Source organism: Callithrix jacchus, chromosome 2 (assembly GCF_049354715.1).
Source record: "Callithrix jacchus isolate 240 chromosome 2, calJac240_pri, whole genome shotgun sequence".
NCBI classification, from domain to species: domain Eukaryota; kingdom Metazoa; phylum Chordata; class Mammalia; order Primates; family Cebidae; genus Callithrix; species Callithrix jacchus.
Window position 1 is genome coordinate 73,592,317 of NC_133503.1, and position 141,108 is coordinate 73,733,424.

General features: G+C 46.3%; 3 protein-coding genes, 3 long non-coding RNA genes, 7 other non-coding genes and 1 pseudogene across 22 annotated transcripts; 8 read left to right on the plus strand and 6 right to left on the minus strand.

The window, feature by feature from the left end:
- The first annotated feature begins 17,236 nt into the window (after positions 1–17,236).
- Positions 17,237–23,230, plus strand: RACK1 (receptor for activated C kinase 1). Its single transcript, XM_002806602.5, has 8 exons — positions 17,237–17,448; positions 18,966–19,137; positions 19,655–19,802; positions 20,449–20,544; positions 20,866–20,976; positions 21,630–21,770; positions 22,137–22,247; positions 23,109–23,230. The coding sequence occupies exons 1-8, from the start codon at positions 17,340–17,342 to the stop codon at positions 23,172–23,174; spliced, it is 954 nt and encodes a 317-aa protein (XP_002806648.2). The 5' UTR covers positions 17,237–17,339; the 3' UTR covers positions 23,175–23,230.
- LOC118151932 (small nucleolar RNA SNORD95) lies at positions 17,726–17,793 on the plus strand. The gene has a single exon (XR_004740324.1). It is a non-coding gene; the product is annotated as a small nucleolar RNA SNORD95 (small nucleolar RNA).
- Positions 19,414–19,492, plus strand: LOC118151909 (small nucleolar RNA SNORD96 family). The gene has a single exon (XR_004740302.1). It is a non-coding gene; the product is annotated as a small nucleolar RNA SNORD96 family (small nucleolar RNA).
- On the minus strand, positions 21,075–36,969 carry TRIM41 (tripartite motif containing 41). Of its 4 annotated transcripts, none has more exons than XM_008989721.5 (7): positions 35,443–36,969; positions 29,916–30,011; positions 27,494–27,724; positions 26,956–26,978; positions 26,628–26,755; positions 25,687–26,223; positions 21,075–21,327 (listed from the first exon to the last, which is right to left on the minus strand). In XM_008989721.5, the coding sequence occupies exons 1-7, from the start codon at positions 36,250–36,252 to the stop codon at positions 21,305–21,307; spliced, it is 1,848 nt and encodes a 615-aa protein (XP_008987969.1). In that variant the 5' UTR covers positions 36,253–36,969; the 3' UTR covers positions 21,075–21,304. The 4 variants fall into 4 exon arrangements, 3 of the variants coding, with proteins under 3 accessions (XP_008987969.1, XP_008987977.1, XP_035146718.1); XM_008989729.5 differs by lacking the exon at positions 21,075–21,327 and adding an exon at positions 24,671–25,466; XR_013532070.1 differs by lacking the exons at positions 21,075–21,327; positions 26,956–26,978 and adding an exon at positions 25,008–25,466.
- Positions 36,970–38,410: 1,441 nt separating this feature from the next.
- On the plus strand, positions 38,411–38,483 carry TRNAV-CAC (transfer RNA valine (anticodon CAC)). The gene has a single exon. It is a non-coding gene; the product is annotated as a tRNA-Val (tRNA).
- Positions 38,484–42,164: 3,681 nt separating this feature from the next.
- On the minus strand, positions 42,165–55,659 carry LOC103790310 (uncharacterized). Of its 2 annotated transcripts, none has more exons than XR_008479525.2 (6): positions 55,504–55,659; positions 53,046–53,125; positions 52,682–52,808; positions 51,601–51,705; positions 49,877–50,070; positions 42,165–44,653 (listed from the first exon to the last, which is right to left on the minus strand). It is a non-coding gene; the product is annotated as an uncharacterized LOC103790310 (long non-coding RNA). The 2 variants fall into 2 exon arrangements; XR_008479524.2 differs by having other exon boundaries at positions 52,996–53,125.
- Positions 52,326–52,398, minus strand: TRNAK-CUU (transfer RNA lysine (anticodon CUU)). Its single transcript has one exon. It is a non-coding gene; the product is annotated as a tRNA-Lys (tRNA).
- On the minus strand, positions 52,868–52,939 carry TRNAA-UGC (transfer RNA alanine (anticodon UGC)). The gene has a single exon. It is a non-coding gene; the product is annotated as a tRNA-Ala (tRNA).
- On the plus strand, positions 53,590–66,888 carry TRIM7 (tripartite motif containing 7). 6 transcript variants are annotated; one of them, XM_078364827.1, is made up of 9 exons: positions 53,590–53,794; positions 54,413–55,117; positions 55,745–55,929; positions 56,033–56,128; positions 59,320–59,550; positions 60,865–60,887; positions 61,173–61,288; positions 61,744–61,779; positions 64,849–66,888. In XM_078364827.1, the coding sequence occupies exons 3-9, from the start codon at positions 55,756–55,758 to the stop codon at positions 65,358–65,360; spliced, it is 1,188 nt and encodes a 395-aa protein (XP_078220953.1). In that variant the 5' UTR covers positions 53,590–53,794; positions 54,413–55,117; positions 55,745–55,755; the 3' UTR covers positions 65,361–66,888. The 6 variants fall into 6 exon arrangements, with proteins under 6 accessions (XP_078220953.1, XP_078220952.1, XP_035146720.1 ...); XM_078364826.1 differs by having other exon boundaries at positions 55,818–55,929; XM_035290829.3 differs by lacking the exon at positions 55,745–55,929.
- LOC144581392 (uncharacterized) lies at positions 58,622–65,509 on the minus strand. Its single transcript, XR_013532071.1, has 3 exons — positions 64,556–65,509; positions 59,294–59,707; positions 58,622–59,102 (listed from the first exon to the last, which is right to left on the minus strand). It is a non-coding gene; the product is annotated as an uncharacterized LOC144581392 (long non-coding RNA).
- Positions 66,476–68,890, minus strand: LOC128931321 (uncharacterized). The gene is made up of 2 exons (XR_008479522.2): positions 68,794–68,890; positions 66,476–66,576 (listed from the first exon to the last, which is right to left on the minus strand). It is a non-coding gene; the product is annotated as an uncharacterized LOC128931321 (long non-coding RNA).
- Positions 68,891–69,008: 118 nt separating this feature from the next.
- TRNAT-UGU (transfer RNA threonine (anticodon UGU)) lies at positions 69,009–69,081 on the plus strand. Its single transcript has one exon. It is a non-coding gene; the product is annotated as a tRNA-Thr (tRNA).
- Positions 69,082–72,080: 2,999 nt separating this feature from the next.
- On the plus strand, positions 72,081–72,152 carry TRNAP-UGG (transfer RNA proline (anticodon UGG)). Its single transcript has one exon. It is a non-coding gene; the product is annotated as a tRNA-Pro (tRNA).
- A 59,977-nt stretch (positions 72,153–132,129) lies between these two features.
- Positions 132,130–133,184, plus strand: LOC118151624 (disheveled-associated activator of morphogenesis 1 pseudogene; annotated as a pseudogene).
- Positions 133,185–141,108: the final 7,924 nt, after the last annotated feature.

A 141,108-nucleotide genomic window follows, 5' to 3' on the forward strand; every position in this document is an offset into this window, starting at 1 on the left:
CATATATATGTATAAGCAAACTAATGCTAAAAATGTCTAATTTTCTTGACTAGTCTTTCAAGGACCAGATTCATGAATGTTATTTCAAGGAAAAAAATACTCAGAATTATTTTGAGTGATGTGCTCCCGACCTTGTTCTTAAAATCTACCTGTGATAGCTTTTGGAAAGAATGTGTTTCATACTGATGTGCAGGCCTCACTGGAAGAACTTCACGAGGAGTTTGTGAAACTCAAAGTCTAATTGTTTTGACTAGAAACTTCCAGATAAATACTCTAGAGAAACTTGGGTGTAAAATAACTAAACAGATGGGAAGCCTTTATTCATTATTCCATTTTCTCCTTACACTTTAAAACACTTTTTAATTTTTTGATATATCCAGCTTTTGGGAGAAAACGGTGCAAGTGGTATTAAAAGCAGCTTGTGTTTTCTCGCATCTTCTACACCACCCAGGAAAGAAAAGTTCAGGCTTAACAGTGACATGGCCACCACATCATCTGAATAAATTTTTTCCTTCTAAAATTACTATTGCTTTCATTAATTTGAATCATGATACTTAGGGCTGAAATCTTAAATAACACGGAAGGCGGGGGCAAATGTGAGTTCTCAGGTATATGAAACACAGAGGTGTGGGTTACAAAAACACTGAGGAAAAACTGGTATAGTTCATGTTTATTGAATATCTTCCCTCTTAGGTTTGGCTGTGTCACAAGTCAGACTGTTGAAACTTGTTCCTCTACACTTCTGTGGCTATACTCTGGATCTCATCTTCACACAGATTGGCTACACATCTGAAATCAACTCCCATAGTACTATGACCTTAGCTCTTAGCCTTCTAATACACTCCAATTATACGTGCCCTTCAGGTTTAGGGAGCCCACTGTTTCACTGACTCCATATTTTTTCCTTCCCAATTTATCAGACATTTGATAGCCTTACTATCCGACTGGGCCTAGATTGCAGAATTCATTTTGGCATAAATACTTGATCCATGTTGTCATCTAAACCAAGATTTCTTTTTCTTTCTTTCAATGTGTTTGTTTTATTTGAGCCAGAGTCTCACTGTTGCCCAGACTGGAGTGCAGTAGTGTGATCACAGCTCAGTCACTTCCCAGGCTCAAGCTATCCTCCTGCCTCAGCCGCCTATGTAACTAGGACTATAGTCTATAGTGCAGCTAATTTATTTTTATTTTTTGTAGAGACAGGGTCTCCCTATGTTGCCCAGGCTGGTCTTGAACTCCTGATGGGCTCAAGTGATCCTCCTGCCTTGGCCTCCCAAAGTGCTGGAATTACAGGTATGAGCCACCATACCCAGCACAGACCAGGATTTATCAACCTTGGCACTATTGCTATTTCGAGTGAAATAATTCTATGTTGTGAGCAGCTGTCCTATGAATTGTAGAATGCTAACTAGCACCTCTGGACCCTACCTACTACATGCAGGTAGTTACTCCTCTACTAGTTGTGACAACCACAAATGTCTCTAGACATTACCAAAGGTCCCATGAAGGGACATTGCAAAATCATCCCCTATTGAGAACCACTAGTGTAGACTCAGGGAAAGTGGTCATATCCACATATCAGTCTCTCTTAGGCCCTATAGCCAATGCCTGCCATAGGTGTTCAAAAGTGGAACACCTACTCTGGAATGGAAGAATAGGCTTGCCTAGCTAGAACCTTATTAAAAGTATCCTGAGCATCAGTGGAATAATGGATATGACACCCACTTCTCCCAACTCTTAGAGTGGGATGGGAAGGTCAACAAACCTAAACATTAGTGCTGCCGATGTCACTTAGATTTGGGAAAACAAAAACCGTGACAGATAAAGCAATTTACAAAATCAAGCTCTAGAGATTGTGAGTAATAACAATCATTTCAGCTACTCATCAGTTCCAGTGTGGAAATTGATAATATAACATCAGCCCCTGCCAGGTGTGCTGGCTCACACCTGTAATCCCAGCACTTTGGGAGGCTTAGGCGGGTAGATTACGAGGTCAAGAGATCAAGACCATCCTGGCCAACATGGTGAAACCTGTCTCTACTAAAAATACAAAAAAAAATAGCTGGGCATGGTGGCATGCACCTGTAGTCCCATCTCCTTGGGAGGCTGAGGCAGGAGAATCGCTTGAACCAGGGAGGCAGAGGTTGCAGTGAGCCGAGAACATACCACTGCATTCCAGCCTGGCAACAGAGTGAGACTCCACCTCAAAAAAAAAAAAGCACGTCAGCCCCTAAAGTACTTCTTAAAACCTAAGACATGTAGAGTCTAGGCTGCTTCCTACCCCCAATTCCTGACCCCTCTGAAAGTAATCCTATAACAGTGAAGTTATTGCAAATATTTGCTGGCTGCTAAAATGGGGTTATAAGAAAGGGAGCTAAGGATGCTAGTCCTCCACATTCAAGCTAATAGAACTTCATGTAACAATGGAAGTATTCCATATCTGCTGTCTAATACAGTAGATACCACTAGCTACATATGACATGAGCTCTGGAAATGTGGCAAATGCAACTTAGGAACTCAATTTTTAAGATAGTATTTAGTTTAATTTTAATTAGCCCACATGTAGCTAGTGGCTATCAAATCCTATTTGACCATACAGTTCTGTACAAAAAAGTCTAGTTCTTCCTAGGGCCCTGGGGAGTAGCAAATCCAAGAGGGAGGATAAAACCAGAAATGAAACAACTTTTATTTTTCAGCTGAGAGAGTAGGCTTTAAGGTAATATTTTTAGACATAAAAGGATAAAATACTGTATTTTAAAAATCTGACCAAAATGATCTTGAGCCACCTATCACTTCTGATACACATGGATCACATGGGCAATGAGACAGGAGAAAACTAAGGGAAACTAATTAGAAAATAAACTGTATTACCTCCTATCACAAAAGGGCTGGGGCTGCAGCTGGAACCCCAAAATAGGAGGGATATATAAGGTTTTACTTTGTGCCTGACTTTTTGAAAATGGGATGGGGGGCAAAATCTAGTATTAAAGCAGGTAAGTGGGTTCTTTCTTTCTTTTTTCTTTTTTTGAGACAGAGTTTCGCTCTTGTTACCCAGGCTGGAGTGCAATGGCGCGATCTCGGCTCACCACAACTTCCGCCTCCTTGGTTCAGGCAATTCTCCTGCCTCAGCCTCCTGAATAGCTGGGATTATGGGCACGCGCCACCGTGCCCAGCTAATTTTTTGTATTTTTAGTAGAGACGGGGTTTCACCTTGTTGACCAGGATGGTCTCGAACTCTAGATTTTGTGATCCACCCGCCTCAGCATCCCAAAGTACTGGGATTACAGGCATGAGCCACCGCACCCGGCCCGTGGGTTCTTTCTTTTTTACAACAGATGAAGGTGATGAGACCTTGGAGTCCTGGAAGGGAGAGCAGTCTGTGCTGACAGAGTTAATGAGAGGAGAGGATCTAGGAGTAACAGGGTCAGAGGAGAGGAGATGGCCTCCCAGGCCATGAGAACTAAAGGTTGTGATAAATTTAATTGTAGTCTGTCCAAACCAGAAAGTCCTCAGAAGTATGGTATGAGAATCCTGGGTGTGGGGGCAGTGAGCTCATCTCTGCTTATGAGGTGTGTAGGAGATGCAGCACAAGTTTCTTGTTATCAAGAGACCTGCAAAGATGGAAGGAAATGGCCAAAGGGCTCTAAAATGGCTGGTCTCAATTCCTGACCTCAGGTGATCCGCCCACCTCAGCCTCCCAAAGTGCTAGGATTCCAGACATGAGCCACCACACACAGCCATCTTCCCTCATTTTAAGGGACTGAGATCCCAACTTAGAGCCCTTTGGTTGACAATTCTAGCTGGCACTAAGCAGAGTCCTACAAAGATAAAGGTTCCAGGTGGCCTGGAGAGGAACCTTTATCTTTGTAGGACTCTGCTTAGTGCCAGCTGGAATTGTCACATGCAGCTCACATCCCCTTTTTCTCTGACATTTCCTAGGCACAGAGAATTCCTTCTACCCCTACAGCAAAGGATGTGATGTCTCAGCAGGTGCTGGACATTTAGCCTAAGTGTGAGCAGAGAGGACTGACCTTTATCCCTCACAGGGTTGTGAGGTACCCAGCCCCAGTGTTCCATTCTGGCATTCTTTCCCACCCTAGTTCATATGAAGTTCTCTCTCCAGTAGAAAGCTGAGAAAGGGAAACTTGAGTCATCTTTTGTTTCTCTCTACCATCTAATGCTATTAAATCCTTTCACAAGGAGGCCAAAGGCCGGGCACGGTGGCTCATGCCTATAATCTGAGCACTTTGGGAGGCCAAGGTGGGCGGATCATGAGGTCAAGAAATCGAGACTATCTTGACCAACATGGTGACATCAGTCTCTACTAAAAATACAAAAATTAGCTGGGCGTGGTGGTGCACCCCTGTAGTCCCAGCTACTCAGGAGGCTGAGGCAGAAGAATCCCTTGAACCCTGCAGGCAGAGATTGCAGTGAGCTGAGATTACACTGCACTTCAGCCTGGTGATAAAGTGATACAATGTCTGGAAAAAGGCCAGAAGCTTGCCTTCTCCCTGCATTTCTTTTTCTTTTTTGAGATGGAGTCTCCCTCTGTTGCCCAGGCTGTGGATTGTGCAGTGGCACAATCTCAGCTCACTGCAACCTCTGCCTCCTGGGTTCAAGTGATTCTCTTGCCTGAGCCTCCCAAGTAGCTGGGATTATAAGTATGCACCACTACGTCCGGCTAATTTTTGTATTTTTAGTAAAGATGGGGTTTCACCATGCTGGTCAGGCTGTTCTTGAACTCCAGACAAGTGCCTGCCTTGGCCTCCCAAAATGCTGGGATTACAGGCATGAGCCACCATGCCAGGCCGTCCCTGCATTTATTATACTCCTACCTAGACCATCCCCTTTCCACAGCCTCTGACACTGCCAAAGCACCGAGCCCTATCCCATAGTCCATCTCCCAAGGAAGCCCTAACAGACAACAGAATGCTTTCTAGGGGACTGCTAGACCACAGACTTCTGCCTAAAATATATGGTGAATCTTTATGAGGAAATAAACATTTTTTAAATTGCATTTTAGGTTTTGGGGTACATGTGAAGAACATGCAAGATTGTTGCATAGGTACACACATGGCAGTGTGATGTGCTGCCTTCCTCCCCATCACCTATATCTGGCATTTCTCCCCATGCTCTCTCTCCCCAACTCACCACCCCATGCTGTCCCTCCTCTATTCCCCCCACAGTGTGTGATGCTCCCCTCCCTGTGTCCATGTGTTCTGATTGTTTAACATCCACCTATGAGTGTGAACATGCAGTGTTTGGTTTTCTGCTCTTGTGTCAGTTTACTGAGAATTATGCTTTCCAGATTCATCCATGTCCCTACAAAGGACATGAACTTGTTTTTCATGGCTGCATAGTATTCCATGGTGTATATGTGCCACATTTTCCCTGTCCAGTCTATCATCGATGGGCATTTGGGTTGGTTCCAGGTCTTTGCTATTGTAAACAGTGCTGCAATGAACATTCGTGTGCATGTGTCCTTATAGTAGAACGATTTACAATCCTTTGGATATATACCTAGTAATGGGATTGCTGGGTCAAATGGAATTTCAATTTCTAGGTCCTTGAGGAATTGCCACACTGTCTTCCACAATGGTTGAACTAATTTACACTCCCATGAACAGTGTAAAAGTGTTCCTATTTCTCCACATCCTCTCCAGCATCTGTTGTATCCACAGTTTTTAATGGTTGCCATTCTAACTGGCGTGAGATGGTATCTCAATGTAGTTTTGATTTGCATCTCTCTAATGACCAGTGATGATGAGCATTTTTTCACGTTTGTTGGCCTCATGTATGTCTTCTTTTGTAAAGAGTCTGTTCATGTCCTTTGCCCACATTTGAATGGGCTCGTTTGTTTATTTCTTGTAAATCTGTTTTAGTTCTTTGTAAATTCTGGATATCAGCCCTTTGTCAGATAGGTAGATTGTAAAAATTTTTTCCCATTCTATTGGTTGCCAGTTCACTCTAATGACTGTTTCTTTTGCCGTGCAGAAGCTGTGGAGTTTGATTAGGTTCCATTTGTCTATTTTGGCTTTTGTTGCCAATGTTTTTGGTGGTTTGGTCATGAAGCCCTTGTCCTGAATGGTTTTGCCTAGGTTTTCTTCTAGGGTTTTTATGGTGTTAGGTCTTATGTTTAAGTCTTTAATCCATCTGGAGTTAATTTTAGTGTAAGGTGTCAGGAAGGGGTCCAGTTTCTGCTTCTTGCACATGGCTAGCCAGTTTTCCCAACACCATTTATTAAACAGGGACCCCTTTCCCCATTGCTTGTTTTTGTCAGGTTTGTCAAAGAATGGATGGTTGTAGATCTGTGGTGTTCCCTCCAAGGCCTCTGTTCTGTTCCATTGGTCTATATCTCTGTTTTGGTACCAGTACCATGCTGTTTTGATTATTATGGCCTTGTAGTATAGTCTGAAGTCCGGTAATGTGATGCCTCCCACTTTGTTCTTTTTGCTTGGAGTTGACTTGGCTATGCGGGCTCTCTTTTGGTTCCATATGAAGTTCATGGTGGTTTTTTCCAGTTCTCTGAAGAAGGTCATTGTAGCTTGATGGGGACAGTGTTGATCCTGTAAATTACTTTGGGCAGTATGGCCATTTTCACGATACTGATTCTTCCTAACCATGAACATGGAATGTTTCTCCATCTGTTTGTTTCCTCTCTTATTTTGTTGAGCAATCGTTTGTAGTTCTCCTTGAAGAGGTCCTTTACATCCTTTGTTAGTTGTATTCCCAGGTATTTTATTCTCTTTGTAGCGATTGTGAATGGCAGTTCGTTCTTGATGTGGCTCTCTTTAAGTCTGTTATTGGTGTATAGGAATGCTTGTGATTTTTGCACATTGATTTTGTATCCTGAGACTTTGCTGAAGTTGCTTAACAGTTTCAGGAGATTTTGGGCTGAGACGATGGGGTCTTCTAGATATACAATCATGTTGTCTGCAAATAGAGACAATTTGACTTCCTTATTTTCTAACTGAATACCCTTTATTTCTTTTTCTTGCCTGATTGCTCTGGCTAGAACTTCCAATACTATATTGAATAGGAGTAGGGAGAGAGGGCATCCTTGTCCAGTGCCAGATTTCAAAAGGGAATGCTTCCAGTTTTTACCCATTCAGTATGATATTGGCTGTTGGTTTGTCGTAAATAGCTTTTATTATTTTGAGATATGTTCCATCAATACCAAGTTTATTGAGGGTTTTTAGCATAAAAGGCTGTTGAGTTTTGTCAAAGGCCTTCTCTGCATCAATTGAGATAATCATGTGGTTTTGGTCTTTGGTTCTGTTTATGTGGTGAATTACATTTGTAGACTGGCGTATGTTGAACCAGCCTTGCATTCCCGGGATGAAGCCTACTTGATCATGGTGCATAAGCTTTTTGATGTGATGTTGCAATTGGCTTGTCAGTATTTTATTGAAGATTTTTGCATCTATGTTCATCATGGATATTGGCCTGAAGTTTTCTTTTCTTGTTGAGTCTCTGACGGGTTTTGGTATCAGAATGATGCTGGTCTCATAAAATAATTTGGGAAGGATTCCCTCTTTTTGGTTTGTTTGGAATAGTTTCAGAAGGAATGGTACCAGCTCCTCTTTGTATGTCTGGTAGAATTCGGCTGTGAATCCATCTGGACCTGGGCTTTTTTTTGTGTGGTAGGCTCTTTATTGCTGCCTCAACTTCAGAACTTGTTATTGGTCTATTCAGGGTTTCAACTTCTTCCTGGTTTAGGCTTGGGAGAAGGCAAGTATCCAGGAATTTATCCATTTCTTCCACGTTTACTAGTTTATGTGCATAGAGAAGTTTCTAAGAATCTGTGATGATGGTTTGTATTTCTGTGGAATCTGTGGTGATATCCCCTTTATCGTTTTTTATTACATCTATTTGGTTATTCTCTCTTTTCTTTTTTATTAATCTGGTCTATTCTGTTGATCTTTTTGAAAAACCAGCTCCTGGATTTATTGATTTTTTTGAAGGGTATTTTGTGTCTCTGTCTCCTTCAGTTCTGCTCTGACCTTAGTTATTTCTTGTCTTCTGCTAAGTTTTGAGTTTTTTTGATCTTGCTCCTCTAGCTCTTTCAATTTTGATGATAGGGTGTCGATTTTAGATCTTTCCTTGCTTCTCTGTGGGCATTTATTGCTATGTATTTTCCTCTAGACACTGCTTTAAATGTGTCCCAGGGATTCTGGTATGTTGTGTTGTCATTCTTGTTGGTTTCAAAGAACATCTTTATTTCTGCCTTCATTTCATTGTTTATCCAGTCAACATTCAAGAGCCAGTTGTTCAGTTTCCATGAAGCTGTGCAGTTCTGAGTTAGTTTCTGAATCCTGAATTCTAACTTGATTGCACTGTGGTCTGAGAGACGGTTTTTTATGATTTCCATTCTTTTGCTTTTGCTGAGGAGTGATTTACTTCCAATTATGTGGTCAATTTTAGATGTGGTGCTGAGAAGAATGTATATTCTGTGGATTTGGGGTGGAGAGTTCTGTTAATGACTATTAGGTTTGCTTGGACCAGGTCTGAGTTCAAGTCCTGGATATCCTTGTTAATTTTCTGTCTGGTTGATCTGTCTAATATTGACAATGGAGTGTTAAAGTCTCCCACTATTATTGTGTGAGAGTCTAAGTCTCTTTGTAAGTCATTAAGAATTTGCATTATGTATCTTGCTGCTCCTATTTTGGGTGCATATATATTTAGGATCGTTAGCTCTTCTTGTTGCATTAATCCTTTTATCATTATGTAATGTCCTTCTTTGTCTCTTTTGATCTTTGTTGGTTTAAACTCTATTTTAAAGTCTGTTGGTTTAAAGTCTGAGATGAGAATTGCAACTCCTGCTTTTATTTATTTATTTATTTTTTTGCTCTCCATTTGCTTGGTAAATCTTCCTCCATCCCTTTATTTTGAGTCTTTGTGTATCCTTGCATGTGAGATGAGTTTCCTGGATACAGCACACCAATGGGTTTTGGCTTTTTATCCAATTTGCCAGTCTGTGTCTTTTGATTGGTGCATTTAGCCCATTTACATTTAGGGTTAATGTTGTTATGTGTGAATTTGATACTGCCATTTTGATGTTAGCTGGCAGTTTTGCCCATTAGTTGATGCAGTTTCTTCATTGTGTTGATGCTCTTTACCATTTGGTATATTTTTGGAGTGGCTGGTACTGGTTGTTCCTTTCTATGTGTAGTGCCTATTTCAGGAGCTCTTGTAAAGCAGGCCTGGTGGTGATGAAATCTCTGAGTACTTGCTTGTTTGTAAAGGATTTTATTTTTCCTTTACTTACAAAGCTTAGTTTAGCTGCATATGAAATTCTGGGTTGAAAGTTCTTCTCTTTAAGGATGTTGAATATTGGCCCCCACTCTCTTCTGTCTTGCAGGGTTTCTGCTGAGAGATCTGGTGTGAGTCTGATGGGCTTCTCTTTCTGGGTTACCCAACCTTTCTCTCTTTCTGCCCTTAGCATTTTCTCCTTCATTTCAACCCTGGTGAGTCTGAGGATTATGTGCCTTGGGGTTGCTCTTCTTGAGGAATATGTTTGTGGTGTTCTCTGTATTTCCTGGACTTGAATATTGGCCTGCCTTGCTAGTTTGGGAAATTTTCCTGGATAATATCCTGAATAGTGTTTTCCAGCTTGGATTCATTCTCTCCATCACATTCAGTGACACCTATTAAAGTAGATTAGGTCTTTTCACATAATCTCATATTTCTTGGAGACTTTGTTCATTCCTTTTTACCTTTTTTTCTCTAATCTTGCCTTCTTGTTTTATTTCATTGAGTTGATCTTCAACCTCTGATATCCTTTCTTCTGCTTGGTCAGTTCAGCTGTTGAAACTTGTGCATGTTTCGTGAAGTTCTCGTGCTATGTTTTTCAGCTCCATCAATTCACTTATATTCCTCTCTAAGTTGTTTATTCTCATTAGCATTTTGTCAAATCTTTTTTCAAGGTTCTTAGTTTCTTTGCATAGGGTTAGAACATGTTCTTTTAGCTCACAGAAGTTTCTTATTACCCACCTTCTGAAGCCTGATTCTGTCAATTCATCACACTCATTCTCCATCCAGCCTTGTTCCCTTGCTGGTGAGGAGTTGTGATCCCTTGTAGGAGGAGAGGTGTCCTGGTTTCAGGATTTTTCGTTCTTTTTGCACTGGTTTCTTCCCATCTTTGTTTATTTATCCACCTGTCATTTTTGTAGTTGTTGATTTTCAGACTGGGTCTCTGAGTGGACGTCCAGTTTGCTGATGATGAAGTTATTTCTTTCTGTTTCTTAGTTTTCCTTCTACCAGTCAGGCCCCTCTGCTATAGGACTGCTGAGGTCCACTCCAGGCCCTGCTTGCCTGGGGATCACCTGCAGTGGCTGCAGAACAGTAAGGTTTGCTGCCAGTTTCTTCTTCTGCTATCTTTGTCCCTGAAGGATACCTGCCTGATGTCAGTCTTAGCTCTTCCTTTATGAGGTGACTCTTTGGATATATGGGGGTCAGGGAGCTGCTTGAGGGGACAGTCTGTCCTTTATAGGAGCTCAAATGCTGAGCTGTGAGCTCCGTTTTTCATTCAGAGCTGCTGGGCAGGTACATTTAAGTCTGCTGCTGCAGCAGAACTCATAAACCTCCCCCTTTTTTTTTCCCCAGGTGCTCTGTCCCAGGGAGCTAGGGCTTTATGTATGATTTTCTGTTGTGCTGCTGCTTTTTTTAGGGCTGCCCTGCCCAGTGAGGTGGCAGCCTAGTCACTGTCTGCCTGCAGAGGTTTTCTGAGCTGCTGTGGGCTCCACCTGGCTGCCATGTGAATGTCCTTGCAGTCCTGTTTATACAGGTATATATAGAACTGCCTCAGCAATGGTGGCCCACCTTTATAATGGCAGACTCTCTCTGTAATGGCGGGCTGCCTCAACAATGGCAAACTACACCCACAGTGGTGGAGTGCCTCAGTAATGGCGTATGCCCCTCCCCCACAATACTGGACCATCCTGGGTTCAGCTGTGCTTGTTGTGCAACTCTCAATCCAGAGCATTTCAGATTCCTGTTTTTTTGTGGGAGTGGGACCAGCTGAGCCTGATCACCTGGCTCCCTGCCTCAGAGCCTTTTTCTTTTTTTTTTTTTTTTAGTTGAATGGTCAAATGTCTACTGGGTGTTCAGTTGTCTGTTGAAAAGGCGCTGGGATCTGTGTGATTTCCCGTGTGGTGACCCACTGCACCAGCTAAACAGCTGCACTGAGAGTCGTGCTTTTTTGCCCGGGAATCTCCTGGCCTGGCTCCCTGTTTCAGTCCCCTTTTTATTCAGATGAATGGGCAACTCTGTCTGCCAGGAGCTCCAATCACCAGCTAAAATGGCACCCGGACCTGTGTATTTTGTATGGAGAACTGCCACACCAGGGCGCCAGCCAAAACAGCCATGCCAGACAAAACAGCTGCGCCAGCCAAAACAGCCACGCTGGTGACTCCTCCACTTGGGAATCTCCTGGTCTGTGGGCAATAAAAATCCATCTGGAAATCCAGCGTCCACTCACCCTCTGTGCTTTCACTGGGAGCAGCAATCCTGAGCTGCTCCTAATTGGCCTTCTTGGATCCGTCCAAATCACATTTTTTTTTTCAAAGCTAACGACCAGGCTGGCCAACATGGTGAAACCCTATCTCTACCAAAAAAGACAAAAATTAGCTAGGCATGGTGGCACATGCCTGTAGTCTCAGCTACACAGGAGACAGTTGGGAGAATTGCCTGAACCCAGGAGGCAGAGGTTGCTGTGAGCCAAGATAGCACCACTACCCTCCAGCCTGGGTGAGAGAGTGAGATCCTGTCTCAAAAACAAAAACAAAATGAAGATATCTTTTAATCTCTTTATAAGATTTGTTCCAGGAACTTATTTAATTTCACAGCCCACCTCACTAGGAATAGAACAGCACCTATGCTTGTACTCCTGTTTCCTGGTCTCCAAATTTTTTGTGCATAATTTTTTTTCTTTTTTTGACACAGGATCTTGCCCTGTCACCCAGGCTGGAGTTTAGTGATGTGATCATGGTTCACTGCAGCCTCCAACTTCAGGGCTCAAGCAATCCTCCTGGCTCAGCCTCCTAAGTAGCTGGGACTACAAGTGTGCACCACCATGCCTGGCTAATTTTTTTTTTTAATTTAGAGATGCAGTCTCTCTGTGTTAGTTAGTCTTGGAACACTTGGGCTCAAGTGATCCTCCCATCTCAGCCTCCGAAAGTGCTGGGATTACAGATGTGAGCTGTGCTCAACGAAATAGCTCCTATATACAGAGCCCAATTCTAGACACTGGAGTGAAGGAAGTACGGTAGGGATGAGAGAGGACTGGAAGAGGTTCCACCCCTTAATCATAAGGTCTCTAGTAAGTATTCAGTCCCTTTTTTAGTGCCACTTCATAGGAGTCTTGCACCAATACCCCTAGCTAATTTTAGGGTCCCTCCTAGAGACCCTCTTGTACAGCACCTCAGCCTTTGGCTTGACTCATCTGTTTTGATTACTGCAGTAGCTTCTTAACTCTTGTTTCTAGTTTTACTTCTCCAACCTAGCCTCCACCCTGACAATAAATGCTTTTAGCAGGTAGCAATAAAAATTTGTTCTAAAAAAAGTAGCCTAGGCAGGACAGTCCTGAGATCAGACTCTTACAGAGACTACTCTAGGCTTCAGGACAAAATCCAGATCCCTTAGCACCAAGTCCCATCCTGACTAGGGCTCCTTGCCCCTCAGGGGTTTCACTCCCTCCTAAGGGTACCACTCAAAGCTATCCTTCCCTAACCTCTGCACCTATACTGCCTGGAACACCCTTGCTTTAACTGCTTGACATTACTCTTCAACACATTTTGGCCACCAAAATCAGAATCTTTCACAGGCCAAACCCTTTACTGGGTGATGAGAATGCAACACTGAGCAGAAACAGAGCTGTCCTTGTCCTCAGGGCACTGAGAGACCTGAGGGATGAGAAGGACCAGTATACAGTACACCACTATGAAAGCATGAATCAAACCTGACCTAGACCTGGGGGTCCCAGAGGCTTCCCTGAGCAGGCAACCTAAGCTGAGACCCCCAAGGAAGCTTAGATTCAACCAAGAGGGTTGGGGAGGGATGTGATGGGCCTTCCAGGCAGAACAATGTGTGTTTGGCGTGGGAAAGAATGAGTTTGGAGGGCCTGTATGACCACAAACACAGAGTATGGGACATGCCAGAGGCAGCCACACTGATTCTGCAAGGAGACAGTAAAGATTTTGGCCATCAACTTAAAGTACGTGGGAAAGCCTCCTGCCGGGAGTTTTAGCTGGCAGTCAGCAGGCCCCCTGGTCCTGGCCGCTCACCTTTGCTTCAGCCTCACCTCAGCATTCAAGGGAAAACCTGCCACCCCACAAGCTCTCCAGGGTCTGGAATGCTGGCAGGAGGGGATGGATGCCACTGCTCTTGGGAGAAAAAGGCCTCTGGCAGGGAAGCCTGAAGGGCCCATTCCAAGTGTACAGGTCCCGTGGACTCCTCCCAGAAAAAGAATGGTGAGATTGACTTTCATAGAAGAGTCTCTCCAATTTCTCCTTGGGACTCTTACCTTGTGTAGAATGGAAGTGCTGCCCCTGGGGTCCCAGGCACGGTAGAGAGGAGGCAGCCTAGGGACTTGGAGAAGTGGTGAGACCCAGAGGAACGGTGGACTCAGGAAGGGTCCTGCCAACAGGGCGTGGGCCGGCCTCAGGGTCTTCCCCAAAAGGCAGATGAGAGCCTCCACCAGGCTTCCCACCTCCTTACGGCTGGAGGAGAGGCCTCCTGAATGAGAAGGAAGAGGCCGGGTAGACTTCCGGTGGGAAGAGCGTGGCTGACTCAGCCTCCTACAGCGGCTGCAGGCCGTCCCCCTCGGTGGAACGGGCTGGCTCCCTTTGCTGACCCAGAGTCAACCCAGCAATTCTTCCTGGAGAAGCAGGAGCCCCTGGCCCTAGCCCACAACCCGTGCCTATGCCAAGAAGACTGGGCGAAGACAGGGCACAGCTGCAGCTGGGTGCCCAATGGGAAAGGTGGCTGCTCCACCTCAAGCCCCAGGGTCGAGGCCACTTCTCCTTCCGCTTCAGTGACCCCTGTAGCCTGCGGGTATCCCCCAGGGGGGCAGTAGGGGGAAAACTCCGAAGGGAAAAGCCGAATCTTGCAGGGTCTGGTCGTCGGAAAGTCCACCACACAGTCCGCCCTCCCTCTCCTCAGGCTACCATCGCCATCAGGGTCCGCGCGGCTCCAAGACAAAATCCCAGTTGCCCCCAAGGCCTTATAGGAGGGGCGCTGACAGAATCGCCTGTTTTCAGGGCAAGGGAAGGGGGCCAGTAGAGGCCGGAGCATTCCCAAGGACTCAGTCTCTCGAGGCGGGGAAAGAAAGAGGGAGGCCCCAGGACGGAGAGGGAAAGAGAACAGGGCGGGGCCGAGTGGGCAGGCTATGGCGACCTCCTGCTTTTGGAACCCGTGGCATGGGAAAGTCCTCTCTTTGGGCCTTGGTGGGGGACCTGGAGGGAGGTTCGTGTTAAACCTGGACTTCTGAGGAATCTTTAAGAAAAAGGAAATCAGGCCGGGCGCCATGGCTCACACCTGTGGTCCCGGCACTTTGTGAGGCCGAGGTGGGTGGATCTCGAGGTCAGGAGATAAAAACCATTCTGGCCAACACCGTGAAACCCCGTTTCTACTAAAAATACAAAAAAATTAGTTGGGCGTGGTGGCGCACACCTGTAGTCCCAGCTGCTTGAGAGGCTGAGGCTGAGACTGGAGAATTGCTTGAATCTGGGAGGGGGAGGTTGCAGTGAGCCGAGATCGTGCCACTGCACTACAGCCTGGGGGACAGTGCAAGACTTCGTCTCCAAAAAAAAAAAAAAAAAAATGACGTTTGTTGAAAAGGAAAAAAATGTAACAGTGTGATATAGTGCTGATGGCAGCCGGGAATGGAGGAACTGCGTGTTCTTGAGGGCAAATTGGAACTCCTCAGCATTTTAGGTCCCCAACCCGGGAACCCCTCGCACCACAAATCTCAGTCCACAGCGGAAGGCGGGTGAGGTAGTTCATCTATTTGTGCCTGAGAGCTCAGGGAGGCGCTGACGTGACCCAAGTCGGGGACAGCAGGCTGTTTAGCGGGTGGGTGAAGGTAGGGGTCTTCCATGACCACCACAGAAACAAAACACCTAGGTCGGGAGTTAGCCCAGTATTGGAAAAGCAAAAGAACAGTCAGCTGGGGGTGCCAAGGAGGCAGGTGGTGTACAAACCTGGAACCCTTAGAGTGGTCCACAGAATGCGGAGGAGCACAGCCAGGACAGCCTCCCGCGAAGTCCAAGGAAGACTGGGCAGAAGGCAGGGGAATCTGCCAGGGACCAGGCGAGCAAGCTGTTTCAGGGAGGGATCTTGGCCTTCTCTGCACACCTGGATGGCTATAGCCTACATCGGCTCTGCCACCGTCCCTCCCTTGTCTTCTGCCTTTCCGCAGGCTTGTTAGCCGACATTGCCAAGGTTCTTCTCCAGGCCTTCAAGGCCCTAGATTAACTGCGCCCTCCATTTCACTGCTGTGTCCTTGGCTCCTCCACATTGCAGCTCAGTATGTTGGCACTAACTCTTCCCTCTGATTGAAACATTTTTGCCCCATATGACTTTCCTCCCACAGGAACGTTATTTTCCCATATACCCACAGGGCTGTCCCCGCGTGTCTGCTGTTGTCATCTCTTCGCATACCATAGGAAGTAAACTGCAAACAAAACCAGGGATCCTCCTCTGTCTTGTTCACAGCTGTGTCCCCAAGACCTAAAACAAAGCCTGGTACCCAAGAGGTGCTCATTCAGTTTCACAGGATTTACTCTGCCAGACGTTGTTCAGGGCATTTTACATTTGCTTCTTTATTTTCCACGCAACCATGTAATGTAGATACTAATATTATTTCCAATCTCATTTCACAGATAAATGGAAGTCGATAGATATTTCAAAAGGTATATACTTACGTATAATGCCCCCTTTATTTTGCATAGGTGTTGGTGGCTGCTATCATCCCGATCGGTGCCCCTGTTTGAAACTACTTGAATAGACACGCTGCCAATACTGTCTCTTATAGTCAGAGATGTGTGAGAATGGAAGGTATTACTTATTTACATTCCTGCAGTTGAGCGGAAAGCAGAAGAACAGCTAGGTACCCATGTCCCACCACTTCCCTGTCTGGGGCAGCACATCTTTCAGGGCTCACCTGAACCCCCAGACCCCTGGGCTTTTGGGTGTGGTGGCTGGGCTCAGAAAGAGCTTTCCACTAGGCATCCCCAGAAGTCAGAAATTTAAGGTCCTCCTTTGGGCATTTCCATTTCTGTGAGAGGTTCCCGCGTTTTGGCCTAGGCAGGAACAGATTGGCACTCTAGCAACACACAGGCCAACTTTTACTTTATTGTTTTAATATGTATGTATTTATTTGAGATGAAATGCCTAGGCTGGAGTACAGTGGCACGATCGCGGCTGATCGTAACCTCTGCCTCCCAGGTTCAAGGGATTTTCCTGCCTCAGCCTCCCAAATAGCTGGGATTACAGGCGCATGCCACCCCGCCTGGCTAATTTATTTATTTATTTGTTTGGTAAAGAGGTTGCATCATGTTAGCAGGCTAGTCTCGAACTTCTGACCTCAAGTGATCCACCCTCCTCGTCCTCCCAAAGTGGCTATGATTACCGGCATGAGCCACCATGCCTGCCCCAAACAGACCAATTTTTACTTCATCCAGAGTAATCCTCTCCTGCCTTAGTCCAGCGTGGACTAGGACTTACTGTGCATCAGAACAAAAACTTCTTGGGAGAACAGCCCTTGCGGGAGCACAGTTTTAAAGTTTATTTAGTTAATTTTTAAAACTTTAATACTATACTTTTAAAATTGCCTATCGCTACCCAAGAGAGTGAACTCAAAATTAAGCTCACCCGTGGTGAGTTCGCCCCTTCCGCGCACCAAGTGGAACAGGCGGAGCTCGGGCATGCCACACAGGGGCGGGGAAGCCGCTAGGCGGTCCTCATGGGAATGTGCCGTACATATAACCTCTTTCCCTTCACTTTCTACAGCACCCTTGAGAAGCCGATTTAAACACTTAAGTGTGCTTGTTTCAGAATGTATTTGTACAGCGCTTCCAGATTATGTTGTACGGAAGAGGGGACTGTGATGCGGTGCAATTTCCCTTCGCCTTTTGCAATACAGGGCGCCGCCATCTTGAACAGAGGCGTAGGAAAGGGCTCGCCATTTTGTTTGGTCGTGCGGGTATTTCCGGTTCCGGAGGGGGGTCGGCTCGCTCTCTTCCACGCAAGGCGGCGGCGGGAGAAGCTGTGGTGCTGTTTTCTCTGAACCATCCAGTGCCATCCTCGTCGGTGCAGTGGTACACGCGCTCTCCGCCGCCATGACTGAGCAGATGACTCTTCGTGGCACCCTCAAGGGCCACAACGGCTGGGTAACACAGATTGCTACTACTCCTCAGTTCCCGGACATGATCCTATCCGCCTCTCGAGGTACGGAGTAAGGTAGCTTGCAGGGCTAGGGGATTCGGCGTGTCGCGTGACAGCCCAGTGCCGCGCGACTTGGCGGGGACTGGCAGACTTTTCTACCCCACTGTGAGTTGGGGGTTGCAGACCCGAGCCTTGGCCTCAGCCCGGGCGAATCACTTCGCAGATGAGGACCTAGAGGTAGATCAGCTCGTAGCTGCTAGGAGGGCTGGAGAGTTGGGAACTTTTAAAATATTTTTTGCCTTCCCTTTCCTAATGTGGCCAGGGGGCCTACGGGCTGGACGGGGCGGTGATGATTCCAACATGCCATCTGAGTATCGGTGCTGAAATCCAGAGGCTGTTTCTGAGCTACCGCCCGGCCCAAGGCTCTTGGAGAGACGGGTGGACTCCAGAAGACTTCGTGGCTCAAGTCTCGGCCTACCCTTTTTCCCGTGGTTCTCCCCGTCCCCATCCCTATGTGCCTGACTGCATTTAGATGCTTCTTAAGCATTCCGTTCGCTCCTACACTATTAAGAATTGTCTGACTCTTGAATCATGCTTGTCTGTTAATAGTAAAATTTGTTGAGTGGAACCGGTTTCAGTAAAAGCATCCAATCCTGTAGTGCTTAAAGAGACTTTTCCAGCATTCGTTACTACGTTTCTGTCGGCCCTCAGAGGTAGGCATAGGAGGCCCCCAGCTACTCAGCAGCCACAGACTGCTGTGCGTTCGGTTGCAGAGAAGACCCGTCTCAGGAAAGGGGTGTCTATAATTTCTGGCACCTGGATTAAGTTTTCAGGATACAGGCTGAGGCGGGTGGATCACTTGAGGTCAGGAGTTCAAGACCAGCCTGGCCAACCTTGTCTATAGTTTAAAAATAAAAAAAAAAATAGTGGGACATGCTGGCGGGCACCTGTGATCCCAGCTACGGAGGCTGAGGCAGGAGAATCGCTTGAACCCAGGAGGTGGAGGTTGTGGTGAGCCGAGATCACTGGACTCCGACCTGGGCACAGGAAAAAAAAAAAAAAAAAGCCGGGTGAGGTGGCTCACACCTGTAATCCCAGCACTTTGGGAGGCTGAGGTGAGTGGATTGCCTGAGGTCAGGAGTTTGAGACCAACCTGGCCAACGTAGTGAAACCCTGTCTCTACTAAAAATACAAAAAGTTAGCGGGATGTGGTGGGTGCCTGTAATCCCAGCTACTAGGGAAGCTGAGGCAGGAGAATTGCTTCAACCCAGGAGGTGGAGGTTGCAGTAAGCTGGGATCCTGAGATCATGCCATTGCACTCCAGCCTGGGCAACAACAGTGAAACTTCATCCAAAAAAAAACGTTATCGGGGTACAGTTTAGCTCTACCTGCGTTTTTATTCTGGAATAGAGCCACTCAATCCTGGCCTAGTAACTGGTCTTGTAGCCTGCTGTTCTCATCCCTCCTTAAGTGTCCTTAGTTGTTAACCCACTGATGACCTTGACACTTAGTGAAATATCCAGTGTGTTAAGAAACGGGCTGCGGGTTCCTCACTGATTTCTCTGTTTTACCTCCTTTAGACAAGACCATCATCATGTGGAAACTGACCAGGGATGAGACCAACTATGGAATTCCACAGCGTGCTCTGCGAGGTCACTCCCACTTTGTTAGTGATGTGGTTATCTCCTCAGATGGCCAGTTTGCCCTCTCAGGCTCCTGGGATGGAACCCTGCGCCTCTGGGATCTCACAACGCAAGTAGCTGCTCACTTAGCTCTGGGGCATTGGGAAAAATCTGGGCAGAAATGAGGTGGATGCAATTGTCTGGTTTCCCAGGGGAGATACAGTCCATTTGGGAACTGGAAAGCAGAGCACACCTACAAAAGATGTTTGGTGGCCTCGCTCACTCAGTACTCAGCATTCTGAGGAGTTTGGTTGAACGTTTTTGCCAGGTGCAACAGTTTTGAGTAGACAACAGTTTGAACATGTTTTGCCTTGAAAGCTCAGCTAATTGGCAGAGGGAATTAGAGGGTCCTGGTGATGACAGACGACATTGTCAGCCAATCCCTATGGGGGAGTGAGGACATGTCCTGCAATTCTGACGGGATTCTCTGTCATATACTCAGTCAAGGGCTTGCTGTGATCAGAGCCATGTCCAGGGTTGTGTGAATGATGCAATGAGATAGAGACAAGACCTAGTATAGGAAATAAGTCTGACTGTTGAATGAGAATGTTTGCTAAGTCTGAGAATGACAAAGCCCTCCTTCTCAGGGGCACCACCACGAGGCGATTTGTGGGCCATACCAAGGATGTGCTGAGTGTGGCGTTCTCCTCTGACAACCGGCAGATTGTCTCTGGATCTCGAGATAAAACCATCAAGCTATGGAATACCCTGGGTGTGTGCAAATACACTGTCCAGGTAAAGTGAGGGCACGGTCAGAGCATGTGTCTACGGTTCTCTCCCACCCTTGTCTGGGCTCGGCTCATGCTTGTAATCCTGACCCTTTGGTAGTCCAAGGTGGGAGGTTTGCTTGAGGACAGGAGAGCAGCCTGGCCAACATACTGAGACCCCCATCTCTGAATTTTGTGTCTACTTTTTGTTGTTGTTGTTGTTCTGAGGCGAAGTTTCACTTGTTGCCCAGGCTGGGGCGCAGTGGCAATCTTGGCTTGCTGCAGCCTCCACCTCCTGGGTTCAAACAGTCCCCTGCCTCAGCCTCCCAAGTAGCCGGGATTATAGGTGCCTGCCACCACACCCAGCTAATTCTTGTATTTTTGGTAGAAAGGGTTTCACCATGTTGGCCAGGTGGGTTTGGAACTCCTGACCTCAGGTCATCCACCCGCCTCAGTTTCTCCAAGTACTGGGATTACAGGCGTTGAGCCACTGCACCCAGCCCCCATCTCTAAATTTAAAAAAAAAATGTCTTGTCTAGAATCTAAAGGGATTCTGTTGAGCTTAAAGGTTTTCCTGGGTTTTTGAGAGGTGCTGTTAGTCATCATCCTACTGGAGGGACTAGCATTTCAGAGGATCAGACTGTTTCCCCTTATTTCCTTTTCATCCACTGTAGGATGAGAGCCACTCAGAGTGGGTGTCTTGTGTCCGCTTCTCACCCAACAGCAGCAACCCTATCATTGTCTCCTGCGGCTGGGACAAGCTGGTCAAGGTGAGCTTCGAGCCAAAGCAGGGGCTTTACCAGTCAGGTTGTGCTCCCAGGTGGTTATAGGCTCCAACTCCCGTGTAAGGCTTTACAGATTCCCTCAGTTGACTCTTTCTCTTGTTACATGATCTGAAGAAGCTAATTGATATCCCTTATAAGTCCAGACATAGCACTGGGTATGTGTCATAATGTAACTTTAAGTGGCCAGGATGTGTTACTGAATGATAAATGCCTATTTTATCCAGCAATGCCAAGCCCTTTTTTGTTGGGTCTGACCCTAGTTGATCAGAGCTAGGTTGTTCACCTGTCAATGTCATATTTATGCAGGTATGGAACCTGGCTAACTGCAAGCTGAAGACCAACCACATTGGCCACACAGGCTATCTGAACACAGTGACTGTCTCTCCAGATGGATCCCTCTGTGCTTCTGGAGGCAAGGTATTTGGGGGCTAGGAGTTTCCTATTCAGTGAAAGACAGTGTCATGGAAGGAGCACTTAACCAGCATCTCTACCATAAAATGACAAACATTAGCCAAGATGGTTTTAGGATAATGAGATGACAGTCTGAGAATATGTTTCCAAAGATTACTATTCAGCAAATGACAGTTAAGGCATACTGTCTAGAAGAAAAAGTTGGGTTGTTTTTTAGAGATGGAATTTTGCTTTTTGCCCATTCTAGAGTGCAATGGTGCGATCTTGGCTCACCGCAACCTCCACCTCCTGGGTTCAAGCAGTTCTCCTGCCTCAGCCTCCCAAAGTGCTGGGATTACAGGCGTGAGCCACCGTGCCCTGAAAAAAGATTATTTTCTATGAAGTTGGTTTCTTGAAGCAATTGATGAGATTGAGATCCTAGTTTTCAGAAATGATAACAGTGTTTATATAAATTGGGAGGATTTTTATTGATAATGTTGGTAAGGTCTTGCGTTAAAGGAAGGGCTTATAGAAATAAATTGGTACTCAAGTCATTAGCTTTCAAGAAACCTGGGGTAATGGAAGACAGGTAAGAACTGATTCTGATGGAATCTTGAGATGGGCAGGATTAACATCTGGAACAGGTCATAGTGTCCTGATTAACCTACCTGTTTGCCCAGGATGGCCAGGCCATGTTATGGGATCTCAACGAAGGCAAGCACCTTTACACCCTAGATGGTGGGGACATCATCAACGCCCTATGCTTCAGCCCTAACCGCTATTGGCTCTGTGCTGCTACAGGCCCCAGCATCAAGATTTGGGTGAGTGTGGATTACAGTTGAGTGAGTACCTGGCTACACTCTCTAAGCCCTGACAATGTTTTGGTTACTATATATGCCATCTGACTCCCATGTGGCAGCTAAGCTTACTCAATATCCACAATTGACATCTGGATAACTCTTTGTTGTGGAGTGCTGTCTTGTACATTTTAGGATGTTTAACAGCATTTCCAGCATCTACTAGATGCCAGTAGCAAACCACCCTTCCACTATGGCAACTAAAAATGCATCTAGGCATTGATAACAAAATCATCCCTTTGTAACTTGAAAATCTTGAGTTATAAAGGGGCTTTTAATAGGGGAGTCCGTCATTGGTAAACATTTTAAGGGTGCTTTTGCTCTCCCCAGGATTTAGAGGGGAAGATCATTGTAGACGAACTGAAGCAGGAAGTTATCAGCACCAGCAGCAAGGCAGAACCACCCCAGTGCACCTCCCTGGCCTGGTCTGCTGATGGCCAGGTAAGTGGGTCTGTCCTCTTAGGTAACTTGGCCAATGACTTTTCTCCCTCATTCTGTTAGTGTATCTAGTCTGTCAGACACAAGAGCAGCGTCTTTGGCATTAAGTGAAATGACAGCATAAGCATAATGCCCTAATTTGCCATGCCAGTGAGTACGTTTCTGCATCAGAGGGGAGATTGATCTGGAGGGCAGTGGCTATCAGCTTTCAGTTAATACCTTGATTAATCTGATCAGTTTTCAAATGTCTAGATCCTTATCACCAGCGGTTTCTTCCTCAAGGAATACATAACCACCACTTACATAATGTGACTGTTGAAGAGAGAGGGTTTTGTCTCATTTTTCTTGCTGAGACAGTCTCACTTAATCTTGCCAAGCTGGAGTGCAGTAGCATGATCCCAGCACATTGCAACCTCCATCTCCCTGGTTCAAGCGGTTCTCCTGCCTCAGCTTCCTGAGTAGTTGGGACTACAGGCGTGCACCACCACGCCCAGCTGATTTTTTTATTTTTTAGTAGAGGTGGGGCTTCACCATGTTGGCCAGGATGGTCTTCATCTCTTGACCTTGTGATCTGCCCACCTTGGCCTCTCAACGAGCTGAGATTACAGGCATGAGCCACTGTGCCCGGCCAAGAGAGAGGTTTCTTACAGACACCCCAGCATGGTGGCACATGCCTATGCGAGGCTGGGGTGGGAGTATCACTTGAACTGCAGGGGCTCAAGGCTTCAATGAGCCAGGATTTCACCACTGCACTGAAGCCTGGATAACAGAGCAAGACTCAAAAAAGCCACTTTTGCTTAATGTAGTGAGACTGTAGAGTTTATGATGCCAACCTGACCTGTCATTGTCATTTCTCCCCTGCAGACTCTGTTTGCTGGCTACACAGACAACCTGGTGCGAGTGTGGCAGGTGACCATTGGCACCCGCTAGAAGTTTGTGGCACAGCTTTACAAATTAAAGGAAAAAACTGGGTTTTTTGACTTTTAGAAGGTGTTATTTTTTTCTGATAAGCAAAAGGGTTTACCCTATCTATATTGCTTATGCATGAAATTTGCACTAGCAAGTTGGACATAAGGTATGTACTAAGTAAACAAGGCTTTGAGCGGGGAAGGGGAGTTAAGTTCTCAGGATTGGGGTAGCATAAAGTGGGATGTTAATGAGAAATCATAGCATTTTCCCTGAACCTAAACCCCATCAGTGTACCACCTATCAGGTGCAGATCATCAGGACCTACCTTCCACCTGGGGAACCTTGAGGGAAAGGACTGATTATTTCAAGGTGGTTGCAGTCAATTTTCAGGAAAAGCAGACTCCTCACGTCTAACCCCTGACACATAAGAATGGAACAAAGATGAATCCTCATTCCTCTTAAGACTTGAATATAGTTCAGAAGACTTCTTTAAGCTTGGCCTGGCAGTCTCTATCAACTTGGGTCTTTGAGGAAAATCAAGAGGTTTTTTGTTGTTTTTTGTGTGTGTGTGTGTGTGTTTTTGAGATGAGTTTTGCTCTGTTGCCCAGGCTGGAGTGCAGTGGCATGATCTCAGCTCAGTACAACCTCCTGAGTAGCTGGGATTACAGCCTCCTGTAACCACACCAGCTAACTTTTGTATTTTTCAATAGAGACGGGGTTTTGCCATGTTGGCCAGGCTGGGCCAGAACTTCCAGCATCAAGAGATCTTGCCATCTCAGCCTCCCAAAGGGCTGGGATTATAGGTGTGAGCCACCAGACCCATCTGAGTTTTTAATTCAACTCTCACTAGAGTTTACAACTTATTTATTCCTCATAATTACAGGTTAAAAGTTTTGGGGTGGTCAGAAAGTATTCATAAACATAACCATAAAGTTGGCCCTACTAAACATTTCCACTGCTGCTAACCTGGCCCTCAACCACTCAGGTTACTCAAGAGGATAGATGCCTTGTGAAAGGCCAGAAGTCAGCTGTTAAACTACAATTAATTAGCTTCAGATAGAAAACTTAGGGATGAACCATTCAAAATATGGCTGAGACCCCACTGTCCTTGAAGTTTCTCTGCAGTTGTGTGATGGCTAATCAACTGAAGGCCCACTTAAGCCTTCACTCCCTACTGCCCTCAATCTGTAATGGTGGTGAGGCATTTCTGGCTTCAGTTTTCATGTATGTGTGTGCATGTATGTGTGTACTGTTCCTAGGACCTGGGCTTGTTAACTATGGGTGTAGAGATTCTTGAGAACCTCACTCCTACAGCTTCAAAGTAATGGAAGGAAGTGGCAAACATCTCTAAATGTTAGTAAATTAGGTAGGATATTAAAATGGGGAGCAGGGTCTATATCCCTGTTGATAGGTGGTAAAAGATGCAAAACATGCCTTAGTTCTGTGGCTTCTCGTTGAAGGGGAAGGGAAGGAAAAAACCCTTAGCCATATCCTTATCTAATGGAATGGACCTCACAAGAGAAGCAAATATTTTATTTCCATAGCACCCCTTCCCTTTTCCCAAAGAACATGAGTTCACCTCAGCCATCAAAGCAGAGGGCAAAAGCTGATAAGTGACAAGGCAAGGCGTTACTAGAAAAATAGATTATACCCAAGACTCTCCTCTTGGGGACCCAGACCCCTGTCTTCAGGCTTCTCCTCAGGGCTTGCCAAATGGAGGGAATTAAAGATATGGAAAGGAATTGGAAGCCAGGTCTGTTGAACAAAGGGGAAAGGAGCCTGGCACTGAATAGACCTGGATGGGGGGTGAGGTGGCATAAGCTTTGTTTCTCAATTGAGTGCTGGAGAAGGGAAACGGGAAGAAATAATTTATTGGGCGATGTAATGGTACGTGTTTGAATCATGGCGACCATTCCAGATCTCTCAAGTGAAGCTAAATTCTGGCTGGTCTATGGAGGTAGAAATTGAGGACGGAAGGAAAGTTTGCCTCCCTCCCCAAATGGCTTCCAAATCCCTCAGCTAAAATTTGCATCAGAAAATGGAACTGGAATGGGGACGCTGTCTCACCCAAATCCTCCAGCCTCAGAACTGATGTAAAGGTTGAAGGGCATGGATGAGGAAAAGGAAGTTAAGGAATGAAATTGCAATTTCCCCTCAACCCCTACTCAAATTCAGGTCCCAGGGCTGGGCTAGGCAGACAGGGAGAGAAGACCAGGCAGCTGTTCTCATTACCAGGGACCCATGCAGACCTGGTGGACAGACATAGTAGGTGAGAGAAGGCTTAGCTGGAGGCCAGGAGGGTTCTTTAGGCTCCTAGAGGTAGAAGCAGGGGCCTGGGGTCAAGGGGGAGTGGGAAGCAACACTAAACAGTGGGAAGAGCCTTTGAGCCCTCCAACTTATGGGCCACCCTCCTCCACCACCCGCCCCCCAAGTGCTGACCAGAGGGGCCCCTGCGGGTGGCAGGATGATCAAGGGCAGAGCTTGATGCGGGTGCCCTTGGAGAGCACCCGGAAGAAAGGAAAGACACGCTCACCCAGGAATGCAGCCGAAAAGGTGTGCACGTGGGCTAGAGTCTCTGCGTTGTAGAAGCCCAGGCGCCCAGCTTCATAGTCCAAGTACACACCAAAGCGCCGTGGTTTCTCACTCGGGCTCAGCAGTGTCTGTTCTGTTGAGCTCTGGGCCTGGTAGCGTTTGCCATTGGTGCCCACACACCACACTTCCCGCTGGAGCAGGGGCTGCTGGGGTAGGTGGAGCCGGCGACGGCGATGGTGATGGCGCGAGGAACTGGCATCCCCGCTGCCCATGGAGGACCCCCCAGGGCCAACCTTTTCCTTATGATGGGTTGATTCACGGGCAGCACCCACCGCCCAGCCCCGCCGCCCGCCCACCTCTACCTCCCAGTAGTGCCGGCCAGAGCGGAAACCCTGAGCCCCTAGTACACAGCAGTCGGCCGAGAAGCGCTTGGGATGGTCAGCAACCTCCTGCCGCCGCTCTGCCAGGCGGACCCCCCGGCGATCAGGGGACAGCATCAGGGCCGGGTGAGCCGTGTCAGGGTCCAGCGTCAGGTCCACTTGGGGGGGGGGGAGGACAAATATGCCAGAGCTAGAACAACTGTTCCCCTTTCAGCAGCCAACTCCACAGATTTGGCCTTTCCTGCCTCCTTCCTGAATCTAGCTCCCCACACCATCCTAGAGGCCAGCCTCAGATTCCACCAGGTTCCATCTTGCTCCTCTTCCCAGGATACCTACAGGTCTTCCCCTAGCCCCAGCTCTTCTTGCCACTCCACCCCACCCCCACCCACCAGGCCTGCCTGGACTAGGACTACCTGCTCATGGTTTGAAACCTCAACCTCTGAGGTTATATCCTGCTCCGTCTCAACCCCCACAATTTCCCTGGGGCTCAACTTCCCTCAGGACCCAATCTAGGGTCTATGAAGGGAAAGGCAAAGGAAGGTCGTGGAGGTGACCTCCCTACCTCTCGCAGCCTGACAGAACATCCGGCTCATTTTCCTCACGATGGCGTCTGTCAAGAAGTCATGGCTATGGGGTTGGCACGGGTCAGGGGACCAGACCTCTGGGGGCTGCAGCTGTACCTCTTCACACCTGGAGGAAGGGGACCGGGCAGGGGGTGGGACTATGATATTCCCAGAGGGAAGAACAAAAGCTGAGGGGAAGGAGAGGAGGGTCCAGGAGGTAGAAACTCAGGTCCTAGGGAAGGAAGGAGAGGAAAGGGATACCCAAGAGAGGCAGGGACAGGGAACCAGATTCCACTGGGTCACAAAGGGTAAAGAGTGGGAACACACCTATTGAAAGTCTCCTTGATGTCCTGGGAATAAGAGAAACAAAAAGAGGGAGAGGGAGAAAGAAAGAGAGTGTCAGCTGCATAGGGACAGCTTTCCCCAATCTCTAGCCAGAGACTGAACCTGAGCAGGAAGGGAGAAGCAGCACCTTCACGGCCTCAATAGACACACATCATTTCAACCACCCCATGCCTCACCATACCTAACTCGTCTCTTCCTGCTGTAAGCCCAGGAATACTGTCCTTTCCATAATATGACTTGCTCTCCTTTTTTGGGAAGTCACTGTCAAAAATCCTTTCCTCAACTGTCATTTAAACCTCTCCTACAACCGAATCTTTCTGTTTTTCACTGGGTATAATCATCACACATACCACATTCGACATTAACTCTATCTCGAGCTTTAAAAAATGTTTTTGGTCTTCAGGTTAAATCATTGTGGGTTCCTCCCAGTGAGAAGCAGCAGCTCTGGACAGGTGTTTGGTAAGCACTGCCTGACAGCCAACAAAGAATGCTAGGGGAACAAGGAGTGGACAGTGCTTACCTGGAGCAGCCGGAGACCCCCCTGCTGGCTCCGCTCCTGGGCCTCGGCCAGCAGGCGGCTGAGCTGGGCGGCCTGCTCTGCAAGGCGACTGGCTGCGGCTCCCGCACGTCCCAGCTGGGCTTCATGCATCTCTCGGAGACGCCGTTCCAGCCCTGCCTGCTCTTCAGCCAGAAACCGTGTCAGCCGCCCAAACTCTGAGGCCACTGCTGCTAGCTCTGACTTCATCTGGCTCTGGAATGGTGCAAAGGGGATGGTAGATGCCACCTCAACACATAAGAAGATAACCTCCAGTTTTACAACTACCACTTCACAAGGCAAGGCAAAGAGCCCTATACTCCCCAGGTCGAAGAAAGTCCTAAAAAGAGGTTTATTTCCTACCAGACTTACTTCTCAGCCTTACCAGATGCCACCCCCTTGCTTCCAGCACACTGGTCCCAAACTCACCAACCTCTGCCTGGAACACTCCTCTCCACATGGTCTAACTTGACTCATCCTTCAGGTCCAACCTTAAATATTCCAAGAGAAGCCTTTCCTCTTCTCTAGATCTAAATCGGGACCATCCCCACAAATATCTTCTCTAGATCTAAATCAGGACCATCCCCACAAATATCACTGTTTTCTCTTTGTGGCACACATAATATTGAAACGTTGGGCCAGGCGCAGTGGCTCATGCCTGTAATCCCAGCACTCTGGAAGACTAAGGTGGGCAGATCATGAGGTCAGGAGATTGAGACCATCCTGGCTAACACAGGGAAACCCTGTCTCTACCAAAAATACAAAAAATTAGCTGGGTATGGTGGCATGCGCCTGTAGTGCTGGCTACTCAGGAGGCCGAGGCAGGAGAGTTGCTTGAGCTTGGGAGGAGGAGGTTGCAGTGAGCTGAGATCATGCTGCCACTGCACTCTAGCCTGGGCGACAGAGCAAAACTGTCACACACACCACACCACACACACACACACACACAAACACACACACACAAATATTGTGTTTACAATGACATATCCTTTAACATCCTTTGCCCCACTGTACCATAAGCTCTCACTGGCAGGGACTAAGAATGTCTTTAGTTTGCCACAGTGCCCTCAGACCCTGACATGGCACCAACCGGAGTAGGCACTTGGTAAAAATTTTTTTAAATGAATAAAAGAATTCAGGAATCAAGACATGAAGTTAGGGTCCTGACTCTACCATTAAACACAGTGACTTTAAGAAAGTCACCCAAAAGCCCTAGACAGGACTCTGAAAAACTTTTTCTGTAAAGGTCCAGATAGTAAATATTTTTATGCTTTGTGGGCTAAGAGGCAAAAATCAAGGATATAATGTAGATACCTAATATCCTGTAAAAGAAAAATCTCCTGCCCAGTTCCACCCCATTTGCCAAGAATGGGCCATCCTGGGTGGTGGACATACTTTTCACCCAGTTACCATCAGCTGGAGACACTGTGAGTAACAGGCCAGAGTAGGGTCCTAACTGACTAGATGCGTGAGGGGAATAGCCGCCACAGTCAGTTTCACTCTACCCCAGGGGCACACAAATCCTGTTACCTCTATACCCAGTAAAGCCCAAAAGTATCAACTTGGGCAGCTGGCCAGAAGCAAGATGATGTCCTACTCCCAGACGGATTCTAACATTCACTGCCTAGCAGCTGCCAGCAGCAGTCCCTAATGTTTAGGTGGCAGTGAGCATGGGCCCCGGGCAGTGGCAAGGCTCAGGCACTGGCTGGGAAGGGAAAGGAAGAGGGACAGAAGGGGAGGTCTTGGCTTGGTCTATGAAGCTCATAGTTCCAGCCCACTCCAGCAGGGCCCGCTGGGTTTATGAAAACAGGCCGGGGGTGGGGAATGGAGAAATATCTTAAGACTCCTTGGAGAAGGGTGAGCAATAATTTTAAAAAAAAAAAAAAAAGGGTGGGGGGGTTCTGAGAAAACACTGGACTAGGAAATATTCGGTCTCTGCAATGCTAACATACACTAATTCCTGCCCCAGCTTAAACACACTGGTCCCTTCCCGGGACACAGCAAGTGTCCCAAGACCGTGTCAGGCTCATCTCAGGGCTTCTCTGCCCACTGACTGCATTGATCCTGGGGCCAGCAGCTTCTCTGTTGGCTGCTGTGTGGGTTTTGCTTTGCCCACTTCAAGCTCTGGTGTCTGGGTAGAAAGCCTGTTCTGCAGCCTTAGGCCAGAGACCCAGCCCCTTCAATCCAGGCCTCAGTTTCCACTCCATTTTGGAACTCAAGAATGGACATGCCTACGGATTCTCTAAGCCACCTCTCCTCAGTACCTAGGAAAAGAATCTACCCCTCTCCCAGGCATTGGCTGTCCCCTCCTCAGGGGACCAAGTCACCACTTGTGAGATGGGCAGCACCACCTTCCTTGCCTTGACCACAGACAGTACCCATCAGCCCGTCAAGGGCATTCACTCACTTTCAGCTCTGTCACTCGCCTCTCCTCCCTGGCCTTCATCTTCTGCACAGCCTCCAGGTGCTTCCTCAGTGGTTCCAGGTGCCCCTGCAGTTTGGCCTGAGGAAATAGAAAAGTGGGGGCTGGGAGAGGCACCTGCCCCTTTAGAGCTGACCTCTGCAATCCTCCCTACAGCAAGTTGGGCCCCAAAGCCTGATCCCTACCCACTCAATGGGTGTCAAGTATCATATTCCTTCCTCCACTTTCTTCTTTCAGGTGACAAAAGCCTCCAATCCCCTCTGTGCAAGTTTGTAGAGGCCCTGTGTATTCTCTAAAGCTAGGAGCCTCAAAACTAGAGAGCCCCCAGACTCACAGCTGAGGGGGAAGTAGCTTGAGCCCTACATCAGTCTCTCCATGAGTACTCTTACCTTTGGTCCCTGCCCCCTTCACAGGCAATCCTCCCCAGACCTTTTCTCTTAAATACTTTTCTAATGATTTTCTGCCTATGCTAAAAACCCTTCCACGGTTCTCTACCAACTTCCAAAACATCGATCCCAAACTTCTAGCCTCACCTCTACACTCAACGCCTTCCACACAGACTCTTAAGAGGTTTGGCTATATAAAATTACTTGTCATTTCCTGATTATCTTTCCATGCTATTTCCTCTGTCTGAGACTGCCTTTCTCTACTTGGCCCAAGGTATTCTTCCTTTGAAACACAACTCCCTGAAAATGGCCCTGATCCTCCCCATACCCAACTTCCCTGTGATCCCAAGAAACATCTAATACATTACTTCACAGGGCACCAATAATTGACAGGTGTGCCTCCTCCAGGACACTATGGAGTCCCTCCCCACACTTTACTTATTTCAATTTCTGTGCTTCTGCTCATCTGTTTTCTCTCCTGCTCACTTACTTGCTTGCTAAATGGGACACAAAAACAAAACCCCTCTTCCAAAGGCTGTAACTGTCACAGCCAATTGGCACATGAGCTCTGTGTTTCCACAATTTGTAGTCAAATCTTTTTCTTTAAGGGGCTTTTAGCTGGGCTGGGTGCGGTGGCTCACACCTGTAATCCCAGCACTTTGGGAGGCTAAGGCAGGTGGATCACAAAGTCAGGAGATCAGGACCATCCTGGCCAACACAGTGAAACCCCATCTCTACTAAAAATATTTAAAAAATTAGCCAGGCATGGTGGCTTATGCCTGTAGTCCCAGCTACTCAGGAGGCTGAGGCAGGAGAAATCCCTTGAACCCGGGAGGCAGAGGTTGCAGTGAGCTGAGATCTCGCCATTGCACTCCAGCCTAGGCGACAGAGCAAGACTCTATCTCAAAAAATTTTAAAACAAAATAAATTAATTAATAAAAATAAAGAGCTGTTAGCCCAGAAAGAGTGGAATAAGCCCTACCTATTTGTTCTTTCCTTTTTTATGTTTTCTACTAGCCTTTCTCTCTCATTTTCTTTGAGAGATAATATAGGGTAGGAGAGTCCAAGCCTACACTCCCATGACCAGAGTGAAATGAAGTGACCTCAGGCAAGCCATACTTTCAGTTTCCTCAGCTTCAAATAAGAAGAGAACATACCTCAAGGATAGTACACTTAGTGCAGTGCCTGGCATGTAGCAAAAGACCAGTAAATGTTACCTATCTAATATTTGCTACTTATAGCTTAAGCTGCCAGTGACATCCTGATAATGACCCCTGAACTAAAGAGGTTACCAAGCCAGAGGACAAACGGCAGTTGTTGCACAGAATAAGTGGTTAGAGACAAAATTACAGCAATAATGGAATTAGTCAACTCATAACATGAAAACAGCATAAACTATACAAAATTTGGCCTTCTAACTTCCTACTTTTCTACAGTAGTCAATAATTTCTCCATTCGTTCAGAATTTATAATGCTTAAATTTACCACTTAGTGTTTCTTTATTTTGAGACAGAGTCTTGCTCTATCGCCAAGACTGGAGTGCAGCAGTGCCATCTTGGCTCACTGTGACTTCATCTCCACGCACTGTGACTTCCATCTACTGGGTTCAAGAGATTCTCCTGCCTCAGCCTCCCAAGTAGCTTGGATTAAAGGTGCCTGCAACTACATCCGGCTAATTTTTGTATTTTTAGTAGAGATGGGGTTTCACCATGTTGGCCAGGCTGGTCTTGAACTGCCTACCTCTGTCTCCCAAAGTACCGGGTAACAGGCATGAACCATCGTGCCTGGCCCCTAAATTGTTGCCAAAACCAAAATTCATAAGCACAAATTCAAATAGTTTTTTTTTTTTTTTTTTTTTTTGAGACAGAATCTTGCTGTGTTGCCCAGGCTGGAGTACAGTGGCATGCTCCTGGCTTACTGCAATCTCCGCCTCCCGGGTTCAAGGGATTCTCTTGCCTCAGCCTCCCAAACAGCTGGGATGACAGTGGCATACCACCACGTCTGGCTAATTTTGTATTTTTAGTAGAGACAGGATTTCACCATGTTGGCCACGCTGGTCTCAAACCCCTGACTTCACGTTATCCACCCTCTTCAACATCCCAAAGTGCTGGGATTACAGGTGTGAGCCACTGTGCCCAGCGAGGTTAAGAGAAATGTTTTCCTTTTTCTTTTGAGATGAAGTTTCACTCTTGCCCAGGCTGGAGTATAATGGCATGATCTCTGCTCACCACAACCTCAGGCTCCCAGGTTAAGGCAATTCTCCAGCCTCAGCCTCTCAAGTAGCTGGGATTACAGGCATGCACCACCATGCCTGGCTAATTTTTTATTTTTAGTAGAGATGGGGTTTTTCCACATTGGTCAGGCTGGTCTCAAACTCCTGACCTCAGTCTGTCTTCCCGCCTTGGCCTCCCAAAGTGCTGGGATTACAGGTGTGAGCTACCGGACTCAGCGTTTCGAGACAAATTTTCAAAATCATTTAACTGTCAGCCAGACACAGTGGTACACACCTGTAATGCCAGCACTTTGGGGGGCCAAAATGGGAAGACTGCTTGAGGCCAATAGTTCAAGACCAGCCTGAGCAACACAGACAGACCCTGTCTCTACAAAAATAAAAATAAAAAAAATTAGCTGGGCATGATGGCACATACCTGCAGTCCCAGCTACTACGCTACTAATCAGGATCACCTGAGCCCAGAAGGTCAAGGCTGCAGTGAGCTATGATCATGCCACTGCACTCCAGCCTGGCCACAGAGCAAGACCCCGTCTCAAAAAAAAAAAAAAAAGGTAACTGTTCAGGAATTATGTTTACATATTATTTGTGTATTATTACCTATTTAAAAAAAAAAATATTTCTACAAAACAACACGGTGCCAAATTAATGTTGGTTACTGCATGTACATATCTGAAAATAAATGACCTTGTCACTTGTAAAACAGCCTATTAAGTCAGAAAGGGAATCACTCAAATTAGTTCTATACAATAAAACTATGTATTTACATGTACTCATCATTTAATGTCAGATTAAATATGTGTATATGGCCTCCCAAATTGCAGAGCCCAGTAAACAGATCAAGAAAAGAGATTATGACTTTTTCAATTCCTCACCTACTTCAGGACCTAATACGGGATTTTCAGGCAGCTGGCATTCAACAGATTTGGCTAATACAAATTAAAATCCAGTTTCAGAAGCTCTTTGGAGGAGTCCTATAGGGGGAGGTGAAAGAGAAAGGGTGGAATGCCCATGGATAGTTTGGCCTGGGGTTCCTGTACACACAATGACCACACATGATATGGTGGGTATGGTTAATTAGGAACTGAGGAGATATAAAGGAGGACAAAAGGAGCTCACAATCTGCTAAAATTGTAGGGCCTAACAGGAAAGCGATGTTACCAATGCAGTGATTCCCATGCTAGACTGGGCTTTTTAAAGATATTCTCCTACTCACTGATTCAGAAACTCTAGTGGTAGGACCCACTGTATTTCTGAAAACTTCCCCTAGTAATTCCAACCATCAGGCAGGTTTAACAACGATCATTGTGTGGCCAGGAGCAGTGGCTCATGCCTGTAATCCCAGCACTTTGGGAGGCTGAGGCGGGCAGATCACCTGATGTCAGGAGTTCAAGACCAGCCTGGCCAACATGGTGAAACCTAATCTCTACTGAAAAATACAAAAATCAGCCAGGTGTAGTGGCGGGCACCTGTAATCCCAGATACTCAGGAGGCTGAGGCAGGAGAATCAATTAAACTCAGGAGGTGGAAGTTGCAGTGAGCCGAGATTATGCCACTGCACTTCAGCCTGGGCAACAGAGACTCGTTTTGAAAAATTAAAAACAATCACTGTGTGGAAGGAATTATTACTTTTGATGAGTTGATGTAGGTTTGTCTAATTGTACCACTCAGAGCTGAGAAGCCCCAGACACATTACTCTAAATTTGGGGTAACAAAAATAATACCTAAATGAACTTATAGTAGGAATCAGGAGAAGGTGTAAAAACGTGAGTCATAAAACAAAAAAGCTCTGTGCACACCACACAGAGGCTACCCTCTCCTCCTCCTGGTCCCACTGATTCAAACCCATCCAGGCCTTCACTAAGTAGTGCTACTTGTGCTGGCTGCCTTGCAGACAAATCTCCTTTACCTATGTCCAAAGAAGAGTCAGAATGAGAAGTAGGGGACAAGATATTAGCCAAACTAGAATCAAACTCCAAGAAAGTCCCACATCAGAAAAGATAAACAACAGACATCCAAATGGTGGTGGCATTTTTAATATACACCAGGAGAAGGGATGGTAAATAACCAAGTCAATCATTACTAAAGCTCTGTGGCTTTCTGTATAGTACTTAAAACCTCTCACTTTGTTTCCCAATCTATAAAATGGGAATGGAAAACCTATCAAACTTACAGTGTTGTTTGGGTTTTAATGAGTCAGTCCATGACAAGTGCCTAGTACAGTGCCAGGTATACATACAAACGTCCAGTGAAAAGTAACTATCAATCCTGGAGAAATTAAAGTTCAAAGACACTCAGATCAGACACTTAACCAAGATTTGACAGTGCAACTTGCAGAGCTAGGTCTTCTGACTGAAAAGCTCCTCTTTTCTAGTCAGTACATAAGACTGACACAGAAGAATCAACCAAAGTCCTTGAAGGCAGAACCAAGCCATATTGTGGTGGGAGGGGAAACCATTGGGAGTTAAGTACAGGGCATTTGGGTTTGACGCTGAATACTAGCAGTCATCTCTGTATTCTGCTTTTGAGCCTTTCCTTGTTCTTTGAAGCCCCCAGTTCTTTCCATCTCTAAGTGTTTCCGTCAAGGATAGACTTAAGACTCACCCGAAAGAAAAGGAGACTGCTGATAACGCCCTAGGGACCTGATCTGGCATCACCTGCTTTGCTCTATTTGAAAAAGCCACCATTCCCTGGTGGTCTTCACTGCATCTGCTCGGTATACAGGATCCTTCTCATTCTAACCCACCCCGGTGGCAGTAAGTGCTTAGATAAGCAAACACAGTTCACCAGTGCTATCAGGGTCTTTGGTGGATGAAGAGATTTTCCTTTTCCCAGCTCCCCTTACTTCCTTTCCGCCCCCCACTAAACTCCCATCTTCTCTCTGTACTTCTCTCACCTTATACTCCTGCACCACCTCCTCCAATGGCACCACGCTGTGTTGTTTGTGGCTCCTGGATTCTCGGCACACCACACAGATGGCCTCTTCGTCTACCTCGCAGAAGAGCTTCAGAGCTTCTTGGTGTTTGGGACAGATGCCTTGATCGGTTACACGACTCCCTCGACCAGGGTTTGGGTGCATCTGCCGAATCACCTGGACCATATTGGCCAGTTGCAGGTTGGGGCGGAAGCTCCGCCGAGGAAAGCTCTTTCGGCATTGGGGGCATGTGAAGCACCTCCGAGGGGCGGGAGGTGGGGGTAGTGGGGTGACGGGGTCTAGCTCCTCTTCTTCATCCTCCTCCAGCACTTCCTCCTCGTCCTCCTCATCCTCCCCCCTCAGGTCTTCCTCCATGTCCCCCAAGTAGTAGTCCAGGTCTTCCTCCTCATCCTCCTCCTCCCACACGTAGTCCATATTGTCCCAGCTGGACCTGCCCATGCCACTGGTCCAAAACACACCCTCTTCTTCCTCCTCGACCTCCTCCTCCATGTCACCCTCGTAGTCTTCATCCCGCATGGGGGTATCCCACCCTGCACCAGCCCCCACAGCCTCCACTTCCTCTTCCTCTCCGTCTTCCTCCTCCTCCTCCCGATCTAACTCATCCCTGTCCTCCTCATCCTCCCCACCCCACAACTGGGTTACACACACTCGGCAGAAGTTGTGCCCGCAGCCGATGGACACGGGGTCCGTGAAGTAATCGAGGCAGATGGCGCACACCGCCTCCTCCTGAAGGGTCTGCACAGGGTTGGGTGTCATGGCAACGGCAGCCATCTTAGTGTCCAGCCAGCCAGTGTAGAGGTGCGGTGGGGGGCAGGGGGCGGGGGTCTTCCTCCACCGACGCCAGGGCGACCCGGCCCCACCCCCAGCCCTGCCCCTCCACACCTTGCTCCAAGAGCAGCCAGAGAGATGTCCTCCAGACAACCCACACCGCCGCACAGAGTTCCCTACTCCCGAACGACAACCGTGTCTCAGCGAGGGGAGGGGAGGGGAGGGATGGGGACCGAACTGGGCGCCACCTTCAAGTCCCTCAGGTGGCTCTGGGTGCAAATCTGTCCCAATGCTCCCTTGGACTCCTCATAAACCCCCGCCCCTCCTCACTTCCTGGCCCCGCCCCTAGCTTCCGGCCTCCTTCCAAACACTTCCGGCGTCGACACACCACCTAAGTTCGCGACTTTCCTCCGCTGTCGTGCTACTCCCCCTTTTTCCCCCTGGGGCCCCAGGACGACAGGAAACGGCGAGGAGACGCTCTAGCCCGCATTCGAGAACAGGGCGGGAGGGCTAGGACGGTGGAGGCCCACGTCTCTGTGGTGCGGGGCCAGGGCGAAAGCAGAGAGAACAGAGGAACCGCCTACCCCCATCCCCGGCCGCTGGGGAGAAACTTCTGGGGGAGGAGGGAGCGCTTGGTGGCCGTCTGCCTTCGGTGCTATGACAGCATCGGCCTGGCGCCATCCTACCCACCCGGCACAGTCGACTGCTGCCGGTACTCCCAACAACCGATGCCGGAAGCGAAGGGGTGGGTCCGCGGAGCGCTCTGACGTACTTCCGGCCCTTCTAGGCAGACGACTTTGTGGTGGAGGACTCAGAGGATCGTCCGGGTCTGACTTGGGGGCGGGGCCTGAGAAAGCGCGGCGAGGGTTGGGATGCAGTCGCCCCACCCTTCCAACTGTATTCTGCATTCCGCATCCACGGTAGAAATTGCAAACCCAACGCTGTCTCATGGTTTAGATGAATTTCCCTAACTGCCCAGCAATAAAGAAGTGGTGACGAATCATTACATCTACATTCTCACAGCATCTCTGCAAAAATAGATGCTTTGTGCAGTCGAAATAATATTTGTTGCTTAGATAGCTTTTTAAATTTTATTTTTTCGAGACAAAGTCATGCTCCGTCGCCCAGGCTGGAGTGCAGTGGCACGATCTCGGCTCACTGCAACCCCCGCCTCCCGGGTTCAAGCGATTTTTCTGCCTCAGCCTCCCAAGTAGCTGGTATTACAGGCACGTGCCACTGCGACCGATTACTTTTTGTACTCTAAGTAGAGATGGGGATTTCACCATTTTGGCCAGGCTGGTCTTGAACTTTGTACCTCGTGATCCGCCCACCTCGGCCTCCCAAAGTGCTGGGCTTACAGGCGTGAGCCACCGCGCCCGGACTTAAGTTTTTTTTATTTTTTTTAATTTTTTTATTTTTTAGACAGAGTTTCGCTCTTGTTACCCAGGTTAGAGTGCAATGGCGCGATCTCGACTCACCGCCAACCTCCGCCTCCTGGGTTGAGGCAATTCTCCTGCCTCAGCCTCCTGAGTAGCTGGGATTACAGGCACGCGCCACCATGCCCAACTAATTTTTTGTATTTTTAGTAGAGATGGGGTTTCATCATGTTGACCAGGATGGCCTGGATCTCTTGACCTCGTGATCCACCGCCTCGGCCTCCCAAAGTGCTGGGATTACAGGAGTGAGCCACCGCGCCTGGCCTAAGTTTTATTTTTATAGCGACTGTTGATGTCAGTAGTATATAAATAAATAAATAAATAAATAAATATTGGCCATGATTTATGTACAGAATCTCCAGTGAGTGTCGGACACGGTGTGACGCCAGGGCTGGGCCTGCAGAACTTACTCGGCTCTCAAGGCGGCTCGCGGGAAAACTCCAGATGGGTGTCGTGCTTCCTACGGGGGTGGTCCGGCCTCTGAGGATGTCAGATCAAACGTACCAAAACCACAAACCCTCGTGGGTGAACTATGCTAGGCCATGCCAGGAGCTGCGTACTCTGCTGCAGTAGAAAAGTACGGCCCCAGAACTGGGACACCACCGCTCAGCTGGCCGCGGCACGGGTCCCTGGTCCTGTCCTACAAGGGCGCGGTCCTCTCCCTCTCCCGGCCTTCGCAGTCACGTCTATCTTCAGGACAATGCCGTACGCTAACAGCTAAGGTGGTTTCTGTAGTGTAGTGGTTATCACGTTCGCCTCACATGTGAAAGGTCCCTGGTGCGAAACCGGGCGGAAACAGCTACCTTTTGGTCTGGTCAAGAGGACTCCTCTCCCGTTTGGCCTCACCTGGAAGGAAAGATATGTGTGTGTTCCGGCTTTTCGGAGGAAAAGGGACTGAAGCGAAACTGAGGGAAAGGCTTACTCATAGCGGGCCCTTAATAAATGCTCACAATCTATATTCAGGTCTTGCACTTCACCTAATCTCTTGCTTTTCCTTTCTGAAGCCCATGCAGCTACCACATGTAAAGGAATCAGTAGATTTCAGATCCTTGTCTCTGGTACCTAGAACAGAGCCAGGCTCGGGGGGCTTCTTAGTATTTGTATAGTGGAAACATACAAATACTGAAGGTAGCATCAGTCTTCCGAGAAAATGGAAGAACATCAACACACCTGCCTGGCTAGCTAAGTCAATAGAGCATGAGACTGTTAATCTCAGGGTCGTGGGTCTGAGCCCCACATTGGGTGGAGTGTGTTCTGGAAAGATTAGGGCAAGCTGTGTTACATAAATGCAGCAATGGACGGAGATCTAGTGGGCAGTAGATTCATCAACGGTGGGTGCTAGAGCTTAGGCTTACCCGGTGTGCTGAAGGCCTTGAGAAGAATTTTCACCGCCTTTGCACCCTTGCTAACTCTCGATGAGAGGTGGGTACCTGCGAACCAATTATTGCAGGCTGGCACCTTGACCTATGATGCATGCATGATGTTTTGCTGTAGTCCACTAACCCATGGGCAGCACATATTAGGCACTTTCCCTTTACCAGACCCAGAGAAAAGATTTTCTCTTTTCTCTGCCCTGTGCCGGAGACTTGATGTGGTTTAGGGAAACTAGGGTGAGACCACAGGACGACCTCCGGCATTGGTGAGTGTCAAAACCTATCTGATTCACTGCCACTTTATTAGGAGATTTAGCGGTTAGGATTCGGCGTTTGCCTCACTGTGACCTGCTTTTGACTCCCTATCACGAAAGGTGCTTTGTGTAATTTGAGACACTTGTCTTCAGTATATTCTCTTTTATGCTCTTGATTTTAAGAGTCTATTTTTGTGAGATATTGCCCCACACATACCAGCCTCCACGTTTTCCCCATACATAAAGAAAGGTAAAAACGTGCCATGGGCAGTGGCTCATGCCTGTGATCCCAATACCTTGGTAAGCCAAGACGAGAGGATCGCTTGAGCCCAGTGTGGCCTTGAACTCATGGGCAACATAATGAGACTTGAATCTATGCAAAGAAAAACTGTGTTGACCATTCCATAGTCCTGCAAATGTGGCCCGTTTTGTATTTTTAAGCTGTTGAAGTCTCTTCTGCATGCACACCACACCACAAGAGAAGTCTGTTGATCATAGGAAGCTAGCTTAGGCCGGGCGCGGTGGCTCACACCTGTAATCCCAGCACTTTAGGAGGCCAAGGCGGGTGGATCATGAGGTCAAGAGATCGAGACCATCCTGGTGAACATGGTGAAACCCCGTCTCTACCAAAAATACAAAAAATTAGCTGGGCACGGTGGCGCATGCCTGTAATCCCAGCTACTCAGGAGGCTGAGGCAGGAGAATTGCCTGAACCCAGGAGGTGGAGGTTGGCGGTGAGTCGAGATCGCGCCATTGCACTCCAGCCTGGGTAACAAGAGTGAAACTCCGTCTCAAAAAAAAAAAAAAAAGAAAGAAAGAAAGCTGGCTTAAACTCGCTGAGCAAAAGGTAGCATCGTCTTCTGTCTCAGACGTGTGTCAAAGGGGGGATTTAGGAGCGTTAAGTAGTCTGTGAGGGTGGTCTGGGCAGAAGCTGGTCAGAATTTGTAAATAGGTAGAGTCACTAGTACAATCCTAGCACTTAAGTTGCTGGGGCTGTGGTCTTGGAACATCAGGGAGGGTCTTAACAAGCTGGTGTTCAAAGAGTTTGAAGTTTGATATTTCATCTTGCACAAATGCTTTCGGATTCTTTTTCAGACTGTGGTTTCAGGGTTATTTCTTACCACCTTCACTGGGACTGGAAAACGTTCTTAAAGGATTCTAGCTTTTTAATTAAAGTGGAGATGAAGTGGACAAGCTTCTCTTCTTTATCCCCCAGCAAGCCAAGGGAACGTCCGGCTAGAGCTTTTTGCTCCAATTCCTGCTTTCTCTCCTCTTCACCCTTCCACCTATCTCTCCTCTGGCTAGGCCAGGTTTGAGATGCCCTGTCAGGCAAGTGACCCACGTTGCTCTGGGCACAAAGGCGGCAAGCGTTCAACAGGTAGAGAAGCATGATAAACACATGGAACCTTGTGGGATCTTTGGTCTCCCCCACTAAGGCCTGTGGTGATGGGGCTTGAGGAGATTGAGGCACCCACTCTGATTTATATTCCAGGAGGTTCCTTCAGGGATGATGCAAACAGGTAATATGAGGGGGAGTAAGACTGTCCGGGACAGGGGCTGGAAGGACATAGGCCTGGTCCACACAGGAGGCAGCCAGCGCGGGTGAGGCGGCAGCCACAGGAAGACGCAGCTGAAGGAGCGGATGCACGGTTTGCTGCGGAGATAGATGGGGTGGTTCCACAACCGAGATCACAGACTGAGGATGCGAGAGGGGAGGGGAGAAAAAAACAGTGACTTAGGTCTTGAACAGATTAGCCATGAGATGCTGCGAGACATCTAGAAAAACTGCCGAAGACACGCGTGGATATGAAGCTTGGGAGAACAGTTCTTGCTGGAACCAGAGACAGAGCTAAGGAGTGGGTCCTACTGCGAGCCGGCGTGACACTCCAAGGTCCGCCTGGGGCTCTCGGAGGCGGAGTCAGGATGGGAGAACAGCTTGCAGAGAAGCTTCTATTGGCCGAGGGCGCCCACAGTGCAAGGAAGGAGGTTGACAGCGTCCAGTTCGGCACACGGTCTCGTAAGAGAAGGTGTCCATGGATTGGGCCATCTGGAGGCCCGTGGTGACCTTGACCACAGAACCAGATTCACACCAGAAGGGCTCCCGCCCTGCTCTGGATGGAGAGGGGCTTCGGGGTCACAGAAGCAGCAAGGATCCCTGTTCAACAGGACTGCACCTCCCTTCCAAGCTCTCCAGGCATTTGGAAATTAGGCGTCGGCGGCGGAAAAACATTTTACAATATTAGGCAATCGCTACTACTTTTAAATTTGCATATATGCAAATCTCTATATGACCAGCGTTAGGCTTCGGTCCAACTCTGTACATACCTTGGATGCTAGGATTGGCGATTTTTATTTTTATTTTATTTTATTTTATTTTATCTTATTTTTGGAAACGGAGTCTTGCTCTGTGGGCTAGGCTGGAGTGCAGTGGCGCAATCTCGTCTCACCGTACCCTCAGCCTCCCGGGTTCAAGCGATTCTCCTGTCTCAGCCTACCGACTAGCTGGGACTACAGGCGCACGCCGCCACGACAGGCTAATCTTTTGTATTTTAGTAGAGACGGAGTTACCGTTTAGTTCACCGTGTTGCCCAGACTGGTCTCGGACTCCTGAGCTCAGGCAATCCGCCCACCTCACCTCCCAAAGTGCTGGGATTATAGGCATGAGCCACCGTGCCTGGCTGGCAAGTTTTAATTTTATTAAAATACCTAAAATTTTTCATTGAACTTTTAAAATGCAATAAAAATTTCAGATTTATCTTCAACAACTGACTTAAAACTGATACTCATTAATGTATATTTGCCCTTTATTGTAATAATTATGCATAATTCATAGAAAGAAAAGGACAAAATAATTTCATTTTTAAAATTTTATTTATTTATTTTTTGAGACAGAGTGTCACTCTGTCACCAGGGGCCAGGTTGGAAAGCAGTGGTGCGATTTCCGCTTACTGCAACCTCTGCCTCCCGGGTTCAAGCAATTCTCCCTCGTAGCTGGGACTACAGGCCCGCACCACCACGCCCAGCTAATTTTTGCATTTTAGTGGAGACGGGGTTTCACTATGTTGGCCAAGATGGTCTCGATTTCTTGACCTAGTGATCCACCCACCTCGGCCTCCCGAAGTACTGGGATTACAGGCGTGAGCCACCGGGCCCAGCCTCATTTTTTGATTTTTACATTTACTATAATTTACATTTTAACAAAATATATTTAAATATCATGTTCTTTGAATGCATATTGCATTTTTAAATCCTGTCATTACTGTCTGTAAAGCACAAATCATGTGAAAATTAAAACCTCTGGCTGTCTTCCCTGGAAGAAAAGGAACCAATGTGGAAGCGTATCTGACGGCACATTTGCCTTTCCTCCTGTGATACTAGTTTTTTGTTTTGTTTGGTTTTGGTTTAACTGCCGGACGTGACTAGGGTACTCTTAGAGGTAACGCTTTACAGTTTGACAAACACCACAACTCAGGGCCACAAGAAGGCTGGTGTTCCGGGGAAGAATGGGTCTAAGAGCCCTGACTCAATTAGCTTATACTTAGATGCTGACAGTAAGACTTATAAAAATAATAGCACTCACTATCAGCATCTGTTTCTGTAGTGTAGTGGTTAGCACGTTTGCCTGACATACAAGGGTTCCCGGTTGGAAGCTGAGTGGAAACATAGAAGTCGTGTTTTCCTTCAAGCTCAAAAAGTTTTTTTCCTATTTTTCTAATTTCATTTATTTATTTACTATTTCATCTATTTCGTTTTTTGAGACGGAGTCTCGCTCTGTCGCCAGGCTGGAGTGAAGTGGCGCTGCAACCTCGGACTCCCAGGTTCAAGCAATTCTGCCTCATCCTACGGAGTAGCATACAGGAGCCCACCACCGTGCCCAACTTTTTTTTTTTTTTTAGTAGAGACAGGGTTTCACCATTTTGGTCATGTTGGTCTTCAACTCCTGATCTCGTGATCCACCCGCCTTGGCCTCCCAAAGTGCTGGGAGTACAGGCGTGAGCCACCACACCCAGCTTCAAAAAGGTTTTTTTTTTACTACAGATTCTATATGTATAAATGTTCACAAATTTTTATACTACACTTACAGACCAGCCAGATTCTTTTTCCTTTTTTTTTTGAGATAAAGTCTCGCTCTATCGCCAGGCTGGAGTGAGTACAGCTGCACGATCTCGGCTCACTGCAACCTCCGCCTCCCGAGTTCAAGCGATTCTCCTGCCTCAGCCACCCGAGTGGCTGAGACTACAGGTACGAGCCACCACGCCAAGCTAATTTTTGTATTTTTAGTAGAGACGGGGTTTCACCATGTTAGCCAGGATGATCTCCATCTCTTGACCTTGTGATCCGCCCGCCTTGGCTTCCCAAAGTGCTGGGATTAACCGGTGTGAGCCACCACTTCCAGACCAGCCAGATTTTTTAATCCATTGCCGATCAACTTCAACCGGTGTATTCCACGTCTACGTTTGGAATATTAGGGTGAGAAGTAAGTGGTCTTGCTGGTCATTATTAGGGCCTGCCTGCAAAGTCCCGGCGAATCAAATACAGCCAGCCACCGGGGTATGCTACGGAATGACAGATGAACGATTAAAACGTGCAAGAAGGCTCGGGTTGGAAATGCTTGGTCCAAGGTGTGCACCGGAAGGTCAATAGTGACGGCGATAACTACAACGTCCACCACACAGCAAGTTGTCTGCAGGTGTGGCCCTGGGCTTCCCTCAGAGGAACCTAACCATTCTGGGAAGGTTGTTTACAGATGAGGCCACAGGCATGGACAGATCACACGAAGCGATGGAACGTGTGAGATGGAGCTAAAGGACACGGAATGGAAAATAAACGGCACAGAGAAATTCAACTGAAATACAGGCGGAAAACTCGCGCAGGCTCGGACGGAGGACTGCTGGTGACTGCGTGAAAAGCGGAGTTCCAGTAAGTTTTAAGACAAAACCGAGTGGTGCAGACACCCACGCCTTGCGGCACTGCGCGGCGCTGCGCGGCGCTACGGGAGAGTATTGGCTCTCATCCCACTGCAGTGAGTGCGAGCGAGGCTGAGACTTTCCACCCCGTTGACTTCTCGCGCCTGCCCCCACCTCTTCTCCGCGGGACCGCCCCAGCGCCTCGCATCCATGTTGTCCGCTCCGGTTCCCGGCGTGTGTCCCCAGTGCAGGCCCGCCGGGAGTGGAGCGTGCCTCCCAGTGCAGGCCCGCCTGCAGCCCTGACAAGGCTTTTGTGTCCGTGGTGGCTGTGGAGGGCAGTCCCCAGTGGGCCTCTTCAGCGATTCCAGGGAAAAGGCAGCAAAGGCTTCAGGGAAGCAGCCGCGGCGGTTGTCGGGATCCCGAGTACAGCGCTCCTGGCCAGAGAGAAGCCTGGGTAAACCCACGTGCTGTGCGGCCCCTGCAGCACAGGCTGCTTCCCCGTGTGGAAAATGGGCTTCCACCTTTCTCACATCGCACCGGCACACTTGTGCGCGTGGCAGGGGACCAGCCACCTCTTTCCCAGAGTCCTCTGCTCAACTTGAAAGTCAAATAAATGCCACATCTAAGTGGCAAAGCAAGGGTCGGGTCTGTTAGCACGCTCTCATAGCCCCAGTTACTCGGAAACTGGGCCTAGGAGTTCGAGACCAGCCAAGCCAACATAGTGAGACTGCCCCCTCAACCCCCGCCCTGGCCCCATCTCTAGGGGGAAAAAATATTTTTAGTTAGCTAGGCACAGTGGTGCATATCTGTAGTTCCAGCTACTACCCTACGTCAAGGCTGCAGTGAGCTAAGATGGTGCCACTGCACTCCAGCCTGGGCACAGAGCCTGTAAAACAAAAACAGAAAAGGAAAGAAAAGTGGCAAAAACCAAAATTCTCTTTAACGTTTCATACATCTTAAATGCAGACAAAGCATAATAAAAGCAGAGTCCCGCGATGGCAAAACTTGTTGGGATAGCGTTAGCATAAAGTTCACAGAAAACATCAATGTCATGCCCATATCTTTATTACTGCTCTTTCACACTTAATGGTATACAGTCCCAGAATTTATGGATCAGAAAGTCCGGTAGCCAGCCCGGAACTTACAGACCCTATGCAGGAGAATTCTCCTGGAGTTCCCCTGCTGGCCCAACTTCTTCCTCCTCATCCCTTCTTCGCCGAGCCCCCCCTCGCATTCCCTCCATCATGTTTAACTGGTTTGAAGTGAGTCTGTACTTTGGTGCCTTCTGCACCCCTTCAAGCTGACCTCCTTGACTACCAGGATTCTGGGAGGCCAGGACCATCACTCAGTCCTTTGTCACTCTTCTATAAGTGTATTTTGCTCTGTGTCTCAGCCAACATAAAACAGTTCTCATTGGTCTTCCTTGTGGAGACAGTGAAGCAGATTCAAAGCAACATAATCAACATCAGCCAACTAGCCGTGCCGGGCAACAAGATGTACAGGAAACAATCTGTTTGAAGTCATATTTCGAATTACACTTTTAAAAATATTTAGAAACGGGCTGGGTGCAGTGGCTCATGCTTGTGATCCCAGTACTTTGGGAGGCTAAGGTGGGTGGATCACCTGAGGTCAGGAATTCATGACCAGCCTGACCGATATGGTGAAACACCATCTCTACTAAAACTACAAAAATAGCTGGGCATGGTGGTGCATACCTGTAATCCCAGCTACTTGGGAGGCTGAGGCATGAGAATCGCTTGAACCTGGAGGTGGAGGTTGTAGTGTATTTTATTATTTTTTTTGAGATAGAGTTTTGGGAGGATCCTTCGGGAGGACTCTGAGACCACACACCCCTCCATGTCTCTAAATATATATTTTATATATATATTTATAAAACATAATGTATATTTATAACTATTTATAAAAATATGATATGTATGTATTATATAAATAATAAATATATCATATATTCATATTATATATACTACATATATTTTAGAGACATGGAGTGGGTGGTGGCCTCAAAGGATCCTCCTGGAGGCCTCCCAAAGTTGATGGGGTTACAGGTCTCAGTCACTGTGGCTGGCCTTAGGTTACACAATGCCAACTTGTCATCATGTCTTTACAGCTTTCCTTAACTCATCTTGTTTCAGTTAACTGGAACTCAGTGCTATTACTCTCTTTTTGATGCTTGAATTGCAGCTGCTTGCTGGTGATGTCCCTTTACCATGGCCCTTTGTCCTTTCACCATTGTCCTGACAATTTGAAACCACCCATTTCCAAATTCTGCTTTGGCCTGTCCGTAATTTCTCTACCCTATGATGCAGAATATTCAGGAAGTTTGAGGTTTTTTTTTTTTTCCTTCAGTGAAGAGTAAAAGAAAAGAGCCACTCTGAGTGCCAGGACAGTGCATGGAGCCAAAGCACCTGGCTCCCTCACTTGCAGGTACCCTAGAAAAATAGTTTGAAGGAGGCGATTCACATTGAAGGTTCTATTTACTTGCAGCTGGAGTGCAAGGGCACTATCTCAGCTCACCTCAACCTCTGCCTCCTGTGTTCAAGCAATTCTTCTCCCTCAGCCTCCAGAGTAGCTGGGATTACAGGCATGTACCACCATGCCCCGATAATTTTGCAGTTTTAGTAGAGATGGGGTTTCTCTACTAAAAACAAAATTTTGTAATTTTTGTTTTGCCATGTTGGTCAGGCTGGTCTTGAACTCCCGACCTTAGGTGATTCACCCACCTCGGCCTCCCAAAGTGCTGGGATTACAGGTGTGAGCCACCATGCCCAGCCTGCTTTTTTTTTTTTTTTTTCCAAATAAACCCCAACATCATTTCCCTACCAAATTATCTACTTAGATTTTTAACCTCTCACTCAAAAGTAATTATAGGCCAGTCATGGTGGCTCTCACCTGTAATCCCAGCAGTTTGGGAGGCCGAGGTGAGTGGATTGCTTGAGCCCAGGAGTTTAAGAGCAGCGTGGGCAACATGGCAAAACAAAAATTACAAAATTATTTTTTCTCTTTTTTTCTATATTAAAATAGAAAATACATAATATTTTCTACAAAAATTAGCCAGGCATAGTGGCACATGCCTGTAATTCCAGCTACTCAGGAGTCTCAGGTGGAAGGATGACCTGGGCTCAGGAGGTGGAGATTGCAGTGAGCCAAGATAGCGCCATTGTACTCCAGCCTGGGTGACAGAGTATGACCTTGCCTCAAAATTTAGAGAGAATGGTGTAATGAAACTCCAAATATGCATCTCCCAGCTTCAACAGCTCTCACTCTCCCACCATTCCTGTTTTATACCTGTCTTCATCCATCTCAAACCCACTGCTCTTTTCTTTCTAATCCTTCCAGATCTCCTGGATGGTCCCTCTATAGTCACATCACTAACTCTCCCTTTCATTGTGACTGTTCTGATACTCTATAACCCTTTGAGGATTAGGGAATCATACTAACAGCTACAAATCTCGTAAATTAAGCCCTTAGTAGGGACTAGGCACTGTCCTTCTCTTTCTTTTCTTTTTCTTTCTTTTTTCTTTTATGAATCTAGAGTCTCCCTGTGTTGCTAGGACCGACCTTGAATTCTTGGGCTCAAGCAATCCAATCCTTCTGCCTCAGTTCTCCTGGGGTTACAGGCACACACCACCATTCTAGGCATTGTCCTATGTGCTGGGCATGCATTGATTCATTGCATCCTCACAAAGCAACCTGTGGTGTGCCTTGTTAAAATGACATTTCATTTATTCATTCATTTATATTACAGTAAAAAGGATAGATCAGGTCCCTGCCCTCCTGAAGTTCACTTTCTGACGGGCGATTTAAATAACAAACAACGGGCAGATGCAAAAACCACCTCAGAAAGTGATAGGGACTGTGACAAAATTAATGAGGGCAATCTGGTAGAGTGGCAGGTAAACAGAAGATGGCACTATAGAGATGGGCCAGGAAAGAGACAGCAGAACAGGTGACACTGAGTTGAGCCAGGAAAAGAGAAAGGCAACCTTTTAAAGATCTCAGAGAAGAGGCTTTTGGGAGAGGAAGTGGAGGAAGATCAAAGACCCTGAAGCAGGAGTGAGATTGATGTGTTCAAGAGGGAAGACTTTGGTTGTGGGGAGGTAAGGAGCCACAGTTAGACTTCCTTAAATATGCATTCTCATGACTCCATCCACACCATTTGCTGTTTTTGTTTTGCAAACAGATTGAAAAATTAGTGGAAGACATTGTATCTGCCATCTTATGGAACCCCCAGGCTAGTGAGGCACACAGTAGGGTCTCAGTGCAGGACTGTGAAAGACAGATAGATGAGTGCATAGTTTTATTCAGAAGATTTCAAATAAACAATACTCCCAGGATTTCTAAAAGTGCTATGGGTTAGTGGTTAAAGCAGGGAATCTGTAACAGCAAAGGAAGTTCGGATACCAGCTCTCTACTGCCAGCTGTGACCTAATCCCTCATTCTTCTGCCTCCTTGTCCATGCAATGAGGGTTCATAAATATAAAATTCATAATTATAATTTGAAACATATAAGAGAATATTACCAGTCTTAGCCATTCAGAATGCTTCTGTTTGATAGCCTTAGTTACTGAAGGAACCAGCGAAAGGGATTGTTCAAAAATCGATAGCTTTATAGAAAAAATAACAATATTTATAAGCTGAACTTAAAGCCTTCAGAAAAACTAGGACTTAACATTCACTACTCTAATAAACTGAATTTTAATCACAAAGCAAGCATGTATTCTTTTTTATATTCAAAAGCGTCCCCCCCTCACCCTTAGATATTAAACATCTCAAATGACAGTGATAAGCATGGACATTTCCCAGAATATCCTATGGCTGTACTCCAGTTGGTCCCAACACAGAATGGGACCTTTCTGGGTCAACTGGGCCATTCTGGGTCAACTTTTTGGCCACTCTTCCTTTTGCGGGCAGTCCTCCAGAATTAGATTGCTGTAGAACACCAGCATGTGACTGAGGCCTGCCTTTTACCTGAGGGACTTACACCTTTAATCCAATGTGATATGATAGAAACAGCAATGAAACAGTGGGGTGAGCATTTGATGGCAGGTGAGCCATCTCACCTGATGCTACCACAGAGATCCTAGAAGAAACATTTCCTCAAATTTAGTACAGAGAACCAGTGATTGGTAAAGAGACAGTGGAGTATTTTTAAACTGGTTAGAGTAGATAACAGCCATGAATATATTAAACCTGAAGACAATTTTCTGTTTGAAATGAGGTTTTTAAATAAAAACATTCAGAAATTGTTGATTAATAATTTACATATAAATTATATGAAATATTTTTGTAGCCCACTTCACAAAACATATCTGTGCTCTAATAATTTATACATGTTCCATATGACACCAAGGCCAAATGGAAAATGATCTATACATTTTATTTATTTCTTTTTTGAGACAAAATCTTGCTCTTGTCTCTCAGACTGGAGTGCAATGTCTCAATCTCGGCTCATTGCAGCTCACTGTGGCTCACTGCAACCTCTGCCTCCCTAGTTGAAGCAATTATCTGCTTCAATCTCCTGAGTAGCTGAGATTACAGGCAACTACCACCACATCCAGCTAATTTTTAGTCAAGATGGGGTTTCACCATGTTGGCCAGGCTGGTCTCGAACTTCTGACCTCAGGTGATCCACTCACCTCTGCCTCCCACAATGCCGGAATTACAGGCGTGAGCCACAGCATCTGGCCATACATTTTATTTCTTATGTCTGGTTGGATTCTTCCTGTCTAAGGAAGAAGATGTGCAGAGTAAGAAACAACTGAGCCATCCTTTCTAATGGTGTCCTGGCTTTGCAAGTGAAGAGAACATGATAGCCTCTTCAGAATCAGCGCTGAAAAGAGAAAAAACAGTGCTGTCATATAGAATTGGATTAAGAACTGTAAACAAAAGTTACACTGTACTCTGCAAAATCTTTTATCTGAGTACATTCCTGTGTGATGTAAAGCAGTGCGGGAGGGTCCTTCTCCCTATCAGGTGGCATCCCATAGGCCCTCCAAGGGGTATGTCCTGTAGGCAGCCAGTGAGGGACTCCAGCAACTTTAAATTGGGGAGTCACACATTTAATTTTGTCAAGGCAGCCCATTTTCCCCAAAACTGTGGAGAAACAGACAATCTCATTCATGGCTAGTGGAAGGTAATATCAAACGGTAGATTCTACAGTGGGGTGATGTACCTTTTTTCAAAATTACTTGCATGTAAACCTGCATGCGACAAATCTCACTTCTGGGAATTACCTCCACAGATAAAGTGCAAAAGTGCAAAATGACAATTGCTACATGCTTAACTGTAGCACTGATTGTAACAACAAAAAAAATTGGAAACAATATGAATGCCCATCCATAAGTGATCTCTTAAATAAAAGATGGTTCATCTACAGTGGAATATGGTGCAGCAGTAAAAAAAGATTGAAGACATTTTCTGTATCTTGAAATAGGAAGATCTTCAAAATATAACAATAATAAAACACAAAATTTTGTATAAAATACAGAAAAATAAAACTATGCTTGTACCAGCCAGGCATAGTGGCTCAAGCCTGTAATCTCAGCACTTTGGGAGGCTGAGGCAGGCGATCACTTAAGACCAGGAGTTCAAGACCAGCCTGACCAACAGGGTGCAACCTGGTTTCTACTAAAAACAGAAAAAATTAGCTGGGCATGGTGGCGCATGCCTGTCGTTCCAGCTACTCATGAGGCTGAGGCAGGAGAATCGCTTAAACATGGAGGGCAGAGGTTGTAGTTACCTGAGATTTCATCACTGCACTCCAACCAGGGCAACAGACTCTGTCAAAAAACAAAATAAACAAAAAGGCCAGGTGCAGGGGCACATGCCTGAAATCCCAACATTCTGGGAATCTGAGGCGGGTGGATCACCTGAGTTCAGGAGTTCGAGACCAGCCTGACCAATATGGTGAAACCCTTTCTCTACTAAAAATAGAAAAATTAGCCGCATGGTGGTGGGCGCCTGTAGTCTCAGCTACTGGGGAGGCTGAGGCAGGAGAATCACTTGAAAGCTGATTTTGTTGCGCAGCCTCTGTTGAAAATGGTGTGACACTTCTTCAAAAACTTAAACATACAAATGCCATATGACCAGTAATTTCACTTAGTGATGCATACTCAGAAAAAGAAAAAAAGAAAGAAAGAAAGAAAGAGGGAGAGAGAGAGAAAGAGAAAGAGAGAGAGAGAGAGAAAGAGAAAGAAAGAAAAGCAGCGGGCCGCGGTGGTTCACGCCTGTAATCCCAGCACTTTGGGAGGCCGAGGCGGGCAGATCACGAGGTCAAGAGATCGAGACCATCCTGGCCAACATGGTGAAACCCCGTCTCTACTAAAAAATACAAAAATTAGCTAGGTGTGGTGGTGCGCACCTGTAGTCCCAGCTGCTTGGGAGGCTGAGGCAGGAGAATTGCTTGAACTCCAGCGGCGGAGGTTGCAGTGAGGTGAGGTGGAGCCACTGCCCTCCAGCCTGGTGCCTGGCGACAAAGCAAGACTCTCTTTAAAAAAAAAGGAAGGAACCAAGTGTCCATTGGCAGATGAACTGATAATGTGGTATATATACATGCAATGGAGTGCTAATCAGCTTTAAAAGGAAGGAAATTTTGACACATGCTACAATATGGATGAATCTTGAAGACATTAAGTGAAATAAGACAGTTAAAAAATATTGCATGATTCATCTTATATGAGGTACCTAGAGAAAACAAATTCATAGAGACAGAAGGTAGAATGGTGGTTGCCAGGGCCTGTGGGCAGAGGGGAATGAGGAGTTAGTGTTGAATGGGTTTAGAATTTCAGCTTGGCAACATGAAAAAGGACTGGAGATGAATGCACAACGATGTGAATGTATTTAATGCTACAGAACTACACAGTTAAAAGGTGGTAAATTTTGTTGGGCATATTTTATCACAGTTTTTAAAACCCTAATTGTGTCACTAGATACACATCAGACAATGAACAGTTGAGCGCCCACAGGAGTATTGTACACACGGAAGCAGAAGACTTCAGAACAGATTATTTTCCTAAGAGTTGTTCAGCCAAATATATTTTTAGGTATAGCCAATAATCGCAGATTTAGGAGTAAAATAACCAGTTACGCCCAACGTGGGGCTCGAACCCACGACCCTGAGATTAAGAGTCTCATGCTCTACCGACTGAGCTAGCCGGGCACCTGATAATCGCCTCCAACAACTTTTTATTCTAGATAAGATTTGGCCTATATTCAACTACAGGTTTGAATTTGGATTTATTTGGAGTGTGATAAAACTACGAAAGTGTCTCGACTTCCGGGAAATTCAAACTCTGTCATCCGTTCAAACCTGACTGTCCCTCCCACTTATGTCTGTTTTCTGCTTCTACCCTACCAGCGACCAAGCCATTTTCTACCCGAGATGAAGTTCACGGCACGGAGATGGAAAAACAAGTACATCCTGACGCCACTAGAGTTCTCACCGTGTGGATTTTTAAACAGGAGGGAAGGACAATGAGTGGGGCCCAGAGGATGTCAGGGGCCGCCGCGGTCTTTCTTCACTCAGCAGACTCCAACCTCTGGGGCTTTTCCTGGCGCTCTGCAAAGGTGCTAGATTTCAAAATTTGAAAGGAAAATCGAAAACAGATATTGAAGGTGCAAAACTTTGCTGGAGATGCCGGGGATCGAACCCGGGGCCTCATACATGCAAAGCATGCGCTCTACCACTGAGCTACATCCCCACCCACACTGCAGATCCCTCCTGGATCATCCCTATTCGTTGCTTAGCTCAAGGCACCGGGAGTGGATGGCAACCAGTGTGAGCTGGATCTCAGCTGCTGCGAAAACCTGTTCCAGGGTCCTCTGCTGACTCCAGCGGATCTTGACCAAGGGATTCCAAGAGAGAGGAATTAGGCCCGGCTAAGCACCTGAGAGCAGCGGTGGAAAAAGGAGAGAAAATCATCAAGCAGGATGTAAAAAATGAACTGTGACCTGAACAAGAGAAGAGGTCCAGGCAGTAAAATACGGAATATTTGATTAACGTAATCCAGAATTGTAAAGTTTATTGCTCGGGAAGAAGAAAGAACTGGGACACAGGGGATGGGCCTACTTTTCACCGTGAACTGTGGCTCATCTTTGGAATTTTGAACCACGTTTAATTCAAGGAAACTTTACTGAGCTTGCCAAGAACTGCTCTAAAAACCGGATTCAGCTGTGAACAAACCTGGTACAGTCCCCCTTAAAGCTGACATTCCAGAGGAGATAGAGTGCAGGCACAGAGCCAGCCCTGAGTGGGGAGCGCGCTAAGAGGCGACTTTACACAGTGTTGTGCGTTCGGGGCGGGCTTCCTGGGCACAGTCGTTTGAAATAAGACCTGAATGAGGTGGGAGGGAGGATGAGGTGCAAGCGGCGGGAGAAAAGAGGTCCATGCAAGGGGAACAGCCAGCGCAGAGGCCACGCGGTTCAGGAACAGCAGGAAAGAAGGTCGGGGACACAGGGTCCTGGAAGGCGCTGAGTAGCGACCTCGGGAAGGAGGTAGCATCCAGGAGCAGATGAGATGTGGCGAGGCCTTTGGGTTAGAATCGCGGAAGTTCCAGGTGACATTGACAAGGGCGGTTTCTGAGGAGGGTGCAGGGGGAAAGCCTGACTCGAGTGGCCTCCAGAGTGAACCAGGAGAGAGGGCGTGGAAGTGAATAACACCCGCAGCTCTGCAGTGGGGCTGTGGAGACAGCTGGGGAACTGAGAGCGCTGTTGTTTGTTTCTTTGGGGTGGGGGGAATAATATTGAATAAAATTATAAATGTATTATTTGTCCAAATATTAAGAAGGGGGAGGACAGTCGCAGAAAAGGTAATGGAGTGGATACAAGGCCACGCTTGAGGGTGAGACAGGGCCAGGTTCCAGACTCTAAATTTAGCTCAGCACAGGGCCTGGGCGAACCTGCGCTAGGGGAACCTGACACCTTGGCTCGGGCGCCAGGCCCTTGCCACGGCGATGCTGCATCGGCCTTGGTCAGGAACAGGGAGTGGCGCCCGGCAGGGTTTGTGCGCACACCTGTCGCGGTCTGTTTCCCACGGCTGACTGGGTCAGGCTGGGGCGGCCTAGAGAGACTGAGGGACCGGGGCAACGGGAAGAGGCGGGGGCCGGTGGACCGCGCAGATGGGGGCTCAGGGCGCTGTCCGGCACTTAAATGGCCCTGTGCCTCCCTGCCCGCAGTCAACTTGGGCCTCGCCTCCCGGCTCTCCGCCCGGCGCGCCCTGGGCTCAAGTCTCTGCCTGTCAAGTAGCAACCCCGCCCTTCCTCTCCCAGTGGGCACTCGGCGGCCAGCCCGGACGTCGCGCTCCGACCCGCGTCCTGTGAGGTCCAGTGGCCGCCCGAGCGCGACCAGACCTAGGTGAGCTGAGAGCGCACATGGCTGCAGTGGGGCCGCGGACTGGCCCCGGTACCGGGGCCGAGGCTCTAGCACTGGCGGCAGAGCTGCAGGGCGAAGCGACGTGCTCTATTTGCCTAGAGCTCTTTCGCGAACCGGTGTCCGTCGAGTGCGGCCACAGTTTCTGCCGCGCCTGCATAGGGCGCTGCTGGGAGAGCCCGGGCGCCGGGGCTGTAGGGGCCGCGACCCTTGCGCCGCCATTTCCACTGCCCTGCCCTCAGTGCCGCGAGCCCGCGCGCCCCAGTCAGCTGCGGCCCAACCGGCAGCTGGCAGCAGTGGCCACGCTGCTGCGGCGCTTTAGCCTGCCCGCGGCCGCCCCGGGGGAGCACGGGTCCCAGACGGCAGCGGCTGCCCGGTGCGGGCAGCATGGCGAACCGCTCAAGCTCTACTGCCAGGACGACGGACGCGCCATCTGCGTGGTGTGCGACCGCGCCCGTGAGCACCGGGAACACGCCGTGCTACCGCTGGACGAGGCGGTGCAGGAGGCCAAGGTGAGCGCAGGCCCCACTTTCCCCTTCGGGTCCCCGGCTCCCTTGCCCGCGGTGCAGAGAACCGACTGGTAGTCAGGAGGCCTGGGTGAGCCCCTCCCTTCTTTCGCCTATTCCAGGAAGCCCCGGACTGGTTCCTGGGCTGAGCGCGGTTCTCTGTCACCCCTAACATCACCAATACCCCACCCCACCACCACTGCGTTTCCCTCTGAGCTAGACACTGGGCCACCTGCGAGACGCCCCCCACGGACTTGGCGATGTTCTTCCTGTGTGTTTGGAGCCTCTAGCCCGCAGCCTTCAGCCCGCGGGAAGTCTCCAGCACAGCCATGCAGCCGCTGCCCCGAATCTTATCCTTTTTCCCTGAAGCGAGCTCTGCTCAAAGTTCTCACCTCGTGGAAATGATTTGGAGGACCTCTCCAAGAGGTCCAGGGATGGGGCTCCTGGGTTAAGCAGCGCACCTAGAGCCGTCTGACTGTGCCAAGGCTGTCAATTCTGGGCGCCCTTCCTCTGCTATTTTCTCGCCGAGCCCGCGCGAGGATGTACGCAGGGGTGGGGGCGGGGTGGGGAGGCTTGGGTGGCAGTTCCCAGTCTCTCCTTGCTCACCTATCCTGCTCCAACTCTCCCACCCAGAGGGCTTCCAGATGGTGGGGCGGATAGCAGAGGAGACGACTAGAGGTAGGGCTGCTGGAGGATTGTGTTTCAGTCTGGCTGGTCCAGCAGATGCTCTTGGGGAAGCAAGATCCCGAGGCCTTCAGAGTCACCTCGAAGTGTGGCCTGCAGCCTGTAGAGATGACTTCTACCCGGCCTCTCCCTCAGTGAGCAGGGGCTTCCCCTTCTCCTGGCTGGCTCCAGGAAGGCACAGGTGGGGGTTTCCAGAATCCCCCCACCTTCCCACACCTTACATCCCTTCACCTGCAGGAGCTCTTGGAGTCCAGGCTGAGGGTGTTGAAGAAGGAACTGGAGGACTATGAGGTGTTCCGGTCCACGGAAAAGAAGGAGAGCAAGGAGCTCCTGGTGAGCCAGGCACCCTGTGGGGGACAACGGAGGCCCACTCAGCATTAGGACTTGGTGTCCGGTGTTAGAGTATGTGCTATGGAACCACAGAGTGGATTTCACAAAGATAATAGAGTGTATATTATATAGGATGACCATATAATTATTGTACAAACCAGAGCTTTTGAGAGTGAAAGGGAGTGCTAAAATAATTATTGCAAAACTACTGGCCTAAACTGGAACTGTCCTAGTGAATCAGAATGTACAGTCACTCTGATATTACATAACATACCAGTTAAGGCCTCTGGAAGCATCTTGTAGTAGAACACATTAATCTTTCTGAAGAGGAACATGAATATTCAGTAAGCGGGAATATTAATACAATAAAGAGCCTCAGATCAGTTCATGGCATGTTTTGTCAACAAGACAGTAGTGAAAAAATTTTCATTTTCAGAGATTTTGATTTGAAATTGAGGCTAAGGGAGAAACGGCTATAGGGTGTCAGAGCTGCTCCCTGGCTCTGGTAGAAGGAGGAAGTCTGGGGTCTTGGGTTCACAGTAGCCCCTGATGCACAGCTCAGGGTCTGTACTGGCACTCCTCCACCCGAAGTTGGAAGATATTTTATCTTTCTTAGAATAGAACAGGAAAGTGAAATGGGGCTCATTTTGGTGAAGATAGACAAACATGAATCACCAATGGTCATTTTCTACCTTGCAAATTCAGTTCCTAGTTCAGTAAATAGATGTTGAAAGAATGAATGGATCTACTAGGGCCTGTCAAGGCAGGGAATTGGAGGAAGATGAACTAGAGGACCCTCCTATCCTCAATGTCAGGAGGGATAGGGGAGACGCCTGGAGTTCAAACACCCTAAGATCAGTTCCATTCCCTCAACTACATCTGTTACGCCTGCGTCCAGTGTTCATCCCAGACCTTCCCATTCGATCACTTACTTCCCTCCATGAACTCACCCTCTAGACCTTCATCCCTCTTCCGCTGGAGATATAGTCCCAACACAGCTCTTCTGTCATTGGTTGACATCCATGAACCAGAGGGCCTTCGCAGGCATTGGTGGCAGTGGAGGTCTCTGATCTAACTCCCCAGGCCTTGCTTCACACCTTCCAACTCTGTCCTCTCCCAACATTCACCCATCCACCCCCACATTCATTTTTATTGTTTTGTTTTGCTTTGCTTTTAGAAGGGTCTCACTTTATCACTATGGCTAAAGTAGTTCAAGTGATTCCCCCCATTTCAGCCTCCTGAGTAGCTGGGACTACAGGTGTGCACCACTACACCTGGCTAATTTTTTATTTAGTTTTTGTAGAGTTGTGGTAGGGGGTGGTCTCCTATGTTGCCTAGGCTGGTCTGGAACTTGTGGACTCAAGCAATCCCCCTCCTCAGATTTCATCCCTCTCAGTCTCCCAAAATGCTGAGATTACAGGAGACTACATAAAGAATGAGTTCACCCATTCTTCACAGTTATAAAATACTTCTATGATTTACAATACTTGTGTCATTTACAATACCCTGCTTAATGAAACATCAGAGGTAGAGTCCAACTATCGCTGCAACATAAAAGGGAGAAGGAATATTCTTATTTGAAAATACTCCTACCCCAGGGGACATCTGGCAAAGTCTGGAGATTTTATATTTTTGGTTGTCAACAATGGGATAGGGATGCTATTGGCATTTGGTGGTAGAGGCCAGAAGGGCTGCTAAACATCCTGCAAGGCACAGGACAGCCTCCCATGACCAAGAAGTATCTGGCCCAAAGTGTCAACCGAGTTAAGGTGGGGAAACCCTGGTTTAGACTAGTATTTTGGCAAATACTGTTTCACTTATGTTATTTCTTTGCAAGGCAATATGATATAGCTGCCAGAAGCTCAGGCTCTGGGGTCTGGCTCCCTGGCCTAGAAGCCTGGCTTAACACTTTCTGGTGATGTGTCTGTCTTTGTCTTCTTACCTGTAAGACTCGAGGGGAAGTGTGCCCACCTCACTGGGCTGCTGTCAGGGCTGAGGGAGTTAATACCTATAAGGTGCTCAGGGCTACTGCAGCCTGCCTGGAAGCTGAAGGCAAGGTGAGGGCACTGTGGGACACCTGAACCCAGGTCTCCCAACTTCCTGGAATTCCCTTCCTCCACCCAGGAGTTTTCAAGGAAGAAGAACTTCCTGGTGGGACATACTGAGTACCACAAATGTGTTCACATAAAAAAATCAAGAGGTCAGGGAATGAGTCTGCATCTGAAAACTAAGGAGTAAAAAATCCCATATATGCCGTTAATGGAAAGAATAGAATATCCAGCTTGCACGTAGCATATTCTCACTTAGTTCCTTGGGGGTATGCTGCTACCTCTGGTCACTGGCATTGGATTTTTCTTCCTCCTTTCTACTTTCCTACATCTCCCAGGGTTTGTATTTTGAGCATTTGTTACCATTATAATTACTAAACAGGAAAGATCACCTTTAAAAAGAAGTAAAGTGAAGAGTGAAAGTTTGAGGGTGATAAAGTAAATGTGCTTGAGGAAGAAAAAGCAATCTCGGTTTAATCCTATGGTTGCCCCAGGAGGCACTAATTTATCCCTTCTGCCCCGTTTTGTTTTTTTTGAGACGGAGTCTTGCACTGCCTCCTGGGTTGGAGTTCAATGGCATGATCTCGGATCATTGCGACCTCCACCTCCTGCATTCAAGTGATTCTCCTGCCTCAGCCTCTTGAGTAGCTGGGATTACAGGCATGTGCCACCAGGCCCAGCTAATTTTGTATGTTTAGTAGAGATGGGGTTTTGCCATGTTGGTCAGGCTGGTCTCGAACTCCCGAACTCCGGTGATCCTCCAGCCTTGGCCTCTCAAAGTGCTGGGATTACTGGTGTAAGCCATCACACCTGGCCTCCCTTCTACTTTTCAAGTAAGGAATCTGCAGGTTGGCATAGTTGTAGGTAGAGTATGATGCTGCCTTGGTTTAGGTGGTGGAGCCCAGGTCCACAGGCATGTGCAGGCACATCTGTGGCAGGGGAGAGAAAAGCACATGCTGAGACTATAGCTTGTTTGGAGCTGGGACATTGAAAATAAAGCATGCACTATGCATAGATGGTGTGTCTCTGATCCCCCAGTAGTGACAGGGATGAAGCTTTGCCCCGTGAGATGACTCAGGTCCCTGGTCAAATGTTATATCTCCATGCCCAAGTCCCCTACCTCTCCAACTTCTCTTCCTGGGACAGAAGCAGATGGCAGCAGAGCAGGAGAAGGTGGGGGCAGAGTTCCAGGCACTGAGGGCCTTCCTAGTGGAGCAGGAGGGCCGGCTGCTGGGCCGCCTGGAGGAACTGTCCCAGGAGGTGACACAGAAGCAGAATGAGAACCTGGCCCAGCTCGGGAGTGAGATCACCCAGCTGTCCAAGCTCAGCAGCCAGATCCAGGAGACAGCTCAAAAGCCTGATCTTGATTTTCTCCAGGTGAGTCTTGCTAAGCGAGGAGCTTGAGTCATTTATCCTAAGGTATCAGGACCCACAGCTAGAGAACAGTGTCAGTCCTGAGGGTTAGGAGAATCACATGATCTGGAGCTGAAGGGGGACTGGCAAGAAGTCCCCTGATTTTCCTGGGTTTGGAGATCTAGAGAGATATGATAAAACTTTCTTGACTATGAGCCACAATGTATATCATATTTCCGAATCATATGCTCGAGACAAAAGTCTCAGAAAACAATACTCACCTTTGCTACATGTATACACTTTGCTGTTTTCTATTCTATTTCACTAAAAAGCAAAATAGTTATAAACCACTAGACAAACTTCACAAACTACAGATGGGTTAAGAACAGTCATTACTGGGCCGAGTGAGCAATTGGTGCATAAGGGCTGTGACCTCCCTCAGGTGGTTTTCAGGATATAGGCAGCACTGGGTCCATGGGATATCTCCACTGATGATTCTGTAATAAAGAAAGCAGCCAGGCATAGTGGCTTATCCCTCTAATTCCAGCACTTTGTGAGGCTGAGGCAGGAGGATTGTTTGAGGCCATGAGTTTGAGACCAACCTGGACAACATATCAAGACCCCGTCTCTACAGAAAATTTAAAAATTAGGAGCCTGTAGTCCCAGTTACATGAGAGGTTGAGGCAGGAAGATTGGTTGAGCCCAGGATTTTGAGGCTGCAGTGAGCCATGATCATGCCACTGCACTCCAGCCTGGATGATAGAGTGAGATCCTGTCTCTAAAAAACAGAAAACCGGCTGGCGCGGTGGCTCACACCTGTAATCCCAGCACTTTGGGAGGCCAAGGTGGGCAGATCACAAGTTTAGGAGATCAAGACCATTCTGGCCAACATGGTGAAACCCCGTTTCTACTAAAAATACAAAAATTAGCTGAACATGGTGGCTCACACCTGTAGTCCCAGCTACTTGGGAGGCTGAGGCAGGAGAATCACTTGAACCTGGGAGGTAGAGGTTGCAGTGAGCTGAAATCACACCATTGCACTCCAGCCTGGGTGACAGAGGGAGACTCTGCCTCAAAACAAAAAAAAAAAAAAAAAAAAAAGATAGAAAGCATGTGAAGAGCTGTGGCAAAGGGTGAGGGGTTCACTGTGTGGATGAGACACCCTGCAGCCAGTAGCCACTGGAAGCTGCTGTCGACTGGAGTCCACGCAGCCACTGAGGTGTGGCACACCTACTTATTGCTTACATCTTGGAGGCACAGCAAGGGACAAGCTTTGTTTCCCAAAGACGAATGGAGTTTACCTGATGCTGATTTGGTTTCCTCTATCTTTCCTTCCAGGAATTCAAAAGCACGCTGAGCAGGTGAGTGACCTCACAGCTCCTGGGGCCTAAGTTGCCTCTTCCGTTTTCACTGAGCCTTCTCTTTTTTCCCCACCCCCTGAGTTCTCACCTCCTGATCCCCCCACCTGCTTGCCCAGGGACCTTCCAAGACAAATGTTTGCCTGCCTGGCCATGGGTTTTTCTGAATGAGGTCTGGCTCTTCCTTTTCTACCTCTTTTTGCCAAGAAGACCTTGCCATCCCAATTTTCATAGCCTGTGGGAGCAAAACGGTGCACATGGGCCCTCCTCAGAGCCCCTGTCCTGCAGGTGCAGCAATGTGCCTGGCCCCAAGCCAACCACAGTCTCTTCTGAGATGAAGAATAAAGTCTGGAATGTTTCCCTCAAGACCTTTGTCTTAAAAGGGCTGCTGAAGAAGTTCAAAGGTAGGGGCCTGGGTACTGAGCGGGGCCACATAGTGTGGTAGAGGCTCAGGGGTCCCTGGGTGTGCTTTCCAGAAGCTGTGTGTTGAAATAGAAGATGGCTGTGCCATGGCTAGATTGGTGTAGGTGCTGTGGCGGCAAATCCAGTCAGGCCCCCTCCTCAGGCCACACAGCTTCCCATGGAGACAGACGGGTAAAAGGGTGCTGCTAGGGGTACTGGGGGTAGGAAGACGGCTGTGTGGGGAAAGCTCAGCTCAGAGCCACTCAGGTAGAGCTAGAATGCTTGGGCATTGGCCCCCCGCCCCTCAGCCCCCGTGCTTGGCCCTGTGCCTGCACATTCATTCTTGGCCTCAGGAGTCTCAGGAATGAGTGAGTCAGTTGGGCTATAAAGAGCTGGTGACCTTGCCATAGAATCTCCCATGTTGCTCATGCAACCCTGTTTTGTTTCTCCTCCTCAGAGGACCTTCGGGGAGAGCTGGAGAAAGAGGAGAAAGGTAGGGATGGTGCTATGATGGCAAGTATGGACTGTTTGCCACATGGAGAACCTACTCCCTGCTGGTGACCATCTCAGGGTTTTGCATATGGTCGGTTCCTTCCACCAACCCAACTCGGCAACCCTGTCCCTCTGTCCCCTACCCCTCCCTGTCCTTGCCTGGGAACTCTGACACACTCAGATGGCAGTGGGGCCTGTTGGCCCAAATGCTGCAGGCCGGTTAGGAGCAGGAATGCTCCATACCTCGAGACATTCAGACTGAGGAAGGCAGCTCGGCCACTTGGTCAAGCCGCTCCCCAGTCCCCACTCCAAGAGAGATGGAACCTCTCCTAGAGATGGGGTGTATACAGAGGACCAGAAAAGCAACGGAAGGCTGAAGGCTGGAAGGAATATGGTTCTTACTCTTGCAGAGCTCCAGAGTATTTGGGATCCAGCATTCAGGGGAGCGGAGTGGAGGGCACATATTCCTGTGCTGATGTCTGAGCTAAGTCAGAATGTGTCTGGGTGACACCTAAAGCACCTGAGTGAGACCAGGCCCTCCTCTACTCAGAGCCCTGCCGCAGCCCCTCTAACTTAGTACAGGTCAAAGCCCTCATGGTGGCCTCAAGGCCCTAAGGGATCGGGCCTCACTACACACCCCTGCTACTCCATGCAGCTACACATCCTGCTTGCTGCTCCTTAAGTGTACCAAGCACACACCCATCTCGGGGCCTTGGCACTGCAAGGCTCCCCGGCCTCAGCTCCTTACCTGGAACATGCTTTCCCCAGCCAGTCACATGGCTTGCTTCCTCACCTTCTTTTTTGTTTTTGTTTTTGAGATGGAGTGTCACTCTGTTGCCAGGCTGGAGTGCAGTGGCACAATCTTGGCTCACTGCAACCTGACTCCCTGGTTCAAGCGATTCTCCTGCCTCAGCCTCCCAAATAGCTGGGATTATAGGCATATGCCACCATGCCCAGCTAATTTTTGTATTTTTAGTAGAGATGGGATTTCACCATGTTGGCCAGGATGGTTTTGATCTCCTGACCTTGTAATCCTCTTGCCTGGGTCTCCCAAAGTGCTGAGATTACAGGTGTGAGCCACCGCGTTCGGCCTTCCTCACCTTCTTTATATCTGTCTGCTCGATGCCCCTTTTCAGTGAGGGTCTTCCCTGGCCACTCTGGTTGAAATTACAGCCTGTTCTTCTGGTCCCTCATATCTGCTATGTTTATCATCTATCCTCAATCCTTTTCCTTCAGGAAGGAAGCTGGAGGCAGGCAGAACTACTCTGATACTCTGTGGTATCCCCAGGGCCTGGAAGGTAGTAGTGCTCACAATAAGCGTACATATTTTCACTTTTTTTTGGAGACAAAGTATTGCTTTGTTGCTGAGGGTGGAGTGCAGTAGAACTGCAGCCTCAACCTCCGAAGCTCAAGCAATCCTCTCTCCTCAGCCCCCTTGAGCAGCTGGGACTACAGGAGCACACCACCATGCTTGCTAAATTTTCTATTTTTTGTGGAAATGGGGTCTCACTATATTGCTTAGGCTGGTCTCCAACACCTGGGCTCAAGCTGTATTCCCACCTCTGCTTCCCAAAGTGCTGGGATTACAGGCATGAGCCTCTGCACCTGGCCTTAACTTTTTATCATGGAAAATTTCAAACATACTCAAAAGTAGAGAGAAGAGCATAAAGAATGTTACATACCCATCTCTCACCTTCAGCAGTGGTCAATTAGTGGCCATAGCTTCCATAGACACTGCTATCCACTTCTCATGGGATTCTTTTATTTTCTGAGACAGAGTCTTGCTCTAGAGTGAGATCCTGGAGTGCAGTGGCCTGATCTCTGCTCACTGCAACCTCTGCCTCCTGGGTTTAAATGACCCTCATGCCTCAGCCTCTCAAACAGCTGGAATTACAGGCACAGGACACCATGCTGGGCTAATTTTTGTATTTTTAGTAGAGAAAATACAAAACAAGGTTTCCGCCATGTTGGCCAAGCTTGTCCCAAACTCCTGATCTCAAGTGATCAAGCAGCCTCAGTCTCCCGAAGTGCTGGTATTGCAGCCATGAGCCACCTCATCTAGCTTCCGCTGTATAATAATAATAATTTATTTTTTTTTTTGAGATAGTCTTGCTTTGTCGCCAGGCTGGAGTGCAGTGGCACAATCTCAGCTCACTGCAACCTCTGCCTCCCGGGTTCAAGCGATTTTCCTGTCTCAGCCTCCTGAGTAGCTGGGACAACAGGCATGTGCCACCATGCCCAGCTAATTTTTGTAATTTTAGTAGAGACAGTGTTTCACCAGGTTGGCCAGGTTGGTCTTGATCTCCTGACATTGTGCTCTGCCTGCCTCAGCCTCCCACAGTGCTGGGATTACAGGCGTGAGCCACCATGCCCAGCCTATTATTATTTTTATTTTTAAGACAGGAGTCTTGCTCTGTCGCCCAGGCTGGAGTGCAGCCTGGGCTGCTCACCGCAATCTCCACCTTCTGGGTTTAAGCGGTTTTCCTGCCTTAGCCTCCAGAGTAGCTGGGACTACAGGTACATGTCATCACACCCAGCTAACTTTTATATTTTTAGTAGAGACAGGGTTTTGCCATTTTGGCCAGGCAGGTCTCGAACTCCTGACCTTAGGTGTTCCGCCCCCTTGGCTTCCCAAAACACTGGGATTACAGGCACGAGTCAAGGTGCCTGGCCCCACTGTATTAAAGCACATCAGAGACAACATACTATTGCCATAAATATTTCAGTCTCTAAAGAAACAGATTTTGTAAAACATAACCATAAAGCAGTCATCATACCTGGAGAGATTGATTCTTTCCAATGTCTAGCATTCAGATTTGTTTGAATTGGGGTTCAAATCAGGCTCATACATTCCATTTGTTTGATTTCATTAAGTACTTGTTGAGTGGTGCGGGAGGAGGGAAGCAAAATAGCTGGGAGGCAGAGAGTGGGGGTTGGTTGGGCCTTGGCGCTGGATGCTGGGAGGATTCTCGAGGGAATGGCAGGCAGGTTGCAAAGCAGGGATGGGCGCGGCCCTGCAAAGACTGTGCCAAGCCTTCATGTGGACATTTCTCCCTGTCTCTGCCTGCAGTGGAGCTCACCTTGGATCCCGACACGGCCAACCCGCGCCTCATCCTCTCTCTGGATCTTAAGAGTGTGCGTCTAGGCGAGCGGGCCCAGGACCTGCCCAACCATCCCCGCCGCTTCGACACCAACACCCGCGTCCTGGCGTCCTGCGGCTTCTCCTCAGGCCGGCATCACTGGGAGGTGGAGGTGGGCTCTAAGGACGGCTGGGCTTTCGGCGTGGCCAGGGAGAGCGTGCGCCGAAAGGGCCTCACGCCCTTCACTCCCGAGGAGGGCGTCTGGGCCCTGCAGCTCAACGGCGGCCAGTACTGGGCCGTGACCAGCCCCAAGAGGTCGCCCCTCAGCTGCGGGCACCTGTCCCGTGTGCGGGTGGCCCTGGACCTGGAGGTGGGAGCCGTGTCTTTCTACGCCGTGGAGGACATGCGCCACCTCTACACCTTCCGCGTCAACTTCCAGGAGCGCGTGTTCCCGCTTTTCTCTGTCTGCTCCACAGGCACCTACTTGCGAATCTGGCCTTGAGGGGCACTGCTGGGGAGCTCCTGTCTCTCGGCTGCCGGTGGGAAGGGATATCGCCTCCCCAGAGCTCCCTGGTCCATCTTGGGTCTGCCCTCCCTGCTCCAGACCCTGGTTGCTATAGACACAACCCTGAGGCAGGAGACTGTGACTACGGCCAACTGAGCAGGGGAAGAGAGACTTTGGACGCGTGGGTGTTCCTTTCCTGAGGTCACATGTGGATTTGGCCAGAGCCCTCAGGAGGTGGAGGCCGGTGAGGTCAGGAGCCCAGCTCTCCAAAGGGCTTCTGTCCTGACTGGAAAGCGAGTGACTCTCTAAAAAAATGTCAAAGCCAGTCCTGCTGTTTCCTGTTGCCAGGGTACAGGTCTGGGCACCGGCCAGCCAGGTTTGTTATTATGGCTGCCGCTTTCTGGATAGCTGCCAGCTCTACCTTGAGAGGTTGTGGGACCTCTGGATCCAGCTGGCCTGACAGGTCATCTACTCAGGGAGGAGCCCTGTGTCCCCAGCTCAGAGGACAGTCTAGGCCAGAACTGGAAGGAGGTCCTTGGACCGTCTGTGAGAGAGAAGCCCAGGACAACAGCCAATGGGTATCACAGCTCTCCAGCACTCTTAGCCGGAAGATACAGAGTGATTGGTGCGCCCTGACCAAAGCAACAATCAGCATGTGCTCTCCACAAACACCTGACTCCCCACTTGCCAGTGCCAAAGTATAAACACTTCTGGGATAAGGAGATCAAAGCTTCTGAAACTTTATTTTTTCTTTCAATTTTTTATTTTGTGACAGGGTCTCACTCTATCACCAGGATGGAATGCAGTGACAAGATCTCAGCTCACTGCAACCTTCCGCCTCACGGGTTCAAGTGATTCTCCTGCCTCAGCCTCCTGAGTAGTTGGGATTACAGGTTCCTGTCACCCCGCCCACCTAATTTTTGTATTTTTAGTAGAGATGGGATTTCACCATGTTGGCTATAATGGTCTTGATCTCTTCACCTCGTGATCTGCCTTCCTCGGCCTCCCAAAATGCTGGGATTAAAGGCATGAACCACTGTATCCAGCCTCTTTTTAACTGTGTTTTTTGAGACTGGGTCTTGCGATGTTTCCCAGGCTGGTCTTGAACTCCTGGCCTCAAGTGATCTTCCAGTCTCCATCTCCTTAAGGGCTGGGATTACAGGTGTGAGCCACTGTACCCGAACTGTTTTTTGTTGTTTTTGCTTCTGGAACTCTGAAACACAAAACACAACACGGTACTTACAATTTTAAAGATGCAGCCAGTTCTGAACAACGCACAAAGAACACGAACATGATCCTGACAGACTCTTTCAGGAAACTGCCAACAGCAGAGCACCCTGGTGTCAAGACCTTCTCAGCCTATGCCCTGGAGGGGATTCCACTGGCCAGCCTCAGCCCTTGTCTACTTGTTCTCCAGCTTCTGGATAGCTGGGCTTCTGGAAGGGTGGCAGTGGGCTGCTCCCTGCTAAGTGCTCCCCTGGGAAGGGGGTGGGGAGATGAAAATGAAGACTATGAGCTGTCTTTATAGTTGGCTTGGCTCATTTTCTACTCCCTAGATCTGAGTGCAAGAGCATAAGTTTGAGCCAGGGTTTCTGCCAGAGTGAATAAGTATGCATGTTTATATGTAGGAGAAGTGTGTGTTTATTTATATCTCACCTTTCGTGTGTGTGTGTGTGTGTGTGTGTGTGTGTGTGTATTTTGGAGAGAGCATTTATGAGCATGGCATAAGGTTCAAGTATTGCAAACAGACCCAAGTCAGTTTGGTCATATTCTGTTGTTGATTTGTTTTTAAATATTAACCTCCTTCTATTTAGGCAAGGGCCACAGGCTTCTTTCCTCACTACCTGGCTACCAGACTGGATGAACAGAATACCAGGCTCAGATCTAATTCTGTTCACACAGGTTATTTAGACAGATGTGCTGGCAAGCAGGGACAATGACAGTTGAATTGCCCTGTGTCATGGAGCTTCAGTGCTCTGTCTCTGAGATGCTTCAAGCTCACTTTGCATATAGGGTTCTCGAGGGGCAGGCATGACACTATCCCAAAGGCAGGACCAGTTGACACAGCACCAGATAATCAGAATGCTGTATCCTCTGGCTGAGGACAGGACCGATTAAAAGTCCTGGCTACAGAAGCATTCCAGAGAGTAAATCCTATGTCCTGCTTATACATGCAGGGCAGCTCTAAAACCTGGTAGCCAATTCTGGCATTTGAATACCTCTGATTTCCATAAGGAAAACCAATCTCTAATACTCATTTCCTAACTAAATCACCTATTGTTACAGTTAAGCCCTAATGTTATCTGGCTTGCATGGCTTTTTGATTAAGTATCATAATTCCCTTTGTACCGTCCAATAAATGTGCTGGGCATCAGAACGCATTACAGGTCCCAGAAGGTGCAATGTCTGGTGGAGGCACCACATAAGGGTCAGGTCTAGGGACTGGGAGTAGCTGTCCACATGTGTATTTTCAGTTTTTGTGTTCATGAGTGTAATCGTGTGTCTATCAGAGTGTGTGTTTGCAGAATAACTACATATGTATCTATATATCTGAAGAAATGTAAACAACAGTTACTGTAACAATTGCATGTAGAAAGGAAGAGATGTTCTTTCTTGGTCACCAGGGCACTGCAGTAACTTGGATGTCAGGATGCTGGTGTGAGGACATGTGTATGCATATCCCTCTCCTATACTCTGGGCGTCATAAACTCAAGACATCTCTGGGTCTGTGAGAACAACTGGCCTAACTTGGGCCCTTCTTATCCACCCATTAGTCCCAGCTGCTGAGCCATAAGCCCAGGTCTCTGCCATCAGAACCTCACCAGGCCCCTCAGCATCCAGACTCGGGGGAATCTAGGGGCCTGCCTCTGGCCTGGCTGCCCAGTGATCTAAGTCAGCCGGCTGTGCAGGGAGCATAGGGCAGGCTGGGCCACCAGGCCAAGGTCCACTTTCTATACCCACCAATTTCTGTGCTTTGCCAGGCTGGGCCCTCATCCTTTTCCCTTTCCTCTACCCCGTGGCCCTTTAGGGACCCTGACAGAACAGTTCCTTCACTGTGCCCTAAAAGCTGCCTTTTCCAAATTCATTCAAATGTGAGGCAGGGACTAGCACCCACCTGCAACCCTACCGAGACCCTTCTGTCCCAGCGTCTCCAAACACCTAGCCGTCTCGATTCCCCGCTTCCCCACACCCCCTCGGCATCCACCTCCAGAGGCCCCCACAGCTCCCCTACTACCAGCTTGCTCCAGGTCGAGCCCTAACTGCTCGGACCTGGACTCTCTGCATGCGTGCTCACACCCTTCCCTTACTTTTCCATAGCCCTGACCTCTGGCCCAGTATCCTCATGCACAGCAAGCTGCAAAGCGTGCTCTCCAATCCGCGCGCCCCTCCCCACCCCCCCGCCACGCCCAAGGCCGAGGACGCTTCTCACCGCACTGAGCTCCGCCGGGACCGGACAGCTCCTGCCCGCGCCCACACCCTAGCCCAACGTCAGCCCTGTCTTCGCGGAGCTTTCTCCGGGAACTAACGCCGGGGGAGGAGCTTGGGTCCAGCCGCCACCAAACTCGGCCGGGGTTCGGCGGACTGCGGCTGCGCGACGCCGGCGATAGAGTCAATTACTTATGCGCGAAAACACGATCCCCAGTTGGCTCCATAGCTCAGGGGTTAGAGCACTGGTCTTGTAAACCAGGGGTCGCGAGTTCAATTCTCGCTGGGGCCTACTTCTACTTTTCCTCTTTTATTTCTTGAAAAATAGTGGAAGATACGCGAAACTACTTCCGCCTTCCTGGGAGGCCAAACCGTGGCGGAGTCACTTTCTGTTTACCTCAAGGTACCCGCCACGGAAGGCTGCTTTCCTACCATTTTCTTATCTCTTGAAAAGTCAGACCCACTGCGGGCTTCCTTTTTTATCACGGGTTCACGGAGCCCCGCGCGCCCTCTCTCCGAGACCCCGCTCACTTCTGTGTGCGCGCGCTCTCCGGGAGCGTCTTTTCCTTCCCCTCAGTTCTTCCCCCTCCTGCCAGGGACTCGCCTTTGTGTCTCTGTCCCTCTCTGCAGGGGGAGACGATGGCACTACCGCGCCCCTTCCCGCCCGGAGTTTGTTTGCAGCTTCCTCCCAGCGCGCGCTGAGCGTGGGGTCTACAGCTCTGTGTTTGGCGGCTGCGCGCCTTCGGCCTTCGGGTCCCCGCCGCCTCTGTGTTGCAAGCTCTGACTTCTTTTTGTGGAGTTAACACAGAAAAGCGCAGACTGCCGCATTCGTGACCCGGGCCTAACGGATCTCCCTGTCAAGATTCGCTTTCAGCCTTTAGAAAAAAATTATTATTTATTTATTTAAACATCTCTATTTCTGCCTTAATTTTTTCAATTTCCATGTAGTTGTGCAGTTTTAGAAAAAATTTATTATAAAAAAGCCTGTAATCCCAGCTACTCAGGAGGCTGAGGCAGGACAATTGCCTGAACCCAGGAGGCGGAGGTTGTGGTGAGCTGAGATCGCGCCATTGCAATCCAGCCTGGTGAACAAGAGCGAAACTCCATCTCAAAAAAAAAACAAATATATATATATATATATATATATAACTAATGAATGCTGGTCTTCTGACTGATTTATTCCTGCTGTTAACGGAAGTGTAGAAAGTGAGCCCGAGTCCTCAGTGAACAGTGGGGGCGCTGCCCAGGTGCAGGAAGGGACCCCTGGGGGTCTCGGGACGGCTCCTGCCTCGGTCTTCCCCGGAAGGCGCACTCTGGAGGCCTGAGAACAGGCGGAGGCTGAGGCGGAGCCGGGGCCGGGTCCCGCCGCACATTCCCCTGTCGCAGGCGCCCTCTCCAGCGGAAGGGGACCTTAAAAAGCCCTGAGTGAGTCCCCGTCCCACGTGGGGCCGCGGCTTATACAGGCACCACTCCAGGGTAGCTCAGGGTTCGAAAACTTCCCTGTTCGGTGCACCAAAGAAGAGAAAACCGCTCGCAGCCACCTAGGTAGAGACCGGAGCTGGGACTGCGTTGACTGGGCGGGGAGGAGAGCGAGCGGGATCTGCCGGCCAGGAGGACGCGCTTCCTCTCTCACCCACGCCCGCTTCGGTCCAAAGAGCGGAGACTGTGGGTCACTACCGGGATGGATTCACTCCGCGCAGTTCAGGAGCCAGCCAGCACATTCCGGCGCTCGCGCGCCTGGGGCTGCTCAGAAACTCGTCGATCCCACAAAGACTGCCCCACAGGAAGATCACCGTACTTTAGAAGTCAGGCCACGGGGACCAGTAGTGAGCTACCCGAGAGCTTAACTGTAGATACCCTCCGAACGAAAACCGTGGACTCCCAGGGTGCGTGCGTGTGCTTGTGTGTGGGGGTGTTAGCGGCAGTCCCCACAATAATCGAACAAACAGTTGGGCGAACCTCAGGCCTCGCACTCTGGGGCTTTCAAAGTTTGGGCGTCACAGACGCTCCCATACACTCACTGGTCACCTGGCCGAATTAGGTGGCATATAGGTGAGGTGCCGGGAGGTCTTCCACGCTCGCGCTCCTGTCCAGGTGGAGCTGGTGGAGGCGTGGGTGCGAGGCTTGGGACAAGGGAGAGCTCTCCCGGGTGGGGCGGACCCAGGGGCATTTCATCTGAAATGTTCACCATGGGAAGAGCCGGAGGCCAGCCACAGCATTCAGGAGAGTCCAGCGTGGAGAGGCAGAGAAGAGGGGCGAGGGCAGCGGCGGGCGCAAGCAGAGCAAGATCGCCGAGAGAGCGAATGGAAAAATGAGCATTGTTTCTTCGGAGTAGCTTAACCACCATCCCACGCTGTTTTACAGCAGTGCAGGAAATGTGTCTTTTAGTGACACAAAAATAAACCTGTGGCTGAGCTCTGAGTAGATTATCGCGAATTTTAAAGCAGGGAATCCGAATCATTATTTTTACTACTAAATAAACCTGTGTAATTAAAGCGCCCTGGGCGAGAGTAGGTCCGAGGCGAAGGAAGAGGAAGGCGCCCGCCCAGGTGGAGACCCAGGCTTTGCCCATGGCTGGAGGCGGCCCGGGGTCAATCCCGAGAGAACGCGGTTAGGGCCGTGAGCCAGGACCCCGGCTCCTGCAACACGGGAGCGCGCGTGCATGGGTCCCAGCCTAGGAGCTCTGCAACAACCCAGTGGCCCGAGTCACCAAGAGAAGACAGAGTTCCGGGTTATCGATCGTTTCTGCCTTACACTTCCCTACATTTCCTGAACATTTTGCAAATGGGTATGTGCTGCTTATTATCTTTTCATAAAACGATAAAGAGCCCCCACCCCTGGTTTCACTTCGCTTCTCGCGGCTACTGACCCAGCCGGTCCGGCATTCTCTCCCAGCACTGTGCTCTCTCCCGAGCTCTCCAGCTCTGCCAGTCTCTGCATCCTGCCCCTGGGCCTCAAGATTTGCGCCTTTCTTGGACTCCCTTGGGAAGGGGCGCCCAGCCTGAAGAACGGATGGATGCCCCTGCTGCTGCTGGAGTGGACCGAGGGTAGGGAGGCGCTCATTCGGATTCCGGGAGACCAGAGGAGGCAGGGCTTTACGGAGCATTTACCCTGCGTCGAGCTACCGGCGGCTGAGGATTAGTGGCAGACACGGAGATGAGCAGCGAGGTCAGGCTGGGCTTGGACTGGAGATGTTGAGAATTTTAAGCTGCCAGAAAAAAATCCGCCCTTCGGTGAACTGACTCAGGAAGAACACAATCATGGAAAGATTCTATAGTTCGTTTGCGAGCCGGCTCGTTGGTCTAGGGGTATGATTCTCGCTTTGGGTGCGAGAGGTCCCGGGTTCAAATCCCGGACGAGCCCACTTTTTTTTCATTTCAACTAAATTTCTTGTTCAAATCCCTGACAAGCCTGCTTATTTCATTTCAACTAAATTTCTTGTTCAAATCCCTGACAAGCCTGCTTTTTTCATTTCAACTAAATTTCTTGTTCAAATCCTTGACAAGCCTGCTTTTTTCATTTCAACTAAATTTTGTTTTACCTTGACAGTTTTGCCCCCCAACAGTGTCTAGTGGTGACATCACCAAGATTTCTGGGAATGCTGGGGATTGGAAAGAATCGTGAATAAGAGACTACGCAAGCTGCCCCAGAACCAAGAGTTGCTGTTAAGAATTTGGGCATAGACCCGTACGCAGGTGTATGCTCTTGAGGGTTGTGGGGCTCTCCTTTCACAGCTAGAGAACACTTGTCTAACATTATGACAAGGTGGCAAGTTATGGGTTTCTGTGGCATAGCGGCTATTACTTTTACCTAACATGCAAAGGACCCTGGTTTGAAACCGGAGGGAAACAGCTCAGAGTGGGTTTTATCTCATCACACACTCTTATTACACTGGGAACTTAACCTAGAACACCCCACTATCATGCCCACTGGGTTGCAGAGGCACTAAGAGAAGAGGGCATCTACACTTTTGCTTTCCAGCCTCAACCACCCGTACTTCTGAAGAACTCAACCCACCTTCACTTGCTGTGGACAAACTCATCACAGAGCCCATCCACTCGACAGCTGCATGCTGCCAAATGGAACCTCAGATCCTGAGTAAGTGGGAGGCCCATTACTCCTTTTGTAACTTACAGGGGAGAAAAGTGACAAAACTGCAGCAAGTTGGCAGCGATGGGATTCAATCCCATGCCCCTGAAGAGACTGGAGCCTTAATCCAGCACCTTACCCCGCTTGGCCAGGCTACCTCACCACAATGATACATTTACATATTTTCCTTCAGTATAAAGTGTCCCAAGGGGCTCTGGGCCAACAGGACGTTGGGGTGAATCCACAGGGAAGAACCAAGGCGGGATCCGCTCCACCAAAGCCCCTGGCTGGGAAATGGCTCCATCGGCGACCTCACACACAGGATTGTCAAAGCGCAGGCCTCAGGATCTGCTTTGGGAAGGCCACTCAAGAAGCCACTGCTGGCCCCCTTTGGGGAATGGGCTCCAGAACAGGGGAAGACTTCTACACTCTCACTTCAAAAAATCAAAAACAAATACAAAGAAAAATAAAAACCTAAAGAAAAACAAGCAAAAAACCCCCAGCGTAGATAACATGGCGAAACTCCATCTCTATGAAAGAGATAAACATTAGCCAGGTGTGATGGTGTGTGCCCGTAGTCCCAGCTACTCAGGAGGCTGAGCCTGGGAGGTCTTGGCTGCAGTGAACGGAGATCACCCCACTGCACTGAGCCTAGGTGACAAAGCAAGATCCTGTACCAAAACCAACCAAACAACAAAACAAACAGAAACCCAACAACAACAAAACAGACCACAAATTGGGAGTATGTATTGATTTTATGAATCATGAGGAGAAACATTCTTAGCAGCTTTGTTCATAATAACTCACATCTGGAAACAGTCCAAATGCCCACCATCTTTGTACTGGATGAGTAAAATTGTATATAGTCTTATACGGGATAATTATAACACTGATAATGAGCTTACTGCTGCAAACAGAGTGACTGGATTTCACTAACATCAATACTGAACAAATGCAGCCAGACACCAATGATCTCCATTCTGCTGATTTCACATATGACATTCACGCATGAGCCAAACTAATTTATGGTAACAGAAGTTAAAAATCCTGTAACTTGGGAGAAGGAGGTGCAGGCACTGACTTGCAAGGGGTGTGAAGAAACTTTTTGTAATGCTGGAAATATTCCTTTTACATCTGAGTGATAGGTACACGTGTGTGTTTGTGCACATGTGCACAAGCAAGTGTATTCGATTCGCACTTAAGATCTCTTAGTTGGAAAGGCTATTGTATTAGATTTTACTGGTGTGTAACAAATTGCCACAAATTTAGTGTCTTAAAACAGCACAGATTTATTATCTTGCTTTTTGTGGGGTACAGGTTAGCAAGGTCTTCTACTGATACCGTAGCAAGTTGTGGTATCAGTTGGCTATTGGTGCAGTCTCATTTGTGGCAGGGGGTTCTCTTCCAGCCTTTCTGGTTGTTGACAGAATGTGTTTCTTTGTGGCTGTGGGACTGGAATCTCCCGTTTGCTTGCTGGCTGTCAGCTGAGGGCCACTCTAAGCGACCAGAGGCCCCTTTCCTTGAGGCCAGCAGTGCACAGTTTCTGGCACTTCACCTTCTTTTAAAGAGCCTGATTAAGTCAGACCCACCCAGGAGAATTTCCCTTTTAATTAATCAAAATCAACTGACCAGGAGGCTCAATCACAGCTGCACAATCCTTTGTTCCATAAAAAGTGGCATGGTTGTGGGAGTGACATGCTATCATGTTCACTCAGAGGCAGGTGGACTACTCAGAGGCAGGTGTGTGCATCAGGGTGGGAATCTTGGGGCCCGTCTTTGAGTTCTCCCTATGACAGTTACAGGCCTGAGAACCAAATACAGTAGAGTCTCTCAACAGAACAGGCTTTCCTACGTGTCTTTGTTTTTATAACTTGTTGAAAGAAGCCCCTGGGATGGGATAAGGGGGAGTACTGTCCTTCCTCCTTGCTGTGTGGCCACGCTGGCTTCCTGTCCGAGGATGTCCCCTTGGCATCCTTAGGCTAGGTGAGCACACCATTGTGTTGCACCAGGGTGATCAGAAGACAGAGGCGGCTTCCATCAGAGCTCAGCCCCCACAGTGCTTTCGGAGCTTGTGCCAGGCACCTTTTCTGTCCCCTCCAGCCTGCTCTTTCAGTTCCTGATGAGTTTCTATTTGTATGTTTAGACACTAAACATTTTTCATTAACATGTGCTCACTGTGGAATAATGAGACACATCTAAGAAGAAAAAGTAGCATAAATGAGCTTAAAGAACATGAAAAGCACCGTCAACCATGCCACGCATATTGCTAATATTTTGTTTTGGAGCTTTGTAGATTATTTTCATGGATACTTTAACTTATTTGTCTTATATTTATTATTTTTTTGAGGCAGAGGGTGGGGTTTATGATATTTAGCTGAAGGTGGGCTCGAACTCCTGGGCTTGATTAATCCTCCCACCTCAGCCTCCTGAGTAGCTGGGATTATAGGCCTGTGCCACCCCACTCAGCTCTACAAGCTATGCCATTTATTTATTTATTTAGAAACAGGGTCTTGCTCTGTCACCCAGGTTGGAGTATAGTGGTGTAAACACACTGCAGTCTCGACCTCCTGGGCTCCAGTGATTCCCCCCACCTCAGCCTCTGGAGCAGCTAGACCCACAGGTGCACACCACCAGACCCGGCTACTTTTGGTATTTTTTATAGAGATGCGATTCACCATATTGCCCAGGTTGGTCTCGAACTCCTCTTGCCTTGGCCTCACAAATTCTGGGATTACAGGAGTGTGCCACCACGCCAGGCCAAGCTATGTTTTTAATAAGAATACTTTGCATTGTGTTTTGTAACTTGCCTTTTCAAAATACTTAATTTCGCTAGAAAGATTCCATAGTAAAAAGAAAAACCTCAGCAAATGTACTATAATGCCATTCATTTCTACATTTCATTTTTCACTTTTATTAAACTGTAAACAAAGAACCATAGGCCACGCGGGGGAAGGGGTAGGGGTCGCCCTTCAAAACACAACCAATGGGCCCGTAACACCGTGCTTTTTGGTAACGGTTTGCAGTTCCAAATACCTTCAGATGCTCTCTGAGGAGTGCGGTTTTCGGTGACTCTTTCTGGATGTTTGGGTCAGTGCCGCACATGTAACCACTTGGGGGCGCTCAGGACTCCACCGTAGCGCGGCTCTGGTCCTGGCGGGTGCGCGATGCAGGCTTGGCGCTGTGCAGACCCCACTGCCCAGGGGCGGTCGTCCGGGGATCTCGGCGAGCAGGTCTTGTAGCGCCAGGAGCAGCGGAGTCCGGGTGCAGTGCTGCAGGAGGAGCGGGGACCTGGGCCTGCCGGAACTCCCTGTATCCCTCAACCAGACCCGGGGCAGGACTGTTATCGGGGGAGAAAAAGCCCACAACACCATTTTTACTGTTCCAGTGTTTGGAAGAACTCTAGATATCTAAGCAGTCACTGTTGTTCGACATTTAGATTCAGATTCCCCACCCCCACCATTGCAAGATTATCTTTGTGACTCAGTCTGTGTATAACATCATGATTATACAAAGAAATAAATATCTAGCATAATTAATGGGCCAAAATTCTGTAACTTTTAAAGTTACACAGAAGCAAATTACTCTCCGGAAAGTGCCAGAAAATTACTGAAGTGTCATTATCTGGGGTAAATACCCGTTGTCTCATGGCCATGGGAAAATAGGCCGCAAATACATAAAGGGTGAGGTTTAGAGCTGAAGTTTAATAGGCGGCAGAGAGAGATAGAGCTCTTGGTAGCAGACAGGGTTCTCGGAGAAACGGGGTAGCCGGCTTTGTGGTGAAATGCAGCAGGTTTTATAAAAGAGCTTGAGGAGGCGATGTCTGATTTACATAGGGCCCCAAAGATTGGTCAGATCAGGTGTTTCATTTGCATAAGGGGAGTAAAACTGGTTAGGGCTAGGTGTCATTTGCATAGGGTGGGAAAAGCTGGCTGCCCCCACCCCAATCTTTTATTATGCAGATGGTCTCTACTTGCCCTTGGCCATGTTGCCTGTTTCTTTATTGTACACTTGGGTGACAAAGGAAAGAGAAGATGGAGCCTTCATGTTGAACATACCTGTTCCAGGTAGCCCTTTTCTATTGGCACAGCTGCCAACATTCACCCGTGCAAGCTTCCAGCTTGCTTATCTATGTTTGCAGCTCAATTTTTCAGGATGCTCTTTGTTGGAAAAGAAACGACTTTGGGGCTGCTTTTTGTTAAAAGGGAAATTCTGCCGAGGACTCTCTTGCCCTTACTGTTGTTAGATATAATGAACTCCAAGTTTCTCTTCAGAGAATCAGTGTGTTAGTATGTTCAGCTCTTATTCTAAGGGCTGGGAGTGGTGGCTCTCACCTGTAATCCCAGAACTTTGGCAGGCCAAGGCTGGTGGATCACCTGAGGTCCAGCAGTTGGAGACCAGCCTGGCCAACCTGGTGAAACTCCATCTCTATCAAAAATACAAAAAAATTAGTCAGGCATGGTGGTGGGCACCTGTAGTTCCAGCTATTTGGGAAGCTGAGGCAGGAGAACTACTGGAACCCAGGAGGTAGAGGCTGCAGTGAGCTGAGATCCTGCCATTGTACTCTATCCTGGGCGACAAGAGCGAGACTCTATCTAAAAAAAAAAAAAAAAAAAGTCTATTTAAAATTTTTTGTTACAGTGTGAGGTTGAGATAAAGGTTAACATATTGTTTTGACCTGCCCACCTCAGCCTCCCAGAGTGCTGGGATTACAGGCGTGAGCCACTGTGTTTTACCAATATCTTTCCCCTCTATGGATATCCGATTGTTCCCAAACCATTTGTTGCAAAGACTTTCCTTTTCATATCGAATTACTTTGGTGCCTTTGGTGAAAAGCAAATAATTATGTATATGTGGGCCCAAATTATTGTTTTGTTCATTTTTGTTGTTCAATTAAAAATTTCAAATTGGCCAGGGGTGGTGGCTCACTCCTGTAATCCCCAGCACTTTGGGAGGCCAAAGTGGAGGATCACTTTAGATCAGGAATTTAAGGTTGCTGTGAGCTATGATTGCACCACTGTACTGTAACCTGAATGAAGAGTGAATCCGTGTCTCCAAAAATATAGACTCAGCATGGTGGCTCACTTCTGTAATCCTAGCACTTTGGGAGGCAAAGTGGACGGATCACTTGAGGTCAGCACTTCGAGACCACCCTAGCCATGGTGAACCCTTATCTCTACTAAAAATACAAAAATTAGTTGGGTGTGGTGGTGCATGCCTGTAATCCCAACTACTTGGGTGGCTGAGGCAGGGGAATCACTTGAACCCAGGAGGCAGAGGTTACAGTGAGCCGAGATTGTGCCACTGCACTCCGGCCTGGGTGATGAAGTGAGATCCTATCTAAAAAAAAAAAAGAAAAGAAAAAAATATATTTATGTTTAAAAATATTTTTAATATACCAATGATATGGAGATTACTATAATGAACAATCATAAACCACTAATTGTATTTCACAATTATACAGTTTTGTGAAAATAGCTTTACATGTATAGTTTTTTACTGGTGTTCAAAAATAAATATTGTTTTAAAATTTTGTCCCTAAATACGTCAGTAAGCATCTTTTAAAAAGTGATACATTTTCCTACAGAGCCATATTGCAATGGTTGTATGTAACAACAACTCCAATTAAATTTTCAACCTGTGCTTTTTGCCTTTAGACAGCCAGTCCAAGGAACAGAGTAAGTGGCACCATTTAAAAGGAGTAGTGGTTTGAAGAGTCAGAGTAGCCCAGAGATACAGCATTCACTTACCCAAAAATACATGGAAACAAATCAATTGGTTGATTTTCTTGAATAAAGGCAAATGTAGGATTTATAAAAGAAAAAGAGGAGAGGCCAGGTACAGTGGCTCACACCTGTAATCCCAGCATTTTGGGAGGCCGGGGCCGGTGCATCACTTGAGGTCAGGAGTTTGACAACAGCCTGGCCAACATGGTGAAACCCCGTCTCTGCAAAAACACAAAAATTAGCCACCAGTGATGGCGCGGGCTGTAATCCCAGCTACTCAGGAGGCTACTGAGGCAGGAGAATCGCTTGAACCTGGGAGGTGGAGGTTGCAGTGAGCTGAGATTGGGCTATTGCACTCTAGCCTGGGCAACAGAGAGACTGTTTCTAAAAAAAAGTAAAGCAATTTCCAACTGGTCATGGCTCGCGATATTATTTGGATATATGTCCTCACCAAATCTTACCTCGAATTGTAATTGCCAGTATTGGAGGTGGGAACTGGTGGGAGGTGATTGGATCATGAGGTGGATTTCTCATGAATGGTTTAGCACCATCCCCTTGGTGCTGTTTTTGTGGTTGTGAGTTGTCCTGAGATCTGATTGTTTAAAAGTGTGTGGCTTGGGCTAGGTGCGGTGGCTCAGGCTTGTAATCCCAGCACTGTGGGAGGCTGAGGCAGGCGGATCACGGGGTCAGGAGATCGAGACCATCCTGGACAACATAATGAAACTCCCATCTCTACTAAAAATACAAAATTTAGCCAGGTATGGTGGTGCACGCCTGTAATCCCAGCTACTTGGGAGGGCGAAGTAGGAAAATAGCTTGAACCCAGCAGGTGAAGGTTACAGGAAGCTGAGATCGCGCCACTGTACTCCAGCCTGGCAACAGAGGGAGACTCTATCTTAAAAAAAAAAAAAAAAAAGTTTGTGGCCGCGCGCTCTCCCTCGGGACAGCGCAGTCTCGCAGTCTCGGAGGGGCGCCGCGGGGTACGGAGGGATGGAGGGAGCATGGCTTGCCTCAGCTTTCGCCTGAACGCTGGCGCTGAGGACGCAATGGAAGGGCTCTCCCGCTGGCAGCTTTAGGGCACCACCTTCCTGGCCGCGCTCTGCGTGCTGGCCGCGGATGGGAACACCACTCTGCACCCAAACTTCAGCGCCTGTCTCCAAGATAACCCCGGCCCAGTAACGTCCCTCCCGCTGGTCACCGTTCTGGCACCAGAAACCTGTGAAAGCCGAAACAGCTGTGTTTCCCGTTTTAATGCTGGCATTGTCAATACTACCTGCTCTTGGATCGAATGTAAAGAAGGAGAGAGCTGTTGTTCACATAATTCGACAGTTAGTGATTGTCATGTGGTGAATGGGACAGATTTCTGTGCCCAGTGCCAGTCTCGTGCCAACCAGTTCTACAGTTAAACCCACAACTCAGCCTTCCCTTTCTACACTTCCAGGTACTACATCAGGTACAACAAATACCACTGTGACTCCAACCTCACGACCTGGGCTGAAGTCTACCTTTGATGCAGCCAGTTTCATTGCAGGAACTGTCCTTGTCTTGGGTGTGCAGGTTGTATTTTTTCTTCACAAATTCTGCAAATCTAAAGGACAAAATGACCACACTCTGTAAATTAACAAGGACTGTCGATTCATTTGTGTAATTCACTGACATCAAAATACTATCTTTCAAGATGTTCCACATGGATGATGTTATTCCAGGTTCCTTAAATTTCCATGGATGCATATAGGATATTTGGGAGCATTATCATTGAAGAAAAATCAGTTAAATCATTGTGTTCAACAAGAATATTTAAAATATTCTGCATGAATTCTTGTGGTTGTCTTATTTTTTTTATTTTTTTTTGAGACAGAGTCTTGCTCGCTGTCACCCAGACTGAAGTGCAGTGGTGATCTTTGCTCACTGCAAACTCCGCCTTCTGTGTTCAAGCCTCCCAAGTAGCTGGGATTACAAGGATGTGCCACTACCCTTGGGGAATTTTTGTATTTTTAGTAGAGTAGGGGTTTCACCATGTTGGCCATGCTGGCTGGTATCAAACTCCTGATCTCAAGTGATCCGCCAGCCTCAGCCTCCCAAGGTGCTGGGATTATAGGTGTGAGCCATAGCGCCTAGCCCATCTTTTATTTTAAATAGATGCTGCTGTGGGACTTTTTTTTTCTTGACATGCCAAAATATTGTTTTGTGCAGATAACATCATAATTCTTGGCAGTTTAAACTTAATATATATATTGTTTGAGACATGGTCTCACTCTGTTGCCCAGGCTGGAGTGCTCTGGCACAATCTTGGCTCACTGCAACCTCTGGCACAATCTCGGTTCACTGCAACCTCTGCCTCCTGCCTTTAGTATCTAAGGATACTAAATCATACCCTTAGAATAAAATTTATGCTTGATGACAGTTATTTTTCCTACATTAGAAATAAGGTGCCACACAGGGAATTACATTTCAGATTTAAAGAAATGAATGGGAGGTCAGGCACCGTGGCTCATGCCTATAATCTCAGCACTTTGGGAGGCCAAGGCAGCCAGATCACCTGAGGTCAGGAGTTTGAGATCAGCCTGACCAATATGGGGAAACCCTGTCTCTACTAAAAATGCAAAAAAAAATTAGCCAGTCATGACAGCTTGATCAGTGGCTGAAATCATATACATCATGTGTTGGTTTCTTTTTTCAGTGCCTGGCTCTGCCCTGGGGTGTAAGCCTCATGAGGGCAGAGAGCTTGCTTGATTTGGTCCTGCTGTGCCCCTGGAATGATGGCAAGAGTGCTGCTTAGTAAGCCATCCCAGGCAGAGCCCCTTTCTCAACTGAGGAGTCACTCCGGACACAGCACAGCTCTTGCCACAGTCGCAGGTGGCCTCTGTGCTTTTAAAGCCATGAGCACTTTTCAGTTCCCACCTTTGTCAGTTCTCTGAAGCCTCAACAGAGCGGACCTGAAATATGACCCCTACTCCAGTTCCTCTGGCCTCCTGAGCCTCAGAGTCTGACTCTCCTCTTACTCTACCTTTCTTTTTTTTTTTTTTTTTCCTTGAGACGGAGTTTCGCTCTTGTTACCCACGCTGGAGTGCAATGGCGCAATCTTGGCTCACCGCAACCTCCGCCTCCTGGGTTCAGACAATTCTCCTGCCTTAGCCTCCTGAGCAGCTGGGACCACAGGCATGCACCACCATGCCCAGCCAATTTTCTGTATTTTTAGTAGAGACGAGGTTTCACCATGTTGACCAGGATGGCCTCGATCTGTTGACCTCGTGATCCACCTGCCTCAGCCTCCCAAAGTGCTGGGATTACAGGCGTGAGCCACCGCGCCCGGCCTCTACCTTTCTTAAATGTTGGAATTCCACAGGCATGGGCCTGATTTCTGTTCTCATTCACACTTTCTCCCTGGGCAGCCTGATCCACCACCACAGCTGCAAAGACTATCCATGCTCTCCCTGTTATCTCTAGTTCCCATCTCACCTGGCTTTCTCTCCTCCCTCCCTCCCTCCCTTCCTTCTGTCTTTCCCTCATATATTATTTTGAGTGTGTGGTAAGAGGATTTAAAATCTACTCTCTTGGTGATTTTTTTTTTGAGTCAGACTCTCACTCTGTTGCTGAGGCTAGAATGCAATGATGCGATCCCAGCTCACTGCAGCCTCCACCTTCCAGGTTCAAGTGATTCCTGTCCCTCAGCCTCCCCAGTAGCTGAGATTACAGGCACACACCACCATGCCCAGCTAATTTTTTTGTATTTTTAGTAGAGATGGGGTTTCAACATGTTGCCCATGCTGGTCTTGAACTCCTAATCTCAGGCAATTCACCAGCTTTAGCCTTCCCAAAGTGCTAGGATTACAGGTGAGAGCCATCCTGCTGGCCTCATTGATTTTCAAGAATACAATACATTGTTTTTATTATACTTACCATGTTGTACAATAGAACTCTTGAACTGTTTCTTCCTGTCTACCTGAAATTTTGTATCCTTTAACCATCTCCCCTATTCACCCCTCCCTCCCCACCCAGCCTCTGGCAACCACCATTCTATTCTCTGCTTCTATGGGTTACACATTTTAGCCTCCACATAGGAGTGATATCATGTGGTATGTCACCTAACATGTCCCCCAGGCTCATCCATGTTGTCACAAATGACAGAATTTCCTTCTTTTTGAAGGCTGAGTGATGCTCTGTTGTGCATATCCACCACATTGTCTCCACCATTCCTTCACTGATGGCTGCTTACTTCGGTCAAATATCTTGGCTATTGGGAATAGTGCTGCAGTAAACATGGGGCACAGACATCTCTTGGGCAAACTGAGGATATGAAATGGATATTTCCTCTGTCATTTCCACTCCAATTTCTCCAGGCCTTGAAGCTCCAGCTTCAGGCCCGAACTCATGGCCTTCCATTCCCCAAGCAGCTTCACCCAAATGTCCCCTCTCTTAGAAAATGATGCTAGCACATCCCTGTTGTTCCATCTCTGTGCCCACTGTTGTTAACCCCAGACAGTTCTGCTGCCACCATCACCTCTCTCTGCAGTCACTGCCACACACTCTCAGGCCTCCCATGCTCCGTTTTGTCACCATATTGGTCATGAAATTTTCCTTTTCTTTCTTTTGTTCAAGACAAGGTTTCACTCTGTCACCTAGGCTGGAGTGTAGTGATGCGATCACAGCTCACTGCAGCCTCCACCTCCGGGGCTCAAATGATTCTCGCACCTCAGTCTCTCAAGTAACTGGGACTACAGGCATCTGCCACCACACCTGCTAATTTTTATTCTTCTATTTTTTAGTGGTGATAGGATCTCCGTATGTTGTACAGGGTGGTCTGGAACTGCTTGACTCCAGCGATCTTCCCACCTCAGCTGTCCAAGTGGAAGCTCCTTATGTGTTGATGTCCATTAGCCAAGCTCAAAGGGACACATGGACAAAGCTCAGGATTATAATCAGAAACAGAACAGGGCTGGGTGTGTCGGCTCATACCTGTAGTTCCAGCACTTTTGGGAGGCAGAGGTGGGCGGATTGCTTGGCTCCAGGTGTTTGAGACCAGCCTGGGCAACATGAGACCTTTCTCTATTTATAAAAGCAACAACAGGAGAGATACTTGTCCTGGGTGACAGGTGACCAGGGGAAAACCAGAAGGTGAATGGGAAGTCCTGGCATCCACTGTCCTGAGAACCTGAAGACCTCCTCCAGGAACTGCACTGACCTAGGGGTGCATGTGTGCAGACTTAAGGCCTTCAAACCCTCCTTTAGTGGATCCCTTGTGGATGATTTCCCTTCTTAGTGCACACTTTAATGAAATACTCCAGGCGCTTAGATGAAGGTGTTCTTAGTTATGCTGGTAGCTCAGTCATGCCCACCTCATGCAAGTCACTTCAGCAGACTTGGTCCCTGCTTGCAGGCTCTACTATTCTGCCACTTGACCCAATTCTAGGCCACAGTCTGAAGGAACCTCTTGCTGTTGGCGCCATCTGCTGCCCATAGGAAGAGGTGAAGGCCTGGCCCTGAGAAGTAGGGAAGATTCCTTTCCTAGGGGGTCGGGACAACAAGAAGTCTGTGAACCTGGGTGGGAACAAAGAATAGAACTCATACTTTTCCTAATCACGAATTGAAATAGAGTTTTCCATTCTGAAAGGAGGCTACAAACCACAGTGGAATGAAGGAGAACTGTGGGGATAGCTCCCGTGTGAGGCCCCTAGGAAATGGACCTTGCCGTACAGTGAGCTTGAGCTGGGACACAGATCCCTGGTTTGGGGAGTCGAGCTAAGGGAAAGCAGGAACCGAGAGAGGGACTATGCTATTCAAAATAATTAACAGACATTACTTTATGGACATGAGGACTTGGGAGGCATTGTGTCCACTTTCGTTTCCTTATGGTTTATTGCTTCATTGTGTTCATTTTTGGATCCTTGCTACATTCGTTGTAAAATGTTAACTTCAGTATTTACAATTGTTAAGTATTTACTGTGCGTAACTTACTTACCTTGTGCTGTTCCTTTTACTAGTTTCCCAGAATTGTTTTTTGTTTCTTTTATTTGACAAATGCTTTGATCTGATGTAAACAACATTAAGCAGAAAAGTATATAACGGAACCTATTGCAAAAATAAAATTGCTGCTTGGGCATAGCCTAATCCAGGCCTCCAGACCCCGCTCTTTTCTTTCTCCTTTTTTTCTGCGCACGCTCTCTTCCAGGTTTGGGCCCTCTTGCTGGACGAGATTCCCAGGCTTGTGTTCAGTTCACAACAGTGGAATCAACAGGACCTTTACTGCTAATGGAAATCATAGATGTGGCTAAGGTGGGAGGATCTCAGAATCCCCAAAGTTGGAAGCTGCAGTGAGCTAAGGTTGTGCCAAGGTTGTGCTGCTGCACTCCAGCCTGGGCAGCAGAGGCAGACCCTGTCTCAAAAGCAAAACAAAAAGAAATCACAGATCCCTTCAAATCACGTATCAAATCAGAGTTCTTGAAGGTATTTTGAAATATCACTTATGCTCATTAGTACTAAAAAATTATGGTTATTGGCCTGGTGGTGGCTCACAGCTGTAATTCTGGCTCTTTGGGAGGCCAAGATAGGTGAATGGCTTGAGGCCAGGAGTTTGAGATCAGCATGGCCAACATAGGGAGACCCCACCTCTAAAAAAAATACAAAATATTAGATGGAAATGGTGGCATGCACCTGTTGCCCCAACTACTCAGCAGGCTGAGGTAGAAGGATCGTTTTAGCCCAGGAGGTCAAGGATGAAGTGAGCTAGGTTCTCATCACTGCACTCCAGCCTTGGTGACAGAGCAAGACCCTGTCTCAAAGAAGAAAAAAAAGCATTATTTTGAGAAGGAGTCTATAACTTTCACCAGACTTGCAGTTCATGGCCACTCATCTTTAAAAGGCCTCAAACTCTTACAAATAGTGCAAAAGAGGTGTGGTTCAAGGGTGGAACATGGAGTCCCCCTTCAATAAATGAGTGAGTGACTTTCATAAAATCAAAAGCCCTGCAGATCCAAGAGTAGTCAGGTAGGGCTGCTAGAAGAGCCCCACTTTTTTGAGTCAGGAGGGAGGTGCTGGTGGCCTCACCCAGGGCACTGTCAGGGGACAGGTTAAGGTCCCCTGGGACTGGCCAGAGCCAGAGGTGATTCGACTTTTTCAAGGGATGTCCCCAGCTGAGAGTGAGGACTGTGGAGGGTTGGTTTGTTGAGTGAATGAAGGATTATTACCACTCGCATATTTTCTATTCATTCATTCATTCATTCATTCATTCATGTGCTCAACTCCTGTCCCACGTCTTGGTCTAGGTTCTAATAGGACAGATTCCTGGCCTCAGCACACTCTCAGATTCATGGGGATACAGAATTCAGACTGAGTGCTGCTGGTTTCTCTCCGTCTCGTTAGGACACAGTGAGAAGGCAGCTGGGCATAAATCAGGAAAAGGATCCATACCAAGAACTCGACTGTGCTGCACCCTGATCTAGACTTCCAGCCTGCAAAACTGTGAGAAATTAGTGTTCATTGTTTCAGCCATCCAGTGTATGGTATTGTGCTACAGCAACCCCAACAAAGACAAAACCTCTCAGATGGGGAGAAAGAAAGATTGGGAGGCTGCACTCTACCTGGGGAGGGAGGATGCCTATGGACCTGGAAAGAGGGCCTGGACAGAGGCAGTACCTGAGCTGTGGTGGCTCTTGCTTGCCACCTCTGCTCAGGGGCACTGAGACAGGATCCCAGAAGGTCCCAGAATGCATGTCAGGCAAGCAGCAGTCCCTGTGGAGTTTGGAGTAATGTGCACTGAGGAAGAAATGATGGAAAAGTGGCATCAGGATGGCTTTAGGGCAGGTAGCTGTTGGGAGGTGGCACCAAGGGATTGATTCACAGTGTGTTAATGGCAGACATGGAAGTGCTGTCATGTGGTGCACAGTGACCTTCCTGGCAAAGAGGGACACATGCACGATGATGATCCCATAAGATTATGATGGAGCTGAAAAACTCCTATGGCCTGTCATAGCACAGATATCACGGGAGTGAACGACTATGCCACCCAGCCTAGGGGCGCAGGAGGTACACTGTCTAGGCTGGTATGAGTGCACTCTGTGATGTTCACACCAGGAGCCACTTAAGGACCATTTCTCAGAACACATCCGTGTTGTTAAGAAGCCCGTCACTGGGTATCTTGGGAAGCAGCATGTGACGGCTGTCCCACTGTGCACTGCCTGCCAAGCCAGTGCTCAGAATGCACTGACTTGCATTCAAGGGTGTCCAAGGGTGGACAGAGGAGGAGGACAGCACTGGCACCCAGAGAGCAACCGCCTTTGGAATCACCATTTCCTAAGCCAAAGGACCTTCCTAGCCACCCACACCAAAGCCTGAAATTTCATACCTCCTCTCTGTAATGCAGAGGTCTGCAAGCTTTCTCTACAAGGACCACGTAGGGAATCTTTTCATTTTTGTCGTAACTAAGCAGGACCAAAATTACTGGTTAGTAATACATGTAAGCATTGTGCAAATTTCTTTGTACTGGGATTTTCAGAAGATTGTCCTAGCGCTGGAAAGCTGGTTTAAAAGAAAGGTTTCAAGTCTGGGCATGGTGGTTCACGCCTGTAATCTTGGGAAGCCAAGATGGGCCCATAATGAGGTCAGGAGTTCAAGCCCAGCCTGGCCAATATGGCGAAACCCCGTCTCTACTAAAAATGCAAAAAACTTCAGCTGGGTGTGGTGGTGGGTGCCTGTAATCCCAGCCACTCGGGAGGCTGAGGCAGAATTGCTTGAACCTGGGAGGGAGAGGTTGTAGTGAGCCAAGATTGCACCATTGCACTCCAGCCTAGGCAATGAGAGCAAAACTCTATCTCAAAAAAAAAAAAAGGTTTCTTTCATGTCTGTAGTTCCTCCCAAACTGTCCTCTAGTAAGTGAGCCCCTTACACTCCCACACACAAAATGCTAGGTCCCAGTTTCTTACCCTTGGTGGGTTCTATAAATAATTTCGGCCTTGGCAATTAGCTAAGCAAGAAACTAAATGTTTTAACTGAGTATATTTTTATACATTCACTTACTTTCCTTCTGGGAACTGCCTGTTCATATCCTTTGCTATTTTCCCCCATGAAGTTAATGATTTTACCAATTGTTCGGAGCACTTTACATTTTTTTTTTTTTTTTGCTGGCGTGCAGTGGCACTGCAACCTCCACTTCTGGTTCTTTTTTTTTTTTTTTTTTTTTCAGAAAGTGGAATAGAGGTTACCAGGGGCTAGGGGGTGGGGGAATGTGGAGTTATTGCTAAATGATGAGTTCAGAGCTTCTGTTTGGGGTAATGAAAAAGTTCTGGAAATAGATACTGGGAAAGTTTGTACAACATCGTGAGTGTACTTAATACCACTGAATTGCTCACATTAAATGGTTAGAATGGTAAATTTTATGTTATGTATATTTTACTACAGTTAAAAAAAGAAATGTTGGATGAGAAGAAAAAGTTAAACTATCCTCCATTGTTTCTATAGTCCAAAGGAAAATCACCAAGGAACTTTTCTTGCACGGGGCTTCCCATCATAGATATGTTATCCCATTTCTTTTTTTTTTTTTTTTAAGAAGGGGAAAAAAAGAAAAAGAGGGGAAAAGGAATATTACTTCATTCCTAAAATGGGTTTCAATAATGGCCGATCAATATTTTGAGTGTTTAAAGTGGTTAATGCATATTTTATGTGTTTAAAATGGAGACCTCTATTGTGTTTATTTGTTCTGGCTCTGAGTTCAAGTCCTGGATATCGTTATCAATTTGTTGTCTCGTTGAATCTAAATCTCATTATGTGTCTTATGTATCTGGGTGTTAAGATCTCTTATTGTTACATTAATCCTTTTACCCTTGCATCCTTGTAGCTTTGAAATCTATTTTATTAAGTATGAGAATTGCAACTCCTGCTTTTTATTTATTTATTTATTTTTGCTCTCCATTTGGTTGGTGAGTTTTTTCCCATCCCCTTGTTTTGAGTCTTTGTATATCTTTAGATATATCGTTAGATTTTGTGGATAATGTATATTTTGTGTGTTTAAAATGGAGAGCTCTATTGAGTTTATTTGTTCTGAATCTTAGTTCCAGTCCCGGATATCATTATCAATTTTCTGTCTCGTTGAATCTAAATCTCATTATGGGTCTTATGTATCTGGGTGTTAAGATCTCTTATTATTACATTAATCCTTTTACCCTTGTATCCTTGTAGCTTTGAAATCTATTTTGTCAAATGTGAAAATTGCAACTCCTGCTTTTTATTTATTTATTTTTGCTCTCCATTTGGTTGGTACGTTTTTTTTTTCCAACCCTTTATTTTGAGTCTATGTATATCTTTGGATATACCATTAGATTTTGTCTGTATCTTTTGATTGGGAGATTTGGTCGATTTAAATTTAGGGTTGCTGCCATTTGATATTAACTGGCTATTTTGTCCTTTCGTTGATAAAAATTCTTCTTTATGTTAATGCTCTTTACTTTTTGGTGTATTTTTAGAAAGGGTCATACTGGTTGTTCCTTTCTGTGTATAGTGCTTCTTTTAGAAGTTCTTGTAAAGCAGGCCTGGTGGTAATAAAATCTCTGAGTACTTGCTTGTTCCTAAAAGATTTTATTTTTCCTTCAAATGTAAAGCTTAAATTGGCAGGATATGAAATTCTGGGCTGAAAGTTCTGTTGATTAAGTATATTGAATATTGGCCCCCACTCTCTTCTAGCTTGTAGGGTTTCCGTTGAGAGATCTGCTGTAAGCCTAATAGGCTTACCTTTATGGGTAACTTGATCTTTCTCTCTGGCTGCCCTTAATATTTTCTCCTTCGTTTCGATCTTGGTGAATCTAACGATTATGTGCCTTGGGGTTGGTTGTCGAGGAATATCTTTGTGGTGTTCTCTGTATTGCCTGGGGTTGAATAGTGTCCTGCTTTGCTAAATTAGGAAAATTTTCCTGGATAATGTCCTGGAGAGTATTTTCCAACTTGAATTCATTCTCTCCGTCACATTCAGGTACACCAATCAAGCGTATATTAGGTCTTTTCACATAGTCCCATATTGCTTGGAGACTTTGCTCATTCCTTTTTATCCTTTTTTCTCTATTCTTGTCTTGTTGTTTTGTTTCATTAAGTTGGTCTTTGACCTCTGATACCCTTTCTTCTGCTTGATCCATTCGGCTGTTTAAGCTTGTACATATTTTTTTTTTAATTTTTTATTGGATTTTAGGTTTTGGGGTACATGAGCAGAGCATGCAAGACAGTTGCGTAGGAACACACATGGCAGTGTGCTTTTCTTTCCTTCTCCCCTTCACCCACATTTGGCATTTCTCCCCAGGCTATCCCTCCCCACCTCCCCCTCCCTCTGGCCCTCCCCTTTTCCCCCCAATAGACCCCAGTGTTTAGTACTCCCCTTTCTATGTCCATGTGTTCTCATTTTTCATCACCCGCCTATGAGTGAGAATATGTGGTGTTTCATTTTCTGTTCTTGTGTCAGTTTGCTGAGGATGACGTTCTCCAGATTCATCCATGTCCCTACAAACGACACGAACTCATCATTTCTGATTGCTGCATAATATTCCATGGTGTATATGTGCCACATTTTCCCAATCCAGTCTATTATCAATGGGCATTTTGGTTGATTCCAGGTGTTTGCTATTGTAAACAGTGCTGCAATGAACATTCGTGTACATGTGTCCTTATAGTAGAATGATTTATAGTCTTTTGGATATATACCCAGTAATGGGATTGCTGGGTCAAATGGAATTTCTATTTCTAAGGCCTTGAGGAATCGCCACACTGTCTTCCACAATGGTTGAACTAATTTACACTCCCACCAACAGTGTAAAAGCGTTCCTTTTTCTCCACATCCTCTCCAGCATCTGTTGTCTCCAGATTTTTTAATGATCGCCATTCTAACTGGCGTGAGATGGTATCTCAATGTGGTTTTGATTTGCATCTCTCTGATGACCAGTGACGATGAGCATTTTTTCATATGATTGTTGGCCTCATATATGTCTTCTTTCGTAAAGTGTCTGTTCATATCCTTTGCCCACTTTTGAATGGGCTTGTTTGTTTTTTTCCTGTAAATCCGTTTGAGTTCTTTGTAAATTCTGGATATCAGCCCTTTGTCAGATGGGTAAACTGCAAAATTTTTTTCCCATTCTGTTGGTTGCCGATCCACTCTAGTGACTGTTTCTTTTGCCGTGCAGAAGCTGTGGAGTTTCATTAGGTCCCATTTGTCTATTTTGGCTTTTGTTGCCAATGCTTTTGGTGTTTTGTTCATGAAGTCCTTGCCTACTCCTATGTCCTGGATAGTTTTGCCTAGATTTCCTTCTAGGGTTTTTATCGTGCCAGGTCTTATGTTTAAGTCTTTTATCCATCTGGAGTTAATTTTAGTGTAAGGTGTCAGGAAGGGGTCCAGTTTCTGCTTTCTGCACATGGCTAGCCAGTTTTCCCAACACCATTTGTTAAACAGGGAATCCTTTCCCCCTTGCTTGTTTTTGTCAGGTTTATCAAAGATTGTATGGTTATAGATATGTTGTGTTGCCTCCGGTGCCTCTGTTTTGTTCCACTGGTCTGTATCTCTGTTTTGGTACCAGTACCATGCTGTTTTGCTTACTGTAGCCTTCAAGCTTGTACATATTTCACTAAGTTCTCGTGTTGTATTTTTCAACTCCATAAGTTCATTTGTATTCCTCTCTATATTGTCTATTCTTTTCAACATTTCATCTAACCTTTTTTCCGAGTTCTTAGTTTCTTTACATTGGGTTAGAACAAGTTCCTTTAACTCCCAGAAGTTTCTTATCATCCACCTTTTAAAGCCTACTTCAGATAATGGAACACAGTCCTTTTCCATCAGGGCTTGTTCCGTTACTGATGAGTCCTTTTCCATCAGGGCTTGTTCGGTTGCTGATGAGTCCTTTTCCATCAGGGCTTGTTCCATTGCTGATGGGTTCTGATTTTGAGTATACTCGGCCTTCTTAGGCTGTTTTTTTCCCTTCATTGTAGATGAACCGCTTTTCTAATTAGGTTTCTGAGTTGACGACCGACTTATTGATTCCCAGTGCTGGGATCCGAGCAACCCACTGTGGCAGCCTAAATAGCAGCGATAAGATTGATGGTGCTCTTCTGCCCGGGAATCTCTGGTCTGGCTTCCCTCTTGAGTCCACAACAAGCAGCTCTGACTTCCCGGAGCTCCAAACTCCGGTCAGTAGGGGAAGCAGTCCCGTTGGCTCTGCATGAAGAGCTGATGCGCCGAGACGCCGGCAAAACCGCTGCGGCGGCCACAAGAGTCGTGCTGGCGACCCGTGGGGCTCATCCACTGGGAATCGGCTGATCGGTGAGTGACGAAAATTCGTCTAAAAGTGTGGCGTCGTCTCGTTCTCTGGGCTTTCACTGGGAGCTACAATCCTGAGCTGTTAGTGGTCGGCCATCTTGGATCGATGAGACCTACTTCTGGTTCAAGTGATTCTCCTGCCTCAGCCTCCCGAGTAGCTGGGACTACAGGTGCGCACCACCATGCCCAGCTAATTTTTGTATCTTTAGTAGAGACAGGGTTTCACCATGTTGGCCAGAATGGTCTTGATCTCTTGACCTCATGATCTGCCCGCCTCGGCCTCCCAAAGTGCTGAGATTAAAGGCTTGAGCCACCACACCCAGCCTGCATGTCTTTAATATATAAATATTTACTTATTACAGGCATTATTATATTTTCTATGTAATGTGTGTACTGTCTCCTCATCTATTATGTCTACCAATGAAAACCGACCCAGTTGCCCCATAGACTGCTCTTTTTGATAAACACAGAAATTGACCCTTCTGGTCTTAAAAAACCTGAAACTTACCTTTATTTGATCTGAGCTTTTCCCGCAGGAAACAACCTTTAGACCTCTCACAAAAAGTATCAAAGAACTGAAACCAGATCACAGCAGCAGATGCAGTGACCACCCCCCATTCACCACGATTACATCCTTGCCCCTCCCAAGTTCCTGTTTTCTCACATACTGTTACATTCTTTGCCTGCTATATAAATCCCTGGGTTGTAGTAAGTCAGAAAGGTGGATTTTTTTTCTCTTCTTTCTTTCTTTTTCTTTTTCTTTCTTTCTTTTTTTGAGATGGATTCTTGCCCTGTCACCCAGGCTGGAGTGCAATGGGTTGATTTCAGCTCACTGCAACCTCCGCCACCAGTGTTCAAGCAATTTTCCTGCCTCAGCCTCCTGAGTAGCCGGGATTACAGGTGTTTGCCACCATGGCTGGCTATTTTTTTTTTTTAATTCTTAGTCGAGACAGGGTTTCAACATGTTGGCCAGGCTGGTCTTGAGCTCCTGATCTTGTGATCCACACACCTCAGCCTCCTAAACTGCTGGGATTACAGGCGTGAGCCACCACACCTGGCCACGAAGATGAATTTGAGACTGAGCTCCCAGCTCCTCTGCTGCAGTACCTGATTAAAGCCTTCTTCCTTGACAGTACTCATTGTTTCAGTCATTGGCTTCCTGGGCAGCGAGCAGCAGGACCCAGAACAAACCCCTGGTGTTTCATAACATTACAACAATGAAGCAACAGATACTCTTTGTTAGGTAGTTGCTTCAAAACACAAAGGAGTACAGTTAGGTCTCTCTGCTTCCCGGGGCCCCTAACCTCCACATGCTTTCCCTGGAGGCCACGACCAGTTGACTGTCTCCTTCAGGTATATCCATGTGACATCTCTTTGATATTTTTTAGTATATATGTATTCCTTGCCTCAAATGGTAGCACATGATACAAATTCTGTATCTATTATAACTAGTTCCTTTTTTTTTTTGAGATATTCTCACTGTGTCACCCAGGATGGAGTGCAGTGGCGTAATCGCAGCTCACTGCAACCTCCACCTCCTGGGTTCAAGCGATTCTTATGCCTCAGTGTCCCAAGGTACTGGGACTCCAGGCACGTGCCACCACACCTGGCTAATTTTTGTAGAGATGGGGTTTTGCCATATAGGCCAGGCTGGTCTTGAACTCCTGTCCTCAAGTGATCCACCCACCTCACCCTCCCAAAATGCTGGGATTAGAGGTGTGAGACACCATGTCTGGCCTTCTAGTTCTTTTAAACCCATAGTTCTATTTACTAAGAAACCCAATGCCTTATTTTTTCCTTGGTTGCGTACTAGTCCTTCAAGTGGATTTTCCATAACTTATTTAACCAGTGCCTTATTCATGGGCATATGCTATCACAACAAGAAAGTGATATATACTCTTCTGGAAAGGCCGTTTTATACACATGTGGATTTAAATTACTCTCCTAGAATTGATGCTCCCACTGGAAATTTCATTCACTGTATCATTAGCCACACCACATGCCACCAAATTCTTTGTTTTCTAAGACAGGGTCTTGCTATGTTGCCCAGGTTGGAGTGCAGTGGTGCAATCATAGCTCACTGCAGACTTGACCTCCCTGGCCCAAGTGATCCTCCCACTTCAACTGCCTGAATAGCTGGGACTACTGGTATGTGCCACCATGTCTGGCTAATTTTTCTTTTTCCGTTGTAGACAGGGTCTCACTATGTTGTCCACACTAATCTCAAACTTCTGGGCTCAAATGATCCTCCTGTCCCAGCCTCCCAAGTGATAGGATTATTAGCATGAGCCACTGCACCTGACCCATTTCTATTTTTGAGCCGGGCACGGTGGCTCACATGAGTAATCTCAGCACTTTGGGAGGCTGAAGAGGGTGGATCATGAGGTCAGGAGTTCAAGACCAGCCTGACTAACATGGTGAAACCCCGTCTCTACTAAAAATACAAAAATTAGCTGGGCTTGATGGTGCGTGCCTGTAATCCCAGCTGCTCAGGAGGCTGAGACAGGAGAATTGCTTGGACTCAGGAGGCAGAGGTTGCAATGAGCCGAGGTCATGCCAGGGCGAGACAGAATGAGACTCCGTTTCAAAAGAAAAAAAAGTGAGGTGATTTTGACATATAAGATCCTTTTGTCTGTCTGTCTTTCTTCCCTTCTTCCTTCCTTCTTTCCTTCTTCTTTCTTTCTTTCCAGACAGAGTCTTGCTTTGTCACTTACTCTAGAGTGCATTGCTACAATCTTAGCTCACTGCAACCTTTACCTCCCAGATTCAAGTGATTCTCCTGCCTCAGTCACCTGAATAGCTGGGATTACAGGTGTCCACCACCATGCCCAGCTAATCTTTGTTAGCCATCAGTTGTCTGGGTGAGAAACAAGGAGATCAGGAACAGCCTGTGGGGAATCGCTGGGAGGCGTTCTCATTCCCCAGATCAGCTGCCCTAGCATCGGGGTGATAGTCCTGGTGGAGCAGGGCATGAGTCTGGGACAACCACGCTAAGCAACAATTTCAGGAGGAGCATGCCCCACTCACTGCCAGGAGAACCATCCCCAGCACAGTCTGAACTGTCAGAAGCCTCAGGCTCTTCTGCAAGGCCCAGTCCTCCTTTACCTCCTGGCTGAAGTCCTGGAGCTGTGGCTGGAAGAGAAGTTGCCAATGGGGAGCCAGGGCTGGGAAGGGCTGAGCATATGCTTGAGAGTATGTGACCCTGGACCTGGGTTCTGAGCACACCAACTGCACCTGGATCCTCCAGTGGCAGCAGAAGCCATATGGGGGCCTGGGGTGAGGGTGGAGGCCTGGCAGGTGGGCCTGCATTCTCCTGTGAAGAGCTAGGACTGCACTGGCCATGTTTCCTCATGGTGGTGGAAGTGTGGGGAGGTGCCTGGATACTGGACTGGGCTCTAAGCATCTGCCCAGCCTGCGTCTAGATCTGCCTAGGTCTAGATCCAAGGTATCTCTTGGTTCTCAGAGGATCTAGAAGACAAGACCCTGGATGTGCTCTGGAGAAGAGTTTCATAACATCTCCTTTTTGCCCTATTTGGAGAATGAAGCCAAAGAGTGAGGCGTTGATCCCAGCCTAGAAGGCCCTGGCCCTTGTGGAGAAGGGACGACGGCTGCACCGAGCACCCTGCTTGGACCTTGTGTGCCTGCTGTGGCTGGGTGGTGGCCCTGTACTTGGGGGCCAGTAGGTGGACACTGTCTCTGGGATGCCTGTGTGAGGCTAACAGCATAGTAGAGGCCATTTTCATCTCCAAGTGTGTCCCCAGGCCTTGAACACACCTCAGACCATCCTGTCTGTGGGATAAACTTGTAGCTCCTACAAATGACAAGACTTGGTCATTCTTGCACTGGTGAGTCATTCCTAACCTGATGGTGCAGTTTCGGGTAAGGGAATGCATGTAGCGTGGTGAGAAGAGCCCACGCTCGTGGGTGGGTTCCTATCCAGGCCTTGCCACTTTCCAGTCAAGTCTGTTAAACTTTCTGGGCTTCAGTTTCCTCATCTGTGAAAAGAGATAATAATGGCTACCTCACAGGGCAGCTGGGAGGAACCAGCACTGTGTGGAGTGCAGAGAGCAGTTCTTTCTTCCCTTTTGCTGGGCACTTGGTGTCTGAGTGAGGGGCAGAGTCCTCTTGAGGATGTCACTCAGCTGACCTGGAGACTGCTTGCCTGGCGCAGTCAGGCCAAACATCCACACTGAGGCTTACACCTGGAGAAAGCAGAGGGTCTATTTGTCGGGCATAAAGCAAGGAGAACTGGGAAGCTCACATTTAACACACAGCCTCCCTGATGGCTTGCAAGCAAGTTTACTGTATTTTAATTAAAGTAAAATTAAATTTGCTGAAATTATAAATTTTATTTGAGATGGAGTCTCACTCTGTCACCCAGGCTGGAATGTGCAGTGGTGTGATCTTGGCTGGGATTATAGGCACGAGTCACCATGCCTGGCTAACTTTTTTTTTTTGAGATGGAGTCTCCCTCTGTTGCCAGGCTGGAGTGCAGTGGCGCAATCTCAGCTCACTGCATCCTCCACCTCCTGGGTTCAAGCGATTCTTCCACCTCAGCCTCTCGAGTAGCTGGGATTATAGGCACGTGCCACCACACCTTGCTAATTTTTGTATTTTTAGTAGAGACAGGGTTTTACTATTTTGGCCAGAATGGTCTCAATCTCTTGACCTTGTGATCCACCCACCTCAGCCTCCCAAAGTGCTGGGATTATAGGCATGAGCCATCGAGTTTGGCCAACTTTTGTGTTTTTAATAGAGACAGGTTTCACCATGTTTGCCTGGCTGGTCTCAAATTCCACCCTTCTCGGCCTCCCAAAGTGCTAGGATTACAGGTGTGAACCACCAAGACCAGTCCTAAAATTATAAATTTCAAATAGAGGCCAGGCCTTATAATGCTTTCAGGATCATTTTGAAACCTGGGCTCAGCCATACTCTGGTCTTGGCCTCCCGAAGTGCTGTAAGCAAGAGTTTTAATTTTTTTAACTTTTAATTTTTTGGAAACAGTCTTCCTCTGTCACCCAGGCTGGAATGCAATGGCTCTATCTCAGCTCACTGCAACCTCCGCCTCCCAGATTCAAGCAATTTTTGTGCCACAGCCTCCTGTGTAGCTGGGACTGCAGGTGCACACCACCATGCCCAGCTAATTTTTGAATTTTTAGTAGAGATGGGTTTTCACCATTTTAGCCAGGCTGGTTTCAAACTCCTGGCCTCAAGTGATCCACCCGCCTCAGCATCACAAAGGGCTGGGATTACAGGCAAGAGCCACCATGCCTGGTCAATTCAAAGGTTTTTTGATTTGCAATTGGTTAAGGAAGAGAAGCATTGTTTAAAACTCTGTGGTCAGCAGAAATGAATGTTAGCTCAGGCTCACAGGTGTGACCTCCTCCAGTCCCCTCAGGAAGAAATTTAGGACAAAGAATAGTAGTCTGAGTTTCATCCTCAGCTCCCCTTATTTGAGGTCTCTGTACCAGGGGATCTGTCCATGAGGGGTGCGAGTTTCTGAAAAACAACTCAGACATATGTTCAGATGTTACCTTTCCTTTTCATGGAGAACCAAACATCTTGTGACTAACTTCCTTGGCTACTGTTCTTGCTTGTCAGGTTGCTCACAGACTTCTCAGGGCTAGCTAGGTGCCTGGAGTCTTCACGGAAGGAACTCAGGATTTTCCCTATTTCCATGCTTGCGGGACTCCAGCAGGCCCCTAAGATGGGTCCCTGCTTCATCTCAAAAAGACTTTGGTATTCATTCAAGACAGGGAACCAAGTTGGCATGGGATGAAGGCTCAGCCAAACTGAGCCTCTTCTGGTCCAGGACTTGCCAGAGGTGCTGGAGGAAGCCAGTAGTGTTGGGGTGGGGGATCTCAAGCTCAGGACCTTGAGGTGGGCAGGCTATAGAAATAAACAGCAGAAATGGCTATGGAGGGCTGTGAGCCTCCTGCCTCGGGTGGGTTTGCCACGATTCCCGTACCTTCCAAACCCAAGCCTCTTTGGTTCATTCACATCAATGGAATATCTACCATGTTCCAGGCACGATGCCAGATGCTGGGATACAGTCAGGACATGTGAGACTTCCTCTCGGTCTTCTGAGAAAATGCTTAAGTATTTAGTCATTTGGAAAGAAGGCCAAAGAAGTACCAGCCACCCAGATCCTGTGAGAGAAGGTTGGCCCAGTCTAGACTGACCGCCAGGCTTCCCAGAGGAGGCGGATTCTGCCCTCCTGCCCTTCCCCCTTCCCTGGGCCCCTCCTTGAGCACATAATCTTCTTCGATTTCTTCCCTGCACTTGAGCCTGAATCCCACTCCCTTTTCTACATGCAAAGGGCCCTCTCTCCATTTTCCTCTTCACTCTGGCCTGGCTTCTGCGTCCACTCTATTTAAATTGTTTTTGTCAGGGTCTCTAACAGCTTCCAAGTTGCTAACTGTGTGGGCCCTTCTCAGTCTTCACCATTCTCGGCCTCCGGGCAGCATGCTGCACAGTGACCACTGACTTGTGAAGCTCCCTGGCTGGGCTTCTCTTGGTTCTTCTCCAGCTGCATTCCCTCTCTTGCTGTGTCCTGGGACTCCGATGCACTTTAGGGCTTAATCTGCACTGCCCCTTCTTCCTTGGGTGCTTATCATTGCAATGGTTTTAAACGCCATAAATATATTGGCAGTCCAAATTGATTTCTCTAACCAGGTGCTTTGAGCGTCTAGACTCCTATCTCTGCTGATGCTCCATAGAATATCTGCCTTCTGAACTTTTCCACATGAATGTCTCATCATAGGACTGTCAATCATGCTTCAAATTATTCTTGACCTTGTCAGTCTAAGCTGGCCTAGGAGTGGCTTTTTAAAGCTGTAATTGGTGAAGAAGTAACAGCCACTGCTTTTTGTCTGGGTGGGGGTGTCTGGTGCTTTCTGGGTGGCGCAGTGAGCTTGCTTCCATCCCTGTTTAGATATAGTGATGAAGTGGCCTCGCTTGGTCTCATTTCATCTTGGCCTTCAAGTAGCCCTGTCTAGGACTGGCATTCTGTGAAGGTGCATATGTCCAGCAGGCTGTGAGCATCACATCACCTTCCAAATGGCAGGGGATTCTCTTTGTTTTTCTTTCTTTCTTTCTTTTTTTTTTTTTTAAGTAACTGGGTATTTTTTTTTCTTAGTAACTGCTGGAGGCTTCTCTTTAAACACTTATTTTTCTCAGAAATTTACCCTTGGTTGCTCCCTGTGGCTTTGTTTCCTTGCTTTCCTGGGATAGCCTCAATGCAAAATATTTCCCTCTTGTCTTATTGATCAGAATGAAGTGCTGGCATTTGGATCTGAAAATCTACATCCTATAAGAAAATTCCTGATGCTTTTTAATGTTAGCTGCTATTTATTTAACCACCTACTACATGCCAGGTATTGATTCACAATCAACTTACAAACTCTTTTGTTTTTTTGAGAGGAAATCTCACTCTTGCCCAGGCTGGAGTACAGTGGTGTCAGCTTGGTTCACTGCAACCTCCACCTCCTGGGTTGAAGTGATTCTCTTGCCTTAGCATCCCAAGTAGCTGGGATTACAGGCGGGCACCACTGCACCTGGCCTGACTCTTTTTGTTGACAATACACACATTATTATTACCTATAGACACCATGCTATAAAATAGCTCTTCAGAACTTATCCATCCAGTCTAACTAAAACTTTGTAGTATTTGCCCAGCATCTCCCCATTTCTCCACCATCCCCACAACCCAGCCTACTGATTACAAAGAAAAGCATTTGGCAAAGTTACGTTTTTCATGACAAAAGAAAAAAACTAGGAATAGAAGGAAAATTCCTCAATCTGATAAAGTACATTTACAGCAGACCTATAGTGAACATTATTCTTATTGTCAGAGGTGTTTAAACCAGAATGACTCCATCTTGTATAAGGGCTGGGTAAAATAAAATAAAACTGAGACCTACTGGGCTGCATTCCTAGGAAGTTGGGTACTCTAAGTCACAGGATGAGATGGAAAGTCAGCACAAGATACAGGTCATAAAGATCTTGGTGATAAAATAGCAGGCAGTAAAGAAGCTGACCAAATCCCATGAAAACCAAGATGGTGATGAAAGTGACCTCTGGTTGTTCCCACAGCTCATTATACGTTAATTATAATGCATTAGCATGCTACAGCCACTCCCACCAGCACCATGACAGTTTATAGATGCCATGGCAATGCCAGGAAGTTACTCTTTATGGTCAAAAAAAGGAAGGAACCCTCAGTTCTGAGAATTGCTCACCCCTTTCCTGGAAAACTCATGAATAATCTATCTTTGTTTAGCATATAATCAATAAATAACCATAAAAATGGACAACCAGCAGATGTTGGGAGCTGCTCTCCCTGTGGAGTAGCCATTCTTTTATTCCTTTACTTTCTTAATAACCTTGCTTTCACTTTATGAACTCCCTGAATTTTTTTTTTTTTGGAGACAGAGTTTCACCCAGGCTGGAGTGCAGTGGGTGAGCTTGCCTCCCATGTTCAAGTGATTCTTCTGCCTCAGCCTCCTGAATTGCTGGGATTACAGGTGTGCACCACCACACCTTGCTAATTTTGTATTCTTTATTTTAAGTAGAAACGGTGTTTCTCCCTGTTGGTCAGGCTGGTCTCGAACTCCCAACTTCAGGTGATCCACCTGCCTCAACTTCCCAAAGTGCTGGGATTACAGGCGTGAGCTACCACGCCTGGCTTATTCTCACCATTTTTTTTTCACAGAATACTGGAGGTAAGAAAAGGAAGTTAAAGGTACAAGACTGGAAAATAAGAAGTCATTACTAGCAGAGAAATATGATCCTATATGTAGAAAATTGTAAGCAATCTCAAACAACAAAACAGGCAGGGCACAGTGGCATATGCCTGTAATTCAGCGCTTTGGGAGGCTGAGGCAGAAGGATCACTTGCGCCTAGGAGTTTCAGACCAGCCTGGGCAACATAGTGAGACCTTGTCTCTACAAAACATAAATAAGTTAGTTGGGCATGATAGCATGTGCCCATAGTCCCGGCTGCTAGGGAGGCTGAGGTGAGGTGATCCCTTAAGCCCAGGAAGTTGAGACAGCAGAGAGCTATGATGCTGCTACTGCACTTCAGCCTGGGTGACAGAGAGAGACCCTGTCTCAAAAACAAAGAACCAAAAAACCCCAAACAACAAACAAAACCAAACCAAAGAAAAATACAACCCTTTTAAGAATAATGAATAAATTTAGCAAGGCTGGAGGATACAAAATCAATATACAAAAATTAATTGTATTTCTTTTCCTTTTTTTAAAAAAAACTTATTTTTACCTACTAGTAACTAGTTTTGTTGCTTCCAAACTGTATTTCTTTATAGTAGTAATAATTCAAGAATGAAATTATGTAAACAATTTCATTCACAATAGTATCAAAAAGAAAAAAGCATACTTAAATAAATATTTTTAAAAAGCAGTGTGGGCCTTGTATTCTGAAGACTATAAAACATTTTTTGGAGTGCAGCAGTGTGATCACAGCTCACTGCAACCTCTGCCTCCTGGGTCTAAGCGATTCTCCTGCCTCAGCCTCCCAAGTAACTGAAATTACAGGTGCCTGTTACCATGCCCAGCTAATTTTTGCATTTTTAGTAGAGACAGGGTTTGACCATGTTGGCCAGGCTGGTCTCAAACTCCTAAGCTCAGGTGAGCCACGCGCCTCGGCCTCCCAAAATGCTGGGACTATAGGCATGAGCCACCGTGCCCAGCCATAAAACATTATTAAAATAAATAAGATCAGCTAGGTGTGCTGGCTCATGCCTATAATCTCAGCACTATGGGAGGCTCAGACAGGAAGATCATTTGAGCCCAGGGTCTCAAGACAAGCCTGAACAACATAGGAGGACCTACAAATAATAATAATAATAACAAATTAACTGGGCATGGTGGCACAAGCCTGTGGTCCCAGCTACTCCGGAGGCTGAGGTGGGAGAATCACCTGAGCCCAGGAGGTTGAGGCTGCAATGAGCTATGATCACATCACTGTTCTCCAGCCTGGGTGAGACAGAATGAGAAAAAGAAAATCTAAATGGAGAGATGATCTATCTTCATGGATTGGAAGAGTCAATATCTTTATAATGGTAACTCCCAAACTGATCTAGAGTCATCATAAGCCCTACTGAAATCTCAAAAGGCTTCTTCCCCCCCGCCCCCCGTAAAAATTGACCAGCTCCTTCTAAAATTGATATAGAAATGCAAAGGCTAAAACAGCTAAAACAATTTTGAAGAAACAAAAAACAAGGTTTAAAGACTACCTGATTCCACCAGGTGCGGTGGCTCATGCCTGTAATCCCAGCAGTTTTGGAGGCTGAGGTAGGTGGAACACCTGAGGTCAGGAGTTTGAGACCAGCCTGGCCAACATGGTGAAACCCAGTCTCTACTAAAAATAGAAAACAGTTAGCTAGGCATGAGATAACTGATTCTCCTATCAAGAGATAGGAGAATCACTTGAACCCTGGAGCTGGAGGTTACAGGGAGCTGAGATTGCACTGCAGCATCCCAGCCTGGGCGAGAGTGAGACTCCAGTCTCACAAAAATAAATACATACATACATGCATACATATTACCTGATGCCAACATTGAAAAAGTAAAGTTATAGTAATCAAGATGAATGGAATTGGCATAAAAATAGGCATATAGACCAGTGGAACAGAACTGAGAGTGCAGAAACAGACCTTACATTTTTGGCCAGTTGATTTTATTCTCAATATTTTAGTATGCTTTTTACTGAAGTAAAACATACCATGAACACACCCATGCAGCCACCACCCAGATCAACAAACAGAACATTACCAGAACTGGATATCATCCCCTAGTGTTCCCTCAAAGTCAGTATCGTGCTCTTCCCAAAGGTAGCCACACTTTTGACTTCTCACACTTACATTTGCTTTTGAGCTTCACATAAATAGAATAACCCCTGTGTAATTTTTGGTGTCTTGATTCATTCTCTTAATGTTATATTTTTTATATTTGTTCACATTGTTTCATGCAGCAGTATGTTCTTTTTCTGCTGCGCATTATTTCAAAAGTTGAGATATAATTCATGTATCATAATATTCACCTTTGAAAGTGTACAATTCAGCCAGGTATGGTGACTCACACCTGTAATCCCAGCACTTTGGGAGGCCAAGGATGACAGGTCACTTGAGCTCAGAAGTTCGAGACCAGCCTGGGCAACACAGCAAAACCCCATCTCTACAAAAAATACAAAAATTAGCAGGATGTAGTGGTATGTGACTATAGTCCCAGCTACTTGGGAGGCTGAGGGGGAGGATCGCTTGAACCGAGGAGGTCGAGGCTGCAGTGAACTGAGATGGCGCCACTGCACTCCAGCCTGGACGATAGGGCCAGACTTGTCTCACAAAATAATGAATAAAGTAAAATAAAAGTATGTTCAATAATGTGTAATCATCACCAGCAGCTACTTCCAGAACATTTTAATCACCCCAAAAAGAAGCTCCAAGTCCATTAGCAGTCATTCCTCACTTTCCCTTTCGTCAATCCCTGGTAATCCCTAATCTCCTTTCTGTCTCTATGGATTTGCCTACTCTGGACATTTCATATAAATGGAATCATACAGTATAGGGCTTTTTGTATCTGGCTTCTTTCACTTAGCATACTATTTTTGAGGTTCATTTATATTGTACCATGTACTAATATCTCATTCTTTTTATGGCTTAATAATATTGCATTGTTGACCAGGTGTGGTGGCTCACACTTTTAATTCCAGTACTTTGATATGCCAAAGTGGGAGGATCCCTTGAGCCCAGGAGTTCAAGACCAGCATGTGCAACATAGGGAGACCCCTGTCTCTATCAAAAAATTTTAGAGGGCCAGGTACGGTGGCTCATGCCTGTAATCCCAGCACTTTGGGAGGCCAAGGCAGGCGGATCATGAGGTCAACAGATGGAGACCATCCTGGCCAACATGGTGAAACACTGTCTCTACTAAAGATACAAAAATTAGCTGGGTGTGGTGGTACAAGCCTGTAATCCCAGCTACTTGGGAAGCTGAGAAAGGAGAATTGCTTGAACTCGGGAGGCAGAGGTTGTAGTGAGCCGAGATTGCACCACTGCACTCCAGCCTGGTGACAGAGCAAGATTCCATCTCAAAAAAAAAAAAAAAAAAATTAGCATATTAGCCATGTGTGGCTGCTCACACCTGTAGTCTTAGCTACTTGGGAGGCTGAGGCAGGAGGATCGTTTGAGTCCAGGAGTTCAAGGTTGCAGTGAACTATTATCACTGAAGTTCTTGCTAGTGTTGCTTGTAATCAAGGTAAAGTAGCAGTTGTATAAATAATAAAGATGTGAGTAAATTTAAGAAAATGCCAAGTAGATGAGCCACCACCACGAGACTGAAGCTGGGAGGGGAGTGAGGGATGCCATCCAATACCAAACTGCCGGAATCGAGATCTTGCCAGTGGATGAGTTTAAAAAATGAAAAGCACATATTGCAGAAATGAAATGAGGATCTATCATAGGATCATTTATGGTCAACACAGGCCGTCCACCTAATATTGTGTGTCCGCAGCAGGTGCCAATGTGTGCTGCTGTGTTTTGTGTGTGATATGCAAAGTTCTGGTGCTTGAGGAGATAGGGGCACTGACTTTTTAAATTTTCTACACCTGTCTTTTTATTTTATTTTATTTTATTTTTTGAGACAGAGTCTCGCTCTTTCTCCAGGCGCCAGGCTGGAGTGCAGCAGCGCGATCTCAGCACACTGCAGCCTCTGCCTCCCAGGTTCAAGTAATTCTCCTGCCTCAGCCTCCCGAGTAGCTGGGACTACAGGTGCACCACCACACCCAGCTGATTTTTGTATTTTTTTGTAAAGGCGGGGTTTCACCATGTTGGCCAGGACGGTCTGGATCTCTTGACTTGGTGATCCGCCCTCCTCGGCCTCCCAAAGTGTTGGGATTACAGGCGTGAGCCAACGCGCCCGGCCTCTACATCGGTCTTTTAAGAAGTAAGGAGAGCAAAGCTTCTGTTGATGAGCGCTCCGGGCTGCAGGAGGGTCCTAGTGTTGAGTGTGCTGTCCCTCTGCAGGGGCCGCCTGGACGGGTCAGCTCCTGTGCTGGCTGTCAGCGTGAGAGTTACACAACCCCTGGAGATCCCAGTTCCTCGTCTGTAAAATGCGATGAGAGCAGCTCTTTTCTTACAGGTCGGTGAGGAAGGTTAGCGCAATTAACACACGCACTAGCACTAGGTAAGGGCCGAAGAAACACTCACTGAATCCACAGCTGTGCCAAGGCAGCTCAGTTCCAGGCACAAGGGATACAGCACGAAGGAAACAAAACAGACAGATCCTGCTCCCCAGGGGGACGGGCGGGGGTGAGGAATAAGGGAAGACCGAGGCCACATGGGCGGAGAAAGGTGGACGACACTGTGCGATGGAGAGGGTCCTCCGTCCTGGGAGATGTGGCAGAGGCAGCGCGAGGGCGCACAGGGCGCTGGAAGGGAAATTCGGGTGCGGGAGCTGCAGGGACAGCAGGAGGCTGAGCGAGGCTGGCGCGTATCGCCGGCAGCAGCGGCAGGGAGGAGACAAAGCTGGATAGTGCGCCCGTTTGCCGCAGCCTCGGCTTCTGATTTTTGTTTAGGAAGAGCCGAGCTCAGCCCCATCTCGGCCACTGGCAGGAGCCAGCACAGGCAGCGCAGGACCCGCTCCTCCTCGGCTCCCCTTTTGGGAGCCTCTGCCTCTCCGCGCCTTCCCTGCGTCAGCTTCTCTCCGGGCTTGGCAACAGGAAAGTGTCTAACAGAGGTTCAAGGAACTGCCTCTGGCCTGCAGAGGAGCAGGGAACATCCCTTGGGAACAGCAGCGCGTCCTCTGGTCTCCCCCAGGAGCTTCCCGAGTTTGGGGGTCCGCTCGCTGCAGTCCACCAGGCCAGCGCCGGCCCAGCTCACACGCAGCTCGCCCAGAGAGAGGACCTGGAGCGTCAGCAGCTGGTCGGAAGCCAGGGGTCTACTGTAACTTCTCGAAAAGGTTCCAGGGAGTTCTGACAGGCGCGCCTGGGAGAAAGGCAGTGCTGCAGTCCCTCTTGCTGAGCGGGAACTGCCCCTTTATGCTGGACCTCTCCTCTGCCAGGGCTGGGGTTGGTACTGTCCCCGGGGTAACCTTTACTCAGCTCCAGACGCCATCTTCCTTGGTGGGCCAGCTATTGGGGAGCACCACCTGTGCCATTCCCTCTCAGAGTTGGTCCAGCACAGAAGAGAGTCTGCGTACTCATTAGTTTCCCGAACCCACCTGAATGTTACACTGTGTCGTGGATAGGCTGAGGCTGGAGCTCAGAGAAGGTCTGAAGGAGTTGTGGGGGGATGTCTTTCCTCTGGGGGCTCATGCAGACTTTCTGGAGAAGGCGGTCTCTGAGCAGATGGGGCTTCAGATCCAGCTCCCTGTGAACTGTAAGCCTGTGTGGGCAGCAGCCGGCCCAGGCAGCCTTCACCTGTGACTAGGAGGTCGTGCTGGACCTGGGTTTCCTTGAGGTTTCACCCTGGGCATGCACCTGGGAATGTGAGGGCCATCTTTGAAAACGTCTGTAGGAGTTTCTAGGGCTGCCAGAACAAAATAGCATAGCCTGGGGCTTCAACAAAACCTGCTTATTTTCTTTCAGGTCTGGAGACTGCAAGTCCAAAGTCAAGCCACTGTTAGGCTTGGTTTCTTCTGAGGTTTCTCTTTTTGGTTTGCAGGTAGAGGCTGCTGCCTGTTTCCACACGTGGTTTATTTGTTGAGACAGACTCTTGCCGTCACCCGGGCTGGAGTGCAGTGGTGCAGTCTCACCTCTCTGCAACCTTTTTTTCCCTTGTTCAGGAATTCTTGTGCCTCAACCTCTCAAGAAGCTGGGATTATATGTGTGTGCCACCAGGCCCAGCTAATTTTTGTATTTTTAGCAGAGACAGGGTTTCCCCTAGTTGGCCAGGCTGATTTTGAACTCCTGGGCTCAATCAATCCTCCCACCTGGGCCTCCCAAAGTGCTGGGATTACAGGTGTGAGCCACAGCACCTGGTCCCACACACAGGTTTCGTATGTATGTGCACATGCACCCCTGGTGTCTCTTTGTGTCCAAATTTCCTCTTCTTAGAGGGACACCAGTCAAATTCGATTGGGGCCCACCCTAGTGAGCTCCGGTTAGTGTAATTGCCTCTTTAAAGGCCCTATGTCCAAATGCAATCCTATTGTGAGGTCTTAGGGTTCGTATTTTTAAGATATGAATTATTTTGGCGGGGGAGGAGTGGGAAACAATTTAGCCCTAGCAAGATCTTTCAGGCCTCAGGTCTCCAACTGAGCTGCAAGGCAGACTCCAGATTGCAAAAGGAGACTCTGGGGGATTTCAAAAGTGGGATCATCCTGTGTCACCTCAGGCTGGAGGTGGAAGGAAGTGATCTCCTGAGGCATCCTTTGCTTGTTGTTTCGGCATCCAGGAGGAGAAACCGGGTAAGCACTGCCTTTGCCCATTTGGAAAGTGGTTTGAATTCATTTCCAGTGTTAACACATTTCTGGAAGCTATGCATAGCCAGGCCCCGGGCACAAGTTGGGGACCTGCTCTGTGACCACAAGCCAGCCACTCCCATCTCAGCCTGTTTTCACATCAACAAGTTGAGAGGGAGAATGAGATGATCTCAGAGGTCCCGGCTAGCTCTAAACTCAGGTTTTTTGTCATTGAGATTCATCCTCTTTCTGAGATCTCTGCTGAATATCCTGGTCTTCAGCAGAGTGAGTGAAGGCCAAGATAAAGGCCTGTTTCCTGGGCTGTCCTTCAGTACCAGTGGAGAAGGTGGCCCCTGTGACATGAGATGGGGTACCCACCCCCAAATGCCTCCCCAGCAACTCCCTGGCATGGCTTTTTTTCCTGTCTCCTTGACCCCCTTAGTGACCTGGGCCTGGGCCTCAGCAGGCGCTCACAGCTGTCTGTTGTTAGAGTCATTGCACCACGGGCCCAGCTGCTCTGGGCTGAGTCAAAGCTGGCCACTATCTCAGAAGGACCCTCATGGTGTCCCAGAAGACAAGGAGGGCTGTGGGTAGACTGGGCCCTGCTCACTCCTCTCGGGACAGAGTCTGGGTAAGTTTGCCAGAAAAGCCATGTCATCATTTGAGCTGGCCCTCAAAGATGAGAGCTCAGGGAGCAAAAGTGCAGATTGGTATAAATTGTCACAGTGTCCTGGACACTTGGTCAAATGCCCACAGCGTCTTCTGGGGAAACCAGGAGTTGAAGGCTGTGTGGCCTGTGGGCCTCCCCTGTGCTTTAGTTTTTGTGGGGAGGATGGGGTAAGGAGATTCCTTATCTGGGTCCTGTCTGGAACCTCTTTCCTCCTGATTGCCTAACTCTAGGCCCTGAGTTTTAAACACCGGATTTCCCCTCCAAGCCGAGGCTAATCAAACTCCTGCATTCATTTCTGCTCAGGATTGGTCTGCACAGGCTCTTCTTTAGTTTTTAAACGTAACCATGTCATTAAGTCCATCTATTTGTTCCCTGCTATGCGCACACTCCATCATCCCCACCCCCCATGTCTGCCATGTTAGCAGTGCTGTGCTTGCCAGGGCATCTGGGTCTGTGAGGGTGCAGGCCCCTCTAGACCATCAATCTCAGCCATGTCTCCTTTTTCCGCACTGGAGTCTCTTGGCTCATCCACACAGCTGCCCACCCCCATTGACGATGCACGTCCTGGTTCCCCCACCCTCGGGGGTTTCTTGGGGATGTCCCAGGTGGGATCTTGCTGGGTCCAGAAGCCACAACTTTCTCTCACTTCTTGGTCATCTGCCTCCAGCTGCCTCTCCCACACATTTAGATCCTGCTGCCTGGCAGGGATCCCTCTTCCCTCGCCTGTTCCTACCCCTTCATCTTCCTTCTGGAGTGGCCTCCCCAGCCCTGCACCTAGTATGGGTTTGGGCAAAGCCCCTACATCTTTCTGATGCAAAGTCTGTTTCCACCCCCCACCATGCCACCCTCTGCTCCCTGCAAATCTGTGCAGGTGGGGCTGTGAGCATGCACTGTCATGGTCTGGGTGCTGTCATTTCCTTCTGCTGTGTGTGCAGGGTGTGGTGTCACCCTAGGGTGTCAGCTCAGGACCATGCAGACGGAGGGCCCTGGGACAGGGATGCTGGGAGCATGGTTGCCTGCTCCAGGGAGACCCAGACCTGTCTGCCTAGGTCCTTATGCAGGTCTCAGCCCTGCGGACATCTGACAGTGACCACAGTGGGTCATCGAGAGACAGTCCGACCTCCTTGAAGCCCGGAAACCCGGGCCTCAGGGAGGCTGTGGTTTAGAGAGGAAGGCCTCCTTGACAAGACTTTAGGCCTTGAGCGCTTCTCAACTCAGCCTCTGCCCTACAGTGCCCCCTGGTGGGCGCCTGGATATGACTTTTGAGGACCCCGCAATTGAGGACCTGTCTACAGGTGTTTTTCACCACCCTCTCTTGAGCCCCTTCCCTGCACTTCCCCAACGCCATTCTCAGTGGGTGGCTGGCTCTGTGGATCTTCTCAGTTGAGCTCCTACGTGGTCTTCCTGGGCTGGCCTGCGCTGCCACCACGCATCTCACTCTCTTTACTGTTGCCAGGTGCCTATTTATTTCCCCGTGTGACAGATCAGGACACCCAAGTACAGAGAGGCTGGCAGCCTTGCCAAGAGCAATAGGTCAGAGGTTAGAGTACTCCATACCCCACTCCCCAGCTCCACCAGCACTGGAGTCGTCTGTATTGTTACATCCCTGGCTATTTCAGACCAATGTGATGCCACAGGTCACTTAAAGAAAAAAAGGTACGAGGGAGGACTCAAGATGGCGCTGTGAGAACAACCCAGGATTGAAGCTCTCACTGGACGCACGGAGAGGGTGAGTCAGGGAAGCATCTCCAGACGGATCTTAGTTGCCCACAGAACAGGGAAATTCCCAGGTATAAAAGAGACGCTGGACGCCAGGCAGAGGTCTCTGCTGGCGGAGCCGGCAGCCGGTGCGGCCCCGGCCCGCGCCGGAGCGCAGAGGCGCTCCACAGTGCTCCATACAAAAGCGCACTGTTACGGGTGCCCTATTGAACCCGCAAACTAAGACCCGAGAGGGCTGAACTTGAGACCGAATGGGTCTTGAACTGTGACCCAGCCCAGGAAATCTCAGGGACTCAGCGTTTGGGGGAACGCACTGCGACAAACAAAACGACGATTCCAAACGCTCCCGGTGAATAGGTTTTTTTTTTTAAAGTGCAGCTCTGCGGGGGAGGGGCGTCAGCCATTACCGAGGCAATCAGCCCCTACTGAGGTACACGCCGATTGCTGACGCAGCCTGCCGCTGCCCAGGCAACCTGGTACAACAGAGAGACTCTGCCGCAGGGCGTAGCCGAGGCAACAGGGTGGATACCACAGCAGAAGGGCGGAGCCTGCAGGAAAAGGGCGAACCTCACACCAGCAGGGCGGAGCCTCGGCAGGCAAAAAGTGACTAGACTGCCTCCTAGCTGGCCAGGACAGTGAGGCGGACACTCACAAGGAAAGCCCCAACCTCCCCCCAGACAGAGCATCTGAGGAAAAAAAAGGGGTTTTTCTTAGGAGTTAGGTTGCAGCAGAACTAAACATAGCAGCCTAGCAGTCCTGAATGAACAACAGAGCTCACAGCTCAGCACTTGAGCTCCTACAGACTGTCTCCTCAAGCAACTCCCTGACCCTCCTATATCCATAAGACTGACATTCGGCAGACATCATCCTGGGACAAAGATAGCAGAAAAAGAAACTGGTAGCATCCTCGCTGTTCCGCAGCCACTACAGGTGCACCCCAGACAAGCAGGGCCTGGAGTGGACCTCAGCAGTCGTACAGTGAAGGGGCTAGACTGGTAGAAGGAAAACCAAGTAACAGAAATACTCCATCATCAACAATCTGGGTGTCCACTCAGAGATCCAATCAAAAAGTCAGTAACTACACAGATGACAGGTGGATAAATCCACAAAGATGGGAAGAAACCAGCGCAAAAAGGAGGAAAACACCCGAAACCAGAACACCTCACCAACTAGAAAGGACCAAAACTCCTCACCAGCAAGGGAACAAAGCTGGCCAGAAAATGACTGTGACGAAATGACGGAATTAGACTTCAGAAGGTGGATAATGAGAAACTTTGGTGAGCTAAAAGAACATGTTTTAAATCTACATAAAGAAACTAAGAACGTTGAAAAAAGATTTGAGGAAATGATAACAAGAATGGATACCTTAGAGAGGAATATGAATGAATTAAAGGACCTGAAAAACACAATACGAGAACTTCGCGAAACATGCACAAGTTTCAAAAGCCAAATTGACCAAGCAGAAGAAAGATCAACTCAATGAAATAAAATGAGAAACCAAGATCAGAGAAAAAAGTGCAAAAAGGAATGAACAAAGTCTCAAAGAAATGTGGGACTATGTGAAGAGACCTAACCTACGTTTGATAGGTGTACCAGAATGTGATGGAGAGAATGAATCCAAGCTGGAAAATACTCTGCAGGACATTATCCAGGAAAATTTCCCCCACCTAGCAAGACAGGCCAACACTCAAATGCAGGAAAAACAGAGAACACCACAAAGATATTCCGCAAGAAGAGCAACCCCAAGGCACATAATCATCAGATTCAACAACGTTGAAATAAAGGAGAAAATACTAAGGGCAGCCAGAGAGAAAGGTCAGGTCACCCACAAAGGGAAGCCCATCAGACTCACAGCAGATCTCTCGGCAGAAACTCTACAAGCCAGAAGAGAGTGGGGGCCAATATTCAACATCCTTAAAGAAAAGAACTTTCAACCCAGAATTTCATATCCAGCCAAACTGAGCTTCAGAAGTGAAGGAAAAATAAAATCCTTTGCGAACAAGCAAGCACTCAGAGATTTTGTCACCACCAGCCCTGCTTTACAAGAGCTCCTGAAAGAGGCACTACACATAGAAAGGAACAACCAGTACCAGCCATTCCAAAATCACAATAAATGCTAAAGAGCATCAACATAATGAAGAATCTACAACAACTAACGGGCAAAACAGCCAGCTAGCATCAAAATGGCAGTGTCAAACTCACACATAACAATATAAACCCTAAATGTAAATGGACTAAATGCACCAATCAAAAGACACAGACTGGCAAATTGGATAAAAAGCCAAAACCCAGCAGTGTGCTGTATCCAGGAAACCCATTTCACATGCAAGGATACACAAAGGCTCAAAATAAAGGGATGGAGGAAGATTTACGAAGCAAATGGAGAGCAAAAGAAAGCAGGAGTTGCAATCCTCATCTCTGATAAAATAGACTGGAAAGAACAAAGATCAAAAGAGACAAAGAAGGCCATTACATAATGGTAAAAGGATCGATACAACAAGAAGAGTTAACGATCCTAAACATATATGGACCCAATACAGGAGCACCCAGATACATAAGGCAAGTTCTTAATGACTTACAAAGAGACTTAGACTCCCACACAATAATAGTGGGAGACTTTAACACTCCACTGTCAATATTAGACAGATCAACCAGACAGAAAATCAACAAGGATATCCAGGGCTTGAACTCAGACCTGAAGCAAGCAAACCTGATAGACATTTACAGAACTCTCCACCCCAAATCCACAGAATATACATTCTTCTCAGCACCACATCATACCTACTCTAAAATTGACCACATAATTGGAAGTAAAGCACTGCTCAGCAAATGCAAAACAACTGAAATCATAACAAACAGTCTCTCAGACCATAGTGCAATCAAGTTAGAACTCAGAATTCAGAAACCAACCCAGAACCACACAGCTTCATGGAAACTGAACAACTGGCTCCTGAATGTTGACTGGATAAACAATGAAATGAAGGCCGAAATAAAGAAGTTCTTCGAAACCAATGAGAACGAAGACACAACATGCCAGAATCTCTGGGACACATTTAAAGCAGTCTCTAGAGGAAAGTATATAGCAATAAGTGCCCATATGAGAAGAATGGAGAGATCCAAAATTGACACCCTATCATCAAAATTGAAAGAGCTAGAGGAGCAAGATCAAAAAAACTCAAAACGCAGCAGAAGACAAGAAATAACTAAGATCAGAGCTGAACTGAAGGAGATTGAGACACGAAAAACCCCCCAAAAAATCAATAAATCCAAGAGCTGGTTTTTTGAAAAGATCAACAAAATAGACGGACCACTAACCAGATTGATTAAAAAGAAAAGAGAGAACAACCAAATAGATGCAATAAAAAATGATAAAGGGGAAATCACCACAGATTCCACAGAAATTCAAACCATCATTAGAGAATATTACAAACAACTCTATGCACATAAACTAGTAAGCCTGGAAGAAATGGATAAATTCCTGGACTCCTGTGTCCTCCCAAGCCTAAACCAGGAGGAAGCTGAAACTATGAATAGACCAATAACAAGGTCAGAAGTCGAGGCAGCAATTAAGAGCCTACCACACAAAAAAAGCCCAGGTCCAGATGGGTTCACAGCCGAATTCTACCAGACACACAAAGAGGAGCTGGTACCATTTCTTCTGAAACTATTCCAAATAATCCAAAAAGAAGGAATCCTACCCAAATCATTCTACGAGACCAATATCATCCTGACACCAAAACCCGGAAGAGACCCAACAAGAAAAGTAAACTTCAGGCCAATATCCATGATGAACATAGATGCAAAAATCTTCAATAAAATATTGGCAAGCTGATTGCAACAGCAAATCAAAAAACTTATTCATCATGATCAAGTAGGATTCATCCCGGGGATGCAAGGCTGGTTCAACATACGCAAGTCTATCAACGTAATTCACCACATAAACAGAACCAAAAACAAAAACCACATGATTATCTCAATTGATGCAGAGAAGGCATTTGACAAAATTCAGCAGCCCTTTATGCTAAAAACTCTCAATAAACTCGGTATCGATGGAACATATCTCAAAGTAATAAAAGCTATTTATGTCAAACCAACAGCCAATATCATACTGAATGGGCAAAAACTGGGAGCATTCCCTTTGAAATCCGGCACTAGACAAGGATGCCCTCTGTCACCACTCCTATTCAATATAGTACTGGAAGTTCTAGCCACAGCAATCAGGCAAGAAAAAGAAATAAAGGGTATTCAAATAGGAAAGGTGGAAGCCAAATTGTCTCTATTTGCAGACGACATGATAGTATACCTAGAAGACCCCATCACCTCAGCCCAAAAACTCCTGAAACTGATAAGCAACTTCAGCAAAGTCTCAGGATATAAAATCAATGTGCAAAAATCACAAGCCTTCCTCTACACCAATAACAGACTTAAAGAGAGCCAAATCAAGAATGAACTGCCATTCACAATTGCTACAAAAAGAATAAAATACCTAGGAATACAACTCACAAGGAATGTAAGGGACCTCTTCAGGGAAAACTACAAACCACTGCTCAACGAAATCAGAGAGGACACAAACAGATGGAGAAACATTCCATGTTCATGGTTAGGAAGAATTAATATCGTGAAAATGGCTATAGTGCCCAAAATAATTTACAGAATCAACGCTATCCCCATCAAGCTACCATTGACTTTCTTCACAGAACTGGAAAAAACCACCTTGAACTTCATATGGAACCAAAAGAGAGCCCGCATAGCCAAGTCAATTCTAAGCAAAAAGAACACAGCGGGGGGCATCACACTACCGGATTTCAAACTATACTATAAGGCTACAGTAATCAAAACAGCATGGTACTGGTACCAAAACAGAGATATATATCAATGGAACAGAACAGAGGCATCAGAGGCAACACAACATAGCTACAACCATACAATCTTTGATAAACCTGACAAAAACAAGCAATGGGGAAAGGACTCCCTGTTCAACAAATGGTGTTGGGAAAACTGGCTAGCCATGTGTAGAAAGCAGAAACTGGACCCCTTCCTGACACCTTACACCATAATTAACTCCAGATGGATTAAAGACTTAAACATAAGACCCGGCACCATAAAAACCCTAGAAGGAAATCTAGGCAAAACTATCCAGGACATAGGCGTAGGCAAGGACTTCATGAACAAAACACCAAAAGCATTGGCAACAAAAGCCAAAATAGACAAATGGGACCTAATCAAACTCCACAGCTTCTGCACAGCAAAAGAAACAGTCTCTAGTGTGAATCGGCAACCAACAGGATGGGAAAAAATTTTTGCAGTTTACCCATCTGACAAAGGGTTGATATCCAGAATTTACAAAGAACTCAAACAGATTTACAGGAAAAAAACAAACAAGCCCATTCAAAAGTGGTCAAAGGATATGAACAGACACTTTACGAAAGAAGACATATATGAGGCCAACAATCATATGAAAAAATGCTCATCGTCACTGGTCATCAGAGAGATGCAAATCAAAACCACATTGAGATACCATCTCACGCCAGTTAGAATGGCGATCATTAAAAAATCTGGAGACAACAGATGCTGGAGAGGATGTGGAGAAAAAGGAACACTTTTACACTGTTGGTGGGAGTGTAAATTAGTCCAACCATTGTGGAAGACGGTGTGGCGATTCCTCAAGGCCTTAGAAATAGAAATCCCATTTGACCCAGCAATCCCATTACTGGGTATATATCCAAAGGACTATAAATCGTTCTACTACAAGGACACATGCACACGAATGTTCATTGCAGCACTGTTTACAATAGCAAAGACCTGGAATCAACCCAAATGCCCATTGATGATAGACTGGATTGGGAAAATGTGGCACATATACACCATGGAATATTATGCAGCAATCAGAAATGATGAGTTCGTGTCGTTTATAGGGAAATGGATGAATCTGGAGAACATCATTCTCAGCAAACTGACACAAGAACAGAAAATGAAACACCGCATATTCTAACTCATAGGCGGGTGATGAAAAATGAGAACACATGGACACAGAGAGGGGAGTACTAAACACTGGGGTCTGTAGGGGGAAAAGGAGAGGGCCAGTGGGAGGGGGAGGTGGGGAGGGATTGCCAGGGGAGAAATACCAAATGTGGGTGAAGGGGAGAAAGCAAACAAAACACACTGCCCTGTGTGTACCTATGCAACTGTATTGCATGCTCTGCACATGTACCCCAAAACCTAAAATGCAATAAAAAATAAATAAATAAAATAAAAATATAAATAAATAAATGAAATATTGATTGGTCATTATTAATACCCATTTTTTAGAATAAAGCAACATTTCTGTTTCCTCTCCCTCTTTTTCTTCCTCTCCTTCACTCCTTTTTTTCTTTCCTTCTCTAAAAAAAAAGATAGTTATATCTGTATGACTGAAATAGAGAGTAATGGTGTATTAGTATAACTTATAGGTCCACTCGTCAAGAATAAGTGTTTTCAATTCCAGAAATAAAAATTGTATTATTTTCTAGTTGTTTGAAGGTGAAACTAATGCCTAAGAATGTAAGTTACCTGTTTGCTACTACCAGTTTAAAGATAAAAATAGGTTTTTCAGTTTGGAGATACTTTAAAAAAAATCTCCATTTATTTAAGAAGAGATTCTATACAAATACAAGAAATCTCTATTTAGTTTTTAAGAGATTTTATGCAAATAACTGTTTTGGCACATGCATGTATTAGACCAACTTTTAAGAGTCAAGGATTAATTTTGAAATATTGATGGTATGAGTATGATATAAATTTTATAATAGAAACATTATGCAATGGATAAAATGTTTTCTATGTACTTTATTATTTACTAATACAATGACTTCTCATTTCATTACACATTTCCTGCTAGATGGCATGCAATTCAAATTGAGACTTAATGTAATGATATAATTTTGTGATTTGTGTGTCTCCTTTAAACTTTCAATCATAGATTAAATTTTAATTTGTTAATGTGTTCTCACAGAATAAACAAAGTTTAAATTTATACTATATACAAATGAAAAAGGGATTTTTTTGTCAAAAGCATTAGAGGAATTTGTTAATAGAATTTATCAGCAGCATATAAAAAAGAAAAAACATAAAATAAAAATATATTTATTAACTCATCCTATTATGTTAACATAAATAACATGTTTTTTTAAATATAAAATAATTGTCTTTCAAAAATGAACAAAAACAATAGAGAGATGGTATTGTTTATACTCTGGGAAGTCTCTTTAGTATGTTTAGTAAATTGAAGATAGTTACATTCACATTCTACTTCTGAATTCAATCTGTTATGATACCATACTTTATGGAGCCTCTAGCTCTCTGTGTACTTTTGATAAAATGACATGATCAATGCAAATAACATCTTTGAATTATTATGAAGATAATGTTGACCTCATTGAACTCTGACAGGGTCTCTGGGAACTCCAGTGGTCCCACACCATGCTTTGAAAGACACTAACTGAAGGTGGTAGTTATCCTACTTGCTCAATTGCACTGTCAAATGAACAAAGGTGAAATGCTTGCCATCTGTAATGTCTTCTATTTTTCTTTACTTTTGCTCTGAAAACTTTTATTAGCTGAATGCATTGTGCTTTGATTGAAAGTATTCAGTTTCTCAATCAGAGGATGAACTTGCCTACTGGTTTTTCCAGAAATGATCTGTGAAGAATGTTTCCATTATCTTAAATAATAGTACTGTTTTCTTCTTCTGGTATGCCTTTCCAACTTCCTTAGTGAATCCATCTGTCATTTTCTGATTAGCGGCTGAATAGGTACATTTGCTTTCATGTCCTCTTTAATCCTCTTTCTCTATCTGTCAAGACTGTAAATCTCATAGTATAAGAGTCGCTACAGCTAGCACACCCTTTCCTCCTAACTGTGGAGTTTAATATCTTACCCTCTTTTGGATAGCCCTCTGGCTTAAATCCTTTTATCAATAGGACTCATGGATTCTCCAAATGGCATAAAGATACTGTTTCCGGAGGAGGGACTCAAGATGGCATGGTGAGAACAACCCAGGATTGAAGCTCTCGATGAATGCGCGGAGAGGGCGAGTCAGGGCCACATTTCCAGATGGATCTTTGTTGCCCACAGAATGGGGAAATTCCCAGGTATAAAAGAGATGTGGGATGCCAGGCAGAGATTTTTGGCTGGTGCAGCTGGCAGCAGGTGCAGCGGCACTACACAGTGCTCTGCAAAAAGCGCACTGGACCAGGTGCCCTGTTGAACTGGCAATCTGAGACTTGAGAGGGCTGAACTTGAGACTGAATGGGACTTGGACAGTAAGCCAGGCCAGGAGATTCCAGGGAAACAGCGTTTAAGGTAGCGCAGTGGGACAAACAAAACAGCGATTCCAAACGCTCCAGGTGGAGAGGTTCCCTCCAGGCACAGCTGAACCCAGGATGGTGCAGCTCCGCAAGGGAGAAGCGTCCGCCATTACCCAGGCAATCCGCCCCTACTGAGGTACACGCCCATTGCTGATGCAGCCTGCCGCTGCTGAGGCAACCCGCTACAACAGAGAGACTGCGCCACAGGGCGTAGCCCATGGCAGCAGGGTGGAGACAGCAGCAGCAGGGCAGAGCCTGCAGCAACAGGGCAAACTTCACACCAGCAGGGTGGAGCCTCGGCAGGCAAATAGTGACTAGACTGCCTCCTAGCTGGGCAGGACAGCACAATGGACACTCACAAAGAAAGCCCCAACCCCCAAAGAAAGAGCATCTGAGAAAAAAAGGATTTTTAAATGAGTTCTGCTGCAGCAGAATTAAACATAGCAGTGTAACAGCCCTGAATGAACAGCAGAGCTCACAGCTCAGCACTTGAGCTCCTATAAAGTACAGACTGTCTCCTCAAGCCGCTCCCTGACCCCTCTATATCCAAAAGACTGACATTTGGCAGGCATCATTCTGGGACAAAGATAGCAGCAAAAGAAACTGGTAGCATCCCTCACTGTTCCGCAGCTGCTATAGGTGCACCCCAGACAAGCAGGGCCTGGAGTGGACCTCAGCAGTTGTACAGTGGAGGGCCTAGACTGGTAGAAGGGAAACCAAGTAACAGAAATACTCCATCATCAACAATCTGGGCGTCCACTCAGAGACCCAATCGAAAAGTCAGCAACTATACAGAAGACAGGTGGATAAATCCACAAAGATGGGAAGAAACCAGCGCAAAAAGAAGGAAAACAACCGAAACCAGAACACCTCGCCTCCTACAAAGGACAAAACTCCTCACCAGCAAGGGAACAAAGGTGGACAGAGAATGACTGTGATGAAATGATGAAATTAGACTTCAGAAAGTGGATACTGAAAAACTTTTGTGAGCTAAAAGAACATGATCTAAATCAATGCAAAGAAACTAAGAACCTTGAAAAAAGATTTGAAAAAAAATTCCAGGAAATGATAACAAGAATGGGTAACTTAGAGAGGAATATGAATGAATTAAAGGAGCTGAAAAACACAATACGAGAACTTCGTGAAGCATGCACAAGTTTCAACAGCCGAACTGACCAAGCAGAAGAAAGAATATCAGAAGTTGAAGATCAACTCAATGAAATAAAATGAGAAACCAAGATCAGAGAAAAAAGCACAAACAGGAATGAACAGTCTCCAAGATATGTGGGACTATGTGAAGAGACCTAACCTACGTTTGATAGGTGTACCAGAATGTGACGAAGAGAATGAATCCAAGCTGGAAAATACTCTTCAGGACATTATTCAGGAAAATTCCCCCCACCTAGCAAGACAGGCCAACACTCAAATGCAGGAAAAACAGAGCACAACACAAAGATATTCCGCAAGAAGAGCAACCCCAAGACACATAATTGTCAGATTCAACAAGGTTGAAATAAAAAAGAAAATACTAAGGAATGCCAGAGAGAAAGGTCAGGTCACCCACATAGGGAAGCCCATCAGACTCACAGCAGATCTCTCAGCAGAAACACTACAAGCCAGAAGAGAGTGGGGGCCAATATTCCACATCCTTAAAGAAAAGAACTTTCAACCCAGAATTTCATATCCAGCCAAACTGAGCTTCATAAGCGAAGGAAAAATAAAATCCTTTGCGAACAAGCAAGTACTCAAAGATTTTGTCACCACCAGGCCTGCTTTACAAGAGCTCCTGAAAGAGGCACTACACATAGAAAGGAACAACCAGTAGCAGCCATTCCAAAATCACACTAAATGCTAAAGAGCATCAACATAATGAAGAATCTACAACAACTAATGAGCAAAACAGCCAGCTAGCATCAAAATGGCAGCATCAAATTCACACATAACAATATTAACCCTAAATGTAAATGGACTAAATGCACCAATCAAAAGACACAGACTGGCAAATTGGATAAAAATTTATCCAATACCATCAGTGTGCTGTATCCAGGAAACCCATCTCACATGCAAGGATACACAAAGGCTCAAAATAAAGGAATGCAGGAAGATTTACCAAGCAAATGGAGAGCAAAAAAAAGCAGGAGTTGCAATTCTCATCTCTGATAAAATAGACTTTAAAGCAACAAAGATCAAAAGAGACAAAGAAGGCCATTACATAATGGTAAAAGGATTGATACAACAAGAAGAGCTAACAATCCTAAACATATATGGACCCAATACACGAGCACCCAGATACATAAAACAAGTTCTTAATGACTTACAAAGAGACTTAGACTCCCACACAATAATAATGGGAGACTTTAACACTCCACTGTCAATATTAGACAGATCAACCAGAAAGAAAATTAACAAGGATATCTAGGGCTTGAACTCAGACCTGGAGCAAGCAAACCTGATAGACATTTACAGAACTCTCCACCCCAAATCCACAGAATATACATTCTTCTCAGCACCACATCACACCTACACAAAAATTGACTACATAATTGGAAGTAAAGCACTCCTCAGCAAATGCAAAACAACTGAAATCATAACAAACAGTCTCTCAGACCATAGTGCAATCAAGTTAGAACTCAGAATTCAGAAAACAACCCAGAACAGCACAGCTTCATGGAAACTGAACAACTGGCTCTTGAATGTTGACTGGATAAACAATGAAATGAAGGCAGAAATAAAGAAGTTCTTCGAAACCAATGAGAACGAGGACACAACATTCCCGAATCTCTGGGACACATTTAAAGCAGTCTCTAGAGGAAAATATATGGCAATAAGTGCCCATATGAGGAGAATGGAGAGATCCAAACTTGACACCCTATCGTCAAAATTGAAAGAGCTAGAGGAGCAAGATCAAAAATCCTCAAAACCCAGCAGAAGACAAGAAATAACTAAGATCAGAGCTGAACTGAAGGAGATAGAGACACGAAAACCCTTCAAAAAATCAATAAATCCAAGAGCTGTTTGTTTGAAAAGATCAACCAAAGAGACAGACCACTAGCCAGATTGATAAAAAAGAAAAGAGAGAACAACCAAATAGATGCAATAAAAAATGATAAAGGGGATAAGTTTTTTGATTTGCTTTTGCAATTGGCTTGCCAATATTCTATTGAAGATTTTTGCATCTATGTTCATCATGGATATTGGCCTGAAGTTTTCTTTTCTTGTTGGGTCTCTGCCGGGTTTTGGTATCAGTATGATATTGGTCTCATAAAATGATTTGGGAAGGATTCCCTCTTTTTGGATTATTTGGAATAGTTTCAGAAGGAATGGTACCAGCTCCTCTTTGTGTGTCTAGTAGAATTCGGCTGTGAACCCATCTGGACCTGGGCTTTTTTGTGTGGTAGGCTGTTAATTGCTGCCTCGACTTCTGACCATGTTATTGTTCTATTCATAGTTTCAGCTTCCTCCTGGTTTAACCTTGGGAGGACACAGGAGTCCAGGAATTTATCCATTTCTTCCAGGTTTACTAGTTTATGTGCATAGAGTTGTTTGTAATATCTCTGATGATGGTTTGAATTTCTGTGGAGTCTGTGGTGATTTCCCCTTTATCATTTTTTATTGCATCTATTTGGTTGTTCTCTCTTTTCTTTTTTATCAGTCTGGCTAGTGGTCTGTCTATTTTGTTGATCTTTTCAAAAAATCAGCTCTTGGATTTATTGATTTTTTGAAGGGTTTTTCGTGTCTATCTCCTTCAGTTCAGCTCTGATCTTAGTTATTTCTTGTCTTCTGCTAGGTTTTGAGTTTTTATGATCTTGCTTCTCTAGCTCTTTCAATTTTGAAACGTAGGTTAGGTCTCTTCACATAGTCCCACATTGCTTGGAGACTCCGTTCATTCCTTTTTGCACTTTTTTCTTTGACCTTGGTTTCTCATTTTATTTCACTGAGTTGATCGACTTCTTATATTTTTTCTTCTGCTTGGTCAATTCGGCTGTTGAAACTTGTGCATGCTTCATGAATTTCTCGTATTGTGTTTTTCAGCTCCTTCAATTCATTCATATTTCCCTCTATGTTATCCATTCTTGTTACCATTTCCTCGAATCTTTTTTCAAATCTTTATTCAAGGTTCTTAGTTTCATTGCATTGATTTAAAACGTTCTTTTAGCTCACAAAAGTTTTTCCGTATCCACCTTCTGAAGCCTAATTTCGTCATTTCATCACAGTCATTCTCCATCCACCTTTGCTCCCTTGCTGGTGAGGAGTTTTGGTCCTTTGTAGGAGGCGAGGTGTTCTGGTTTCGGTTGTTTTTCTCCTTTTTGCTCTGGTTTCTTCCCATCTTTGTGGATTTATCCACCTGTCATCTGCGTAGTGGCTGCCTTTTCAATTGGGTCTCTGAGTGGATGCCGAGATTGTTGATGATGAAGTATTTCTGTTACTTGGTTTTCCTTCTACCAGTCTAGCCCCTCCACTTTGCAACTGTTGATGTCCACTCCAGGCCCTGCTTGTCTGGAGTACATGTATAGCAGCTGCGCAAAAGTGAGCGATGCTACCAGTTTCTTTTTCTGCTATCTTCGTCCTAGATTGATGCCTGCCAAATGTCAGTCTTTTGGATATAGAGGGGTCAGGGAGCGGCTTGAGGAGACAGTCTGTACTTTATAGGAGCTCAAGTGCTGAGCTGTGAGCTCTGTTGTTCATTCAGGGCTGTTAGGCTGCTATGTTTAATTCTGCTGCAGCAGAACTCACATAAAAACCCTTTTTTTCTCAGATGCTCTTTCTTGGGGGGTTGGGGCTTTCTTTGTGAGTGTCCATTGTGCTGTCCTGCCCAGCTAGGAGGCAGTCTAGTCACTATTTGCCAGCCGAGGCTCCACCCTGCTGGTGTGAGGTTTGCCCTGTTGCTGCAGGCTCTGCTGTGATGCTGCGGTCTCTGCCCTGCTGCCACAGGCTACACCCTGCGGCGGAGTCTCTCTGTTGTAGCGGGTTGCCTTGGCAACGGCAGGCAGTGTTAGCAATGGGAGTGTATTTCAGTAGGGGCAGATTGCCTCAGTAATGGTGGATGCCCCTCCCCCACGGAGCTGCAGTGTCCTGGGTTCAGCTGTGCCCATACCCAGAGCGTTTGGAATTGCTGTTTTGTTTGTCCCATTGCGCTACCCCAAACGCTGTTTCCCTGGAATCTCCTAGCCTGGCTCACTGTCCAAGTCCAGTTCAGTCTCAAGTTCAGCCCTCTTAAGTCTCAGATTGCTGGTTCAACAGGGCACCTGGACCAGTGCGCTTTGTGCAGAGCACTGTGGAGCACTGCTGTGCTACAGTGCCAGCCACGGGCTGCACCAGCTGCCAGCTGCAGCAGTCAAAACATCTGCCTGGCATCCCATGTCTCTTTTATACCTGAAAATTTCCCTGTTCTGTGGGCAATAAAGATCCGTCTGAAAATGCAGTCGTGACTCACCCTCCATGCATTCACCGAGAGATTCAATCCTGGGTTTTTCTCACCATGCCATCTTGAGTCCCTCTCCTCAAAAGCATATTTTATTGTATGTATACCTAAGATTAGAGTGCAGGGTCACAGGATATGCAAGTGCTCAAATATAATTCTTAGGAACAAATACCTTTTTAAAGTGGTTGGAAAATTATACACTGCCATTAGTAGTATTTGAGACATCCTATTGTTTTCTGTATTTGACAGCAATTTGTATCATCAGGGTACATTTCATCACTTTTTCCAATTTAAAATTGATTTTATTAAGATATACACACACTCTAAGAAGATATGAGCAATTCATATATCTGACAAAGAACTTATGCCGGAGAATATAAAGAATCCCTACGATAAATCCAGGAATGAAAATGAAAAGAGAAACCTCAATTTTTTAAGCGGGCAAAAGACTGAAAGAGACATTTTAAAAAAAGGATATCAAATAGCCAGAGACAATATGAATAAATGGTCAGCATCAGTAGTTATCAGGAAGAAAATGCAAATTAAAATTACAATTACACACTTACCAGTACACACCCACCAGCTAGGCTAAAATTTGAAAGACTGATAAAACTAAGTTTTTACAAGACAAATGGAACTCTTACACATTGCTGGTGAGTATAAGGTGGTACAATTTTGTAAAACTGTTTATCAATTTATTTTCTAGTTAAACATATACTTACCCTAGGTATTCTACCTATAGATATTTACAGTAGAGAAGTAAAAATGTATGTCCTCTTTTTAATTGCATCTTTATTTACAATTGCCCCAAACTAGAAAAAATTTCAAATATCTATCACAAGATAATGGACAGTTAAATTGTGATTTATTTATGCAGTGGAATACTACTCAACTGTAAAAATGGCCAGTTTACACTAGGTAATGGGGACTTCAAGAGACAGGCAGATGTCCCCAGAAAATCTAGCAAGAGGTTCAGGACTCTTACCTTGTTCCAATCTGTCCAAATCTTTGAGTTTCCTCCAACTCTGAGGTATTGACCCCTTTTTCCCTCTCTTGCCTCAGTTTCCTACACACATGCAACATTTCCCACAGGTGTCCTAGTTCCTACCCTTCAGGACACCCACAATTCCCTAAATGGCCATATATCCTTGTATCTCCCTACACTTCCTGATACAGTTTGTTCCATCGAACACTGATTCCTTTCACTTCTTTCTAGGTCTTGGTTCTTCAAGATCTACAGGGAAAACAGCCAATTTACTGACATGCATAACAACATGAATGAATCTTAACACATGTTGAGTGAAAGAACCTAGACACAGGATGTGTATGATTTCATTCACTGAATATTAAAGAACAGATACAATTAACCAATAGTAACTGTAGTAGTTTGCTAGGTCTGCCAGACACCTCAGACTGGATGGATTAAATAATAGAAATTTATTTTCTCACATTTCTGGAGGTTAGAAATTCAAGATCAAGGTGTCAGCGGGCTTAGTTTCTGAGATCTCTCTCCTTGGTTTGCAGATGGCTGCTGGCTTCTTGCTATGTCCTCACATGGTCACTTTTCCATCTATGTCAGCCGTGTCCCAATCTTCTCTTCTTCTAGTGTTGTATTAGAGCCCACCCTATGACCTCATTTTATTTCAATTACTTCTTGAGAGGTCCTACCTCCAAATACAGCCACATTCTGAAGCTCTAGGGATTACATGTTCACCAAATAAATTTGGTGGAGGTGAGGATTCAGCATATAACAGGAACAGAAGTCAGAATAGTTGTTATCTTGTTGCTGAGAGTGGGGACGGGAGGAAAAAGGCATTAGGCAACCTTTCAGGTGCAAGAAATATTCCAGATCATGATTTGAAGGGTAAATATATGTTTATACATATGTGAAATTAATAGAATTTTCCTTTTCTTTTAGATGGAGTCGTGAACTGTCACCCAGGCTGTAGTGCAGTGGAGTGATCTCGGCTCACTGCAGCCTCTACCTCCTGGGTTCAAGCAATTTTTCTGCCTCAACCTCCCAAGCAGCTGGGACTACAGGCATGAACCATCATGTCCAGCTATTTTTTTTTTGTACTTTTAGTAGAGACGAAGTTTCACCATGTTGGCCAGGATGGTCTCAATCTCCTGACCTGGTGATCCACCCACCTCAGCCTCCCAAAGTGCTGGAATTACAGGCGTGAGCCACTGTGCCCAGTCTCTGTTGTCTAGGCTAGAGTGCAGTAGTGTGATCTTGGCTTACTGCAATCTCCACCTCCTGGGTTCAGCTTCTGGGACTACAGATGCATGCCACCATGCCCAACTAATTTTGTATTTTTAGTAGAGATGGAGTTTCACCATGTTGGCCAAGCTGGTTTCGATCTCCTGACCTCATGATCTGCCCTCCGAAAGTGCTGGGATTACAGGCGTGAGCCACCATGCTGGCCTATTTTAATTTTTTTTAGACAGAGTCTTGTTCTACCACCTAGACTGGAGTGCAGTGGTATAATCATGGCTCACTGCAAACTCCACCTCCCAGGTTCAAGGAATTCTCCCACCTTAGCCTCCTGAGTAGCTGGAACTAAAGGTGCCTGCCACCACACATCACTATTGTTTGTATTTTTAGTATAGACGGTGTTTCACCATGTTAGCCAGGCTGGTCTTGAACTCCCGACATCAGGTGAGCCACCCACCTCAGCCTCCCAAAGTGTTGGGATTACAGGTGTGAGGCATGATGCCTCGCCAAAAGAATTGTATGGACTTTGTTGTTGTTGTTTTGAGACGGAGTCGCATTCTCTTGCCCAGGCTGGAGTGCAGTGGCATGATCTCGGCTCACTTCAACTTCCTTCTCCTGAGTGATCCTCTGCCTCAGCCTTCTGAGTAGCCAGGAATACAGGTGCCCACCACCACACCCAGCTAATATTTTTATTTTTAGTAGAGACAAAGTTTCACCATGTTGGTTAGGCTGGTCTCGAACTCCTGACCTTGTGATCCACCTGCCTTGGTTTCCCAAAGTGCTGAGATTACAGGCATGAGCCACTGTGCCTGGCCAGAATCGTATATTTTAGAATAGTATACCACTTTACATATGTATGAATTAATCAAAAAAACAAAATTAAAAATACTTTTAGTATTGTAATGGATAACATTTCTGAGATTATAGTTTTGGTGCCTTGATATTCCATGTTCAATGAAACATTGATACCTCTTCATTAACTTTAACACTACCAGATGTTCATTCATTAAACAAATATTTATTCAGAATCTACTAGGTGCTATGAGTTGGGATGTAAACATATAGGCAGCTTCCACAAGTCTTGCAATATTTAACCAGAAGAATTTTGAAGAACTTCGGAAAATCTGACTTTTATTTCCTCATCCAAATTTGCACTACTTTTACCTCTTGAAAGAGGGGGAAAGGCTGGGTGTGGTGGCTCACACCTGTAATCCCAGCACTTTGGGAGGCCAAGCCAGGTGGATCACAAGGTCAAAAAATTGAGACCATCCTGGTCAACATGGTGAAACCCCCTCTCTGCCAAAATACAAAAAATTAGCTGGGCATGGTGGCGGGCACCTGTAGCCCCAGCTACTTGGGAAGCTGATGCAGGGGAATTGCTTGAACCTGGGAGATAGAGGATGTAGTGAGCCGAGATTGTGCCACAGCACTCCAGCTTGGTGACAGAGCAAGACTTGGTCTAAAAAAAAAAAAAAAAAGTTGGGGAAATAATTCATTAAGCAGAAAAACATCAGTTTCTTTTTATTTTAATAAATGTGTAATTGTTTTAATATATTAAATGTTCCTAAGGTAAGAAGAAAGGAAAATATGCTGTAAAACTTTTTTCCTAAATTATATATTTGTTTAATAACATGATAATTAATATGATCAGGCTTAAAAAAGATAATGTTTCATGTTGAAAAAATGCTTTATAATCTATGTAATTAATAGTGTCCATGCAAGTTCTTATTCTAATGGTAAATGAAAGGACTCCACATCTGTATTTTGCCTGGAGTTGAATATTTTTTATTAAGTTTAAACAAATGGAGCCCAATAAGGTATCGGTAAATTATAACATAGCAGATAAGTCATTTATAATAAGACCTTCTTAAAATTCTTTTTCACACAGGTGTTACTGTTTCAAAGGTAGGTGATATGTCCCACAGACTCTTAGTTATATTTAACATTATGACAAATAGACAAAAAACCCCAGCTGATATAAAAATACATTAGACTACTACTGTTTTTTTGTTTTGTTTTGTTTTTGTTGTTGAGATGGAGTCTCACTCTGTCGCCCAGGCTGGAGTGCCATGGTGCGATCTCAGCTCACTGCAACCACCGACTCCTGGGTTCAAGTGATTCTCTTGTTTTAGCCTCCTTACTTCTTATTTAGAAACATAGATATCCAGGAAAGGTAACATGTTAACATGACTGTGAACTTTAGGACTTCAAGATCCACTATTTTACTCAGTAAAATAGGCAGACTGTTTTACTCAGTAAATATTGCTTCACCAAAGGAGACTTTGTTCATTCCTTTTTGCGCTTTTTTCTCTGATCTTGGTTTCTCATTTTATTTCATTGAGTTGATCTTCGACTTCTGATATTCTTTCTTCTGCTTGGTCAATTTGGCTGTTGAAACGTGTGCATGATTCGTGTAGTTCTCGTATTGTGTTTTTGAGCTCCTTTAATTCATTCATATTCCTCTCTAAGTTGTCCGTTCTTGTTATTATTTCCTCGAATCTTTTTTCAAGGTTCTTAATTTCTTTGCATTGGTTTAAAACGTTCTTTTAGCTCACAAAAGTTTCTCATTAGCCACCTTCTGAAGTCTAATTCCGTCATTTCATCACAGTCATTTTCTGTCCAGCTTTGTTCCCTTGCTGGTGAGGAGTTTTGGTTTTTTGTAGGAGTCGTGGTGTTCTGGTTTCGGGTGTTTTTCTCCTTTTTGTGCTGGTTTCTTCCCATCTTTGTGGATTTATCCACCTGTCATCTGAGTAGTTGCTGACTTTTCAATTGGGTCTCTGAGTGGACGCCCAGATTGTTGATGATGAAGTATTTCTGTTACTTGGTTTCCCTTCTACCAGTCTAGCCCCTCCACTGTATGACTGCTGAGGTCCACTCCAGGCCCTGCTTGTCTGGGGTGCACCTATTGCGGTTGCAGAACAGTGAGGGATGCTACCAGTTTCTAATTCTGCTATCTTTGTCCCAGAATGATGCCTGCCAAATGTCAGTCTTCTGGATATAGAGGCATCAGGGAGCTGCTTGAGGATACAGTCTGTACTTTATAGGAGCTCAAGTGCTGATCTGTGAGCTCTGTTGGTCATTCAGGGCTGTTACATTGCTTCATTTAATTCTGCTGCAGGAGAACTCATAAAAATACCTTTTTTCTTTGATGCTCTGTTACGGGGGTTGGGGTTTTCTTTATGTGCCCGTTGCGTTTTTCTGCCCAGCTAGGAGGCAGTCTAGTCACTATTTGCCTTCCGAGGCTCTGCCCTGCTGGTGTGAGGTCCACCCTGTTGCTGCAGGCTCTGCCCTGGTGCTGTGGTCTATGCCCTGCGGCAGAGTCTCTCTCTTGTGGTGGGTTGCCTTGGCAATGGTAGGCTGCATCAGCAATGGGAGTGTACCTCAGTTGAGGCAGGTTGCCTCAGTAATGGCAAACGCCCCTCCCCCACCGTGCTGCACCATTTTGGGTTCAGCTTTGCCTGCAGTCGAACTCTCCACCTGGAGCGTTTGGAATCGCCATTTTGTTTGTCCGACTGCCCTGGCCCAAACGCCGTTTCCCTGGAATCTCCTGGCTTGGCTCACTGTCCAAGTCCTGTTCAATTAGATGGATATGCCAATCTGCCCTCTCAAGTCTCAGATTGCCAGTTTAACAGGGCACCTGGACCAGTGCACTTTGTGCAGAGCACCGTGGAGTGCCGCTGCACCAGCCAAAACCGCTTCACTGGCGTCCCACATCTCTTTTATACCTGGGAATTATTCCGTTCTGTGGGCAACAAAGATCCGTCTGGAAATGCGGCCCTGACTCACCCTCCGCGTGTTCACCGAGAGCTTTAATCCTGGGTTGTTCTCACTGTGCCATCTTGAGTCGGTCTCCTGATTGAATTTTATATCCATGCTTATGAGGGAGTTTGTTGTTTGTAATATTACTGTTCATTGTGGTTCAAGGTAATGCTAACAATATAGAATTGGTTGGGATATAGGTTTGCTTTTTATTTGGGGAAAGGGGTAGGAATTGTAGTTGTGTAGAATATTATTATTTCTTTCTAAAATGTTTGATAGAATTCACCAGCCTATCTGGTTGGACCGGGAGTTCTCCTTGTAGAAAGGTTTTCCTATGACTCTCTTTTATTTTATATGTATAGGGTAATGCAGGTTATTCTTAATTGAGTTTTGATAATTTTTATTTTTCAAGAAATTTGTGAATTTTGTTTGTCATGTTTATTAACATAAGTTCTATAATATTGCTTATTTAGCATCTGTACAATCTACAATAATGTCACATTACTCATTTCTGAAGTTAGTAATTTGTATTTTCTCTTTTTCTTGGGCAGCCTAGCAAGGTAGAGGTTTATTGCTTTTACTGATCTCAAATGTTTCATGTTATTTACTTTACCTACTGTTTTAATGTTTTACTGCTTTTATTTTTGATGCCTTGGTCTTCTAGGGCCATTTTTTTTTAAACTATAGCCTGGGTAGCTTATAAACAAATAAATCAGTTTTTCACAGTTCTGGAAGTTACAAAGTTCAATAACAAGGTTGTTAGGTTTGATGTGTGTTGAGGGACTGCTCCATGATACATACATAAATTACATTTCCTTTTGTGCTAACATGGCAGCAGGGGTGAACAGGCTTTCTGAAGTCTCATATATAAAGATATGAATCAATTCATAAGGACTTAGTCCCCATGACCTAATTACTTTCAAAAACCTTTACCTCCTAATTACATCACCTCTGTGATTTGGTTTCAGCATACAAATTTTGGAGAGACCCAAACAATCAGACCACAGGAGATATTTATTATTTTCTTTCATCTGCATCCTTTGGGTTAAATGTTCTCTTCTTTTTTCTAATTTCTTTAAATAGAAGTCAAAGTAATTAATTTGAGACTCATCTAATATGACACTAAGTGCTAAAAATGTGCATTTAAGCATAGTTGTAGAGACATTCAACAATTTTGGGTATGTTGTACTTTTATTTTCATTCAGTTCAAAGTATTTTATATTTTTTTATTACTTATTTCATTTGGGGTTATTTAAATTTGTGTTACTTAATTTCCAAATGTTTGAGTACTTCCTAGAGCTGTTTTTGCTATTAATTTCTAATTTGATGGTTTTGTGGTCACAGCACATACCTAAACCTGTTCACTTAATTTTTCCATTGAGAGATATTACATGGCATAGAATATGGTCTGTTTTGCTAAGTTCTCCATGGGTACCTGCAATGCATGTTGTTGTTCAATTGTACTCTATACTTATTGATTTCCGCCTCCTTGTTCTATCATTTATTGAGTAAAGGTTATTGAAACTTCAGGTTACTTTGAAATTTTCTGTTTCTTTCTGAAGCTCTATCCATTTTGCCTCATATATTTGAAGCTGTTATATTATTCAGGACATAAGCATTTAGCATATTTGTGTCTTGACTAATTGAACATTCTATCATGGAGATATGACCTTTAAGTGGGGACTATTTTTTGTTGTAAAGTCTACTTTGGTATTATACAGCCACTCCTGCTCAGCTTTATTCTGTCAAGTGTTGACATTAGTCCTATTCAACTTTTAAATCAATTAGTATCTTTACATGTAAAGTGCATTTCTTGTAGGCAGCATGTAATTGAGTCTTGCTTTTTAGTTGATCCCTGGAGTTTACATTTTAATTGAGGTTTTCAGACTAGTGAAAACCCCAATATTCCACGATTAAAAGCAGAAACACATTTGCTATAGAAATAAAAATATTTCTGTGCTATTAAGAAATAGCTACTTTGCTTTGTTCCTGTATCTTAAATTACAGCTCTCAAAATATTCAAAATCTACAAAGTGATGAGTTTTTTTTTAATACTAATGAGATGACCATTAGTTTGGGGTTGCCACCAACCATTGATTGGCACGGTTGCCAGGTGAACCTACCCTGTGATTAGAGGGTATATTTAATGCAATCCTTACTAAAATTTAAATAGCATTTTCTTTCAAAAATATTTTGTTATTTCGAATTATTTCTCTGTTTTACTGATATATTCTTTGGAGTTTTCTTACAACACATGTCTTGAAGTCTTTGACTATAAGACCACACATCTTTATGACTTTAGTGTCAATCTCTGGTGCTCTATTTTTCAAGTCATGGTTTTAAGAATGCGTTTGATGCTTGTGGGCATAAAATAAGTACATTAAATTATTAGGTATTGTAAACTGCCAGAGAACAAACTGGAAGGAATAGTATGGACCGAAATTGATGATACAAAAGTCTTCAAACTTCTAGATCTTGAAGACCTGGAAAGAACCTTCTCTGCCTATCAAAGACAGCAGAAAGAAGCAGATGCCATTGATGACACTCAGAGTTCCAAAATTAAAGTCAAAGAGCTTTTGGCGATTGATGGTCAGAGAGCTCAGAATTGCAACATTCTTCTATCGAGGTTGAAATTATCCAATGATGAAATCAAATGGGCAATTCTAACAATGGAAAAGCAGGAAGGTCTGCTTGAGGACATGTTGGAGCAGCTCTTGAAATTTGTTCCTAAAAAAAGTGACATTGACCTGTTGGAGGAATATAAACATGAACTGGATCAGATGGCCAAGGCTGATGGGTTCCTCTGTGAGATGAGCCAAATTAATCACTATCAGCAAAGGCTGAAATCACTGTACTTCAAAAAGAAGTTTGCAGAGCATGTGGCAGAAGTGAAACCTAAAGTAGAAGCAATTCGTTCTGGCTTAGAAGAGGCGTTTAGGAGCAGTGCCCTCAAGCAGTTGCTGGAGGTGGTTTTGGCATTTGGAAACTATATAAATAAAGGACAAAGAGAGAATGCCTATGGATTCAAGATATCTAGCCTAAACAAAATTGCTGACACAAAATCCAGCATTGACAAGAACATTATTCTTTTGCACTATCTCATCACTATTGTGGAAAATAAGTACCTCAGTGTCTTCAACTAAATGAAGAATTGCAGGATATTCCTCAAGCTGCGTAAGTAAACATGACTGAGCTGGACAAAGAAATAAGTACCTAGAGAAGTGGCTGGAAAGCAGTAGGAACAAAGCTGGAATATCAGAAGTCTCAGCCCCCACAACCCGGAGATAAGTTTGGGTCTGTTGTCAGCCAGTTCAAAGTAGCCAGCTTCAGCTTCTCTGATGTTGAAGATCTTTTGGCAGAAGCTAAAGACCTGTTTACTAAAGCAGTGAAGCACTTTGGAAAAGAGGCTGGCAAAATACAACCAGATGAGTTCTTTGGCATATTTGATCGATTTCTTCAAGCTGTGTCAGAAGCCAAACAAGAAAATGAAAATATGAGAAAGAGGAAGGAGGAAGAAGAGTGTCAAGCTTGCATGGAAGCTCAGTTCAAATAATAACATGAAAAGGAACGTAAAATGAGAAAACCTGAAGAGAATAGTGAAGCAAGTGGAGAGTTTGATGACCTTGTTTCAGCTTTACACTCAAAAGAAGTGTTTGAAAAAGACCTTTCTAAATTGAAATGGAATTGCAAGTGCATTACCAACCAGATGGCTGACAGTAGCAGAGACAGACCAGTCACAAAACTTAATTTCTAATTTTCTATAAATACTTTTTTTTAGAAAGCGCATTAGCAGCCCCCTAAAGTGACTAGAACGTTTCTTTACACTGCCTTGCAATCCAAACAGTGGCAATTTTTCCCTTCTTCTGTGAGTGAATGCGTAAATGTATGTGTGTATTTATTAAAAAATGTAGATAGATGTCTGAGTGTTGTCTGGAGACCTATATGTATGGTTAAAAAGATATGTTAACGTATGTGCTCTGAAACATTTCATGTATGCATTCACATTGAATGTGGCTCATTTTCTTTCTCTGAACACCATGACTGTTCAGAAGCACAATACTATCTCCTGAAGGAGAAGACAGAGACATTCCCTAGATTCAAAGACAAAACAGACAGAAAACAAACAAACAAAAAGCTTACAAAATATTTTATGGTTTCCAAGCTTGATATCCTTTAAAATTATTTTTATTGATGGAACTGAAGTTGGAAAATATAGATTTAAACTGGTTTTTGATAACGTGATGTTGATGCATCACATTAGTAATAGGACGGGCTTAGAATTTCTGACATTGGTGTGGGGATACAGTTTATAAATGTTTATTGAGAACATCTTGAACACAATTTGAATTATGTAGAACGTCAACCAGAATTTTTTGTATATTTAAAAGTTGGACATCAATTTTTTCACTTAATTTCATCAAGTTATCTCTGCCAAGTGCGCTTTACAATTTCTTCAGATTTTTTGAAAAAACACTAACTGCAAACCATTCTTTTGTTGAAGAACAACGCTGCCAGAGTGTGTTTGTTCTAACAGTATAGATATACAAACCTTAAAAATATCTCACCCAAGACTTAAAGGAAGAATTCTCTTAAAGCATATAGATTACTAAAAATTTTTAATGGGGTGCCTTTTTGTTATAGTTTCTATTTTCCATTTTGAAGGACAAGCTGCATTTTCTGCAAATATAGGCTGGACTAAAGGACACATTAAAAATGCACAAAATGTCAACATCAGCAGAGATGCCCAGATCTATTTATCTCTAAGTATATTTGAAGTGATTGCTGTTTATGTGTTTTCATTTTAAAATTGTGTGTCAGTAGAGCTAACTGTAAAATTTAAGTCCAAAAAAAATAAAGCTCTCAGGGAGACATGAATAAAAACAACATTAGAAAATATAGATACTTACCATTAACCTACCAACCCTTAATATCCTTAAATTATGTGATATATAAAGAGGACTGTTACATTTTTTTTGCTTTGATTTATTTATTTGTAGTTGGGGATGGGGCTAACATTTTCTCTTTTCTTTCTATCAATCCTGTTGTGGTTGGGTTTCCTGTGGAGAGAGTAGTTTGTCCTGTTGCACTAGAACATTATTTGCTCACTAAATTGAGTCTTTCAGTCAATTAACAAATATTTATTAAGTACCTACTATGTACCAGGCATAGTAAGACTACAATGGTAAGGAACATAGAGTCCCTGCCCCCAAAGAGCTTACATTCTAATGGGGTTATTAAGGGATGAATAAACTACCAATGTGTGCACTGTACAGGAATCATAATTTTAAAAAACAATTTGTATAAACTATAATGCTTAGCAAGATGGTGAGGTATCTGCACTATGTGAAAGCTGTGAAATAGTGCTCTAAGAGTTGTCTAGGGCTGTGGTTTTAGGTCTTTTCCTCATTGCAAATTTAGTGACTTTCTACACATTATATGGAAATAAGTGACTAGCAAATAAAACAGTCATAAATAGAAAGCAGAGGTTGCCCTCCCCCAATCCCGAGTTAGCCCAGGTCTGCAATAACATTATGTTAAAGGTGCAGATAGAGACTTGGCTCAAAAAGGCTTGGAGATGAGGAAGATTGGAATATAATGAAGGTTTTGTCTGTTCCTTAACTAAAGTGCCTCTATGTATATTCTTTTCTATTTGTAGCAGAAAATATTTGGTGTGGCTCAATTTTGGAACTGTATTTTGAAAATGGCTTTGTCTTACAGTTTAAGGAATAGACAGGTGAAGGCAAAGTCACATAAAGGAGCAAGTTTGTGTAGCATGTCCCTCTTGCCCCTTTTAATCATTCTTCTTTGATATGGCCATCCTGGTGGGCCTCCTTTACCATTTCCATTTTTGGTTTCATTCCCAGAAAACTGTGTGCAGGTAATTCCATGTGTCATTATTGAAAAAAAAAAAAAACCTTTTTAGTTTGGTGCTGGTGTAAGTTGCCACTTTTCTCTCTTGGGTGTGTATTTTAAAGTTTTTTTTTAAATTAATGCAAAAAAGAAAATGCATAATTTGTAAACTTAATTATATGTCTTGTATCTTATTAGCTTAGTAGTTGGAACCACTTAGTCTTTAGGTGCAAGACTATTGTTAGGTAGTACTGAGAAAAAAAATTTATGTGTTATGAGACTGTACTTTTTTCTAAAAAAGCAATATGCAATAAAGAGATGAATTCACTGGGTGTACAAAAAAAGATTAGGTATTTATTACAGCTTCAGCAGTCTGGCTTAGTTTGTGCTTATTCTTTCAGAGATTCTAGCAGGTTGGTTATTGTGTTCTCCTGTGGTCACTGCTTCTTTTTCAGCATTAGAGAGTGCTCTAAGCCTAGGTTTGCCATGTGTTCAAAGTTGCTGTGTTGTTCTGGCATAAAAGAAGTAGAGGAGGGCTTAAAGTGGCTACTCCAATCCACTGGCTTTGCAGGTTTTTCCCTGGGACTGGGACAGGCCCAGAGGTTCTGTTTATGGTCCCCTGGTTGGGATCAGGCACTTCAGTGCTCTGCACAGTGCAGGGTCCAGTGCTGGCTTCAAGGCAACATGTGCCTGCTTCACTCACCTTCTTTTAAGCAGACGCTGCCTCTGTCTGTGCTGTGCTTCCTGGGGCAAGGAGAGGATGAGAACAGCAGTCCCATGGCTACCACAGCTGCTGTAATGCTGGGTCACACCCAAAGCCCACATCCAGAGACCAGTACAGCTCAGGGTGATAACCTAAGGCCCACATTGCTACAGCCTGCCTGCCACTGAGGTTTGTGTCTCAAGGCTGCTGCAGAAAATCAGTGGTGATGTGGGCTGAGACATAAGATGTCTCACCAAGGCTGGGAGTCTCTATCTGGCACAGTGGCAGGTCTATTAGCTCTGTTTACAGGCACTAGCCTGGAGTCAAGGCCACTGGGTTTTGTCTTTTGTTGAATTTCACCATGGCCAGCAGCCAGGCAAAGCTTTAAGCTCATGTTCCTCACATTTTCCCCAGTGGATAGAGTCACGTTCTGCACCATGCTGCTGAGGAATGATGGGGGCAGTCCCTTGGTCATCAAGGCTTAGCAGGGCAATGCCCAAAGCTTATGGAAATTGGGACTGGAAAAAACCTGGAACATGTCCCAGAACCACGCTAATATGCTCTGCCTGCTACTCAAGTTTACTCATGGCCCAGTGCCACTTGAGAAGGCCAGAAGTGACACAAACAAAAATATGAGACTATCCTGTTGGGGCTGCAGTTTTTCACCAGGGGCTGGCACTTCAGTGCTCTGCCAAGAATGGTCTCAGCACTGAGGTTCCAGACAACATGTGCCTGCTGTGGATTAATGCAGCTCTTCCTGTGGAAACCATCTACCTCCTATCACTTTCTCCATCAAATATTCTGCACTCATAATTTGTTGTGTGTGTTCCTGGAGTCTCCAAATTGACTGAGATGGTTTTTCTTGTGCCTATTTGGGATACAAACTAACTGGAAGTTTCCAACATGCTGTGAGAAGCTGAGCCCATAAGATAAATGTCTTAGTACACCGTGTCTTTCTGTAGCCTCTCTGGGTCTCTGTTTTCTTGGCTGGGTATTTTTTTTATTGTACTTTAGGTTCTGGGGTACATATGCAGACTATGGCATTTCTCCCCATGTTATTCCTCCCCGACTTTGGCCCCCTCAACAGACCCCAGTGTGTAATGCTCCCCTCCCTGTGTCCATGTGTTCACTGGGTATTATTTTCAATAACGTGATGAGTGAAAAAAGAGTGACAAGGAATTGAAGAGTACTTTCTTCACTTTATGTTTTCATGGATCCAAGGCACGCCCCATCCAAGACAGCAGATAAAGCAGGATATTGAGAATTTTGGTGCTCATGAGTGTTCCAGCAGGAGTCGCCCAATAATCTACAGAGTGAGACCTGAGCATCCTGCTCTGTGGCCTGGTGGCTGGCAGGAGACTAGGAACTACATTTTCTTCCCTGAATAGCACACATACATCTGTGGTGCATTTAGGAGGACAAGAGACAAGAGGGAGCTATAAGAGAGATAATCATAATGAAAGCTGTGAAGGTCCAAAATAAACAGGAGAGAAATGGAGGCTTCATTTCTCCAGGAAGGATAAGACCAGGACAATCCTTCAGCACAGCTGTCTCAGAAACCATGGGCTTGTGAAGCTAAACTTATCTGTCCTCACATTTGGTGATGACACCTGATCTGTGGTCAGATGAGAGATAGCAGGTGATAACCCAGGTTCTATACAAAGTCTGATCAGTCATGCAGAATGACAAACATTGTACTAAAGGTCAATAATATTTTAATGAATAATATACCTGTAGCATTTATTTATTGCATTTTGTTATATAAGAAGCACTTTCAGACCAGGCACAGTGGCTCGTGCTTGTAATCCAAGAGGCTGAGGAGGGTGAATCATGAGGTCAGGAATTCGAGGCAAGTGTGGACAAAATGATGAAAGCCCATCTCTACTAAAAATACAAAAAATTAGCTCAGCATGGTAGCAGACATGTGTAATCCCAGCTACTTGGAAAGCTGCAGCAGAATTGCTTGAGCCCAGGAGGTGGAGGTTGCACTGAGCCAAGATCATGCCACTGCACTTCAGCCTGGGCAACAGAGTGAGACTCTGTCTCAAAAAAAAGGCACTTTATTAGTTCATTTAAAACATTTAATAGCACTAAAAGTATTCTTAAATAATTTCACAGATGAGAATTGTGAGTTTCAGATTAGGGAATCATTTGTCCATAGTCACACTTAATAAGATGCATGACATGATTGCTTGCATGTAGTTAGTTCACATATTTAATTAAAATTACTGGGATTAGAGGTTATTAATAAATTTTCAAGTATTTTAGAATCATCGGTGAGTAGTCACATTTACCATCTCATGGTAGAATGGTCAGGATATTTACACCACACCTATGTCATGTCCTCATGGTAAGGGTTGTCATGCATTAAGAGTGTGTATGCATCTGTGTGGATAAGTCATATGTCAAGTCAGCCTGGAGAATATTTGACTGGGCCCCTAGCAGATCTTTAAGATTTAATATACAGAGCTACCTTTTCCCAGTGGAAAGAAGGGTAGTCCTTGACAATTGCCTGTGGGCATTGCCAGAGATAGTGCAGGCTGGACAAGAATACCCACCACATGTCCAAGAACCAGTGTCCTTCAAGGGTGTTTCTGTGGACTTCAGGGAGAGTGTGTTCTGCAGAGGAAGTGGCACAGAGGTATGATGCCAGAGAACCACAGTCATCTCTGTGTGGGGTGTCTGTGGGTAACACTTTCCACACTCATGTATCTAATGCAAAGTCATCTAGAATACTTTCTCCATATTCCACCCTGCCTGTATCCTGATTCCTAGACTTCCATGGCACTACTTATGTGTGAATGAAGGAAATTTGTTTATTCATGTATTTACTTACTCATTCACTGACTGTGCAATAATGATGGGGCACTGGCTCTGGGAAAAAGCTTGGAGAAGGAGGGAGAATGTAGTTTAGGGTTAAGGCTCAGGAATAAAAGAGAAACTGGGAAGCTGAGGACTAGGAGAAAGGAAAAGCTCTACTCAGCCTCCCCTGGTTATGCTATACTCAGCAGGGGCTGGCAGGACATGTAGGTTTGTGACTGAAGGAGAGGGTTACTCCAGCCACATATGGAAGTCTGGCACCTAATGTGTGGGCTTCACCAGGATGGAGGGTGTCTGAGAGTAGCAATAGAAGCAGCGCACCTGTTGTCTCACGTTGGAACTTCTTGTTCCCAAATACTTCTGTCCCAGTGAACAGAATAGGACCACCCTTCCCACATGTTGAATTCCTCCCTCTTTGCAGGGAGGGCTCTTCTTGCAAATCAGTTCTTCTCCAGTCACACAAGCCCCACTCTGGGCATAGAGTGTGTGAAACCTGCCCCTGGATCTGGTGCTAGGAAGGAGACCCCAGGAAAGAGTGTGACATGGACACTCAGAGACCCTGGGAGGGACAACAGCTGAGAGGGTGAGTGCCAGAAGATAGAGGACAGTGACCATGGTTGTCATGACCATCAGGGACAGGCAGAGGCCCTCTGTGACTCTATGGCCCAGATCTTCCCAGATTATCTTCTTGTCACTGATCTATGTCCTGGGTCTCCTCCTATGAGCCACAAAGGACAATCTCCTCTTACAGCTGTGCTCTCATTATCACACCTGGCCCCACACCTCTTCTTCAGACCAAGAGTGGCAGGGCTGAATCTTGCGGACCCAGCCACTTACTGCTTAGGTATAGGGCCAGCTTCTCAATGTTGCTGCTGCCTTGACTTGCTCCCATGAGACCTGCATATCCTCATCAACACAAGACCCTTCTCTGCCAGCTCTGGAGTCCCCAAACCAAAGCCAGCAGAACCAGGCAATGGCTCACATGATCTCCCCCTTTGTAAGATCATTCCACTTGACCCTAATGCAGGATACCTTTAAAAATGACATATCTGTGAACTGGGATCCCTATTACAGAAATCTAGTTTATGAACAACTTTTTGGGGATAAAACATGTTACGTCATAAGCTGCTTCCAACACATGTGGCAGAGATAAGGTTCCCTGGACCCCCATTCCCCAGAGAAAGGCCCAGGCACTCCCCCAACAGGTCTCACTCAGCAGCCGCCTGGTAGCTGGACTGGGTCTCTGAGGAGGGGCCCCGAGGCTCAGTCCAGGGTCTTCTATATGACTTTGGGGTTTCTCCTGGGGGACTCGTGCACATCTGAGACCTTATGGACAAGGAATGTTGAGCCCTGCAAAAGGAGACAGTCATTCTTTAAGGGAGGGGCACAAGATGGAGCTTATTTGCTTGATGCCCCTCTCCTACTCACTGTGAAGGCTGGTTTTACTCTTCAGGGGTCCTAAGGCACCCACTGAAGTCTTCCCAAAGGACCAGAGGTGCCTGTGCTTCTTGCTCATCCAGAAGACTCCCACTTCTGCCCTTCCTATGGCAGGCAGATTCTGAAGAGTGGATGAGCAGCTGCAGCCAGGCAAGGAACCAGCAGGCACCCCCACCAGTGGCCTGAAATGGCTGCCACAGCACACAACTGAGCACCTTAGAGTATAGGAAAGGCTGGCATAGGGGTCCTTGAAGATGTCTTCAAAAGGTGCCAAAGTCTCTGAGTTCCTCAGAGCTCATTATGTCTTCTTGTAGCCATGGGCCTTGGAGCTGCTGGAAAACAGAAAAGAGGCTTTCTAATTCCAAAGGGGAAACTAAGGCAGGACCCCAGAAAACCCCCACATTGTAAAGACGAGAATTATGCTAGTCCAAGGTTGGAAGGCATGTGTGACTCAAAGTCCAGCCTCTGAAGCACATGGAGAGAGAAATGGCCACCAAGACCTGCCTATACTCCTCCCAGGACGGAGCACTGCCCACTTTGTCCACCCCATAAGCTGTTGGCGCTAAGGCTTCTACAGACCCTGTTCTTTCCACTTACTGTCTATCACCCCAAGGGGTTTCTGTGTTTGCATGAGCCTGTATATCATGCCCTTATTTCACTGTAGATGTGGAATGTAAGGTTAAGTCACCAATGTACCCATTTATTTCTGATGGTCAAAGCTGCAGCCCACAGATGCCAAGGCAAACCACAGACATGCCATGAGGGGGAAGCCACATGCCAGGGAGGAAGCCCAGCCCTCAACACCTCAGGTTGCAGGAAGTGGGGTGAGGGGGCAGAGTTTGAAGACACACCTGGGGCATGCTGTGTG

Excerpts from the sequence above, each read along its gene's own strand:
- RACK1 (XM_002806602.5), top strand. The coding sequence starts at position 17,340 with ATGACTGAGCAGATGACTCTTCGTGGCACCCTCAAGGGCCACAACGGC. Across the intron at positions 21,771-22,136 it reads GCCCCAGCATCAAGATTTGG|GATTTAGAGGGGAAGATCAT; the intron begins GTGAGTGTGGAT and ends TGCTCTCCCCAG. Across the intron at positions 22,248-23,108 it reads CCTGGTCTGCTGATGGCCAG|ACTCTGTTTGCTGGCTACAC; the intron begins GTAAGTGGGTCT and ends TCTCCCCTGCAG.
- TRIM41 (XM_035290827.3), bottom strand. The coding sequence starts at position 36,252 with ATGGCTGCCGTTGCCATGACACCCAACCCTGTGCAGACCCTTCAGGAG. Across the intron at positions 30,012-35,442 it reads AGGTGGTGCAGGAGTATAAG|GCCAAACTGCAGGGGCACCT; the intron begins GTGAGAGAAGTA and ends CTATTTCCTCAG. Across the intron at positions 26,756-26,955 it reads ATCAAGGAGACTTTCAATAG|GTGTGAAGAGGTACAGCTGC; the intron begins GTGTGTTCCCAC and ends CCCTTCCTCCAG.
- TRIM7 (XM_035290829.3), top strand. The coding sequence starts at position 54,608 with ATGGCTGCAGTGGGGCCGCGGACTGGCCCCGGTACCGGGGCCGAGGCT. Across the intron at positions 56,129-59,319 it reads AGGAGAGCAAGGAGCTCCTG|AAGCAGATGGCAGCAGAGCA; the intron begins GTGAGCCAGGCA and ends TTCCTGGGACAG. Across the intron at positions 59,551-60,864 it reads CTGATCTTGATTTTCTCCAG|GAATTCAAAAGCACGCTGAG; the intron begins GTGAGTCTTGCT and ends CTTTCCTTCCAG.